This window comes from Aphelocoma coerulescens, chromosome 1, assembly GCF_041296385.1.
Source record: "Aphelocoma coerulescens isolate FSJ_1873_10779 chromosome 1, UR_Acoe_1.0, whole genome shotgun sequence".
In the NCBI taxonomy this organism is placed as follows: Eukaryota; Metazoa; Chordata; class Aves; order Passeriformes; family Corvidae; genus Aphelocoma; species Aphelocoma coerulescens.
In genome coordinates, this window is record NC_091013.1 from 82,088,556 (window position 1) to 82,232,734 (window position 144,179).

A 144,179-nucleotide genomic window follows, 5' to 3' on the forward strand; every position below is an offset into this window, starting at 1 on the left:
TTTGATAAAATCCCTCTTTCCACCTCCACTCACAGAGGTCTCTAGGGCATCTTATGTGAATGACAATAATTCACAAAAGAATAAAAATGTATCCCCAACTTGTGAGGACAGATGAAAAAAGCCTGCATTTGATCTCTGTAGTATTTGTCAATTAGCATTGCTGCTGACACTTTTGTGCAGCTTCTCTCAAAACTTTTCTTCTTGTGACTAACAAAGTGACTAGAAATGTAATACCTCCATAAGAGTTAGAGGCCCTGCTGTGCAATTTACCCAGTAAATCAGAAGATCGGGCTTTTAAAATAGTCTCCCTAGATCCAAGTAATTCCCTATTAGCTGAAGATAGGACATCCAAAATGGATTTTAGGAGAAAATGGATGAACAGGAGTGGTTACATAACATCAGTGAACACGAATATCACTGCAGAAGTCAACAGCTTGGCACACTCTACGTTAGGGAGGGTTTTTGCATATTATCTACTCAGTGGTACGGTATTTTACAGAAAATTCACAGTTACATCATAAATGGTTCTAGTAACAGATTTACATTTTGGACTCTGACAGATCTTCTGTGACAGGGCTGCAAACTGCAATTAGATAAGAAGCAAGTGGAATGGACTAACTTCATTAACTGGCTGTTGGCATGGAGTTCAAAGGTCTAATTCTAATCTCAGCTATAGGGAAACAATGAGTATATGCCACATGTAACCTATAAAAAATAATTTATGTTACCTTTTGTCAAGAAACACCAGAGTCAAAACAGATGACCCAGGAGTATTTATTTGGGTCAATATGTCTCTCTTTAATATTACTTAAAGGTGTTGGGCCATATAGAAGGTTGGAGAAGGTGTATCTCCCTTGATGTCCAAGAAAATGCACTGTTTTGATTCCCTTGAAGATGTGAGTCACTTCACATTCATTACTAATGAGAAATGCAAACCACTTTATCAGAAGACATGAATGTCTACCAATATAATGAATCACATTAAAGCATTACAAGTGCAGCACCCCTCCCTTGACTCTTACAAAGATAGAATAGCTCGATGCATAATTAGAAAGTACCCTTCCATTACAGAGAGAAAATTTGGAGGTATTCCACTGCTCTGAATTTATACCCATAAACCTCACAACAATATTGTGATCCTTTATTTTAAGTATGAACTGGAAGTTAGAAGCAGAAAGCCATGCTGGACCAGGAAAAGAAGTCATCCTATAAAAGAATACAAATAAAATAGGAGATTTCAAGGATTAATTAGGGCTGGGTGGTCAGAAAAATGTAATGTTTTATGGAAAATAAATCCTTAATATTACTAGTACCCCAACAGTGTACAGTCAGAGCCTGGATATATATTTCAGATTAATTCCTTTCTCAATTTAATAATTTTTCATCTAAAAGATATTAAATCAGATAAGGAGAAGCTTTGATAGAAGTTACTGGTAGGTAAATCTAATTGAATGGTAAGAAAAAGAGTATAATGGAACAAATAATTTTCCTTTGTAAAAAAGAAAAAAAGAAATTGAATTGAATGTGTTCCTTTTTTTCAGTACAAAGAATAATCAGATCACATTGCAGCATTGAAAACAACCATATTAAAACAGATATCTGATTTCATTGGAGTAACAGATGCTTGGCTAATTCCAGATATCAACAAGGATGTGAAAACAGTGGGACATAAAGTCACTCCATGATGTGTAAAAGCTGAGGAAATTTTAAAAGATGCAATTGACTCAGTCACTGGCTTAATTGTGTGAACTGCTGCTACTTTGTGTTAAAAACATTAGTTTATCAGTGTCCTACCCTATACCCACTGCAACAGAAGCAGTGACACTGTCACTCTTTGGTGTTCCCAGTGTCTTGATTACTGCAGTCTTCGAATGCCTAAAACTTAAAGAATTTTAGCCAGAAAGTAAAAAAGTACTTATTTATTACTTACCTTGTCCCCTCTACCTTTCCTGACTATTGTGGACCTGATTTGGGAAAAGTTTCTTGTGTATGTATCTTACTTCATGTCATTATTCTTGCAATCACTATGTACTGTGTGGTAGCTTTACTTTTCAAATAAAGAAACAGAAACACAGAAAAGCAAAATGTCGACTCACAGATAAGATGTCAGGGTAAAGGAAAGATTTGTTATTCCTTTCCTTGTTTCTCTAATTAGCTGAGTTACTTTGCTGATGGCATGGTAGCATTATAAATGATAATACTTGCTAAAAAATTCATTTTACAAATGAGAAGTGGCAAGATGAAGTACCACAAATATGAAGGTAGGTAAAGCAGTGTGAGTTTTCTCTTAACCTTCTGCATTTAGAAGTCTCAATGTCCCTATCTCGATAGAGATTTCTGTTCCATGTGGCATGATGGATTACAGCATGTAGCACAAAGCCATGCACACCATTTCTCTGGTCCACTGCAGAGAAGATCTGTTTAAAATAGGGGTTTGAGATGTTCAAAACCACTTTTCAAAAACAGATTTGGAAGTGGGATATTGCAGAGCACACATGGTGTACAAAGCTTTAGGCATGTTTTGCCAGGATACACAGGTAAAGGTCTGGGGAGCCCCCACGAAAATCCAAGCAAGGCCACAGTGCTGTGCAATATCTGAACATGTTTATAGCTTTTCCATGATAATGCATGCAAAACTAAACTGGCCTTTGCTTTCAAGAAAATCTACAGATAGAAGCTAACACCCATACTGCAGGTTGAGTTCCTCCTTCAATCTCTTTCTTCCAGCAGCTGCTCACTTTTATGCTGGTTCCTGTATTCAGAAAACACTTCAATAAATGGATAATATGGACAAAGAAGAAACGAGATTTGGATATGCAGAAAGCAATCAAAAATTTCACAACTGCAGCCCATAGTATTGACTAGAATGTGATTACAGAAGAAACAGAGGAGAGTGGAAAAACATCACAGGCTAGGTAACATCACAGTCCACCTTCTTTGAAGACTCACAGCAAAAATTTGACTAGAGCCTGCAGCAAGTTCCCTGCTGGGCATCATACCCAGTTCCTGTGGATGACTGCTCCCATTACAGGAATAAAATAGAGGGGAAGAAATAGATCTTGTAAACCCCTGCTTCAAATAATCCTCTAGAGTGCCTCAGCCTCTGTCCCAAATCCACTTTCAAGTATCTGTTAAGAGCAGTAACAGCTAGAAGAGCTTCTCTTTCATGTATCCAGGGAAATCAGAAAAAAAGAGAACTTATGATGTTTCAGCAAAACAGGCCAAAACATATAATGGGTATAAAACATGTGAAAGGCATAAAAACAACGACCCTGTTCATGGTCTATGTGAGACTGTCTGATAAATGGACCAAGGACATACAGAAGAATAAATATTTACAGTCAAGGGGAAGAGGAAAAGGCAAGGTTCCTAGGTTTCTTCAAATCCATTTCAACTATGATTATGCCTCCCTCTTACATCATTTAAATATTTCAGTTGTGTACCTCTGGTGAGTGGCATGGTCAAATTCCATTAACTCCAAATTCTTGATCCTTACAAATTAATGCTTCTTCCCTTGTCAATCATGGTACAAGCTTCGTGTATGACAAGACTGATGACATGTAAATGCGTTTGATCTATAGCCCTTGTCACTCTCTGACATTCTGCACCTCACTTTCAAATCCTGGCCTACACCCCTCTTCCCCTAACTAAACTCTGATAAGATAAATATCTTATTTCTACTTTCTCATTATTTCTTAAAGCTGTTACCAACCTCTCAACATTTATTTGATGAATATAGCTGTCAAAAAACTGGGCATGAACCCAGGAGTGAAGTTTTCCTACATTTTTTATATTAGTGATGTTGTTCATCTCTTTTCAATTGTAGTTCACTATTGTTAAGTACATTATAAACTGCTTAAACAAATCAGTATTTGAAGACACATTTTGAAAAAGCAGGAATAAGTAATGTTTTATTTGCCACCCATCCAATCTTGTACATTAGCTTATATGTACACCACAGACAAATTAGATTACGCTTTGAGATGAGAAAAATCTACCTTTTTATCTGATATAAAGTGCAAGCACTACTTTGCTGAAAGGATGCTCCTTTGTAAAATAATCATAATTATAAAAATCCTAATACCACCACATAATACTTACAAATTTTGGAAGCAAAACAAACATATGAAGCATAGCAGAAGGAGTTTTGGTTGAGACAGTTTTGGTTCAGAGAGTTGGTCTTTACTTATATTTTACAATAATAGAAGAAAACAGAGAAATAGTTAAAGAAACAGAAGAAATAAAGGTGAATTGGTCCACAAGACTCACTAAGAGCCATTAAATAAATGGAAACATGAGAAAGAAATTAAATAAAGGGGATAAAAATAACATGCCTACAGAGCTAGTTTAAAGGTCTGTTTATTGCCATACCATGTCTGCAAGTGAAAACAGAGCTAAAGATAAGGGTAAAGTGTACAAGAAAAAAATTTTGTACTAATCTGGCACACTTCCTTGTTTGCAAAAATCTGAAATTAATATCTTCAAACACTTGTAGATGAATGCAAAATGGCATCCAGAGATAGGTGAATGCATCTCCTGTTCATTTCTCTAGCTGAAAAGGGGAAGATATGTACAGAAGGTAAGATGAATTTCAGGGGAAAAATGCATGTTTTAGGGCTTGAAAAGAAAGCTCAAAAAATGGAAATGAAATTTAAAAAAATCAAGCAATTCAAGAGCTAAAAAAAAGAGGAAATAAGTTATGAAGTCAATGCAGAAATGGCAACCCTGTTATTATAAAACTTTGCATGGACATGTGGAGCAGAGCTCAGTAACTATTAAGTATAAGGAATAAAGTGCATTTTTTTTTTATAAAAGACTGCATAAAGTTGATGCCTTCTCTGTCAATAGATTTGAAATTATTCTATATTCTGCCTATACTGTAGAGCCACTTGGAGGTGGTGAACAGAAAATTAATGAGTTTTACATGCTTTGTCTGGTTAAATGTGAAGTCAGTTCCAAGCTGAAGTGGAGTTATAAACAAAAGAAATGCCTTGGATGTTGACTTAGGATTGGTTTACAATGTTGATATTGTCTGGAGCCACTCTAACAAATCTATGAGGCCGCACATGTTCTGAAATCATAACCTGAGGGAATTGAACACTGGTGGATTAAGAAGGGCTTTTGGAAATGTGAGTGGAGTTCCTTCTCCTGATATTACACATTCCTAATAAAAACACTTATCTGTGTGCTTACAGCTGTTGGTGCGTCATATATGTCCATTTCTAAAATTGTGCACCTCATTTATCCTAAATGTTTACTGTAAAGTGAATTCATCATATTAAGTATATTCTGGAGGTACCGGACTTTTTCCATTGATGATTTAGATCAAAGTATCAGTTTAGAAAAAAATATGTAATTTTTATGTGGCTGAAGGTAGATGAGACAAATTCCCCCTTTGTAAGTGGTGTTATAAAAGGCAATAGTAACTCAACTTTACTCAAAGATGTGAGGTTTAATTCAAGAACTATCTGGGAAAAAAACCAACATTATTGTTTACTTAAATATATTTCACTGGGGAAAAAAACTTCAGAAAAATAAATAATTCAAGCTTATGTTTAGTACATTTATCATTTTTCTGTGGAGAGAAATAGCTTATTCTGAGAAAAGACAACATGTATCATGATAATTACAACAGAAAGCTATTATAATACCACTGTGTGTTTGACAAAAGCCCAGAAGCATTTCTAGGGGTATGGGACTATTCCATTCTTCATTAAACTCCTACTTCTGCTAAGTAATGGGTGTTCCCATGGCATAGTCTGGTATACAGTACAGTGTCGGTGCAATTTTGTCCTGGCACTCCCTTTCTGACCCATTTTCCTTCCTGTAGCAAAGGGCTCCATACTGACCCTCTAAGTCCAATGGATCTGTTTGTTCCAGTGCAGTGGAAAAAGGAAAAGGGGAGCAAGTGCAAACACAGGTTATGGTGCAGAGATGAGTGCAACATCGTAGTAGTGCCAGTTCCCAAGTCATTTTGGTGGTGTGTCTCATCCTTATGCCATACTATATAAGGATTTACAGGGAGAAGTATGTAAAAGAAAATAGCAAAAAACTCAATCCTACTGACAGGAAAATACATAAAAGCAGTGGAGAAGATTTTCCATAGAATGATGACCTCCATAAACCTGCAATTGGAAAGGCATTAAGGATCTGGCTATAGACAAAATTTGACAGGTATTACATTTGATAGACTGTCTCTATCACTCCAGGGCTGGCATGGCAGTTCATGGCTGCTGGGACAGCACCTCTTAAAAAGAGGGACATTCCTCTGGCTAAGTGGTGAGGTTCAAAGTGCGCATAATCCAGGAACCAGGAACCAGGAACCATCTGTGACCATCTGTGACCATCTGTTCGGGTCAAAGGCACTCACTCTCTCTGACCCTCAAGGCAGAGTGGTGGGCACTTCTCTCAGAGTGCAGCTTCAGCTGGGGTCTGCACAAACAGCAAGGGGAGGGGGTGGCAATAATGCAGCAAAATATCCTGTTTGTGTTCAGGTCTAAGCACTTAGTAAAGCATTGTCTCATTCTGATTCAAAGCCTTGAGATCTCAGTGGTGATGAATCCTAAGGATTAGGGAGGATTTCTTAGCCTGAAACACTGCAGTAGAGTAACTAAGTAAATGTAATTTTGACCCAGTTATAAGAATGTGAACATGTAATAGAGAGTTACTCACAGTAGTTAAAGCTACACTCTTACCCAGTGAGCTGAAAGGAACCCCTTCGAGTTGAAGCAAACATAGTTTTAAAGTGGTTTGATTGTCCAAGGGTATGCACTGTGTAACCCAATTGCCTTAGTTACACTAGGACCACGTGTATAATAAAGCCAGTGAATGGATGTGCATCCAGATAAACCTCACTTCACCTTGGGGGCAGAAACACCATCGTGTTTCAGTGAGCAGCCACTCATCTGTAATTCTGTCGACTTTTAGAAAGAAGGCTGAAAAAGAGATTAAACTCCAGTGAGTCAGGGAATCATTTCAGATTTATTTAATTAGAAGGAATCAAGAGCTTTTTGAGATGTGTTTTTCATGAAAGGAAACCTCCCTCCAACTGTCTGTCTTCTCTAAAGCCCACAGATGTTCTCTGCTTGATTTTACACTGCCCACAGGTCTCTTCCACAATCTGAGCTGGCCTGTGCTTTTTCTAGGCCTGAGGCTGGCATGAGGGAATCTCTTTATGCTTCTTCAGTCTCTTGAAATCTTGCACAAACAAAAATATTTGCAATATTTTTTAAGGATGCATGGCCCTAAGTTAGACTGAAGCAGACTTGGCAGAGTATATTGTTCATACTTGAATTCATTTTTATCTAGTTTAAACTTCATAACTAAGAGGTGTATATTTTAACCAAAAAAATTGATAAATTAGTGCATATTTAATCAGATTGGATTGATTATCCAGCCTCACCCTCAGAAGGCAACAGTGGCTTTCTGGAAACACTGAAGTTGTATTGCCTTGACACCCATGGAAGTGAGGAAAATGTTCAAGCCCATTCCAGAGGCATTCTAAGATATTCTTTCCTACATATGCCAAAGTCAATGACAAGGAGTGAGGACATTTTTCCACCCATACAAAATGTTTGTGCTGTTAAGAACAGAGATGATGAAGTTCGCAGTGACGCCAAGGCTGCATGGCAAGCCACAAACATGAAGAAGGGCAGAATTATCAGCATTTTCCTCATCACTCTCAGCCTCTAACCTATTCCCTGTACATGGCTGTTTTGTTGCTGATCAAACAATGCTGGTCAAAACATCTGTGGCAGAGCCCAGGACTGAGCTGAGTATTGTAGCACTGCCAGCATCCCTGACAACCACTTCCATGCCTACAAAATGTCTTCAAGCATCCTTCTCTCCAAACCCACACAGTCTCTCTGCCTCTTTGGGATGCCAGGGTATGGTCTAACCAAGGACAATTGTTCTCCTACTTTCCATTATCCTCCTACTTTCTCTACCACTTTCTGCTATCCACCACTGCTGGAATATCAGAGGAGGCATATCACTGAGCCTCTTTTTTTTGTTCAGCAAGAGCTGAAACTATGATGAATGTTTTGGTGGGGGGGTTAGTTTCAAGGACAACTGCAATGGTCAACATCAAGTGGGAAGAAAAATGACTGTCATCAGCATGCAAAGCCTGCCAGTGAGGTTTTCATACCAGGGAAACATAATCAAGTTTTTAAGGCAGAACCACAAAGCAAGCTCAGCACTTTTGGCATTGTTGAAGCTACTGATAACAATTACTCTCCTGGTGGCAGGGACAGGGACAGGGGTCTTCTCTCCTTCTTGATTTTGACCTTTGTAAATTTTTTGGCATTGATGCAGCAATTACTGCTTAAACCCATTACAGGCATGGAGATGGAGCTATCATCAATCACAGCTTTTTGAAGGCCCAGCATCTTGTTGTGCAATACACTGCATGAACACCAAACAAAAGACTCGCCCAAAACAAATGCTCATTTCTTGTTTAATAATCAAGGGGGAATCAGCTTCCTGGGAATCGGGAAGATAGATGTTAAACCTAAAGGTACATAATTTCTGATTCCACAGTGACCTTCCAACATCTGTTCTGTTGTCTATTCACAGTTCATACCACTTGTGTAACTGCATGGGGTGAGCACAGGCTTTTTTAAACAGTTGCTTAGTAGGCATGCAGTGGCTAATGAAGCAGGCAAACAAGTTTCCTTATACCTACTCCGTGCAGCAAAAACAGACCAGAAACATTTTTATTTGTTTTGATTACAGACCAGGTGCTTTTATAAAAAAGGCACATACTCTAGTATGACCTGTATCAAACTGGTGTACAGGGTACGGCGACTTCTGTCACAAAGGTGCAAAACAGGTGCTGGAGTTATTACATGAGCCACAGCTAAAGAACACACATAGTTAAACCTGTGGAAGCTGGGTGGGAACAGCTGAACGGGCTTCCTGAAAGCACAGGAAGAAAGGTGGGATGCCAAGAGAAGTCAGATAACTTTTCATCTGCACCATTTAGAGGGAGGACCTTGTTTATTATTATATATACAAGGAAATGTCTTTTATCTAATTTTTAAAGTTTGTAGGTGTATATATATATGTAATAAAACTTCCATAAATATACACTTATAGACATATACACACACATACAATGTTTACATATATGTACTCCTGCAAGTATCTTTAAAACCTATTATTTGTCACCTTCAAATTTCTTTTCTTTTTTGAGAGGTTCTGACTAAATTTCTAACTTTGAGAAAAACAGAAATTGTATAGATGTTCATGAAGATGATCAGCTTCTTCTAGAAGGCATTTGTGATGGATTTTGTTCCACAGTATGTTGCAGTCAACTATTGTACAAAAATTAGGCATGCAAGTTCCAAAGGAATAAATGTTACTGTTTCCACTGTCTCAGTTTCAAACTCTGTTATGGACTGAAATCCCTAAGCAAAAGGTCTTTTCTCGATGAAAGAAAGATAGCTGCAAAAAGAGACTTAGAAACACATGAAAGATGATTTCCCTACAAATTAACATATAAAAAAATCCATGTCCAAAAGACAGGTGGTTTTAACTAATGATAGCTGTTAGGCTTTTGAGTGTTTTACAGAACTGTGAAAGTTTCAGATGTCTGTGGTCCTCAAATCACAAGAACACGGAGACGCAGAAACCCTAAGGTTCAGATTGTGTCCTGAATTGGCTGGAATTGAGGGGATTCAGTTGTGCCTGTGTTAATAAGCCCAACACTGGCATTTAACTCCTGCAGCGGCAGCTAAGGCTGGCAGTGTGAGAAAGCTCACATACAGATCTCTGCAGGAAGTCTCAGCCCCTGGAGTTTTAAGCTTGCAGGAGGAAAACAGATTCATAAAAGCTTTTTGGAGAGGAAAGAATGAGCCATTTATTAGTTAAGTTTTTGGGAGGCATCCAGAAAGATTGAATAAATGTATGCATAGTAAAAACAGCTTTTTCATGGGATACTTGAAGCCAGAGAGTCATGAGAGGTAATCTGGGACAGGAAACATAGTGACTGACTATCTACTTATTAATAAGGAGATCTGGCACTTCTGACAGCAGTTTTGCAGACATTCAGCACTTCAAAGTGCCAACTACCAAGTTAAAAATCTTCAGCCCCTTTATGTCTGTCAAACAGGCACATGATTCAGCTGTCGCAGAGGGACACAGGTGCCCAGAGCTGAACAAAGGAAAAGACGATTATAAGAATCCACAGCAAAACTGCAATAAGTGACCCATTTAATGCCTTCCATTAAAGACTATGTCCAGAACACTCTCCCCCCAGGCAAGGGCCAAATCTCCAAACCTCAGAGTGTCAATGCCCAGCTGTTCTACACATAGCTTTGGTACAAAATGTCTGATACAAAAGCATTATGGAAAGTTTCCATCTTGCTCCCTCAGCTTTCACATTCTCCATTTTTCCTACATGAGAATGCTTCTGACTCTCAGGGAAGTCAGTTTTCTCCTGACACCTTAATAGTTAAATAGGTACTGTAAACTTCCCAATAGAAGGAAACTGGCAAAATTGTCCAGTTTGCTAAGAGAACTGCAGCTGCAATTTGCAGTTTTTGTAGCTACAGACCTGAGTTAGGTTCTAATACAAGAACCTATTAAAATATCTGAAGGCAAAAGAACTACTCTGGGAGGAGAGGTCTCCCAGTCTGCCTGGAGGCAGTGATGACTCAATAATATTTGATTCATCCACTAAAGCATATTTGTCAAGAAGAAATGTCTCTGATGATATTTCCAAGGGAACTGGACATGAGGGATGACCTTCATAATTAAAGGCACTCAGACCCACAGCAGGTACAATGTAAACATTATTATGGCTCTGTCTGTCTCTTTCTTCCTCTTAATATAGAACAGAAGAAGAATGGGAAGAACCTTCTTCTTGACGTGGTGGTGACTTGGAAACCTCAACCTTTTTTGCTGATTCTGAATTTGGATCAGGAACACAAAAAAGCCTAAATTAAACCTTTTTTTTCTGTTTCTCACTCCTTTATATATACCAGAAAGAAGACACAACAACTGAAAAAGGTCTGCAAAAATTAGACCAGTACAGTAAAGGCAATCTATCCTTTCTGAAAGCAGTGCTGTAATATGACAGAAAGATCTAATACTGTAAAACAACTTGGGCCTGTATTCCATCCCTCCAGTCCATAGAGTTAGAAACTGTTCAACTCTCAGCATAATTTAGAGCAGCCCTTGAAACTTTTAAAGTTCTCTGACATCCAGTAACAATTACAGCCACTCCAGCAGGACCACTGACACTCTGCGATACTTTTGTCCACAGTGTGCTTCCAGCACATCTCCTCCCCTGAGGCATCTAGGGGGGATCAAGGCAGTCAGTCACCTTAACTCCTCACTGACCTTAGACTTCATGGAAGAAGGGAAATTCTCAATTCTCCATTTAGGGAATACAGAGAGTAAGAAGGGCAGGACAAGATGTAGCTGAGGCACAGCTTATAAATAACCATCATCAGAATAGAGAGAAATTACTTTGTGGTGTTAATATGCAGCAAACATAGTTTATCTCATCAAAAGAGGCAGTATAAAGTCAAGGCTTCCATGCCTGAAAACTCAAGTTATCCAGATTTTCCAGAAAGTCATGAGATCGCCTCCATTTCCTATTTTTCAGACCAAACATTTAAGTTGTAGGCATTAAATTAGTTTGTCCAGAGTTTATCAAGGGTAATCCTTCATCACATTTCATCTTCAGGATAGCTTTTTTTCCCCTTTTTTTTTACAAGGCACATTGAGTAAAAGAAATTTTACCAATAATAATACACAATACCAGAAACATTTCTTGCTTGTCTTGGTCAGGAGTATGTGGCCAGACCTATTCATGTTATAAATACATCAGTTTTTTGTGGCGTATTGCCCTGGCTGAAATATGGTTCAGGTACAGCAAGCAACAAAATACTGTTTGCTCTCAAACCACCTTATTTTTACCCTCAAAATTCCTTCATGTCTCAGTTGTCACTAATCATTTTTAAACACTCATGTGCACCATGATTATACTGTGGTTACAAAGGATGGCATTTTCCCTACTAAATTTTAAAGTCCTTGCTGGGGTCTTAGGAATCTTGCTGTCTCTCTGTATTGTCAACATCAAAGGACAGACAGGTTTACAGGATGATGCTTCAACCCTTCCAAGAAGTGGACAAAATTCTGTTGCCTGGTTATAAAACTATCCAGAAGACCTTGCACACAGAGAGATTATCAGTAATTCTGGAAAGAATAAGAAGGACTTCAGATCCTGGAAGTGTATATTCTGGCTGTGGTCCTACTCATCCATTGATTCATCTACAACCACAGTGGTGGAGCACAGAGTTTATTAAATTCACAGAGGATGATGACCTTTGAGTGTCAGGGCATGAACAGTAGATACCTTCAAGAACAGATTCCTTCATAACTTGAAAATATGAATTAGTAATATATGGAAAAAAAAATCAACACAGCCAAACATAAAATGTTGCAGGTATCTAGAAACAATCAATTAGACTTGGTGAAAAGGATTGCAAGACGATACATTAGATGACACCTTGAAATCTTTTCTTTTTCTCTATGCACTGTTGTCTGGAGGATCCTATCTCTACTTAATGCCTAAAAACTACACCTATGTAAATTGTTTAGTATCCTAATATCTGCATTTTATGTACCTAATATTAAGAGAAAGAGAGAAATAAGAAATAAGTCGCTGTGTCTTCACTCTCTATTAATAAACTCTTCTCGTCACATGCCTGATTGCTCTTATTAAAAGAAGAAGATCCTCGGTTTAGTACACCAGACATTCAAGGGTGTATTGCTTCTTACCTTAATGCAGAGTAAAGAACAGAAGATAGGACAAATATTTCAGTATTGTCCCAATTCTTTCTTGGGCTAAATTTGTTTCAGAATCTGCACTTGAAACATACAACTTATCTTGGTATCTGATAGCTACAAAGTGCCCCAGACAAAACACCACAAATACAGAAGATGCAGGATAATGGTTACAATCCATGCCAGGAAGAGGAAGGATTGTATTACACCTGGGAAAGAGTGTCAAAGTAAACCTGCAAGGGACTTGAGCTCTCCTGGGAATAAACAATTCTGCACTGTCTGTGATAGCACTAAATTTCAATACAAAATTAAGGTGAAGGAACAAGGAAAAAGAGTGCAATATTTATAGAAAATATTTCTTTGGTAAGTCATAACCAGTACATAAAATCACAAGATGATTTGCAAAAGTGATAATTGTTCCTAAAGACAGATTAACAGAATAAAGAAAAAATAAACACTGTATCATATGTTGTCCTCAGCCTTTCTCTCCACAGTGCTAAGCAGTACTTAGCTGTACTTAGAGTTCTCTTTCCTGGACTTCACCCTCCAACACGTGCCAAAAAATCAGAGGGAGCTTCTCCATGCTGACTGGGTCCCTTCTGACAAACTCTCCTCTCAGTCTGAAGATCTGGAAAAATGTCTTATTATGCAGCAGCAGTCAGCTTTTTGTCCTATGAGATTTTTCTCTAAATTGCCAAACATTTTAATGGCTGGAAGTCACTAGCTTTTGTCTTCTAACTGACTTGTTAGCACACATTTTCTCCTAAATCAGAATGAAGACTAATGACAACTTAAATTCCAGAAACAGTCTGAGAGGCTAAATTAAGTTCATGCCTTCATCCAAATGCAAGAAAAATTTTTTTATTTCAGATGAAACTCATGTGTTACATGCATATAAGTCTCTGGAAATATCACAGATTCCAGTTAATACCTACTGCCAAATTTTGCACTGATTTACACCATCTGCCACCATATTAGAGTCACTCACTAAAATCTGTGGAAGATTTGGCTCATTACACTGTTTCATTTATTTGGTATTATATACTGCAAAGGAACAGAGAAAACTTCATATTATAAAAACCTCTAATCCATTCTCATAACAACAAAGCTTAAACATTTTCTTTCATTTGTGCTGACAGAATTGTCATTATATAGGCAATCATTTGGAATTACTTGTTTCACCCATTTTTATCTTTTGAATTGACTGTTTCCATTTACACCTTAAACATTTAAGAACTTCTTAGTCACCACTTCTTTTTTCTAGTTTGAGTCACTATTGTCAGATGGGTTGTGCTATATAAAAGAGATGTTAGAAACTTTGTCCTTATTTTTGATGTGAACACTGTTGATTTTTCATTGCTGAAAAACTTTGAAACATTGTGGTGATTCATAGTAGCAGACATTCATTGCAAAAAATTTCTGTCCTTTCCTGCCAACCAACTTGCAGTGATAATGGCAGATACCAGGTGCTGCAGTTGTAGTGGTTGTTTTGAGATATGTGATTCAGTTTAACTGGGTACTTTATCCACTGGTATCCTAGTCTTTTACTGCTCTGCTATTGTCTCTCCAGCGGCATCCTCCAAAACAATTTTGTCAACTGCAGAAATCAAACTCTCCATTTCAATTCTCCCCAAGAAAGCAGGGCAAATGTGCACCAATCTCTTTTCCTCCTCCTGTCTTTCCAGAGGACTCTGAATATCTAGCACTTTCTGCTAGTGCAGTTAATCATTATCTTCTGTGTAATTTCAACATTATGTTGTCACTTCTGAATGTTAAAGTTGATCCTGAGCCAAGACCAACAGTTTCAGATTTTTAAAAGATTTTGAACTTTTCAGCTATGGTGAACTTCATCTTCTGTCTTTTTTCTAGGTTCTGGTGGGATCTTATATCATGTTAAGTAATATTTAGATCACCTACAAAGGTCTCTAAAATCAAGATTGTTAAGAGTACTTCAGTCCCTTCTCTTCAGAATCACCAGATTCTGTCTTCACACAGAAACAAAACAGTCAAAGGTAGATTCCATATCCAAACCTCCTATTAAAAGCTTCATTTGGTCTGTAATTACCCACTGAATACACAGTCAAACAGTGTCAAAGTGAAGATTAAGAGAAGATGTCCTGGATCACGTGCAGCTCTCATACATGCAGTTTAGGAGACACCCAGTCCAAAGATAGATCTAGAGGTGATCAGAACACCGGAAATGATGCGGTTTGGTCTGATGGAGATGACAGAATCTATACCAACACATTACACCCTTAAATAGTAAACCATGGCAAAGGAGGCCCTCTTCTTCCCCATTTCACCCATGCAGGATCACAAGCTGATGCTAGAGGAAGGCAACCCAGTCATTTGAAGACATTGTTTGATCTGTATCATTGGAATAATTTATGCATACAAAATATAAGCCAGAAGAGTCAGAGGTGACTGTTTCCTATAAGAATGGTGATTTCAGATAAGATGAGGAATGCTTAACAGCCATTTTGCCTAGGCATTTCTAGATATAGCATTTCACTGAACATGCCTAGAAACAGAATGGGCATTCAAATAAAAAAGAAAAATAATTCTAACTCAAAAAGACTCCTTATTTTAGCTAAGTCCTCATAGAAGGTAAAGACATATGTTTCAAAGACTATCCATCCCTTACAGAAGATGACTGAAGGCCAAGGCTTGTGAATACCTGCCAAATGCAGGTGCTTTCATTTTGGGATATCTGTCTTCAAAAGCTATTACATCTGGTTGTTTCAAAACCACTGCTAGCTCTACCAAAACCAGTGATTTGAGTGACAGAGCCATATCACCCTTCCCTTGGAAAGAACAGTTGTGTTTTGAACACTGATACTTCTGGCTTTACATTTTAATTTGTGGTGACTATGAGCCAAGGCACAGTTAAGGCAAAGAAGGACAAATACAAATGAAAAGTTTAATGAACTATAAAAAAGATAAAAAACTCCATTTCTGTCATGGGTCAGAACAGATTTCAGAAGGAAAACTGAAGGCTTTTCCTTTCAACATCTTCACTTATTTTGAAAACAGTAATCATGAGAGAAGCCAACAAATATTGCGATGACAGGGGATGGTCATTTCGGCTAGTCTTGGGAAATGTGAGATCAATAATTAGAGGTCAATAATTCAAAGGTTTTGTAGATGTTTATATTCTACAATGTCTTCCCATCCACTTAGTTCCATTAATATCCTTCTAGTCTCCAAGATTTCTGAAACTGTCAGCTGTTAGCCAGTGTGCTGTAAAAGACCTTCATTTGTATCCTTGGCTTTGGCACTGTACCCTGTCTGTGTCCCGTTCCTGTGATGAACACCTGCACTGACATTCCTTCTCAGCAAATAGATTTTGTTACAAATGATCCCATTATTGATTTTGTAGTAAGCTGAGTAAATCCTAAGTCTCAGATATGGTATGGTGGTTATGTTTCACAGCTCTCAGTACCTTATTGGCATTCAAGTTGTGCTGGCCCCCACTAAAATCATTCTGTTGTGGCATGAAGCACAAATACATTTTACTGTTACGCTTGCTGCAGTGCTGCCAATTATTTTAATGCTGCCATATGAGAAATAAATGAATGCTTAGATGTTTGTTTCAGCAGCTGATTTTTAAGCAAAATCTCTCTCTGCATTCTTTGCAGAATGTGCTTTGATCATGACAAAATCTGGATCACGGAATCTAGCCAACTTCTTGTGAGGCAAACCTGCCTTTTATAGACAGACACAACATAGATGCCTCTTTTTACTATTTTTGAGTAAATGTGGTATATTGTTGCATTTAATACACTAAAATTAGCAAAGCCTTCAACAGCAGATTGCAAAACAGACCTCATCACATTTTAACCACTGCTGCCCTCTTTGTCAATAACAACCATTAGAAATAGGAACAGGGTTTTTTTTAAATCACACACTAAAAAAAATAGATATCCTTTCTCTGCCCTTCCCCCACTTCCACAGAATGATTTCTTTCTGGTCCCAAAGGGTGCTTGCATCTGAACAACAGACCTTCAGTCCATCGCATGCCACTAATTCCTGTGTTCAATAGTAATGAGGCCTGTCACTTTACAGTTTGCTGATAAAAAGCTAAACAAGATTGACAGATAAATCTAAGGAAATTTGGAGGTGAAGAGGTTAGAAAACCTGCTTGTGCACCTGTTGAATATCAGAGATCAATCTAACATTTTTTAAGTCACTAAATAGAGTGAAATATGTCTTAGCTCCCCTAAATATGTAGAAGGACACAACTTCCAGACAGATAATCCAATGTGCTCTTTTCCCTGCCTGTGGTGGAGGTGTTGGAACTAGATGATCTTTAAGGTCCCTTTCAACCCAAACCATCCTGTGTTTCCATGATTTAAGAGCACCTATTTCTTCCTGTAAGGGAGCCTGGGATCCAGAAAACATGATGAACCAACTTGCTGGGCCAGACATCCTCTGCTGATGTGTGCAACCTCCCCAAGATCAGTGTCTGAGTGCTGACCCTGCTAACTGCACTCCATGCATTCTGTCATACAGAAAAGGACAATCATGGAGGACTTGGAGCAACTACGACATTATCCTTCAGCAGCTGAACTCTTGGGTCTCCACCCACACTTCCTGATTGAACCTACGTGGCATTTTAAGATTCCACTTACTTATGCACAGATAACTCAAAACCGAGGAGATTTTTATGTCACGGTGGTGGTTAGGAGGTAGGTAGGCAGCCAGAGGCAGAAGTTTCTTTGGAGCTTGAGCTGTTTTCTCAGCAAATTACTACTCACAGAGCAAAAGAGAGAAAAGGATGCAGACCTGTCTTTAATAGGTTTATCTCATGAACATTTTGTGAAGATGCTCACAGATAATTTGAGCAGGTTATATGACTAAAAATGCAGAGATCAGGGGCAGAACTCATCCCCTCTCTTTTAGATATCTGCCTCGCCTATATTCCAAATATTCCTTCTGAGATCTCTCTATGACTAGTGGAAGAAAACAGACTTTCAGGACCCAAACCTTCCTGAGAAAATCCCTGGGGCACTGGCATTTGATGACTGGCACAGGGACCACAGTGGTGAAAAAGTTGTTTGGCATCAGACACAACAAAATGATACCCTGATTTATGTCTGCTTCCTAACGGCAGAAGGCACAATGGATAGAAAGAAACCATCTCAAAGGTTATCTTTACCCTATATATTTCCATTTCTTCCTCGGGCAGTGTCAACCAGAGCTGCACTTGCTGACAGCTGGTGCCATTCATTTTTGTTACACTCATCTGCTGTCTTCTTTAAATGCTTTCTCCGTAATATGGATTTTTGTCCAGGATTTAGATTACATTTCTAGGTAGCTGGGAAAAGGGAACAGAAGATTGTTTACAGCCTGCAGAAGTGGAGAAAGGTTCTGTGCAGAAGTGAAATGAAGAAGTTTCTTGGCACAAAATCAACCTGCTGCAGTGTGTTGTGCTTGTCTGTCTGCCCCAGAGCCTGACTGTCAGTGTGCACTGTGCAAGTGTATGTACTTCAAAGAGCTACTTTGGTTTACTCCTGCTGAGAATTTGCCCCCTGGGCTATAGAGTACTTACAAGGCACATGATAGATGTCTTTACCCACTGCTTGCTTATACGTTATGCATCCTTCTTTGTGATGTAACATTGTTATTAAATGGCACAATGAAAGTTTGAACAAGTAAAACCTACTATATTGTGATGTCCCACCCATGTACTCATCAGCAATCTTTTCTCCTAGTTAAATTGGAGATAGATAAACACTACAGTATTTCTGATTTGAATACTGTGCTTTGCATTGGGATTAAAAAAAAAATACATCAGTTAGAATTATGTAAATCTATTCAAAAGAAAAAGAGTCTACTTGTTGATATTTGTTCTGGCAAAATGTATGCTCCATGGTGACAAGTTTTTCCTGAATTACACAAGCTGATGCATATAAAATGTGTAAGAACCAAAGCGATGTACCACAACTCAATCATTACCATAGGACTACAAATTTAATACAACATTGACCCAAAGGGTAGGTAAAATTACCTAGACAGCTTATTTGTCCTCAAAAAATTCCTTTTTTTTATTCTTATTTTTCCTTGAAAATATGATTGATAATTTTATGTAGAAATTAAAATCAAAAGAAAATTATAGTTTTCAAAGACACTTTCAAGCCCACAGGTAACTTGTTTCAGGGCTCTACAACATCCTTCTGTTGAGTAGACAGGATATGAACTATCAAGGCAATGAAGCTTAGCTTTATGGTTACAGTAGGCATCACCTCACAATGGATGGTAAGTTCATGCATTTATATAAAAATGACATTTACTGCTTAAAAACAGAGCCATTTTGACACATGGCTGAAAAAAAACTGTTGAAAAAAACAAAACAGACTGTTACAGATGTAACTTTAAAGATATTTGATAAACATGCGATGCTAAGGGGAAATGCATTGCTAAGCAGCTAAGGGAAGAGAGCTTGGCTCTCCTAAGAGCTCTCTTGGAGCTAAGTGTCCAAACTTCAGCTTCAACACTACCCAGCTTGAGAGACAATCACAGTTTCACTGTTTTATCCCCTCCCTCATGTCTTCCCACCACAAGACACTCTCCTTTCTATAACAGCCATTCATGGCATTGTGTGGTCAAACTGATAGAGCTAAAAAAACAATGTTATTGTTGCTTACATAAACCAAAAAATTTGCTGCACAGTGGCTTGAGCAAGGAAGCTTGTCTTGACGTGGGATTGTGAAGTGGTATGAGCAGGTGCAGCTTAATGTGATACTAATACCAAGGTCTCCATAGCTGTGCTGGTTATGGCTGGGGTAGAGTTAATATTCTTCACAGTGGGGCTGTGTTTTGGATTTGTGATGAACACAGGGCTTATATTACAGAGGTGTTTTTGTTATTGCTGAGCAGGGCTTACAAAGCCAAAGTCTTTTCTGATTTCCACACTGCCACGCTGGTGAGGAAGTTGGGAGTGCATGGGAGGCTGGGAGGAGACACAAGACAGGTGATCCCAGCTGCTCAAAGGGATATTCCAGACCATATGGCATCATGCTCAGTATATAGAACTAGGGAAAAGAAGGAGGAAGGCGGGGAGGAAGTTTGAAGCGACAATGTTTTTCTATGGAATAACCACTATGTGTGATGGGCCCTGCTTTCCTGGAGATGGTTGAACACCTGCCTGCCCTTGAGAAGCACTGAATTAATTCCCTGGTTTGTTTTGCTTGCGTGGGTAGCTTTTACTTTCTCTATTGAACTGTCTTTATGTCAACACATGAGTTTTCTGGCTTTTACCCTTGCTGTTCTCTCCCCAATGCTGTTGGTGGGGGAGTGTACAGCTGTGTGGGGTTTGGCAGCTGGCTGGTGTTAAGCCAGAACAATAGCACACCATCATAACCTAAAGCTAATCATCCAGGGTCCCTATGGAGTCCTTTTAGATATGTGACCTGCACTCTGACTTGTCAAGATTGCCTATACAGGTGTTTTTGGAAGTGTATATATCTGACCCAAACTAGACAAATTCAGTGTAGGCATTCACATCTGAGCTCACTGGCCCAAGCTCTCTGTGTAGTCAGCAGAGAGAGAGTTACATTCAAAATGAGATTCATATGACTTTTTTTATGGCTCCTTCAGGACTAGATGAATTGAACAGTAAAATGGACTATCTGTCTTCACTGCCTACAAAGACAGCCTGAGGTAATTAGCTCCAACAGACTGGAGATACCTGCTTTTGCTCAGTGAAACACACTGCTTTTGCTCTCCACACCCACTGCTGCCCCTGATTCAGTTCATAGTCTGCTGACTGAATTCGGAAAGTCACATCACTGATTGTACATATAACAGATATGTTATTTCATAGCAATTCAGGAGAAAGAACAAAGTGTTTGTGTGAATGCTAGAGGAGAGAGAAGAGAGCAAGGTCTTGATGAACACAGGAAATCACATGGCAGCTTCTGGGAATCAGAGCTAACCCTGAAGGAACCGGCAATGACCCACAAACAAGACTTTCTCCAAACAGTCTGTGTCTAGGCTTGCCTGTCCCAGCATGCTTGCAGGGTATTCAGGCCCAAGATGGGACTTTGTTATACTGACTCTATTTTATGAACACCCAAAAGAGCTATCAGATCTCAAATACATAACATTGTGAATGATGAATGAAGTGCAGGCACAGCAGAGGCAGAGGGCCAGGGGTTACCATTCAGTATGAGTTTTTCTTAACCACTTCAGGATACCCCAAACTGAAATTCGTAGAACTAGCCTGTCCCCATTTTTGGGTGAGGTAGCACAGAATAACAGATTAGATCGGATGCTTAATTTTCAGACAAGAAAGTGAGATCAAATGAAACCCGCTACTAAAATGAGTCTCACAATTAGTTTGCTTCAGGTTATGAAGAAATCTGTACAAGGAAGTTGCAAAATGGATTTTACCTTTATTTTACTATGATGCATCCAGATAATTTGGAATCAAGAACTGTCATTTCTTAAACCAGTATCTTCTTTTTAAAATGAAAACCTTTTGTGATGGAACTCACCTGATAAAAGATATACACCCACACACTCACACCAAATAAGAAATCAAATTAATCAATTCATATATTTCTGCAAAATTAATAAAATCAGTCATACACAAAACACTTGAAGGGCATGAATTAATTTCATTAGTACTTCATTCATGACATAGATGGAAATAAAAAGCTCTGTTCCTACCTTCTGTGTTCAACCAGGCACAAAAGGAACTAATCATTTTGTTGTTTTTTTGCTGTAATCTTAGATGGTTTTTTTAACTGCAAGACGAAAAAATATTACTAGGATATTCTTGCTGTCAAAGAAAAGCAAAAAAATCCTTTTATTCATAGAAAAAAAAGAATACATTTCCTCCACAAATTTCAAAACCCTGCCTGTTTTGTTTCTGATTGCTTCCACAAAAGGGATTAGATAGGTTCCAACATACTTCTAGACTACTTCATAAAGCCATTCTAATTTAGCTCTGAGGTTGTCAGCATTTTTGGAGAGAATGCTCTTACACTGTCTGAAAGACAAGTGAAAAGTAAATCCGCCCAACATTGTGCTTATTTGCACTGTAGTTTCTTAGAAAAATACTTCTAATGGCACTTATTACTAACTATATCACATTTTTAAGAAGAAACAGGGACTATTTTCAGATATTTCATAAATACACATGAGCACGTTGAAGGGACACAATAAGACAATGTGGAATAGGACTTATCTTAAGTTAGTAAATACTGTACCTAGCACCCTTTTCCAGCCAGGATCAAGCTCCCAAGCAGCCTTCCACCCAGCCATTCCCCAAGTCTGCTGAACAAGGACGACATCTGAGTAAAACTCCTCATCTGTGTGAAATAGACTTACTTTTACCTGCTGCTCTCAGTGGTAAGGTAAGCAGAATGAGAAGATGTTGGAATTAAATTCATATAACTGTAGAGATCTAAAACTGAGCAGCTAGTCTAAATTAATCTTCTAGTGTCCCTGTATATTTCATGGTTTGAGGCTAAACCAGGGTTTTCCAGGCCCAGGAAAAAAGACATCTAAGCATCATGACTATGCAAGTGAAACAGAGGGGAGCTTGACAGTGTTAAAAAATAAAAGAGAAATGAGCAAAGCTGTAGTCCATCAAATAACTCAAAAAGGTCTACAAAGGGAGTGTTATCAGCTGGGTAACTTATCAAAACCATTCAGAGTATATATATATAGCATGAACTAAATGCAGTATGCTGCTTTTTGTTGGAGCCTGAGCACAGGTGTCTGGAGTATAAATACTTGACTAAGAACTGAATGATAATTGTGCAGAAGGAAAATTAAAACCATTAGCATATACACAAAAGGGGAGTTTTGGCTCATATTCTTTGGACATGGGCTGGTGGCTTCTGGTGGCTAGCTGGTGCCAACACCACCATGTTATGCCTATGACTTGCATGATATGTGTAAAAAATCTGTGCAAAAAAATCCAGTCTTGAGTTCCAGTTGAATGATGCATGGTGAGGCAAGTTCTGGAGCAGACAATGTTGCTGCTGGGTATCAAATAAATGGCCAGTCCTGGAACAAAATTAAGGCAATTTCTAGGGCAAGAGAAGAAAACTCTAAAAAGAAGACAAAGTCTGTGAATGACTAGGTGGCTGAAGAGAGTGACACTGATTCCAGAGGAAGCCTGCTCATAGAAAGTCCGAGACAGTATTAATTTTCACACAGCTGAAGTTGTGTGAGACAAATTCCACTCCAAATAAGTCTCCACAATAAGTTAATATAGGATAATTTCCCTCCCTTTGCATAGAATAAAGAAGTACATGTTTTGCTTTTGAGAAACTGGGTGCAGAAGCAGGCAATGCTTTTACAGCCAAAGTATTGTATATTGTTATAGTATTTGTTTCCAAAAGAAACCCAGTATCAGACAAAACCACAGAAAAATAATCATTCTAAGTGGAACCGGATGGACTTTGTACCAAGTTTCAACTCAAAATGAATATTTACAGCAACAGGTAGGAAATTGATACAAAAGCAGCCTTTCCTATAGCAGTATGAATGGTGCTGCTTTAATTTTGTTTAGAATTTTGGCTGGAGGCAGTAGGAACATCAACTTTTTAATGAAAACTTAAAGTGTCCATAGCAGTGTGAAAATTCTAGCATTTTTGTATTCCCATATCACTTTTTAACAGCTTGAAGGGAAAAAAAGTTTCATTTTAAATGATTCTTGGTTAATTTGCAAAGAAATTAGTAGAAGAAAACTTCTAGAAAGTAATATAAAATAGCATTACTTGTGCATGTCACACAACATCAAGCCTAGAAAAGTTGCCACAAAGTACTCTTTCTTACACCAGAATTATCCTGCTCATTTCAGAGCGCTTCTCAGAGACTCATGAATTAGGAACTGGTTTCAGCTGGACTGATATCTTCAGGTGTCATAAGGTGGTGTATGTCCTTCAACTTTGCCTCCTGAGGCTATGGCCCATACATAAATTCCTAGAGGAAATATGCAACATGAATCAATCACCTGCTTTAAGCTGAAGCATGTATTCAGTCATTCTAATCAGCAAGGGACCAATCTCTGGAACTCCCCACAGCTAAATAAAAGAGAGCAAGAGTTATTGAACTGGTTGTAAATATTTTGGAACGTGAGGAAGTCAAGGGAGAGAAATAACACTTTATCTACTCCAAGAAGCACTTAGAAGGAAGGAATGAAGGAATTCTTAAACTTGAAGACTGTTGTGGTTTGACACCAGCTGGCAGCTCAGCCTTGTGCATCTACTCTCTCACTTTCCTACGGTGGGATGGGAGAGAGAATCAGAAGAGTCAGAGTGAGAAAATTATTGGGTTGTGATAAAGACAGTTTAATTGGTAAAGAAAAGCAAAATGAATATACTCTCTCTTCCTATGGGCAAGCAGGTGTTCTGCTATTTCCAGAACAGCAGGGCCCCATCACGCCTGTGACTTGGAAAGACAAATGCTGTCACACCAATTGTGTCCCACTTCCTCCTTCTTCCTCCAGATGTGTATGCTGAGCATAACACCACATTGCCTGGAATAGTCCTTTGGTTAATTCCTTGTGGCCAGCTGTCCAGCAGTGTCCCCTCCCCAACACTGTTTTCAACACAAATGCAAAACACAGCTTCATGACAGCTGCTATGAAGAAATTTAACTCTATACAAGCCAAAACCAGCACAAAGAGCCTATAAATCCAATACTAGTAAAAAGGGCAGTAAATCTACATGTTCAGGACTCATTCCTTTCTCTGAGAGGAAATCAATTGAGTGAACTGCAGGGGGACAAGAGGGTGGGGAATGAATCACCCACTCTTCTCTTGATGCTTTTATATTTTATATAAACCATCTAACATTCTCTGAATCAGAACCTAAACCAAAGAATCTTGCTTCCAAAGTAATGTCCCTCCATCCACTGCCATATTCCCACTTCACAACTTGACTGATAGTCTTGGTATCCAGGATAGTTCTGAGGTACCATGATCAAAGACAGAAGCTCTGGAGAAAGCAATATATCCTTTAATGAAGGAAATGGGCACCTCCTTGTGCCTGATTTTCAAGCTATAGATCAAACCATGAAAAGTCCATTTTCTACCTGTGCTAAAATGAGTTTACATTATTTTGAACTCAAAGCTTCATGACCTCCTACTTGTTGTTGCATAGGAATATAGTAGCACAGTGAGGGTTAATTTTCAAAAGTATTTCTTTTAAGTTCATTCAGTTTTTCCATAAATATATTTCCTTTACTTCCCATTTTTGCTTACAAAAACAGACATTCCCCTACTCGCATTTTTAATGTGTTTGTGTTAATTTGCCAACCACACCATTTAATCTCTGCATTAAAGTGGCTAAATTGTGCATCTTCAAAGGTATGTTTTGTGTGGCACAGACCTGCTCTTTCAAAGATAAACTATCTCTACTTGAACACCATACCTCAAGCTCACCACATTTTCTGGAAAAGAATTTAAAAAAATCACAGCTCTCCTCCTCCCACCTATTTCTTTCTTATTGTAGAGGTTTCTTATTCAATCATCTTCATGAAAGTGCCGAGCATTGCAGCAGTCCAGCTGCTCTTAAGACTTCCAAGGAGGATTGTAACGAGTCTCGTGGGGAAGGTTAGAAGCAGGCCAGAATACTGAATTTTGGCAGCCTTGTAAAGGAGAGGAAGAAATATGTACCTACTTGAAGGTAATTTGGAGTTAAGAATAATTTGGGACCTTTGTAAACAATAGCATCTTAAATTGGTTTCCACAAAGCTCTTTCATTTTTCACTCAAAGCTTTTCAAGATCAGATCATTTCAGTACTGAATGCACTTCAATTCCCCTCTTTTACCCCTCCCCTGTGTATCTTAGTGACTTTTGCTCATCAGAAATTATTTTCCTACTTTATTGTATATTTCAAAACCCATTGTTTCTAGTCTTCATTAGCCTCCATCTTCTCTTATTTTTCTTCTTTTGTCTAGATATGAGAGATTCAAGATAATATATGGAAAAACGTGCCCTTTAGTACTAAATCTCTCACCTAACTAGTTATTCAAAATAAAATTATGCTTCTCACATATCATGTGTTTAATTAATCATTCTAAAAATGACACTATGGCAGTTTTCTGGATGTAAACCAGCCTTGAATGGTCCAGAAGCAAGATACCAAAAACACTGATTTGTCATAGTATTTTAAGACAGCTTTTACATCTCAAAAGTTTTTTTTATTGGCATGCACCCACTATGATTTTGATGGAAGAGATAGCCAAAATAAGTTTCTCCTTCTTTTATTCAGGTGCCAACTTTAATATTATCACTATTATTTTTAATAGAGTAATGAAAAACTGACCTGTCATCAGGGATTGCTAGTCAACCTCCAGTCATGGATGAGAGATAATACTGTGACTGTCTTCTACAGATTATTAACCCAAGTTTCATGACCAATTGCCTCAATAGCTGGAAAACAAACCAGTGTCTGTCAGCCTTTGAAAACCAAGACCTTGATTTGATTTATTTTCTTGAATGGTGGTGTTCACAGACCTGTTTCAGGAAATATGTACACAGCCTTGGACAAAGGTCTTCAAAGATCCAGTGGAGACCCAAGTCCACACAATTCTGTAGCATACAGGGCTCCAAATACATTTATGGGTTTGTGGTTACACACCTGAATAAAAACCTGATTCAGAGAGGCTGCTGAGATCCCTGCCACTGCTATGGGATTCTTTAAGCTTTGATACCTGCTTTTATGTGTACAAAATAACTAGTGAAGAGAGAAAGACAAAATCTTGTGCAAAATAGATAAGGGAGCAGAATTGCCTCAGTCTTCAAGGATAAGACCAGGTATCCTCAGGACAACTGGCCTCCTGACCTGGTAGACAGGGACAGGGAGCTGAATGGAGTAATCCTTGTAATCCAGGAGGAAGTAGTTAGTGACCTGCTGAGAGACTTAGACACCAACAAGTCTTTAGGGCCAGAGGGGATTCATTCAAGGGTACTGAGGGAGCTGGTGGAAGAGCTCATTAAGCCTCTCTCCATTATTTATCATCATTCCTGGCATCTGGTCCAGATGACTGGAGGTTGGCCAATGTGAAACCCCTCCACAAAAAGGTCATGAAGAGGTATTGAGGGAATTACAGGTCTGTCAGCCTGACCTCAGTGCCCAACAGTGTTATGGAGGAGATCCTCTTGAGTGCAACCACATGGCACGTATAGGACAATCAAGGGATCAGACCCAGCCAGCATGGGTTTAGGAGCAGCAGGCCCTGCCTAACCAACCTGATCTCCTTTTTTGACCAGGTGACCCACCTGGTAGATGAGGGAAAGTCTTTGGAGGTAGTTTATCTGGACTTCAGCAAAGCCTTTGACACCGTGTCCCACAGCATCCTCCTGGAAAAACTGGCAGCCCATGGCTTGGACAGGAACACTCTTTGCTGGGTTAAGAACTGGTTGGGCCCAGAGAGTGGAGGTGAACTGTGCCACATCCAGCTGGCAGCCAGTCACTAGTGGTGTCCCCAGGGATCAGAGTTGAGCCTAATCCTGTTTAATATCTTTACTGATGATCTGGATAAGGTCATTGAGTGCACCACTAGCAAATTCATGGATGACACCAAGTTGGGTTGGAGGGTTGATCTTCCAGAGGGCAGGAAGATTCTGCAGAGGAACCTGGACAAGGTGGATCAATGGGCTGAGGTCAACTGTGTGAGCTTCAACAAGACCAAGTGCCAGATCCTGTGTTTTGGCTGCAATAACCCCAAGTTATATAACTACAGGTTGGGGGAAGAGTGGCAGGAAAGTGTCCCAGTGGAAAAGGCCCTGGGGGTCCTGGTCAACAGCTGGCTGAACATGATCCAGCAGTGTGCCCACATGACCAAGAAGGCCATCCTGGCCTATATCAGCAATAGTGTGGCCATCAGGATTCTCCCTGATACACTTGGCACTGGTAAGGCCACACCTTGAGCGCTGTGTCCAGTTCTGGGCCTCTCAATTCTGGAAGAATATTGAGGTGCTGGAGCACTTCCGGAGAACATGAAGAGTCTGGAGCACAAGTCCTATGAGGAGCAGCTGAGGGAGATGGAGTTGTTAACCTGGAGGAAAGGAGGATCAGTGGGGACCTTATCACTCTCTACAACTTCCTGAAAGAAGGGCATAGACAGGTGGGGGTAGGTCTCTTCTCCCAGGCAACCAGCAGTAGGACAAGAGGATGTACTCTTAAGCTGTGCCAGGGGAGGTTCAGGTTGGATGTTAGGAATAATTTCTTCTCAGAATGGGGATTAGGTATTGGAATGGGCTGTCCGTGGAGGTGGTTGAGTCACTCTCCTTGGAGGTATTTAAGGAAAGATTGGATGTGACATTTAGTACCATGGTGTAGTTGGCATGTTGATGTTCAATCATGGGTTGGGCTTGATGCTATTGGAGGTCTTTTCCAAGCTAGTTGATTCGGTAACCCTGTGATTCTGTGGAGTGAAGCAGTCAAATTTGGGATGAATTGCATAGTCACTGGATGAAATAACTAGTCACAAAGGTATTGACTGTCCTTTAACCCCTACAAAATGCAGTTCAGGCAGATCACAATGGTACATAATGCTTAATCTGCAATGAGTAAAGAGAACAGTTGACAGAGCACTGTGAACTATTAAACAGGGAATGTGTGAAAGAGCCAGAGCAGTGTGAGAGAAAGCAAACATTTTTACACAGACCTTTCTTGGGCCACATCAGGAGCTGGATCTTAATGCAAGTGGCAGAAGATTTAATCATTTGAGCTGGCTGAGTTTGCAAACTGTCATTTTCCCCCATGAGTCATAATTTCTCTCTTTACCTTCCTTCTTGTTTTTGTTTTAAAATTACTATATTTCCTCCCCTGTGTATCTGAAATCAGCATCTTGTCACAGCTTTCAATCACACTTATATGTGTGAATGTAAAGAAGAGCTTTGCACAGCCAAACTTGGAAATGCAAACATTTTCAAAAGGAAAAAAAATAAATTTAGCTGTTATATTCCTGTGTTCTTTGCTGCTGACAGTGATATTTGTCTTACCTCTTCTAGCAGAGCTTCCCCTGTGGGGAATTCATAATTGTAAATGCATTGGGTTTGTGTGGACAAGTTTTGGCAGCAGGAGGACTACAGGGCTGGCTTCTGTAAGAAGCTGCTGGAAATTTCCCTCATGTCTGACAGAGCCAATGCCAGCCAAGACAGACTGTGAAAGACTGGAAAGATTGATGTCTCAAGACATTTTGGGGTGCATGTGTGTGTGAGAAGGGGCAGAGGGGGCCTTACTCTGGTGAGTTAATGCCCTGCTCCACAGTCACTGGCACACCGGAGGCAATGCTCCACACCCTGCCTCTGGAGCACATAACCTAGCTCCTGATTGGGAGCAAAGTTAAGCCCAGGAAGAATGAAAGGGTGGGGCAAAATTGTTTTTAAGGTTTAGTTTTTATTTGTCATTATCAAAATCTGATTTGATTGTTAATAAATTAAACTAATTTCCCAGAATCCAGTCTGTTTTACCCATGACAGTAACTGGTGAGTGATCTCACCCTATCCTTATCTTAAACCACAAGATTTTCATGTTATTTTCTCTCCTCTGTTCATCTGAGGAAGGTTATGATAGAGAGGCTTTGGTGGGCACTGTGCATCCAGTCAGGGTCAACCCACTGCAGTGTATATAGAAATAGAGATCTTGGTGATAGAGGAGTGCAAAGTTAGATAGTTCCCTTTCTTGTGAGTGTTTTGTCATTTCTAGCACCAAACGTCTCAAGTGACAAGGCTTCAACTGTACCCCTTGGGAGACAATCCCACAGTCCAATACATCTCACTGTCAGGATATTTGCTCAAAGATTCAGTGAAAAAAATTACTCCAGCAACTCCATCCCATTACTCCTAGCTACCACCCTGACTGAAGCACTATGAAATTTCACTCACCGGCATCATGTCATTGTTGTTGTGTGTCATCCTATCTACTCTGCCAAGACAAACTCACTTAGTTACTTAGATCTTTCTTCATAAGTCAGTCCCTCCTGACTACCTCGATCATTTTTGCTGCTCTTCCCTGAACTGCCTTAAATTTATCAGGTTTTTTTTTTGAAGCAGTGGTTCTTAGAAATGAATGAAGCAATGACCAAGACCTCATGCTTCACCTGTCCCACTGATGTAAATAGTACCCATTATAATCTGCTGGACAGTTGAGGCAGAAAAGAACAAGTTGGACAAAAAAACCTACTAATGCTGAGCTGGTTGAAAAAGAAGTGTACTGACATTTTGTTTCATTGGAACTTTTTTACATCAGTGCTTGTACATAGAGGAAGAAATTACATATCCCCAAATTTTTGATAAAGCAGTATTTACTTTCTGCCAGATCTCTGACATTATCTTTACCTACTCAGCCTGTAAACTAAGAAGATTGTGAAAATCCTCTTCCTGGGCAAATTTCAAATTTGTGGCTTTTATTTCTAATTGAAAAGTAGGAAACCCATATGAAAACTGGATTTTTTTTTTTTTTTTTTTTTTTTTTTTTTTTTTTTTTTTTTTTTTTTTATTCTTTGTGTCTCAACAGTAAACTTGTAAAATAAATACATGAAGGTAAAAACCCAGTTTGGGCTTTAGCCAGCAAAGACTTTAAATAACACTCAAATACAAGTTAAATATATACAAAATCTCTTCTGGATCCATGGTTCTGAATCAACTTATATTAAACCTGATCCATTTGAGAATTAGCCACCAACATGAAAGCCCTCTGCTAATCTTTCTACCATAACTGTCAAATCAAATCCCTTGCAACATGTAGTATGTGTCAGTTTCTTAGACTGGCAGCTCCTAATTTCCCATCTTAACTGGGTGAGCAGAAATATAGAAGAGCTACATGAAAAAACCTAGACATCATCAATGCTGTATGGAAAAACACATTTCTATAATCCTCAGAAACTGTTAATTTGAGAATTCATGTAACCACCGATTAAGGAAAAACAACCAAGGCACTTTTTTTTCATCTGAGATTATTGCAATTTATATGAGCTTTTCCTGGAGAGAAAACACTGTAGGAGGAAACAAGTGGAGAGATAATAGAATGCTGATCTTCATACATGTGACTACAAAGACAGAAGAATAATTTGTAAACATTTTTATGAGTAAATGATCAAAGCTAAGAGTCTTGTGAAATTGTTGTCCAGCAATAACATTTGAAACAGGATTTTTTTCCCCGTCAAGTACAAATTGCAGCTTTCACTTCATCAGCCCACCACTATCACTATTTATATTGCACCAAGCATAAAAGTTTCTTTATCTGTACAATAAATAGTACAATACAGCTTATATTCTGCATGAAAATTCCTGAGTTAAACTAGATATTATATTTGACTTTTTCAAAGTACTTATATAAAACTGTACAATAAACACTTAAAAAGTGAAGAACATGAAAAGGAAAGATATATTGTCTTGATTTAGAAAATGGTTACAATGTAGAAAGTATGGCAATTTTTTATTCATGAGGGTGAGGCTAAACCTGTATTGAGCTGTATGTCTCACAATGCACAGTTTCACCAACATCTTTCTTTAAAAAAAAAGAAAATAAAAACTCCACGCAAAACAAAATAAAAATCCCTCTTTTTATCCAGGCTAGAAGTTTTCAAGTGTGATTTCACTGTGTTACTGCAGGAAACAGCCTTCCCCTGGCAGCTGGCTATAGACGAGGTGACATAGTTGGTTTCTTCCAGCTCTTATCTTTGATTCATTTATCTTTCAGGCATGTCACGAGCTTTTCATCATCATTTCTGAATTATCCAGTGATCAGCATTAGTTCCAAACAAGCTCACATGGTCCCCAGCACTTTTTTGTACAGGCTGGGTTTCTGCTTCATGTCACTAACTGTCTTTATTGATTGAGGAAGACAGACACGGCACCAGCATTTGCCCCTCTCTGTTCAGAATCCCCAGTGAAGCCCCATGAAGACCCTCTGTAACTGGCAGACATGAAAGCATTTGTCCCCATCTCCTGACAGGTGTGCCTCTGAGAAAAGGTGATGCTGCATAATCATTTGCCAGAGGTCAGCATGGAAGACATAAACAGAATGTATTTATATGCATAATGCCTCAGCTTTCTAAAGCATTATTTAATCTATTTCCTTCATGAGTATATGTTATGTTGAATATGCATGGATCTGTATAAAGCATTTCTGGAGGTTTCTCCTCTAAGAGGTCAGAGTAGTAACCTTGCATATACATAAAACAGTAATAGCAATCACCACACTTTATTATTGCACTTTTTAGCTTAAAAAGAGATGAAAGAAAAAGCCAGGATGCTGTAAAGGAGATGGGAGAGCTGAAATGAGAGTGCTGGACCAGGATTACAGAGCCAGTGTTACTCTGGGCTTCTTGGGACAGGTGATCTAATTGCAAATTTTCGAAAGCAGCCTCCAATTTTCAAATACTGGCAAGAAATAAAAACAGTCTGGCTCCAGACATTTTTATAACTCCTTTTAAGCTGAGTGGCCCTGTACTGAGAATCTCTGAAAATTATCTAAAACATATATGAAATTTTGTGCACACAGAAAGAGACTTAAAAAACATCAGATGGACACAGCTGAAAACCTGTGCATCCCTTTTTTGCACCCTTCCTTCCCCAGGAGTAAAAAGAATGACTATTCTTTAGAGAAGACATTCCATAAAGCTCACTGATGGTAGAAAACAGCTTTCTACAGTGAAAGACTGCTCACAGAAGTGCAACTTAATTACAGTTTCAAAAGGGCTTGCTGTCAGCACGTTGTTTTGGCTGTCAGTGTTTCCCCACCAGCCAGACTATGTTGCCTCATGGAAAGAGAGGTCAGCAGGAATCAGTAAAGCAGCAGAATTCATGTCAATCACTCTCTTTCACAGTCTCCAGGGTATCAAGGTATGTGAGACATGACTGTTATGAGCAAGAGTCCAGTCTGAAAAATCCTTGCGTATGGAAGCAGCAGCCTGATCCTTTCTAATTTTGTAGACTTTCTTTAAAGAGGTCTGAGATAGTGACTGGCCTGTCAAAACAGGTGTGACAAAAGGTGTATGAAATGCTTGCTAGATATGAGGAAGGGTAAACTCTAGGCAAAAAGGCAACCACGAATGCAAGATTGTGAGGAGAAAAGTTTAATATGGAAGATCTGGACAGGGTAACTAAAATAAGAGAAGTAGATATTATTGCTTTAAAAGCATATTGCACCAAGAGTCAGTACTGTAGTTGGAACCCAGCTGTCCTGGATGTCCCACAAACACAAAAAACTGTATCCTAGAGAGGGTACATTCTACAAGGTGATAACTCATTGCAAGTGTATTACAAGCAGAATGGAATGTGGTAGCTGCTGTCAGTTTAGTTGCTCAGTTTGCCTTGTGGTGTTTTATCAAGGGGCTTGGAACATTCACTCTTGTACAAATATACTGTATGTTTTGTCATGATGTTGAAGACTTGAAATAAAAAGAATTTTGATTCTGATCTAAATTGAATGAAATTTTTGAATCCCATCTTCATTTTAAATCTCTCTGACAGTAAGGAGGTAGAAATCTTAAAAGGAATGCTTGTCCTTGTCTTGTTTGGATTTAATAAAACTAAGAATATAAATAATACTGTGGCTAAACTTTTTCTCAAAATGTTTGAAGATGACTGAGTATTATTTTCAAGTTGCAGTTGCCATTGGAAGACATTTTCACCATTTTCCAGCAGGCTCAATCTTACAAGATAGCAAAGAGACTGTCCATTAGCATTCTGAATGGACTTGAGGAGACTGACATTATGGTGTTGGAGGTCACCCCGATGGTCACTTCAAGCAATAATAAGAGATGTTGGAGGTGATGGAGTTGCAAAAGCTGACAAAACAGAATGCAATCAAGAAAACTGATGAAATCAAGACAGCAGTAATGATCAGGGGTGTTAAAGCACCTGATAGGTCACAGGTCACAATATTGGACTATGCTCTTTGATGCAGGCAGGAAGAAGCCATTAGAAATGTCAACAATGTCACAGAAATGTCAGAAATGTCACCATTAGTTGTGTGAAAAGATTGCACAATGGAAGTGGAGAAGCAAAAATTCACACGACAGGAACAGGCAGTATATTCAAGGTGTCTGGAGGTGAGTGGAGAAAAAAATGGTGAACCTTTTGAGCACAAATCAAGGATCAGTGATCCAAGGTAGATGCAAATTAAATGGGGACACATCCATAGAGGTAATGAGGACAAAACTCCCTTAAAACACATCAAATGAAAGGTTGTTGGTAGAGAAAGGCACTCAGAACAGCCCCTTAGGTTGCAGGGCGCATATGTCTTGTCCTGCAGTATATTTTCTGCAGACTCAAGCATGCTGGTGCACAGAAAATAACACACATAGTGTGTGATTTATGTGAAACATTAGTACCTATGGAACTCCAAAACTTAATTGAAAACACTGCAATATAAGCTTGCATATGCGGTAGTGAAACTGGTCACAACTATCCCAAAATTTATTTAACTCAAGATAAAAATAAATAAATTAGAAGCAGTTTTCTGTCAGCCCCAGCTCTAAATACTTGGAAACATTTCACAGTTGCCATTTGATCTGGTCATGAGAATTATGGAGTACTAATAGAAAGAAGGCAATATTGGGAGCAGAAGAGGAAGAAAATGAAGGACACTCAACCAACTGGGAGAATGAGTGAGTGGTTAGAATCTCCTGGAGTCTGCTGCTGTACAAGTAACCAACTCTTACTTAGTTTGACTTAAGCAAAATAGGATAAGAGAAGATGGATCCAGAGTCTGGTATATATCTCCTTTCCCATCACAAGACTTTGTATGCCCCTTTCAGGAGAAGCTATAGTCCATTCTAAAAAAAATACACTTAGAAAGACAATTTGAAAATTATTTTAGTGAAAAAATCTATATTTCTGCACCACAAAATGCAGCATTTCTTTCATTCACAGTAAAACCAGAAAATAAATAGCATCTATATATGCTTCTCTGTATCGCTATTTTGAACTGACTGTTCTTAAATAGGAGAAGTTATTTCAGAACTCAGCTTGCTCAGAAAGAAATCTTATTTTGACAGCATACAGAGTAGCTGGCACTGATTCAGAAAATCACACCATAAAGACAAGCAGCACTTTTAACCTGATTGTAGCAGCATGTGTTCTAGATTAGACTTATCTTTAACAATGATTTATGTAAAAATGTTTATGTCTTTGCAATATAGGATTTCTAGGGTCATACAACAAAGATGGTTGCTACTCAAAAATTATATAATCCATGTAAAAAGGCAATAGAAAGCAGATAGCTATGGATAGAATAGATAGATAGATAGATAGATAGATAGATAGATAGATAGATAGATACACACAGAAGTTGTGAGAATATACAGCAAGCACAATGGAAGGAAACATGAACAAAGCAGCTTTAGCAGCACAGCAAAGATGATTTGTGTGGAGGGGTATGATGCAGAGGAATAAAATGCTCTGTAGTTTTTTACAGGTAGTTTCTCCCACATACAAAGGAAAGCATAGGAATAGTCAAAAAATGTTTAACTGTAATTAAGGAACCAACATTCTGTGGGTCAGTAACAGTAGATATCAGCCAGAGGCAGGAGTCAAAAATTTAACAGAAAAAAAATAAGACTGGCCATAAAGGTTCTTTAAGGTAGAGATGGCAAGAGTGCTTCAAGGTGAGCAACCATCAGGGAAACTGAAAGAGGTGATAGTGGATGCTTCAAGACACAGACTAAAACAATAACTTTTATGTGAGGAGAATTCAGCATCGACATGGCTGAGGCAAGGTCATATCTCTCAGTCAGCAAAAGCATCCCACTGTAATTAATGCACAAGTGCCTGGAAGACAGTTTCAGTCATGTGCTTGAAGGCCATGGGGGAAAAATTCTGAAATATGTTGCCATATCCCAGCTGGAAGAACTTAGACATTCAAGTTGAAGTTAATGCCCAAGTTACACACCTGACTGATAGGCCGTATGATGATTTAGTCCTGAGATGTCAAAACAACAGATGGAGCAGGAAAACTCTGGGACAAAATTAAAAGCTCTCTTTTGGCCACACAAAACTTGCAGTTAGATATCCATAAGGAGTGTCAAAAAGATAGGTGGATCTGCTAGCTTTGACATGCTGGATAGGCCCAAGATAAGTTGACCATCCTGCACAGAGACCATTGATGCTCCCAGATGCCCAGACATAAAATACACAAGAGGAAAAACTGAAATTGAGACCAGGGTATTTGCTAAGGAAGATGGCAGAACCATATAACTGAGATTAGATTTTTACCTTGAATCAAATTCATTTAACGTTGAAATGTGTTTAAAAGTTGTCCAGTGGAGAGAGGCCAGAACTTTTGGTATCTTTCGTCATGGAGTTACTAGTTAAACCACTAAGTTTCAAAAGAAGTAACAAATAAAATAGCAATAAAGTGACAAAGAACTATCTCCTTGGAAACAAACTCAAATCAAATTGTTACAGCCTATATAAATATAGCATACAGTAAAGTTCTTAGCTGCTGCAGGCTGCAAAGCACATTTTCTTGCTATCTGAATCTTGAACCAGGAGCTGACAGAGCAGAAGCTGACATTTAAGTCCCTAACATTTTCTTTTCCTCATGCCTCTTTTTTTCCTTGTGTTGATTTTGTTTACATTCTGAAATGAAATTCTTACCTCCCTTAATTTGGTTTTTTTTAAAGTTTTCTTTCTAAAGAAATCTTAGCTGACTGAGAATTATACTGCAGATTGCTATGCATTTTTTTAACCTACAGACCTGTTATTTTCATGCTACTTTGGATGTTTCTGAATTTTTTAAGTGTCAAACTACATAAATTTCAAGTGTCCTTTCAAGGTATTTAGACACTTTTCTCATTATTGACAATGAGTTAAATTCATTTTTGGAGGGCGTACTCTACGGGTTTATCTATCTCATTTACCCTGGATGTGAGTTTGTTGCTTTCACAATTTTATAGGCAATAATGCAGCTGTGCAAGACATTTGCCAATTGTTAATATGTCTTTTTTTCTTGTCTTTTTTTTAACTTGTATGCTGAAGGCTATGAGGATTTAACACTCCTACTACTCAGCAAAATGGGAGCAGTATATCTAGGGAAGACCAGTTTCCAGCATATTACAGAAAGCTTACATCATCAAGTCAGTTCAGTTGCTTGTCTTGATTATTTGTTCTTATATCAAGATGTGGGAATTGCCTTGTATTTTTTTTCCAATACACAATGACAATTAACCAAGCTATTCCTTTACTCCCCCCCTAAAAATTTCCTTAGGAGAAAAAAAACAAGCAAAGATGAAATTTATTGTCAAAATGAGGAGGGAATGCAGAGAACTCTTGCTGATAGCAGGAACTTCAAAAAGGATTACCTACAGCTCAGATGAGTGCCTTAATCTCCAAGCTATAAAGGGAGCTCTTCTCACATTCTCTGGCTGGAGTGCTCTCAATTTGCATAAACAGTTCAGTAACTAACAGGACAGCAGGAAAAAATTAGACAGTGCAGAAACACCCACCAGGGTCTAATTACTGAAGTTCATTTCCTTCCTTTCTTCATTACTACATTTTAAGGCTTTAATTTCATTCTAAAAAGAATGTATTTTACAAAAGATCTTAATTTTTGACTATTTGTGACTAACATCATTCTTCAAGCTTTTTTACTCCACCTAAAGGCATAAAAAAGGAAGTATGGAGTTTATTCAGAAGCATATTTAAATACTTAAACCCAAGACAGTCTTTTGTCATGCTGAAGCCAAAGGAACACAAAGGAACATGAACATAAATGTTTTTCTAAATTATCATGCAAGGGATTTTAAATCTGGAATGTTTCTGAGAACAAAAGAGAATAAACAGTACCCTGGTACTCCCATTTATCCTTACTGAGGTTGAGAAAATTAGAGTTGCCAAATAGTAGAGGCTGGGATTTCTGTGGCTTGCATAAGTCACAGAAGTAGAGCATAAAATCTTTTAGGGTTCTTTCCAAACCTGAACAGAAAAGCATTCATTCCAATTTGACAGTCACAGTATGGCTCTGGTAACATCTCAATAAACCATGTACAGTTGAAATCCCAAATTTTTAAGAATGCACGTTCACTTTAAGGTCAGTGAAGAGAGAGCATCTCCAGACAGTCCGTTGAACCTAAGATGTGAATTCCTTTGTGAGGGAATTGCCCCAGTGACTGCAAAAGTGCTGAGGCTTCTTGGTTAAACTGAAGACTTTAATTCAGGAACTTTTACATGGTGCCAACATTCAGATAGGAAAAGCCCTAAAACTAAAAATAAATAAATAACATAAACAGATAAATAGTCTTTTTACCATTAAAACAAATTAAAACTAGAAGTGCATTTTCCCAAGGATTATTCATAAAATTAATTGAGAGACCTCAGTGTTTTAGTTAAGACTTAATTCTGTTCCTGAAGACCTAAACAGAAAAATCTTCAAATTACTCCAGTAGATATGGGATTGTGCCTCTAATGAGACATACCTAAATTAACAAAGCGTACAAAGGCAATTAATAGTTAACTTATACCACTAGAAACTACAGAACTTGAGAGAAGCAAAAAAAAAAAAGAGCATTGTTTCTTGAAAGATTCCATGGTTGGACTCACTCTGCTAAATCCAGTTTTGTACAACTCTCCCTGCAACCTGTGTAAAGTTTATAGTTAAGTCAACAGACTCTACATCTAGCAAAAATGCTTGTTTTAAAACCCTATAATCCAGACTGAACTAATTGATTATCTTTACCAAGGCAAAGCAAGAAGCTGCAACGCTGTAAAGCCAAAGAAAAGATGGGTCAGCATGAGTCACTGTTATTTGCATAATCAATTTTTCCAGTGTTAGAAAGTTTCTCTGAATTTTTAAAGAATAACAGTAGGTTACTGAGATGTGTATTGTATCTACATGACTCAGAGTTGCAACAAGTTGTTGTTTTTCCTTGTGTTGTTTTTCTTTTTTCCTCCCCTACTATGTGAAATATGACTAAGAAAACAAAAAATATAGAAAATTCATCACTTGAAATTTTGGGGTTGTAAACAGAAATGACTTATAAAGCCCAATTAAACCACATACTGCCATTTCTATTCTTCAGCAAAATTAGAGACGCTCCCTCACTGACACTTAAGTAAGCAAATTTTTGGTTTTACTTCCAATAAAGACTGCAATGCACCTGTACTTCAGTAATTAAAATTGGCTATATTATTTTATGCTTATTGTCCACTGGCTCACTGGGAAAAAAGACTCAGAATAAAAACCCCCACTTGTTTCAAATGCAGTAAATATAATTTGGTTTACATGCATTGGCTAGCTTAATTTTCACTCATTTAGAAGCTTTCCCCGTTTTTAGACAACCAGAGGAATTTAAACAACTAAATTATCATGAATTATTGTGAGTAAGCAATGGAAAAGGACTTGGCTTACAATTTCTGAGACCAGACAAGGTCACTAAACCAAAACAGAACTGTTTTTCAAGTTGCATATTTTAATAGTGAAGATTTGGTTTCCATTGCAAAAATTAATTTCTGGGTACATCATCAAAGAGAACTGTCTTATTGGTTTGGTTTGGCTTTTCTTTTGGATTGATTTATTTTTATGAAAGCAGGATCTCTGCAATGCAGTGTGAGAGGTCATGGCCATCACCCTGTTCCCTGGACCCTGTCCTGAGAAATAAATATTTCAGGTCTCAAACTTTGTTATCTAGTCCAACTTAGTCATCAGGCCTCCAAACCCCATCAAAGGAAAGAAAGAGGCATGTCTGAGGGACTTATCAAGGTTGCTCTATACAACCATTGTAGGTGTTGGGAAGTATCCTCTGGAGATGGTTGACACACACCCTTTACTGTGGAAGAAGTACAGATACCTCAAAAAAAATATTTTGTGATTAGGTAGCTAAAGGTAGGTATAATGAATTCCACTGCAAAACTTTAAACTTCTAGGTTTTTGTAAGAAACCAAGCATTATGAGGATAAATATGATGGAGATAGTTCAGAGAGCCTGATACTACACTATAGAAGTACAAAGTCTATAACCATCCCCAAACTTTGGAAGCTGGTGAGGATCCCACCCTAAAATTAGAGCTGACTTCTATTTTAAGAGTCTGCAGGAGCTTTCACTTGAGGTCATTTCTTGAATTCACACTTCTTCATAGTTCACAAGTCCTTCAGATTTGCACAGGTACCAGCAGGTACGTCAGCAGCTGTAGTGTAATTTCTGACTTAAAATCATGTTTACTGTAAAAATTTAAGGCCATAATAATGTTGTATGCCTGACTTCTAAAGCAAATACACGTTCAAAACTTCATAAATATTTTAATTCATTCAAGTGACTCTACATAAAAGAAAAGGTACTCAAATATGTTTCTGCCTCCATTTTCTCTGGAGAGGTTTGTTTGTTTTTCAGGGTTCACAATTCATTAAACTGCATCCATATATTTCCTGGAGCACAAAAGAAATCCATGAGCAAGCTTGAGGAAATCAAAGTTGATATCAGTTGTCACCATCAGAAAATAAAATTTATATTAGCCTTTGGGATATAATTATAACATCAATGATCGTTTCAGTTACAAAAGACTCTATCAAGCACTAGAAACAAGTTCTGTGGCATTTCCCTGTCATAAAACACTTTCAGAGACAGTAAACCACATCTCAGCCTTTAAATGTTAACTCCCATCAGTACCATGAGCTAAGCTGCAGGACTGACGTACATAAACCTTCTTGCATTTCCTTTTGGGATGGAAAATAATTGTACGAGGAAAAAACAGGTCAGAAGAAATGGAAAATATTCTGAACAGATCAGTTTTTTGTAACCTTTCTTTCTCCCTGAAACAGAGGGAGAAAATACAAACAGGTGCTTTCTGCCATGTGAGTGTTTTGATAAGAAAAAGCTGCTATCTCAAAGATAGCATGTATGAAGTATAAAGCAGTTTCCAAGGAAACTATTTTTCAAATAGTTCTCTTGCCAGAGATTCATTGTTTTTATTGGCATCCATCTCTCTCACACACACCCTCCTCCTTTAACAGGATGATAAAATCTGAATGTTTCCAGATTCAGGGTTTTGGCTTTGGCTATCACACCATCTTTAACAACTGACTGCTCAGAGCAACATACAGAAAATTGAATATCTACTCAAATCCTTTCTTAGTGAATATAACTCAACTGTCCTGATGCACACATTTCAAATCTAAACATACGTAACACTTTAAGTACTCAAGGAAAACCCCTCTCTAGACTGGGCACCAAATCACTTAGAAATGCAAAAAAAAAAAAAATCTGAAGTACATATCCAGTTCTAGCTAGATTTTCTCTCATCTCCAGTTGGTTAAAAAGAAAAGGAAAAAGAGAAGAAAGATTTATAACAGCAATAATAGATATATGTTTCTGGTTAGGTAATGGCCAATTAGAGCTCTAATGATCTGAAGTAAAACAATGGCTTTTTACTTTTTCAAATCAGGTATAATCTGACTTGCAAAGAGCAGCAGTTGGAAAGCTGCTTGGAATGATTACATGGCTAAATGTACTTCATGGCCATCCATGGAGAAAAAGCTCCAGAACTCAGCTCTGAAAGTCAGAGCCACCTGTGTTCAGCTAAGAAATTGCTTCTATACAGAGGTTTATGTCACATACATTCCTGAATGCTATCAAAGCAGTGCCATTGCAATCACATGAATAAGCCCAGCTTCCAACCCAGCAGGCAATGGCTCAGGTTTACATTCTGCAGGGCCTGGGTGATGTAATTCCATTCCATATTTGAAAAGACCCTGTAACCTTGCAAGTAAAACTCTTAAGCACATGCTTAACCTCATGGGCTGACTTATACACAGCTTTCAGTGACATAACATTTGACAGAAACCAAGGAGATGGTTCTGAGTTTTGTTGGATGGAGACCTAGATGCTTAGGAAGATGGTGGTGAAGTGTTTCATGACTATCATTAAGCAATTTTTGGCTTCAAGTCTAATTCAATATTTCTTCTTTAACCAAGTGTTTCCTTCTTCTGCATCCTCAGACTCCATCAGCATCCTTTCACTTTCATCACCGGAAGTGCACTGCTTTGCAAATCACACAGAAAAGTATGTTAATTATTTTGTCAGCAAAATTCTTAAAATTATAAAATAATATGAAATTGTGCATAAAAAAATATTTCTATATTATACTCATGTTATATATTCATATCAGTAGATTGGCACAGGAGAGGGATAGATTGTATCTTTCTGCATGGCCATTATTCATAATTTGAACACAATTCTATTTGTGACGTGCAAATGAAGATTACTTCATCTATCCATGATGACAGGGTGCCATGCTATCAAGAGATGTCCACTGAAAAGCTGGAATTTGCTGCTTAGAGATTAATGAAAGAACTTTAATTACAGATGTTGTTGAACATTTTATCATCACTACAACCTTTTATTTTCAAATGGAAAGTCATATAGAGTTGGGGAACAGGTAAACAAAGATACTAGCCACAAAGGGTATGGTTGTGGTGGTAGAGCCTCAGCTCACAGCCAAGCACCCACACAGCTACTCACACATTCCCCCACCTCACCCCAGCAGGAGGGTGGAAGAAAATAAGAAGAACAGGAGCAAGAAGACTGGTAGGTTGAAATAAGGATGGAAAGATAATTTAACAGTTTCTATAACCAGCAAAACAGACTCAGCCTTGGAGAACTTAATTTATTGGCAATCTAAATAATTAGGTACCAGTCTGATATTGTTAAACAGCAAAAATAGAAAAAAAGAAACATGTAGACACTTGGGAAACACCTTTTCTCCTTTCCATGTTCAGTTTCACTACAGACTCCTCTCCACCCACCTTACTGCTGTCACAGGTTATATTCAACAACTTCAGTGGGGCAACAGGTGGTGCAGGTGGTCAGGGTCAAGACATAGCATTTTCTCTCTGTTGCTCCTTTTTTCTTACACAATTTCCACACACCAACATGGGTCTTGTATGGGTTGTAGTACAATGACGGAAGTATCTGCTCCAGTGTGGGCTTATGTCCTCTCATGGATAGGTCCTTTGTGGGGTGGTCTTTGTTCTATCATAAAGAACATCCTTTTCAACCTCTCAGCTTGATGTTCCTTCTGATATTTCTCTTTCGGTTTTTGTTTTTCACCTCTTCCTCTGCCTGTATGGTGTGTTCTGCTCTTTCCCAAAGACATTTGCACAGAGGGGCTTTGTTGATGTGCTCAGCTGTGTCCTTCAGTCCATTTCAGAACCATCTGGAACTGTATGTGTCTGGCACGAGACAGCCCCTGGGCTTTTACCACAGAGGCTACCTCTGCAGCCCCTAATTGCTGAAACCTTGCCATATAAACCCAATTCAACATAATTTCTAGATTTCTTTGGAAAAGCTAACAAAAAATTCAGTCCCAGTGAAGTCAAAAGAGTTCACTTGTACATGTGTCTGTGTGTATCTCTTTGGCCCCAGGAGTGCTTCCAAAATCTTAGCTCAGGGCCATGAGGGTTCATGTCTATCCTGACTTCCCATCAGGTAAGGGTCTGGCAGAAAAAAGGTACAATTGCACTCCAATTTCCATGCAAAGGAAATTCAGGTATGGGACCCTAGCACCCTTATAGAGATACCCAGTTTGGATGATGCAGACCATATTCCAGCTGTGCCTTTCATGTAGGCACATTCCATGGAGCCCGGAGAACAGGCTTAGAGTTCCTTTTTTGAACTTTCCCTAAATCTGTATCCAGGGACTCTTGCCATTTGGTTGCTGTTGAGCTCTCTGGCAGCTGTTCAGTATTCAAAGAACACTATTTGGAGACCATCCTGACAATCTGAAGCTCTGATTTCAAGTGGAAAGGAAAATAAACATTCCAGATTCTCAGTAGAAGGGGGGGACATTTGAGGAAGGGGCAGTTTCTTGACTCAGCTTTTCTATGAAAACCACAAAGCCCCAGAAACTCCTGTTAGCTTCATGCAGGTGCTGAAACCTTCCAGATCAGGGTCTGCTTGTGTACGGATTTAATCTTTTTAACAGCCCACCTCAGCGGCATCTAAAAAGAGAAGTAGCATCTCTGGATCTAGGGTCTGGTATGTAAGCTGGAGGAAACACTGTGCAAAGTTCCCACGAATTTGGACTTCAGGGGAACAGAATGAAACTCAGGTTCAATGTCATTATGGCTAAAGAGAGGATGTTAGGAAAGAAATGTGCTTTTCAATCAGTCTATTGTAATGAGTTGGAAGCATTTTTAAATTACCCCATAATTTATATGTTATTTGCTTAATGAGGTATTTCCTTATGAATTGCTAATGACTGTTGTCAGGAAGACATCTGAAATACAGACTCATCTTGATCTGGCAGTATTTCTATATATTCTTACCTTGATGAAAAGAGGCAGTCCTCCTCTTGCAGCTCCAACCCCATAATCAGGCATATATTTTGTAAAGTTTTGATTGCTTTTGTTTTCTATAAATTAACATTTGGGGAAAAAGAAAAAACAACACCCCTGAACAACATTAAGGGTTTCTTTTAATATTATTTTCTAAATTCTTGGTGGCATATTGAAAAGGAACATAGAAAAACCAGATCTATGTGATTTTATCTTTTTCTGGCTATTATGACCAAAATACTTTTACAAAGTTTCATCTTCAGATAAGCTCTTCCTAGGATCTGAGAACATCACTGGGATACCAGCACATGCGAAACAAAAGAACTGGCATAATTACTTTGCCCTTTCTGTCTTCTTTGTGATTTCCTCTGACAATACCTATGCTGACTTTGGGCAGCTGCTGTGTCACTGCTTGGAGATTTTTCTTCATTACTTATTTTTAAAATGACAACCTTTTTTTTTTTTCAATACGTAGCTGTTTCTGCAGGTTCAACTCTCTGATCAGTAGGCTGAGCTGTAACAGGAAAGAGGCTTTGTGTTGTACCAGGCGCTAGCAGTTGAGCTTTGAAATTAATTCTTCTTTATTTTTGCTTTACCTTCTCTTTGACCATACTTTTTTGCCTGTTGATTTATTATCTTTGACAGGCTTTTTAGTGTGAGTCACAGTTAGTAACGTACAAATCTTAACTGGAAAGGGTCCCCTCAACTTTGGGAAGAAAACGTTTCCCTTGGCAGCTCACTTTCTGCTTTTCTGCTGAAAAGACTTCAAACCAGGCTGTCCTAGTTGTGTGCTTGTGCAGCACATTTATCTTGGAAAACAGAAGTACTACAGAGGAGTAAGTAGGAAAAAAGTATGTGGGGATGAGCTGTTTTGCTTTTAGAAGATACACGTATTTTTTTTCATTTGTTTCATTTATTTCTCCCTTAGTTTCTCATAATCATGGGAACAAAAGGTTTATCTGCCCTTAAGAAAATTACGAGAAGCTGACAGAGAAACTTTTTGTGCTGTGATCAGCTGTGGTTTGCACAAAACTTGAGTGGAATCCTCAGTCCTTACTTTCTATCTTTTTTTTTTTTTTTAACTATGTAGTCGTTAATCTGTCACTTTTCATAAAGTCCATGCCTTTGAAGGATCTAAACATTACAAAATCAGTGGTGGTCTTCTTTACTCCAAGTAAGTAGGTTGTACACCCAGACAAGGAACAGCATTCCCTCAGCCATTCTGCAGTGCCTTGCCTACACTACGAGGCGCAAGGAAAACCGGTGGTGTATAAACAGCAGACAGGACACAACTGTGCCAAAATCCCATCAAATACCCTCAAAGAAGTTACTTGTCTGCAGAGCCAGTGCAGCTCCCTCCATGCTGTACAGCCACGCAGGGTTCAGTGCTCCAGTCTCGGCAGCAGCAGCATGGCAACCACCACAACCCTCCCTAAAGTCATGATTGGCTTGGTGATCTGACAGAGTGCAGCTGACCTACTCCTGGATACCGACTCTGTGCATCCCCAAATTGCCTCCAAGATACAGCACAAAAATGAGTGAGTACAGTCTTACTAGATCCTACTTCTGATGGGAAGAGCAAGAGTCACATCCCAAATAACAGAGCTACCTCTGTCTTAGGTCAGACACCAAGTTGGTTAAACCGAAACATTATGCATTTCTTTTAAATGAGGCTTTCTTTCTGCCAAAGCTGGGTTCCCTGTTGGCTGTGCAAAACTCACAGATCCTTCTTTTTCCAAGAGTCAAAAGCTTCCTTTCCCTCCCAAAGTGTCGCAGCTACATTTGAGGATTTGGGTGTTTATTGCAAGATGTGTAACTGACAAAAATGGATATGATTTATGTTGCTTCTGTGGATCCTAATCCCATTCCCAGTAATTAATGACAGTTGCTACAGCAGTTAGCTACAGACCAAACCTATGGAAATATGTCCAAGTTTAGGTGAAATTGCACATGATATTATTCCCATTCTTCTGCATTTGGGAAAAGAAGAAAAACAAAAGGAAAAAAACCCCAACCAAACAATACAACAAACCAACCAAAAATCCTAGAGAATATTATCAAAGCAACCTAAAGCTTTCATGAATAGGAAGATGTGATTCAACCATTTACAATTAAGCAATGGGTGTGGGTTTGTTCTCATAAATTGTATTGGAACTCAATGCAAATTATTTGTTTCCAGATGCAAATATTTTGCAAGTCTTTAGAGAGAAAGGCTTAAAATGTGGAACTGTTATCTCTGCACTTCATGCCTACTGGATATCACTTATGTTTTGTGGAATTTGCTTCAGTTACTTACCTTTATTTCTAACCTCACAAAAGAGCCAAAGAAATGTGAGAAAAGTTTCTACCTGAATCCAATGGTACTCCAGCTATATAAAAAAGGAGGATGTTTTATTGCACTATGGAGAAAAGAAAATATTTTAGGGGAGTTGAGTTATGACTTCTCTGAAATGTCCATAAAAAATTTCTGTTGCCTGCTGCTAAAATATTTCCAGTCTCAAATAAAGCGGATACAACAGACAGTGCAAGGACACAGGGGTTAGCTACCATATATATAGGCATGCAGTAGCAATCAAAAGGAGCTCACAGAGCAGTTGCACCTGACAACTGGCTGGCACTGTATTTACAACATACAGAAAACTTGGAATGAGCAAGGGGATTCAAACTTTAGCAAAAAACGGACTTTTTCTGAAGTTTGGAAATTAGCAAGTCACTTAGGAAAAAAAAAGAGCAATCGTGGATTCTGATGCATTTCTTATTTATAGTTAGAACCAAAGCACAAGCGACAGACCATGAAAAGCTGCTCTTACAATAGAGTAACACAGATCTGAGACAGCCAGAGGAGAAAGCTGGCAAGAAAGTGTGTATATCTTTCCCCCTATTACAGAGACAGCAAAATGGAGATGGTTTAGTGAGGATACATACTGCTGCATTGCAGCCAAGAAACATAAACAGAAGAATGTCTCTAATGGGGCTACAAAATAGATAGCTAGGGAAGGATATAAGAGCAGGGTAGCTATAGACTGATAATTTCCCAGAATCCTTTCCCAGCATAGAACAATTTATGCCTTGGTACTTCTCCAGCTTCTTTGTGAGAGAGTAAGTCTAAGGCTGCTTCCTGCAGTGCTGTGCACAAGATGCGGTGGACAATGTCCTCACCTCCAGACTGATCCTCTCTCTATGATAACCCACACTGTCTTCATGACCCTGCATCGTCCCGCATCCTTTTCTGTAGCCTTGAGCCCGCTTCCACACATGCTGCAGAAAGTCCTCTGCCTCCTTAGTGCCTGAGAACTTGATAAGAACATATGCATTTTTTCACCCTTAGAGCTTCTGTGGGGAAAGTTATAAAACAGACATAAGGTTACAGACTTTGCTCTATAGCTATCCAAGCATATTGACAGGAACTTGGAGCAGCAGATGCACGTACAGACCAATGGTGGATGGTGTACAGAGCTTTCACACCTAGTTATTGTAGAGGTTATTTCAGCCAAAAGATCTTCAGTAAGTCAGGAAGGGTCAGTCAGCACAAGGGCTGTGATCCACAGTACTATGGAAATAGTGGTTCAGCACTGAAGGCAGTTCAGAAAGAGTAGAGATTATAAGAAAAGGAACAGGGAACAAAACCCAAAATGTCATGCCAGATAGCACCCACACCTTGATACTTTTGGTTCCCATGGGTGAAAAATAAACATACAAACAATGTGTGGTAGAGCTTTAAAAGGTTTAGGGGAAGGCACCGAGGAAATTCAAGGTTTAGAATCACTTCCAAGCACTAGCTGGACTCTTCAGCTGGCAAAGAGACATCCTGAAGGGAGACACAGCTGAGGTTTTCAATGTTCAAAGAGTTTCTGGAAGGCCACACAAGGATTGGACCCTCACTGTCTCCTCCAGCACAAGAACTAGTGGCCGTAAGATGAAGTTAGTCAGAGCAGATAAAAGTGAAGATAAAGACTTTTTTCATGCAACATGGTAGAACTGATTGGTGAAATTCCCTTGCCAACGCATGTCATGAATGCAAAAAGCTTGGAGGTGCACTTGATCAGTGCTACTAGATCAAACTCAACAGGCTCAGGGAATCATGACAGGGAAGAATACCTGGAATCTGGGAACATATAAGGTGAAGGATGCTTGCCTAGTTTATGTTCTTCCCCATGAATCCTTTAAAGATCATCTACTAGGCTAAATGAGTCTTTATTCCAAAGAAGCAAGGCCATTCACATGATTTCATGCTGTGACAACTTTGTTCTCCTCCACCAGCCCCTTGACAAGTAATAGGAAACAGGAAAGGACCAAGCAAGATGGACAGGAAAGAAACTTCCCTTCCTCAGAATTCTGCTATAGGAAATGGTAAAAGAAATACTTTGGAGGAAGGCAAAAATATGTCTGTGCTTTTCCATTTGGCATATTTTAGGAGGACCAAGACACAGAGAAAGGACTCTTTGGAAGTTTAATTCTTATGTGCACATCTGCACTTAAGCTGCTCAGGGGTGCAGAATCCTTCCTCTTCAATTTTGGAGGTGGCAGCTTTGTCCCAGAGTAAACACAGTTCTTTGACTAGGAAGAAAGAGGCTTTTTTTCCATGTGAAACATGACAGTATGTTAGATCTCAGCCCTAGCAGCCCAGCTATGCTGAAAGGACAGCAGCACATGGGGAGGCTGCCTCTTGCTGCAGACAGGAGACAGTGGCACAGCTGCCCCAGCGCAGCCTGGATACCTTCCACCTTCACAGAAACAGAGAGAGTGTTGTATGCTATGGCCAACGCTGCTGATGCCCTTCTCAAAGATATGGTGCTAGCAAGAGCCCCATTGGTGATTTCTTTGTTCAAAATGCAATGGAAGCTCTTGTGAGCAATGCTGTTTAAGCAGTAGCTTTCATTATTTAGGAATGATGCTGGAAAGGAATGTCACTGAAGTATGCACCAGTTAGATAGCTATTCCATTAGGTGAGGGTGTCCTAAAATAAAATTGAAATGGGAGAAAAAAAGCAATAGTTGTCCTACCTTGTGAAAACAGTGTCCACAAAATCAGAAAGAAAAGAAAAAATCACATGGGAAGTGGGAGGAAGGAAGGGATGGAAACTGGACAGGATTACAGCTGCATCACCATTACAGGGCAAGGAACTGTGCAGCTGCAGTGTTAGAGGAGGGAGCACAGACGTCTCAGTATACCTCCCCCCATGCCTGTGTAGTTACCCCCAGTAAGTGAACTACTGCCACCATCTAAACAAGAGCTGTTGATCCTTTCTCAGGAGAATCTTTCAGCAGAAAGGACAGTTTAATAATCAGGATAAAAACTCCACTAGGGTCTCAAAAAATACATGACTATACATATAATTTGGGGCATTGTTCTGCTGCCTGACATAAAGGGGGTTGTGAATAAGATTCTTCACTGACCTCATAGAAAACACTGGCATTATTTAAAAGGCCTGTTGTGCGTCACAGTATCCCAGTGGGAAAATGGCTGAAGCAGAATGAGATCCTGTGTCATTGCATAGCAAGAAGAGAGAACTTATCAGCAAATCTGAGCAGTGCAACTCAATCAAGAGCACAGCAAAATGAGAGAGTGGTTTCCTAATCACGTTTTTAACCAGCAAGTACAGAACTAATCATATCAGAGGGTTATTATTTTTAATAAAGATCCATCCCCTGAAAAGACTTTTTCCTTATCTGCACACTTGCGAGATAGAAAACTACTTCCTAGCTATAACACTTACTGCACAATGACATATTATCCTAACTACTTGCCTCTTCACTGACTGCCTGTTTAAAAACAGTTTTGAAATGTAATCAGCAAAGATAAGAAAAATATGATTGGGTTCCTTCATGTTCCTGTATAATGTATAAAAGCAAGTGAAATAAGGCTTGAAGTAATCTTCACTTTGGTGGGTTTTTTGCTTGAAAACACCAAGTCATATATTGGCCATTGTTTGGGTTTCTCTGCTGTCAGTGGCTACTTACAGGACTTTTTATAGTTTATGTCTTATTTTTTTACATGCTTCAAAGATTAAGTACAGGATCATTTTCTTAGCCACAGTTAAAAAGATAGGATTGGTGAACATTTGACAAAGAAAGTTTTTCTACCAACTGTTCCAGTCAAACAGATGTTAATCGCCTACCTACATTTTTATGTCTGGTTTTCAATCATTCCAACAGCCTTTAAAAATGTAAGTATGAATTTCAAATGCATTTCTAATGCAGAAAATCAAAACAGGAAAAATTTGAAGCATAATTTTTAGCCATCTTCATTCATCATAAAGAAAATGGATAAAAACGTCTTTATTCTTTCCTCCTTTGCTTTGTCAACATGAAAGAGTACTGTTTTTCTCCAGTTCTGAAGACTGCCAGGGACTGCAGTGCAGCTAAAGATCTTACCAAGGAGACAGACAAAAAACCAGAAGTATAAGAAAACTCTAAGACAGCTTAATGATTTCTCTATCCTAGTGTTCCCGAAAATAGTCCAGCAGCTGAAACATTTCTTCATTAGAGAACATCTTTCATCAGTCCCCCTTTGGGAGACCTTCAGACTCTCCCATCCTTTTGACATCCTCCATGCCCAAGCTTGCACTCCTAGGGCTGGTTAAGTCTGCACTATATTGATTTTTATTCCTTTGGTAATGTGTCCTTTTCAAAGAGTCTCCCCAAAGCTACTGACTTTAGTATACAGCACCTCTGAAATGGATGCAGTTTCACTGCACAGTCAACATAATTAACCAATACCAAAAAAAGTAAAGAAATATAAAAATCCACAACTCTTATGTGTTTAAAAGCATTGACTGATGAATGCACAACCTGGTATATATTACTTGTACCTGCTGTATGAGTCAGTCAGAGATAGCTACATTTACTGTCTGCCATAAAACATTTAGAAAATTGCAAAGCTGGGTCATAACATTTTCACCCTCCAGAAAAGTATTGCATGTTTTTCTGCTTCATCTGGAACCTGAAGATTTATTCAGAAAAGTGGCAATAGTCTTAAGCTGAGTCAATTTAAAAAAAATTATTCAACTATTAATTTTAATGTTGGCAAAGTTGAAGACATAGCTCACAGTTACAAAACAGATGGCTTCAAAATGGTAATAGCTATATAGAGGAGAAAAACACCACATAAAATATGCAATTTATTTGTATTTTCCAATTTTCTCTGATGCCTAATCCGTTACATTCTTTTTTGTCTGCCAGCTTCACCCCCAATTTAAGTCTAAAATGAGTACTATGAAATACTGAAACCTTAGTTGCAGTAACTGAAAATCACTGAGTTAAGGTGAAAATAGCTTTTCCCTTTCACTGTTGTGGACAACCAGCAAACACAACCAAGAGTAGTAACTGACAGCAATTTGCACACTTACACATCCTTATGCATACATATACATGCATTTGTTGACATAAATTTCAGAAAGCTCAGTTTTCTTTGAAAACTGGAATTTGGGCAAGGAGAAAGAAGCTGAGACTCCAGAGCAGTGACACATGGTTAATATTGATGGAAAATACTTTTCTTCCTGTCTGTTTAGAAGATTCCTGGTTTGTTCACTTAGAAGCACACTAGACAAAGAAGGAGATTTTTTTTTTCTATGAAAAATGATCTCTCATTAGGAGAGAGGAATATAAAGAACTCTGAAAGCAACTCCAAAGAGTCATTCAGAAGCCCTAAAGAAACTTCAAAAGCCAAAGATTGTCCTTTCTGATAAAGAAGGTAGAATTTCACCAGGGTGGTCTTCATACACTAAGAAGTGAAGGAGGCAGTGAACAGAAGTGCAAGACAAATACAGACTTGTAATGTAGGCTACTAACAGACTTTGGGGATTATACCAACTTTCCGTGTTTAAAAGTTGAATATTTGTCTGCCTACACTTATTTATATTGATTAAATAGCTCTTTACCCCTTTGCACTTTCAGGGTTTTCATCCCCAGAGACTCTAGCAAAGATACCTAAGTTTGGTAGTAAGAATGACACTGTTAAAGAAAGCAAGCCATCATGTACGGCTTGATGAATATAGGACAAGATCACCAGGGAGACTGCCAAACATTGTCCACTGGATGTTAAAGCCAAGAGAAACAAACCTCTTCTGGCAACACATCAGGAACAGTGAATCCCCAGAAGGAAGGGGAGGGCTTTTAGCCCCTAAAATGAGACTCTGCTCTTGATGCCAGGTCATTTGCAGAGGACAGATATTTACCAAGTGTATGGCTCAAGGCTATAGTAATCCCATACAGCAGAAAATGCTTCCAAGGAAAAGCAGGCCCTTTGGCACCTGCATATCTAATCCCAGCAGTGCACTCTTTCCATAAACACCACTTTGCCAAGTGCAGCGTGATCTACAAGAATGTACAGCTATCTGTGAAAAATAAGTCTATTTCACTTGTTCAGCACAGAGTGTGTGTGCAAGCATCTATTGTGTGTTTTACCAGGTCACTTTTCTTAGCAGCTTTTACTCCAGTAAATTGATACTTAAGGCAACAGACATAGGAACCTGGAACAAATCTTCCTTCACATCTCCAGTGGCATTTCAGGAGCAATGTTTGTGTCTTGACAGACAGACCTCTAAAAGCATGATTTACTACCAGGTGATGAATAGGAATGTGCCCAACTTGCTTGCAGTGCTGAGCCCACAGCATGACTTATCATAGAGATTCAGATACTTCTCCAACTAAATCCTACTCCAAATATACCATCTTCACCTGGTGTTTTCTAGCTGATCATGAGGGGTAAAAGCAGAAATAGATATATGAATGGGTTTATATCTAGCTTTAAATGCACTTACCAGCTTTTTTTTTCCCAATGTTATGGACATCGCCACCTTCATAGACTGAACGTTTTTGGGAACCACAAATAGCAATGAGCACTGACAAAAGAAAGTTCTTTGCTGTCAGAATTTGCCCACAGTGGAAGGCTTGATTGTCTCAGCTATTTCAGTACAGAAATAAACTGCATGTTCTTCCACACCCTTAATATAAAAACAAAACAGATAAAACAGATACAGCAAAACAACACATAAAATCCTATTGCAGCTCAGCTCGCTTTGCAATAAAAAAGATTATGTTTGTAGATATCACATACCTGTTTGTGTATCCACATGGGGTTTATACTTATCTTTACAATTTAAATGTGCAAGCAAAATAAATTAGGGTTAATTAGGATTAATTAGTAGACTTTCATGGTAAAGGTCCAAATGAACATTCTGTGATTTGCGGAGGAGGGGAAGGGGATATTCAGAGTTATCATTGCCTCAGCATCACCTTGTGTACTGCATAGAGCCACAACTCCAGCAGTGCTTCCTGCCCCACTCTCCCTTACAATTCATAAGGTACTGATGACCTTGCTATTAGGTAGATAGCAAACTATGTTTATTAGAGTTATATCAATAAACCCTGCCCTCCACAGACCTGTGACCCCTCTACTATATATGGAAAACAGGGAGAGGGTAACTGAGTTTTCTTTTTGTAGGACTATCACCCCAGCTCATCCTACAGGTGTTTCTACTCTCTGACAAATGACATTTGAAATTAGCCAGTTCCCCTCTGTCAAAAGACCCTGACTAAGTGTCACCCTTCACCCCTGCTTCACCTTTCTTTAGAGGTCCTGTGCTTGGGGAGACTGTTGTGATTCCATTGCTTCAGGCAGCACTAAAGGGCTGTCCCCCAGGAAAAGTGAGGTCAAAGATAAGGTTAGGTGCACATAAGGCTGCCAAAGGTAGGGCAGCTCCCAGCACATCCAATGCTAGAATGTCATAAAGACAACAACTCTTAGGCTGTCCTTTTTTCTTTTTGCCCAAATGACCAGGGACAGCCTTACAGTTCAATTGACTGTAAAGGGCCCAAGTCAACACAAGCCTAAAGTAAAGCCTGAACACAACTCTGCTGCTACACCCCTAAAACACACAACACAGTATCAACCCTCTATCTTAACAAACCATGTTTTGTTCCACAATTCTGTAGCCTCATAGATGATTTTATCAGCATCATCCTAAGCAATCCTATATTACTGTGATACAGTACTTGAGCCATTAATGCTTGCATCAGCTCCAATCTCATCACACTAATAATGCCTCTTTCTCCTCTTGTTTCTTGCCTTTGAGATGCAGGAATTCTGAAGGGGTCTTTCTTCATTTCCTGCAGGGAAGAACTCTTCCTTGCCTCAGAATTTATTATAAAAACCCCTCACTAATTTCCTAGCCTAAAATCTCCATACTTTTTTTTTTCTTCCTCTACAGCTCTTATCTATCCTTTGCAAAGTCCTGTAATTATGTCTTCTCCAGAGCTCCTTTTACAAACTGTTCTTGATCCAGGTGAATATAAAATCCCATTCACAAATTCTCCTAGAAGGTAGGGGGAAGGAGCTTTAGTTGCCATTTATATCCCCTGATACAAGAAACGCCATTTCCAGAAACAGTCACAAATTTCAGAGACTCTCCAGAGACTGTATTTTCTCTTTTCCTTGGGAGTATCAGAAGGCTGCACTTGACCTGTGGGTTCTGTATGTCCAGTACATAGCCCATTACCATTTGAAACAGGGATGTGTTAGCAAAAAAACTGTGGGCAGGATTTCTGTGCCCTCTCTCCCCTTAGTACATGAAATGGTAAAAAAAAAAATGCCCCTCATAAAAATATAAATATTTCCAAAGTTTCCAAAGTTCAGATGTCCTAACTGTGGTATAAATTAGAGCAGTGTGACTGCAGCTCTAAGAAGGTATCATGATCCCCAAGGAAAACACCTTTGGCAGACTGGTTGGGAGAAATTATTTCCTTTCACTTTCATTTTTGTCACTGTCTGCAAAGGAAAAAATTAAAAAGAATAATCTTTCTCCAAACATTATTTCCAAGTTAAGCCTGGCTCAAGATTTGGAGAAAATGTTCTCCTTAATGAAGCTGCTCTGGCAGTTGCATACTTAATGCCGCTTTCCATTCTGACAGATAGTGGGCACTGGATTTTTTTCTTCCTCTCTTTACTTTGTGTGTGATTGATTGAGGAACCTCCTGCCTGGATGGCATCAATTCACCATAATCTCTGCTGCCTATTAGGCAGTTTAATTCCAGCTTCTCATTTTTTATTTTTGAGTCATGAATGTAATCAGTTCAGCCCAGATCCTGGGTACTTGTGAGAAACAACTGTCAAAGGCACCAGCCATTTTTCTTCACATTTGACGAGTTACCGATGGTGGCAGTACATAAAGACTTCCATCTTTTTCTATTCCTAAGTACCTGACAAATGCACAGTGTTTCTAAGGACAGAGCAAAGCGGCTTTGTAGTCCTTAGGGTTTTGTTGTTTCTTTTTTTCTTTTTTAGCACACTGATCTTATTAGATCTTTGCTAGTGTTGCCATACTTGACTAAACCTTTGTCAGTCTAGCTCCTACAAAGGATCTCCTGGGAATGGCTCTGTGTTTTATTCATCCCAGGACTGAGATAATTAGACAATCTATCAACTGTGAGGCTAGCTGGGTTGTGATGTTTTCTTGTTATCTTGACCTTAATGTTTTGGATGCTCTAAGCTATGACAGATATGCCAACCATAACCATTCCCTCAAGGTTATGGGCAGTTTTGTGCTCTCAAGACAAGAACAACAGAAACATTTACACTCTTCAAATTACTCAGTCCTCTACCATCTATCTGCAGTTCATCTACAGAACCCTGGTTTATATTGCTATTTGACCTGCTGTGTTAAGTACCAATGCAGTAAGAGAAGAAATGTCTGTCTCAAAGTCAGCTTCTCTTGCTCCTTTGGTTGATTTTACCCACTTCCCAGATTATCAGGATCAGTATTGAGATATCAGTATTGGGAACTCAGATGTTTAGAAGAAATGCAGGATCTCTGATTTCTCAGTGATGGCTGCTTGTTACAGACCTCTCTCACACTTACGCCTTTCTATCATAAGAAAGCTCTTTTAACTCCTCAGTGTGTGAACATGAAAGAAAATAAAATACATTTCAAAATGGAAGCAGACTTCAGAAGACTCAGTATATTAACTCAGAGCTAAGAGTGAAAGAGAGAGGAGCTCTTCATCAGCAGTGCATCTCCTGCAGCAATAGTCATCCCAGTGCAGCTGGAAACCCAGGTTTTAATGGGAAGTGACTTTCACCATGGAAGAGCAGAGATTGCTTATATAGCACAAAGATTGGTGCCACTTTAGCATTAATGGTTTGCAGGCAATAGGGCGTATATGTTTTTCTCTGCCCTAATGATAAGTGGATGGGCAGGCTGTAAGAACTAATTAAGTTCTGCGCAAGGAAAAACATCCCAGGATGTTCTGAAACTAAAATGACCACATTGACAGTCCTGGGGATTATGTTGAATGATGAGAAATAGATGTTAGAAATAAGAATATCCCTGGATGAAGGGGTAGGATGTACCCTCATCAGCCTTTGCTGATGACTCTAAACTGATGGGAGTGGCTGGTACACCTGAAGGCTGTGCTGCCATTCAGTGGGACTTTGATCTGCTGGAAAGTTGGGCTGAGAGAAACCTGATGAGGTTCAAGAAGTGCAAGTGTAGAGTCCTGCACCTGGGGAGGAATAACTCCAAGTACCAGCACAGGCTGGGGGCTGACCTCCTAGAGCTGTCAGCATGCTCTTGCAGCCAGGAGGGCCAGTAGTATCCTGGAGTGCATTGGGAAGAGTGCAGCCAGCAGGACAAGGGAGGTGATCCTGTCCCTCTACTTGGCCCTAGTGAGGCCACATCCCAAGTGCTGTGTCCAGTGCCGGCCTACTCAGTACGAGACAGACAAGGAGCTCCTGGAGAGGGTCCAGCAGAGGACAACGATGATGATGAGGGGTCTGGAGCACCTTTTATGGGGAGAGACTGAGGGAGCTGGGCCTGGAGAAGACTGAGAGGGGATCTCATCAATCTGTATAAGTGTCTCCAAGGCAGGTGCCAGAAGGATGGTGCCAGGCTCTTTTTGGTGGTGCCCAGCGACAGAACGAGGAGCAATGACCATAAACTAAAACACAAGAAGTTTCACCTCCACATGAGGAAGGACTTCTTCACACTGAGGGTGGCAGAGCACTGGATCAGGCTGCCCAGCCAGGTGGTGGGGTCTCTGTCTCCGGAGACGTTCAGAGTCCACCTGGACACGTTCCTGTGTCACCTGCTCAAGGTGACTCTGCCTTGGCGGGGGGGTTGGACTGGATGATCTCCAAAGGTCCCTTCCAACCCAGCTCTTCTGTGATTCTTTGAAGTTCTGCAGACCCATAGATCCCACGGAAATTAATATCAAATGCAAGTACTCTCTTGTGTGGGGAATCAGATCCCAAAAGCCCGGTTCTCAAGTCTGGATTTTGTATCAGATAAACAGCACAAGTTCAGTTTACAACAGAATATTTTCTCCTTCAAACTGGGAGAAGACTCAACTTACAAAAGTAGTTGAATTCATCCCTGCTTCTCTCCATTGGTACAGTCTCATCAACAGCACTAGGAGGACATGTTCTACTGCTGGTGGAAACCAGACATATAAAAATGTACCAAACCAAGAAAGCGAAGTAATAGCTGCTTTAAGCATGCTTAAGCTATTCCATCATGTCGTCTCTCTGAATTTAAGCCTCCTTCATATTTAAACTCATCAGTTTGAACATCCTGTTTATGGAGTTTGCTCAAGACAGTCTGGTTTTCCCCATGCCCTTACATTTCTGGGAAATTCGCAATGGCTCTATGAATTACTGCAGTCATATGAGATATATTGTATATTTTATGAATTGCTTAGTACAGTCTGAGCATACTTAATATGGGTAATAAAAGTATATGCTGTCTTTTTTTGTGTAACTAATCAAATAATTCATAAATAAATAATGTAAAAAAATACAATTTTTCAAGTTATCATTAAATGCTCTATATTTAAAACAAATGCTGGGAAAAAATATTAAAAGCTTAGCTCTGGAAATTGAAGAGACACCATGAAAATGAAAATCTCATTTCTCCCTGAAAATCTAGTGTCTGTTATAGTTAAAAGCAACTCCTAAAATTACTATAGGTGAAAGAAGAATGTCCTCTATTTCCTGCAGTTTGTTACATCGTGCATTTGACAGCACATTGTGTGTAGTCATTTATTACGTCAATTTCTACTCTGCTGAGAATATTCTTATCAATGCCAAGAAAATAATAAAACAAAACAAAAAACTGTATGTTTTTGAAAAAGAAGTTTGTAAATAATTTCCAAGACTTGCTAGCCACTGCTAATCAAGAGAAACTATTGGATCTGTATTGATTATTCTCTCAGAGTCTGGTCTGCATTTTAATAAATGGTGTTATTAAAATCTTATTATATCAGAAGATATATTTTCAATACTGTAACATCCTTTTAGTGTTTCCCTATTATTTGGCAAGCTGAGTGGTACAGAAGAATAAAACCGGGGGAAGATGTAGAAAGTAAGTACTGGCACATCTGCTGCATTTTCCTTTAGCCACAGTCTCCGGTTTCTGGAAGGTCCTTTGCAGGTGGCAAAGGCAGGGACTGGGACGGTGAAGAACCACCTGCTGTAGGAGATGATCAGGACTTCTGCCTTGTGTCTTCTGCTCTCTTGAAGACTCTGGGATATCATTCATGGTCTCCAGCTGATATTCAAGGTGGTGTGTCCCACAGGGCATATGTCCTATCCACCACCTACCCACATAGGGATGTCTCAGACCCTGCAGAAACGTACTGAAGCCCCTAAGCTGAGGTGCCTCCATCTGGAGCCAGGTTTCAATTCTTGACACATGTTCAAAATTATAAAACCTGTAAAGGAGCCCATGAAAGCCACTGGTGGATAGTACATTACCCACAATAAGACACTGTGCTCCTTTCATTTTCCACATAAAGGAAAATGAATTTATATTTCCTCCCCTGCTTTGTCTCCTTCCTTTTAAAGTTTCCTATAACTTTTGTCTTGCACCTTCCACATGTTCCCATGTATCAATGCTTCCCACAGCTAGGTTGTGACATGACAGGTGTGTTATCATCCCTAAGGACCCATCTTACATGGGGTTCCCTGTAAAGTTCAGCTGTATCTATGATGACACAGGGGACAGTCACTGTTCTAATTCGGATTTAACAAAAAAAACCCCCACACCACTCAATAGTGAGCAAATAAACCTTATCGAGAGGACACAATTTCAGTGTGACACTGTTGCTGCAGGAACATATTTCCCAGCTCACTCTTGAAATTCTGTAATCTGAATAGGAGAGGTACAAATGAGTTGGAAGGAAAAACAAATCTTTTTAATTGCACTTCATTTTTCACTTCAAAAGTATATGGTTGACTGTGATCCATGACAGACAGATCATTACCCCAAAGAGTAATATATCTTCAGTTCTCAAGTCAAAGTACTTACAGTGCAGAAGCTCATGTTGTGGCTTATGCCCAACCAGCAACTCAACACCACACAGCTTTTTGCTTTTTCCCTGTCCCCAAGCGGGATAGAGGGAACAAAATTGGAAGGGTAAAAGTAAGTAAACTCGTGGGTTGAGACAAGAATTTATTAACTCGCAAATAACTCGCAAGCAGTAGTCCCTGGCCAACCACTTCCCTAGTTTCTTGCTGAGCATGATGCTGTATGGTATTGAATATCCCTTGGTCATTTGGGATCTGCTGACTCAGTTCTGTCCCCCCCCCCCCCCCCAAGTCCTTGTGCACCCCCAATCCCTTCTCTGGGACAGGTATTAGTCAAAGGCTATTTCTTACAAATATTCAGAGTGTGTGAGGCTTTTTCTGTATGTCACGGTTTGACACTGGCTCAGCATCGGGCACCAACGAGAGTCACTTGCTCACCCTCCCCTGCCACAGCTGGGCAGAGGAGAGAGGGGAAAAAAAGATTAATGAAGACTTCCTTAATTGAGATAAGAACTGGGAGAAAACACTTCAAGGTCAAAACAGGCTCAAAGATACAAAGTGAGTTTATTGCTAACAGAATCAGAGGAGGATAATGAGAAGTAAAATAAGCCCTTAGAACACCTTTTTTCCCTCCAGCCCCTTCCTCCTTCCCACCAACAGCGCAGGGAGACAGGGCACAGGGGTTTTTGGGTCAGTTCATCACCAAGATTTCCTTCCACTGTTCCAGGAGAGGAGTCCTTCCCCTGTGAGACCGTGGGGTCCCTCCCACGGGAGACAGTTCTCCTGAACTTCCCCAGCGTGGGCTCGCTCTCAGGAGCAGCAGCCCCACCGCCCCTGCTGCAGTCTGAGCCCCTCCCACGGGCACACGGCCCTCCCAAACTGCTGCGCCGGGGCTCTCTCTTCCACAGGATGCAGCCCTCCAAGGACAGGCTGCTCCAGCCTGGAAGCAGGGCCCCTCTCTCTCCACCAGGTCTCCCACTGGATCACAGCCCCATCCAGGCATCCACCTGCTCCCGTGTGAGCACCTCCCCCACGGGCTGTGGGTGGATCTCTGCATCCCCCATGGACCCGTGGGCTGCAGGGGCACAGCTGCTTCACCATGGGCTGCACCTCGGCCTGCAGAGGAACCTCGGCTGCAGTGCCTGGAGCACCTCCTGCCCCTCCTTCTCCATTGACCTTGGTGTCGCCATGTTGTTTTCCCTCACATGTTCCCAACTCCTTCTCTCTGACTAGAAGCAAAAGTTTGTGACTTTGATTTTCTTCTTAAATATGTCATCACAGAGGCGTTACTGACCTCCCCCATTGGCCCAATTTTGGCTAGAAGCATGTCCCTCTTCAGAGCCATCATCCATTGGCTCTGCTGGACATGGTGGAAACTTCCAGGAGCTTCTCACAGGAGCCACCTCTGTGGCCGCCCTGCTACCAAAAGCCAGGCCAGGCAAAACCAATACCCTGTATTATCATGAACCCTAAGTATCAATATCACTGTGATTACTAGGAATGTTTGCTGAATTTTGATTATTCAGTTATGATATATATTAAAATAACAGTAAATTTTTTTTCCACATGTAGAAAACACATTCCCTATAGATCCCAGGCCAAAATCTCATTTGAACAGCAGGAATGGAAACAAAGTTTAGATGGACCAGAGGAACATCATATATCGACAGGATTTCTGAATTGACCATAAAGCAGTTGCTGAGGCTGACTGGCCGGATCATCCCAGCAGCCAAAGCTCAGCAGCATTTGCTGTGCTGAGGAACTGCCTACAGGCACAGTGTTTCAAGGAGGAGGCATGGGGAGAGCCACTGTTACAATCCGGTTTAAACCCAGAGAAGCAAATAAAGCTAAGTTTCTGCGCATAAACTGGAAAGAACTTAGAAGGTTCAAAATAGTCCCAGAAACGAGACTAAAACCGAACAAGTTTAGATATTGATTCCAAAAAATTGGTGTATTTTATTTAATAGTAAAAGAGGCAAAGAGAAGGAAAGAAATAAAAAGAAAGAAAGGAAAGAAAAGAAGAAAGAAAAGAAAGAAAAGAAAGAAAAGAAAGAAAAGAAAGAAAAGAAAGAAAAGAAAGAAAAGAAAGAAAAGAAAGAAAAGAAAGAAAAGAAAGAAAAGAAAGAAAAGAAAGAAAAGAAAGAAAAGAAAGAAAAGAAAGAAAAGAAAGAAAAGAAAGAAAAGAAAGGAAGGAAGAAAGGAATTCGGAAGGAAGGAAGGAATTCGGAAGGAATTAGGAAGGAAGGAAGGAAGGAAGGAAGGAAGGAAGGAAGGAAGGAAGGAAGGAAGGAAGGAAGGAAGGAAGGAAGGAAGGAAGGAAGGAAGAAAATGAAAGAAAGAAAATGAAAGAAAGAAAGAAAATGAAAGAAAGAGAGAAAGAAGTGTGCGTGAGGAGGGTAGGGGGACAGGGAGAGGTGACAGGGGTTAAGGGATTAGGTGGAAGCACATCACCCATCCGAGGGTCCCAATGCCGTCTCGTTGCTCCCCTCCATCTGCTCTGCTGGTGCTGAGGGTCCCCTGTTGCCGTTGTGGCCATGCCACCACGCGCTGTGCCAGGCCGCCACACGGCAGAGTACAGAGTCCCATGGATTAATATATGCTTTGGGCCAGGTGGGAACCCCCACGTGTCTCCCCTTGCAGGGGCCAGCTTGACACACTGTCCCTTGCAACACTGGGGGTCTGTTGCATCATCTCTGGTGCTCTGGTGCAGGGTCTGGGGACCCCTTTGAGAGGGGCCCCTGTGATGGGCCATGTCACCCCCTCCTGCTGTGGATAAGCTCCCCCTGCCCCGGTGAGGACCCCTCAGCTGGGCTCCTCTGCACAGTGGAGGATGGGCAGTCACTGCGCCTCTGACCAGAGGCTTTTCCAAGATACCCAAAGCCTCTCCTCCCTCCACCCTTTGGTGCAAGGGTCTGTTCCAGCCTGGCAGCTGATAGCCCTGGGGCTGTGGTCTCCACCTTGGAGGTGTTAAGCCTGTCCTTTATGAAATGTCCCCAGCCCTGAGTTGTTACTTTATCTTATTTTCATCAGCGAGTGGTGTAAGGCCTCAGTCAGGGCCCCATCCAGGGTGCAGTAGTCTTCTCTGCAACTTTTGTAATACAGTTTAAAAGTCCATCAAGAAAATGTTTAAGTCATAATTTATAATATTTCAGGCTCTGATAGCCACCCAGTCAGGGAAGCTCTCAGGAAGGCAGGAGCTGCCCAAGTTTCTCCAGCAGTGGGTCAGAAAGGAAGGACAGGACAGAGTTTGGGTAGGGAACAGGCAGATCACAAATTCTCTTTGCAGTGCCCTGTACAAGTCATTGAGAGTGACAAAGCCCTGAGAAAGACTTTCTGGACATGAACTTTTCCATCATCCCTGTGCAAAGCCACTCCATTCCCTGGAGAGCCTTCTAACATAAATGCTTTGGCTGACACTCCACAAGAATTCTTCCTCCTTTTTCATCAGTATTTCCTTTAATAAAGTTTCAGTTACCAGTGTATAAATCAAACACATAGGGAATATTAGTCCCGTCCTTATAAAGAACAATTTACTGTAATCTGTTTTTCTGAAAGTTTGGTTCATGATGGTTTGTTGCCTGTTCCTGTGCAAATAATACAGTAAATCACCTAACTGAGCAGCAATTTCTCAGCACTGTCTTTATATTTTACCTTTGCTGGAGCAGTGCTTTTTCACTCACAATATTGTTTTCAGCCCTGTGAGGTGAGTCTGCAGAATGAATACTTGAGCCTACATCCACAGTGAGTTCTGCTAAACCCTTCTCTGATGGGAAGGACAAGTGACCCTCCTTTGTAAGAACCAAAGGACCTGCCACATGGGCAGAGACTTTCTAAACACTTGCCAATTGTGATGTAGAAATCTTCACAGGCTTATCCCGAGGCCATCTGCCTCTCACTTTGCAACACAAAGCCATGGCTCTTTTCTCTCACATTGGCAGGATTCTCCTGCGTTCAACTCTGGCAACCTTTGGAAAAAGGAAAAACAGCCTGAAGGACCCCCGAAGCATGCTTAGTGCCCTCAGCTCAGTGTTCCTCCAGGGGCTTCACAAAATAAATGAGATCTATGGGGCCCTGAGTCCAGGAGACATTTGTTTGCTGTAGGCTTGTACAGCTAATGCCATGAAGAAGATGTAGGACTACAGTAGAGTAATTTGGTTTTTGTGAGAAAGAGGGAGATCCCTTACTCTTTTATTCATTAATAAACAGGCAAATAACTTTAAAACACAGCTGACCAATATTTTAAGGGTCTATAGCAGGGGTGGTTGCCCTTTTTTTCTCCTGCAACACTGGTAACATAAACAGCACTATAAGAAAGATATCCATCTAGAAATATGTATTTGACTGATCTGTTGGCTTAAAACAACACATAATTTACACTTTACCAAATTAACCATAGTCTTCAGCAACCAAACTATATTACCACAGAGGGAAACATAATGTTCCCATACTTTCTTTTTATTTTAAACCTCTCTTCCTTCTGGAAAGTGCAAACTGTATTTCACTGTAACCTCAACTCGACTCACCCCTGCACCAAATGCTGGTTTTCCATGTTATCATATAACTCACTCTATAGTATATTTTAGCTTTCTTGTATGAAGTTATTTTAAGGCCCAATGAAAAGCCTATGCATGCAAAAACTACATGATTGAGGTTTTGCACTGTGAACGTTATAAACTTTTTAAGTGTCTGCTCAAGTCTAAAGACAAAAAATAATGGTAGAGGGAAGGAACTGTGTAAAAAATGTTATCTGGAGTTAGGCTATGTGTCCATCTCACAGTTTCTGTTTTGTTCATAACACACCACCCCACTAGAAATTACTGGAAATAAACCTTTTCAATATAGCTACTTCCTAGATACCAACCTTTGGTTTAAATTGTACTAACAAACACCTTCATACCTGCAACCTCCCTCTTCCTTGTTTCCAATACTGTATCACATTGAGCAGAGGGAAGGAGAAAAATAGCAGAAGAAAAATATTTGGAAGAATAAACAGGGACAAGACACCCAGATAAAGGAATCATAGTGTCCACAAATGTCCATCACTACAACTTCTTACCTTCTTACCTGGCAGCAAAGAAATAAAACATTTAACAGTAGGTGGGTGATGCAGTAGGCAGGACCAAAACCTGTAGCAAAAATTGAGAGAAATAATTCGATGGTGTATTTATAAAAGGTTTGCTAAAGAGAAGAAACTGTCAACACCAGTCAGAAGACAACTAGTAAGCAAGCCAACAGAAAGGAAATGAGGAATTAGTAACGTAGTATCATCCCATTGTCACTGAAATTCTCAAGAGCCTCTCTTGGAAAGCAGGATATTCCCTGCCTGGCTGTTATCAGGCTATAAATAAATTTCGCAAAATCAATAAGGTGTCGAAATAAGAACCTAGAAAGACCTGCCCATCATCTTTTCTGCAGATAAAGTATCATGTCTGATCCTCTTAGCAGATACTAACTGCCTCGGTCAGCATCCAAGTTTTGCTGTTTCCTTACTAACATATACCCCTTTAACAGCCGAGTAGCTGAAAACTGCTCTAAGTAACATTGCCAGTCAACTAAATCAGTGTCACAAGTCATTCTGCTTAGTAATCTCCCACTGCCAACAGAAATTTTATGTCTGTGATGTGTCAGTGCTCCCCAACCTAACAGCACTGTGAGGAGAAACCAGCCAGTCCAAGTAAAGTGACTGCCCCACTCTGCTCTGCACTGGGGCGGCCTCGCCTCGAGTCCTGTGTGTAGTGTTGGATGCCACAGTAAAAGAAAGACATAAGAGAGCATCCAAAGGAGGGTCATCAAGATGGTGAAGGGTCTACAGGGGAAGCCACACAAGAAGCAGCTGAGCTAAACTGGCTTGTTTAGCCAGTAAAAGAGAAGACTACAGATCACAGTCTACAGCTTCCTTGTGAGGGAAAGCAGAGGGGCAGACACTGATCTCTTCTCTGTGATGACCTGGGGCAGGATCCCAGGGAATGGACTGAAGTTGTGTAAGGGAGGTTGGATATTAGAATAAGGTTCTTCACCCAGAGGGGAGCTGGGCACTGGAACAGGCTCCTCAGGGAAGTAGTCACAGCACCAGCCTGGCAGAGTTCAAGAAGTGTTTGGACAATGCTCTCAGGCACGGGTCTGATTTTTGGGGTGGTCCTGGGCAAAGTCAGGAGCTGGACTCAATGATCCTTGTGGGTCACTTTCAACTGAGTATATCCTGTGATTCAGGGATTCTATGGCTCTAAAAGAGCAAACCAAATTCTGATTGTGCCACTGAAATGCAAAATTCAACACTGGTGTCTTTTCAGGAAACCTTAATCAAACAAAATGTAGATGTTAAATTAACTACTTTCTGCTAAGTCTAACACTGAGCCCTTTCTGAACATATGTGCAATTCTTCTTGACACCCTCAGATCCAGGGTTGATTGTTACGTGCTGGACTTAATTTGCAATTATCTTTTGTCACAAGATCCATTTCAGGATCATTGGATACAGATTCATTCACAGAGGGATGTATTCAATTCGCAATTGAGAAAAAGCCTGCATTTCATCATACCAAACTAGGAACAACGTAACACCTTGCCAGAAGAAGGCAGTGCCATCAGTGACCAGAAACAAGCTGCTGATCACTAATCCTATCACCTGCCCTGTGGGTTTTGACTTTTTACACTGCCACAACATGTTCCTGGATTGATCCATGACAGCATGCTGTCAGTTTTCATGGCTACAACATGTTAACCCATGCTACAGCTCTGATACACAAATACAGCAACTGTTGTTTGTCTTGGCAAGTCTTGTTGAGAAACCATGAAGGTATTTAGGTAACAAATATCAAACTGAATTCAGTGAGACTTGGAGGCCTGAATAATTGCATGAAATTAGACCTTAGTGCTTTGTCCTGTTTACATATCTTATTAGGTTTTCTTTCAGCTCTTGACCTGCCCTTCTACTCTTGATTTTAGTTTCCTCTTAACACCACTTGCTTTCAGTCCTTCAGATTTATACCTGTCCAACTTGAACCTGGCAAAGTCTCTCTTTGCTAGATGAAACATCTGGTTCCTTTAACAACATGTTAAAAATGTCTTCAGTTCTCTAATAATTTTTTGGTTTTCATCTAAAAACAACCCCAAATTCATCAGGATCTGTCTGGCAGTTATGTGTTCCAGACTGAACACAATGTGCTGGCTGAGGTTATTCTACAGTGATAGAAAGAAGAAATATAACTACACTGCTCTGAAACATGCCACCTCTGAACAGGAAACTGAATAACTCGGGCCTTTTTTTCCTGGCTTATTATATTGTGAAATTACCTGCAAACACCTTCCAGCACAATCAGTTTCTTCTGCTTCATCTTGCCAGTGAGACAAGCTGTTTCAAACTATTCTTCCTGCAATATAGTCTTGCAAGTTTTCAAATTGTGATTGATAATCTGACTTTTTGATCCTGCAGATGTATAAAGAATCTCAGAATATATATACTCTCATAAACCTATTGGCTTAAGTGGTGCTGTGACAGTTCAAGCTGCCTGAGAATCTATTCTGAAATATAGCAGTGCATGCTCCTGATGTCAATCAAGATAAAAATTGCCACGGGGATAAATAATTTTCCATGTGCTTTTCTGTAAAGAAAACTTCACTCCAGCAGCAGAAGTTCCCAGCAACAAAGAATTTGTAGTAAGATTTCTCCTCAGTCATCATTTCTTTCTCTGAGATAAAAACAAAGTGTGTCAATGTATTTATGTGTGAGTTTCTCTTTATATATATTTTATAGTAGTCATGGCATTCTGCAAGAAATTAAATTCACAGATCTGAGAGTCATGCCAGAATTCCACCCTGTACTTTGCAAGCACACACTGCTTATCAGTACACATCCATGAACAAGCCACTAGGTGTGAGAGATTATGTCTAATCTTTGATATTAATATAATCATATTCCCAGAAAAACAAAACATTTCTAGAAGTAACTGTGTTATGCTTTAACCCATACCCAGCTCATGTGTTCTCCCAGGTGCCTGCATTTCTCCTACTGCACACTATTGTTATAAATTTGCTTTCCTGGATATAGTAACAAATATTGCTCAAATCTGGAACCACAGAGACCAATTCTATTTTTCCTGTTCAGAACGGAGTTTATGGAACAGACTTAGATGTGATTTCATTTATCTTTCCTACAGTTAGCCTTGGGCAGCTCCAGTTTTTCCCATGCCTGAGGCTTTGCCAATGAATAAGGCATCCCTTATTTCAAGGCACTTCCAAAAATAACATATGTAATCAGAACAACACATGTGCATTTGGAGAAATTCAAAGAAAGACATGCCCAAAATGATGAAAACTACTAGTAGAACATTAGAAAAAAAATTCTCTTTTTCTTGAAAGATGCTTGGTTTCTCAAGTACTCCATACTGGTACGGAAATATCCTTAAGTGATTAGATCTAGGTGTGGGTTACTCTTCAACAGAGAGAGCTCAACTTTTGCTGAAAACCAGTATGACTTACAAAACACCACCCTAGACTCCTTTGTAGCCATTGGGCATTTTCTTCAGCATCTGCCTTGAGCTATCACTTTTCTGCATCCCAGTTTTCCTTCTGTAAAAACTGGGGCAATGGTCCACAAACTACCCACAAGAAGCACAGTTTTGGCATTGTAGTTCCCAATGCCCTGTTTTACATTGATCTGACAGTACTGTGGGATTCTAAGATGCTGTAAATGTAGCCTTACAGCTCTGTCAAACTGCCTTAATGAGTAACAGACCAGCCAGGATTCCCTTCCTACAGGGTATTAAGTGTTCCCAGGGGCAGGGCAAGAGAGTAGAGGAGTTGTATAGTCGTTAAAGTCTAATTGCTATAAAGGTACTCTTTCTTTAAAGTTGGCACATCAAAACCAGCCCTCTTCTTCCTTTCTTTGTTTAATGTCAGCGGTAAGACTGCAGACTTCCACCATAAGTGGAATAGTTTCAGTCCAAGCAAAAGTAAAAATCAATTAATGACAACTAATTAGCATTCTGTACAGTCCATAGCACAGAACTCATTCCTCTTGCAATATTTCTTACAGCAGCTTAAGAAAAAATATAGGACATAAGATCAGCATCTGGGAAATGTCACTGAGTAATTTTAAGAAACTCTCAAATTTATTCAGTGATAACTCATGTAAGGACATATCTATCTATCTTTTATTGTTAGGGTTCACTTTACTGACTCCTAGAAGTACCTTAATCCTATAGACAGACCAGCTGAGTTCGATGAGATGTTAATTAGTTTGTATAAAAGTGCTACAATCCAAGCCCTACTCTGATGTCACTAGGGTACACCTTAGTGTATGTTATTTTGATCTTTTCAGAAGCCTTATCCATTATGAAATCAATTCAATTTCCCCAGTATCTGGCAAATTTTTGGAAAAATAATGCACAAATACTGTTAAAAGAATCCTAGTTCAAGAAGCTAAATTCTGAACCATTTTTAACCTAAAAGAACAATCCATAAACTCAAATTTCCAAAGTAGTCAGAGTAAAGATTAATGAAACATTAAAAATACTCAAAACATCTTGCATTTTGAAGCTATGACAATTTGATTCTAAGGCAAACATCCCACAATCAATACAACCCTCATGAATATATTAAACAACTGTTCCAGTCCAATTTAATAAGCTCCCAAAACATTTTATTCCATAAATTGAAGTCATTTCAGCAATCACTCCACAAGCATTTATCACATTTATTAGGTATTATTTCAAAGTTTAGAGAGTAGGTTTAAAATATGTGGACAATTCATGTTTATATAAATGCAAACTACTGGAAATATAACATAACCTTCATTATTCATTGCTCAGAGACTGAACAGGGCTCTGAGCAAGCTGATCTAATTGAAGATGACCCCGCTCATGGCAGAGGGGTTGGACTAAATGATCTTTAAGGTCCCTTCCAACCCAAACTCTTCTATGATTCTATGATTTCAAAGTCATCTTATATGCCATGCTGCATACAGCCCTCTGCTATTCAAGAGTGTCTTACCGTTCTTCTACACCATGAAGCTGGTGCAGAAGAGCCCTGCAGGACCATCCCTCACCCTGGACTGCAGGAAGGAGGTAGTTGCTGGAATCATCTTGACCACACTTCTCTACCAGAGCTAGATTTATCCTTCAAGGCAGAGGCAGAAGAACATCATCATCATCATCTCCCCACTGTGCTCTGCTCCTCACAGCCATCTCCCTTTGGTTCTGTCATGTGGTTGTTACCTTTTAGCTTTCACTCCTGGCAACTTGTCTGTGTGTCTCATGGCCCAAGAAAGTCCTATTGTCTTTTCTAGGTGAATGAATGACATGGCATATTGCAGTCACATACAGGTGCATTTCTGGATTTATATTCCATCTGTAAATTGTCTCAGATCATATAAGCAAAATTTGAGACTACTGGGACAGGGAGAACTGATGCCTCCCATAGTCATGCTGATTAAAATTGGCCACTGTCTGTCATGTCCTGCAGTTGATTTCTGCTCTAAAACCTAATCTAACATAATCGATGAGAATTCTCTATGCTTCCATTTCCAGCAGAGAGTCTATTTTTCCATCTACCCTCAGTTTGGCAGCAGGACTCCATCCCAGTAAGATTAAGAATCTGGAAAAGCTCCCAAATATCTGTGGATCTTTATAAACCTGAGAGAAAAGTTGATGCAGGCAAGAAATTTTGTCTCCGATATCTTGCCGTGCTCACTGTTATCATGAACTGTTCAAGGTATCCTGACAATCAACTTAATATGGTTTATCTGATGCTTCTTCCATGTTTAGTAATAATATAAAGAATGTGACTCTCTACCTATTTTTCTTCCTGTATGTTATTTTGCTCTAAGGGTGAGTCTATCACAGTGAACTAATGATAGATCTTTTTATCCCATAAGAGATTCATGTTTGATTACACTGAAGTATCAGACTTTTCCAGACCAAATTTTATTACTTTCAAAATATCAAATAAATACTAATGTTAGATGAAAATGTAGTTCTAGTAAACCTGAAAACTTCTTCTGTCACTGCACAGATCAGTGATGGCACTTTGTTTAATGTGTGGTAATATTTTTTTAGAAGAAATAATTGTTTAGCAGTCTTTAACAAAACACAAACAGTAATTACCTTAGAAGTTTCCTAATCTTAGCCTCATGCTTTTAAAATGTATGTATCTTTTATACATTATATGATTTTTATGTATAAGGCTACAAATTGCCTGTCAAGCAATCCTACTGCGTACAGATTTATGTAACTCATTTTTATGATATATATTAAGCATTTGCTTGACTTTTGTATGGTGTTATTTTGTTTTATAGTAGTAAAAACACACATCTTGAATTACTTTTAGTGAATTTCTATCATACAGAAATATAGGAGCCCAAGGTTTGTGTTGCTCAGGCTCTTCCTTCTATGTGAATTTCTTCATTGGATTTTTAAAATAATTTTTTCAGGGCTGGACTTTTTTACTAAAATCAGGTGCTACTCCAGTCATTCAGCCACAGAGCTAAAGCTTTCCTTCCTGTAAAAACAAACCCGAAGACATGTATCCAGATGATCTGATCCTTTAACTTTTGCAACAGTACTTTTTCTGACATCACTTACATTTAGCATGCTGTAGAAAAAAATACATGGTGAAAGCATCAAATGTGGCTGGCAGTGAGATTCATAATAAAGAGAGCAGAGACATTTGTGACCCTACAGTCGAGGGGCATGACATTATCTGTACCACCAAGCCAATCCACTAGCAAGGGAAGGACTGAGAGCCACAGATCCAGTTCTCATGTTTCCTGTCCCATTTCATTTTCCTTTGCACTGGAGATCCTGTGATTCAGCTGAGGAACCATCTAAGAATACAAGTTTTTAATCCAGGTGTGTGCTTACCCAAGAGCTGAGAAGGAACTCCAAACTTTTCTTCTCTCCCACTATGCAAGTCAGTGAGAGCTTAGCCCTAAAGGGATGTCTTCTCCAGCAGAGCACTGCAAAACTATCACAGAACAGCTTTAAATAAGCTATTTTAGGCACCTGCAGCAGACTATTTCTCCACAAAGTGCCTCTTATCAGTACTGAAGTTTCCTTTTGCTCACACTCCTATTCCAAACAAGAGCTCTCTGCACCATCATTTTGCAAGCCCTTGTACAGCTCCTCAGGCAGTAATCCTGTAGTGGGATAGGTGGTTGAGGGGATGAAAACATTTTACACAGAACTGAAAAGATCACCAGATTCATTTTTTTGCAGTCACAGGCAGCCATGGTGTGCAAATGCCTCACATGACAGGGCCTTTCTGCAGCAATGTTCAGCCAATGTAACTTGGTTAGTGGAAGGCCAAAGTCTTCCAATGACTTTTGGCAGCCAAGGTGCAGCACCCTGTGTTTTTTACATGTACAAAGTGAGTACAGGGTATGAAGAAGAGTGTAGCTAAAAAATTCATTGCTTACTTGAGTTAGACACAACTGATACCAATGTTTGGCACAAAGCCACAACGACGACTGGATTTACAGCTCAAATTTGAATTAAAGAAGGTCGGACCATCTCTTCCTCTATGAACAACTGCAAATAATTTCAAGATAATTATCCACTATGTGGTGAGCCTACATATTCTGGGAGTGGTGTTGATCAAAAATGTCTCATATCTCAGGTTTGGGACATTAAGTCCCTTTTCAACGTTTATGTCCTGATAATGGCAAGGTTCCTCAGTGTCATTGCTGTCCTTACAGCTCCATATTTCATATATTGCAGTGCACAACTGGAACACTAAGAGGTTAACACCAAGAACGCTGGGATGAACTCTGGTATTTACATTTCACAGTTTTATTATTCCTACCTAGAATAACTCCCAGTGAACTGCAAATCCTCCTGGCACAATTCTGTCGAAAATACATAGGTGTAAATGACACTTTTTGGTCTTGCATGGTCCTGAGAGCACTCTGATGCCTCCAAGCTTGACATCACATTTATGCTTCTCTCATCCAGAGTCCTGGCTGAACCTCATGGTGTTTATCTACCTTATCTGCCCATGCGATAGATGAGTTTAATCTATGCAGACACAGGAAAGATCTTGGGCCAACCTTTTTGCCTGATGTCATTGTTATGTCATGGAGTAGGTGAAAAGCTAAATGTAGAAAACCATTGATGATCTCCACGATACCTATAGCCTTCCATCTCCACGATACTATAGCCTTCCATTTTTTTCCCAGGAGAAGAGTACTGGTCTGCCCTTGACCAGCTTCAAAGCCCCTCTGGTAGATCAGCTGTATTATAATGGCCAGCAAGGATGCTGTTCCTATCCCATAGATTAGATGCCACTGCTCAGGAGACGTTGGTGAATTTTCACAAGCTCAGGGAACTACACAATACACTTCAGTCTACCTCCAACAATACTTCACTCTCCTCCATCAAACACTGACCAGTGGAGTGAATTCCCTAACTATTTCACAGTTCAATGACTGCGAGCAGCCCCCTGCTGCGGGAAGTTCCTGAAGTAGCTAGGAGTTCTAAAGATGGGCAAATGTAAAAACATTGGATGCTTGCCTAAACCCCCATAATGCTTTGGGCAATCTCTGCTTAGCTGATGCCTGCTCAGCTTTTTTGCCTGAGCCTTTTCCATTAATCCCTTTCACAGTTTGGAAAATCTCTGTTACATCAGCATAAAATCTTATCTCAGTCACTAAAAACATGCCAGTTCCTCAGGCAAATGCCTTTGAGACCAAATCTGGCTGCTCCCTATTGCACCCACAGGGGCACTTAGGTCTTTTCTTAGGTGTGATGTTCAGTGTTGTTTATAGTGCTCTAGGTGCAGTCTAACTACTTTATCTACAATAATACTATCTTTTCTGATTTATATTGTACTCCTGGCAATTCTGGTTGCCTTCTCCAATACAGGCACACAGTGGGTTGAAGGCCACAGGGAATATCTCCATAATAACTCCCCAGATTTATTACAAACTCCTAGTAACATGCTGCAGTGACATTCTGTTTGTTACCTCATTGGATTCTTTGCTATTTTACATCATCTCTTGGAAAGAGGCATTTAAATGATTTAAGTCCTCTGTGTCGAGCTTCATTGTTCTTCATTATTTGCTGTATTTCCCGCATTAGTATCATATCCACACCTGAAAATTCAATTCTCAATAGTATTAGGTAAACTATTAAAAATAACAGAAAGATGAGGAGGATACATTGATTCTAGTGATCCTTTATGCTTTCCATTTGCAGTAAATCTGTCCCATCCTTTCCTACAGAGGACTTTTATTTCGTTGAGCAAATGTTCTTTCTTCTTCCAAGGCTTACACATTACAAGAATTTCTTCTGTTCTTGCCTGTAGCTATATTTTTTTTCTCCATGGCAGAAATATTTTTTCTACAGCAAGACAGAGGCAATGGTTTAAACAATGTTCATCAAAGTATGTATTTGGAACATGCAATAGCCGCTCTGTGATAATGGAATGGTTGGGTTTTTAATCCATCTATTTTTAAAAAATATTTAAGACACTTACTATAGTGGCAGAATATTTTGCATAACACTATGATTTACTTTAAGTAATACATCCCCATAAGTTGCTGCAGAATATTACCCAGAGCTGAAAAATATTTGAAAAATTAAACCTCAAACTTTAAAGCAAAATTTAATAAAAATTTTGCAAGCTAGTGAAGCAGGCATGTGTTTGGAGACAGAGTGATTCTCATGCAGGATGATTTTCTCAATTAATGCCACTGCTTGTCATGACCATTATGGTAGAAAACTTAGGGGAGGTAAGCTGAAACAAAGATAAAAAATGTCACAATGAAAGACCAACTTTTTAGAAAACTAAAATGCTTTTTAAATATTTCTTAACAGAAATATGAGCCAATAAATTTTCCGTCAGCATATTAACTTTTTAAAATTTTGCCAAAATTCTGAATCTGATCTCCCATAGTAGAACAATAAAAAATGCAGTTTTTAACATATACTTCACTGTAGTCTGTTCCTTCCTGCCTTTATGTATTTGTGGGAGTCAGACTGTAATTCATTATACTAGGGACCAAATGAACAGGACCCCATTTGTGGATGTGTCTGTCCTTCCTCCTTGTGAGCAGTATACCAGTGACAAGCCAGGTTCCTCTCCAGGACATGCTACTCGTTTGCTACCAATGCCAAAAACATTTGCCCTGATATTCAGAACAACTAAAAATCAAGCCAAATTACGTTAAAGCTGAAATTAATATCTTAGAATCACTACAATATTTGCACTGTGCAGGTAATGATGCAGATCTGAGTATCCAACATGAATTGTGCAAGTGCTAGCCAGATCAACCCCATGACAAGCTATTAGTGGGAAAGAAATAAACCTGGTGTGCCTTGCTTTAGTAATGGTTACAGAGCCTGAACCTTCAGAGGTGTTTTCACAAATGTAACTTCTAGCAGAAAAATGCCAATGCTGTCTTCCCAGTCCACAGTTTAAAAGGAAATTAACTAAATCTAAATCAAAATTTTATTCTAAGGAGTTTTTGTTATTGAGAAAATATGTAATAGGCTTTAACACAACATTAATGCTGTACTATCCTTAAAAATACCTGAGACAAGTAGAGACTGTGTTACTAGACCACATTTTCAACACGGCAGGGATTGAATCCTGACCTCTGAGGCCAATACAAAAGCCCTAACCACAAGCCAAACTTTCTTCTGTTCTTCAAGTAATTTCAATTTATTCCCTCTAGATAGGTAACTGGATCATTTCATTTCTCAATTAAATGCATAAAATTGTTACCTTGCCCTTCTATTTTATAAGACCCTTCCATTACAATGTCATTCCAATGTCATTCCAATGAATGCGACATAGAATGAACAAAAAGATTTGCCACTTTATCTTCAAATTTCACCAAAAAACACATTCTTTTTTCACACATTAAATATTCACAACTGCAGACAAAAATGTTCTTAATCCTGAATCAAATTCTGTTGACACTCATGGAATGAAATACTAAGCAATTTATTATTTAGGTACAGAGTATTTTCTTTGAATGTGCAACAAGGCCTCGATCCCGAGTCAGGTTCAGACAGTGGCATTTTAATTTATATTGGAGCATGGACAAAATCAAACCTAATTTTAAGTGAAAGTCAAGCACTGAGAAAAAAAAAGAGATTGAAAGTGAGAAGCTGTGGCACATCAGCCCAAAACAAGCAGCCTGTAAAGGAAAACTGTTATATTGTGATGATGTGTAATTAACCTCAAAAATGGACAGTTGCATTTCTTCTCAAACAAAAAATCAAAATCAAAACCCCACACCTAAACAGGAGTCTAAAGTTTTATTATCTGGTGTATTCAAAGAGAAAAAATGGAAGATTTATCAAAAGATAGCACCTATCTTTTATTTTAAGGGTTGCCACATTCAATTAACCTCAACATGTCTAACACAGACTCCCCCCCAGTGTGAGAGCAGCTGTTTTGGAGTGGTCACCTTGGACATTGCTAGATTTCTGGAAGTGTCTTTAGGAGCAGAGGTCCCTGTGACTTTGAACAAAGGCATGAACTGACTTTTGTGTATTTCTCCTAGAAACTTGTAGGACTGCAAATTATCACGGGGAAAATATCTGGGACTTTTCGTTTCCTTGCTTTTAAACAGTCAGTCTTTACAGATAGTTGTGTTTGCTCTGAATTCACTTCTGAACAGAGATCAAGGTTTCAGAGATCAATTGAGACCAAGGTTTCAATTTCAGTAGCTAAAGATTCAAAATTAATCGGGAATCTAAGTCAGGATTTCCTCTAACAAGGTCAAAGCACTGTTCTCTGTTTTATTTTAAATGTTGCAATGTAACACTGTGATATTCAGGGCTCAGTTTCATTCAGTCTCAGCTCTACACCCTCCCATCATGTGTCTCCAGGACTGCCACACAACCTAACCAGTGAGGAAATACAGAGTAAAGCCTCTCAGATGATATTTAGGCCTGGTAAATCTGTACCAGTTTATTCTGAGGGCTGTGATAGAACAATCACCCTACTAACTCTGCTACTATAGGCTTTGCTGGTTGGAAAATGTTCCTGGGAAAAAAGACCAACCTGCTGTTTCACATCTGCTATTCCTTTTCCCTTTTGTGGAACTTGCTCATTTAGTCTATTCTAGAAAATGGATGTTATTAAGAATGAAAGGGAGACAGGTAGCACTATTAATGACCAGGCAAATACTATATACAATGTCTGGAGAAAAACCAACATAGAGAGTTGTCATTTATAAACACTAGGGAAATGATTCAGCATAGGAATAAAATTGGTGAAAAAATATATCCTGCCAAACTGACAGGAAAATAAGTTACAGCATGATATTAATTTGCGGAAGTATAGGAGCGAAAATGCTGTTTTCTGCTTTTTCTGTTATAAAAGAATCTTTCTTTTCATATTTATTCACACTCCTGCAGAGAGACCTATGTTCATAGGGGCTGATTTTGAAAGATTTTGATAACACCTATTTAGCCCACAAGAGTTTGCCCTCTCAGTACCCATTTGACCCAGAGCTGAGATTTTAAGCCAAAAGTGACAGAATCCACTAGGATATCTCTGTTGGGATTAATACAAAACTGCATCTCACAACCTGACTGGACCATGGGAAGCAGCCAGCAAACTGCCTTCACTTTCCTGAGAGGTAGGTTTGCCACCTCTGATGAACAACATGCATAGAAAACAAGAGACTGTAAGGCAGCAGAGGACAAGGGAGGCTAAGGAGATATCACATCCTGCATCTCTGAGAACTGGCCAGGCAGCTGAATTTCAGTTTTGCAATCAAACAAAACAAATCAAAACAAAATGGATTGGCTTTTTTCCTTCTTTTCCTTCTCCAATCTTTTCAGAAGACAAGAATACCAATATTTCCTTTCAACATATTGAGAAATATCTCTCCTGAAAATATGTCATGGATTGACTTAACAAAGCAGAGATACGAGAAGGACCAAGTTCTATTGGTTATAGTTTCATTTTTTCTAACCACTGATTGTGCTTGAGGGGCTCAATGTGAGCAAACCCATGTCACACTAACAAGTAAGAAGCCTTGGCCAAAGCTGCCATCTAAGTAATAAATGGGCTGTCCTGGAACCACACTTGCAACTGGCTGCTGCAAACTTTCAGGGAACCTGGAAATCTAAATTTGGCTTTGCCACCCTTTCAAACTCTTTAACCTGTGTGATCTACATGTGGACATCTTAAGGGACACATAGAGACAATGAGAGGAGGTCAGTACCTCTTAAGATCTGCAGAAGAAAATACAATCCACCCAAGTATCCAACTCCCTTCACTGACTTTGAAGAAAAGAGAGTTTTCAAGGTGGCAAATGTCTTTTCAGTATTTAGGTGTTTTTCCCTTTTTAAAAATGAACTCTTAGCAGTACAGGACCACCTATTTGCAAAAATGATGGTGACAAAGATTTTCCGGTTTTGCCACAGAAAAAAGCAACCAAATAATCAGAGTGCATAAAAAGAAGGAAAAGAGTCAGGGACTAGTCTAGGGGATTTTGAACACCTCTATCCAGTGAGTGCTTCAAAGCATGTGGGATGAGGAACTCGTGCCTCATTAGATGAAACTAATCTATCATGCAGCCAAGATAAGTGTTGGTACCAGAAACAAAGCAAGATAAAGAAATATGATGATCTTCTCATGTGGCAGCTGGCAGAAAGGAATAAAATTGAGCCCTTGGCCCTGAGATGTTCATTCAGTCCACATGAAATCTGGATTTTCTTGTCTGTTAGCAGCATTCTGGGCTGAATTAGACAGAACACCTCAAACAGGTTGAGGGAGGTGATCCTTTCCATCTGTTAAATCATGGTAAGACATTTCCAGAGTGCTGTGTTCTGTGCTGGGCTCCCCCCAACATGAAAGACACAAACATACTGAAGCAAGTCCAGCAAAGGGCCCCAAAGATGATTAGGGGGTGGAACATCCATCATACAAGGAGAGGTTGGGAGAACTAGGACTGTTCAGCCTGGAGAAGAGAAGGCAAAAGGGGATTTAAAAAATGTGTAGAAATACCTGATCAGGGGAGTAAAGAGGACAGAGCAGATCCATGTGTGGTGACTATTTCCTGCTTGATCTCTCTCTTTCTCTCTCTCCCACCCCTCTTTTCTATTTCTATCTCTTTACCTCACATGCATTGTTAAATAAAATCCATACTGTAGACATTGTCATATGGTCTTGTTTGAACTTTAATCTGGGCAGAGGCACCTCTCGTTAATCAGATTGTAACAGCATCTCTAAAGGTATTTAAAAGACGTGTAGATGTGGTCCTTAAGGTCTGGTTTAGTGGTGGACTTGGTAGTGTTAGCACTTCTGGACTCGATGCCCATAAAGGTCCTTTGCAGCTTGAACTATTCTGTGTTTCTTCTCAGTCATGCCCTGTGACACGAATAACGAACATGTGCATAAAATGAAATACAACAAATTTCCACCTAAACATAGGAAAAAAGACTTTTTTGAGGGTGAGGGTGGTCAGTCATTGAATAAATTCCCCAGAGGGACTTTACTCTCTCCATTCTTGGAGATATTCAAAACCTGACTGGATATGGCCCTGAACAACCTGCTCTGTGTAACCCTGCGTTGAGCAAGGGTTTTTCCTAGATGATTCCTGAAGGTTCCTTCCCAGCTCACACTGTGATTCTCTGAAAATTAAAATCAGCCATGGAAACAGGGACCATAACCTGGACTTCAGTGGGGGATGATTGAAGTTAGACAACTTCCAATTCAAGGGATTCAGCAGCTGGAGGGTTAACCAGTTCTGGGAACTAAGTGAGTTGGATCGCTGTAGGAGAATAAAAGTAGGTTCTATCACGATTTGCTGGCTAGAGGTTGTAGAGCTGAGAAAATGCTTCAGAAATGTTTTGCCACTGACTGTACAAGTAGCCACAGTTCCGCAATGCTCCTGAAACCTTCATCAGGCTGTGAGCACCCTTCCACCCACCCTGCATAAGTCCAAACAAAATGTGGCCTTGCTGTGTTTCCATAATACATATTTAACAGCTGTCACTGTTATTTTACCTAAATTATGTGAAGATTTCAGCCCCTCGCTCTTTATACAAATTTTATTCTGCAGGGCAAGAATAGCGAGCCACGTCTTTCTGACTGATACAGCAGCTATGATAGCAGGTGCAATCTCTGGCATAAAACAGCGGGGGTAGAGGGAAGAGAGATAATTATTATGACACATAGAATTAATGAGACCTTTTCTGGAAACCTTTGCTAAGCCTTATACTTTGTAAAGAGAAACAGAAAAACTTGAAAGATTAAAGAAAAAAAAAGGCAAAAAGACAGAAGATGGAACTGAGCCACATAAAATTTTAAAAAGCCACATTAAAGTATAAAAAAGTAAAGGCACTTCATTTATTTCATTTCTCAAAACACAGACCACACCATCACTTGATCACAGCCTACACACAGTACACAAGAAAAGACTTCAAAGAGCAGAGGAATACTGTTTGTAGATAAAGGTATATAATAATCTGTTATCTGAAATTTGAAACTAGACAAATTAGGGGTAAGAAATAAAATGTCAATCTTCAAATGACAATAGTGCCCAATCAAACAATTTAATGACTGGCACGATGGATTTTCCATCACCTGAATTTAGCACATCCGTATTTGATGACAATAGCATTATCAAATATATACAACAAAGGGGATTGCTGAAAGAAGGATGTGAGTTGGCAGACCTCATAGATACCTGTTTTAAACACCTGATTGATACATCTGATTCTGAATTGGATAGGCTGATTTTCTGAGTGGTGGTAATTATCCTATCAGTTAATGGGCTATTAGTAAGACTCTAATGATTGGCTTATACACAAGATATTTCACAAAAGCAGCAGTTGTTCTGCAAACAAATAAATCTCTTTCTATGTTAATGTGTATAATAATGAAGAGTCTTTTATTTTCCCAAATAAGTTTTTGTTGGTTTTTCCCCTCCTCCTGATATCACATTGTGACTAAGGAAAACAGACAAAGTTAATACCTAAGCCTAAAATGTCCCAAAATGCCAATCACTAAGCCCAAATATTAGTAAGACAAATTCAAGATGTCCTTGTACCCTATAAATAATACATTCAAGTTAGCAGAGAGAGTAATGCATGGATATCAGCTGGCTGTGAGCTGTCAAATACAGTTGGAATATGAGGGATGAAAGCTACACAAAGAGCAAGGTGCGTGCAAGTGGACTGTACTGTTGAAGCCACCATAACAAAACGTGACCAAATTTGTTTCTGTCCCTGCTTCCAGAAGAAGGAGAAACTTTTTCATCATGAGGACAGTCAGGTGGCATCACAGTTTATCCAGGGGGGATGTTCAGCCTTCATCCTTGGGGATTTTCAAGACTTAGCTGTATAAATTCTGTAGCAAGCTAGTCAGGGCTCCTGGTTCTAAGGGTAAGTTCACATCTGATAGCTTAGCATCACCCACAGAATCACAGAGAAAGTTTAGAGCTGGACATCATGAAAGGTGAGCTTGGGCAGTTGGGGAATAAAATCATACTGGGAATAATAAAGGCATTTTAGAAGGTATTGCTCATTGTTCATGATCAATCAGATAAGAGTTGCTTATAACAGATATAAAGGAATTAAAGAGAGTTGTGGTATGAGTAAAGTCTTGGGAAATTAAATATCCTGTATGGCTGGCATGATGAAAAGTTAGTTTTGTCTGAATCAGAGTAAATGAATAAAACTGTGTGAGATGTGCTCACTGTATTAAACACATTTGGTAGCCGATTCTTTCCCAGCAAACAGAATCACTGCCAAAACCACCAAGATATCTGTAAACGCTTCCATTCCTTCTCTCCATCAGCAACAACATTTCTACAGTGCCACCATTTCTCATGTTGCATTTTCAAGCTCAACAAGAAGTAGATTCATGAGCATTTCTGCACAGGTACTGTCAAGTGGAATTAATTTTATTAAATGCTAGATGCCTATAAAGGTGATGCCTCCTTTTGAACTGCTCATCCCAGCCACTTTCAGGTCTGATTTTCAACATCTTACTTAAGATGAGATTAACTACAGCCTAAATGTGCCTACATCACTCCAGGTGAATTGCTCAGCAGTAAATACCTGCCTTATACATGATTTCATACATTCACATGAGTCTTGTTTTAGGTGGTTTTCCTACCAGCTGGAAAGTTTTGTGAAGGTTATGTGGTCAGACAGAGGTGGAAAAAATAGTGAGACCACACTAAACACAGGTGGGGTTATATGTAACCAAAGGAAAGATTGTTGCATCCTGACAGTGAGGTGCCGACATGTCCCCCCACACAAGCACTAAGTGATAGAGCTTAAGTTGGAAGGCCAAGTACTTCGGCTTGGTTCAGCACCAGGAAAATGCATTCACAAAGCTTCTTGTTCCAGATGAGTATCTCCAGATGCCACAGAGCTGTGCTGTGGTAGCTCAGGGTTTCAGACAATACTGCACTGCGCAGCAGAGGAAGAACTCTCTTTCCACTCTCTGCTAGAGCAAATGTCTATGAGGAGGTGCCTGCCCCAACACCTTGTGGGAAAACATTTATCAGGAAACAGTGGATTTTCAGAGTTAAAGCACATTTTTCAAATCTTATGCACCTTTACACCAAAAGCACAAGTGATTTTTTGCCAGAGAATAATTTCAGTGAAAGTGGATGTGTCGTCATGACCACGTGAAACTGGCCCTGGCAGTGATGTGTAAATTCCCAATTCACACTAAACTATTCCTACTCTTCTTGCATCCTGGTCAGCCCCCAGAGCCCAGACCGTATCAGACCTGTGGGGTTAGCACACACAAGCTCTTCCTTATCCAGATCAGGATGTGGCAGAAATATGCTCCAACTCCTTTCTACCCACAGACCCTATTTTCCTTCCGAATGAAAAAAGCACTGTGGGAAGATGTGGCTTTTGCTCAAGTCCCATCTTGGCATAGAGGCCAAATATGGTGAATAGGGAATATGTGCTGCTCCAGCTGCACCTGGGAGCTGGAAAGTCTCCCAATGTCTCGCAGTGCAGCACATGCAGGGCAACTTTGTACAGGCAGCTTGGCATAGAGCTCATAGGCAATTAAAAGGTAAATGCCAATTCTTGTTCCTTCTAGCAAGGAAAAAGACAAACACACAACTGGGATATTTTTGAAGCAAGACTATAAGAAAAAAATTATTAAGTGCATTAAATTACTACTGGAAATCCTTGACTTGCTGGTTCTTGGAGTTTCTTTCCGAGTTGTCCATTAGTCATACAAATGCAGGAATAATTCCCACATGGAAGTGGATACGAAGTCACCAATAGGGCTAGCTATCTCAGCTTCACTGTTTATTGGTTCTGATGCTAAATTAGAATCATATATTTTTTCAAACATGGAAGTTTTGAAATAATTCACAGGTTCAGCCTTTACCACAGAACACAAAATTTAGGAAGTATGTATTTTAAAAATATACTTCACATCCATATATTGTTAAGATAATTATGTTCTTGATGTACACAAAGTGCAACTATGCCACCCAACCAACAGAAAACAGATTATCCCTGCTCCCGTGGTTCATTCCTTTCTGTCATTTGCAAACACCATGGTTTTACAGGGAAAATCTTTATCAGGTTTTAGCAGAAAATCAGAATTTTAGAATCAAGATTGACTATGACAGAAAAGATTCTACTTTTACAACATTTTGTGCAGCAAAACCAAAGCCTTTTATGAAGCCATGAGATGTATCACATTGGCAATGACTTCTGTAGTCATTTCTTACACTGTCCTAGAACACAGATAAAATCTGAGAATTTATTAATACATTAAAGTCAAACAAGAAAAGAAACAGAAGTAGTAGAAGTAATTACTACTTTGAGGTTTGATAAAATGTGGTTCAGAAAATGTTTAGAAACCATGAGAATTCTATAATTAAGGACAAAACTGAGTGTCACTGCATTCAATCTTGCTCATATCAAAACAGATAAAAGGCTATTATGCTTTATTGTTGTTTAGAGGAGTAAAATACGGCTTTTTATAAAGTAAAAGGCAGGTGGTTGAAAAAAAATCCTATGTTGAAGTTGGAAAAAAAGATGAAGTATGAAATAGCAAGCAGAATCCAGTTAAAAGAATAATTAAGAAAGCAAATAGACATACTGATGAATGAATTCCCAAATATTCTTTGACCTACAATAAAGGCTGTTCCAAAAGATGTTTTCTAGAGTTACTCACAGCAAATGGTGGGGGCCAATTAAGGAAATGATGCACTTGATATACAGAACTGCCTGAGTGAAAGAGTGGGAGAGGCAATCGCAAAACCATGGGCAGTGAAAACAGTAAAAAAAGAGATTAGGAGCAGAGATGTCAGGCCAGTTTCTGTGGATGATGCTGCAAAAACTGGATGCTAAATGTTGTTCTCATGCAAAGTCCTGAAGCACTTTTGTAGAAGAGTTTATTGACCTTTCACTAGTCCCAAAGGCAAGGTAAAATATTGGCCAGCTCTGTCTCTGCCAAAATGAAACAAACACACTTCAGGTTTGGACTATTTATGGTCTTCCATCATCAGTTGACAGCAAAAAGAAATTTTATAATCACACAGCTAAATTAAATAAGAACAGAACAACAATTTATGGTCAACAATTTTTCTGTTTGCACTGGGGTGGCAATCATATTTTGCTTCTCTCAGTTCATTGCCATAACACTTCAGCTTGACAACTCCCACTGCTCTCAGAGAGTCAATGGAGTTACACCACAGTAAAACTGGAGAGGCACAAAGAAGACTCCAGATCACTGAGTGCTGTGGAAACTTAAAATAACTATTATCAAAAGATCTTGCTCTCCCCGTTGCAAGTATGAACTGCTGTCAGGATGAAAGCATAAGAAAATCTGGTTTAAAATTGATATTTTTTCTGTGAAGTCTACAAGTGATTCAACAAGACAGACATTCAAATTACACTAGTCAAGCATGTTCTTACCCAAATCCCCATCCTGTGCACTTCCCATTTCTATGCTAACACCTTCACTATCCCCAGTAAAATCAAAGGCAAAATTTCCATTCATGGAAAAGACCTAAGCCGCTTGTCAAAGACGTCCTTCTCTTTCTCTGTCCTAATTTATATATCCTTTTTCTGGCAAACTTCTGGGCTTTTGAGAACTGATAGGTCCTGTAGAGCCTGTTCCAAAAAGACCTTCATGAAGTGAAACCATCCAGTTTTTCAGGTTCCTTCTGCCATCCCAAAACATACCCCTTGCCTCCTTTCCTGGTTGTGCTTATAGCAGAAACATACATACTCAAACACTGCCCAAGAGTGAGCACCTATGGGCACAAATCATTCCAGAGTTCTGTGGCCTTGAGCTGATGTCTGTAATGGAGCAGTCTGAGATATCTTCAGTCTGAAAGGTTTTTTGGGGATGATCTGGCTTCATCAACTGTCTGGCAAAAGAGAATAATTTAGTCACCCAAGAACTGATTGGCAAATGGCATGAGAAATCCAGTCAAATCAAAACTCATGGTTGATCCCAAAACTGGATACAAAATTATCAACTCAGTGAAATAATTGTGCTATGGATCCAAACACAGATGGTGAGGATTTCTATAGGTGAGCTGCAGTTTGTCACATTCAGGATGTTAATTTAGTCCCAATCCTGCAATTCTTAGCTATGTAAGGAAACTAATAATCTGAGCAAGAAATGTTTACACTGCTACCAGGTTCCTCTTGTATATTAGGGTAGAAGGATCTAAGTCTGTACTGTCTGATGCTAGAGTTGTTGTGCATGAGTAAGTCATGTGAACTTTTTGAGCAACAAAGCAGAAATTGCTTGTTGCAAAAAAATAAAAAAATTGGGTTTTGCCAAGAAGATTAGTGAGCAGCATCTGAAAGATCATAGAATGGTTTGAGTTGGAAGGGATCTTCAAGATCCTCTACTTCCAACCCCTCTACTATTGGAAGCAATACCTTCCACTAGACAAGGTCACTCAAAGCCCTGTTCAGCCAGGTCTTGAACACTTCCAGAGATGGGGCAAAGATGAGTTTATCATCTCTTTGGAGACCTGCAGGATACAGACCTTGACATCACATCAGATCTATAAAGGTTTACAGCTGATGTTCATACAGAGGTGTGTATGTCATGTGCTGTTTTGGGGCTCTTACATGGGTGGCTCTAATACCTGTGTGTGCACATTCATTTGTGGCTACCCTCTACTGCAGCCATTTTGTCACCTTTAACGGTTTTTTTGGTAATACTTTTTCTTTGTAATAAAGATTCCTGAATTTTTTTTTCAAAATAAAGAAGCAAGTACTCACTGTATATAAGAAAGATTCTCTGCAATGCTATATGTTGTTCCCAGTTTTTATTAGTACAGAGAAATATAATAGCTTTCTTGTGATTCTGTAAGTTTGAATTACCTGTTAGTGTTAGTTCCACCAGCTGTAGAAAATTTTTTGTCTTAGAAGAAGTTGGTGAAGGTTGGGGCCAGATTTTATATCTGATACAGAAGGAAGAATAGGGTTTGGGGGTGGGATTTTTGGCATTTTTTTGTTCATTTTTTGGGTAGAAAGGGCACATGGGAGCTTTCTGTCTTGGTACTAAACAGGTTCTTGCAATTTTTGATCTTTCAATGGCAAAAATAAATCTGTAAACTGGTTTATAGTGTTCTTGTGAATAACCAGCAGCCTTCTGAGATGACTGACTATTACTTATTGTGTCACTGAAAAATGACCCTACAGTGCTGCCTTTGATGTCCATGGTATAAATTCAGATGCAAAAGATAGTGATTAACAGTTAGAATGGAGTGTGTTTTATCCCATTTCAGTGATCTCAAAGAGCAAAGTCATTATCTAGAGCCATCCTAGGGGTCTCCATGGTTGCTCTAATCAATGGCAAAAGACACCTGAGGAGTGACTCTCACCATCTTCAAGAGCTTCTTTGTGAAAGGCCACATCACCCTGCAGAGCTGTGACCCCTCTGTAACAGTGAAAGCAAGGAATGGGTTCATCCATATCAAAGTGCCTCTTAAAATTAATGAATGGGCCATTTCACATCTCTGATGCAGAAAACTACCGAAAACTATACCAAGGACAGATGTTTTTCTTGATCTTTTTGCTTTTTGGCCCAATAGAGTTATTTTCTTCCCTTCTGGAAAACCAATAGGAACTAAAAGGTAGAAAAATAGAAGAAAAGAATAGCAAAACATGAGAGGCTTTCTGATGGCTGTACTGCCTGAACCAGAACTGGCCACTGGGAAGCCCTCCAGATGTTGCCAAGATCTCCATTGCATATAGATCTATGAAATAAACTTCTAGATATGGAAACCAGCAATAGTAAAAGCAGAGTAAAATTAGTCATATATCCCCAGGTTCTCCTGCAGATTTATATATCTTGCCTGTCAGTCCAGAACTGGAGGCAGACATATGGCTCTAAACAAAGCGACAAACAGAAGCCCTGCCAAACCCATGCTGCCATTCCAAGGCCATGCATTCACTGAGCGTTTTGCATCCATTGTTTCCTCATGGGTCAGTGCACGACATGTCACATTCCCTGACAGCTGAGAGGGGCTGGGATAAGACCCTGTCATTCTTTTGCCTTGGCCTCTTCCTCAGAATCTCATTATGAACCTGAAGACCTTGGCTAACAAAGTTTACAGTGACGGAGTCTTTTATAGTGCAATAAAGGCTTTTAAGATGTACTTCAGGGGCTTCTAATTCTCTTAGTAGCACAGTAAATATAATGAACATAAAAATTATCCTTGCAGATGTTGTGGTGTCAGTAACAATAACAAAATCTCAGCACGGCACAGGACAAAAATAGCATCTGGGGTTTTGATTCACTCAATTTAATCACACAGTGTTTGAGCATTTATGGTTTTACAGTTTTTGTTTATTGATTTACAGTATTTTAATGAGATTACTGCAAAAACATATATGCTGAATTGATACTTATATGAGACATATACCAATGCCCATCACTTCCCTCATTGCTTTCTACAGAGGGCTAATTTGCAGCCCTCTGGAGCTCACAGGAGGATTTAACATTAAACAGTGTGCTGCCTAGTATGAGAGGAAGGAGACAACTAATAACTGTTTCCTAAGCCCATCAAAAGACCATGAAACCTTCAAAGACTTTACATTAAAGGAAAATAAAAAATACAGAATGAAGCCATTTATATTTCTCCTGATTTAAAACCAAGTGGGGAAGTATTAGCAGAGCAACGCACTGCTCAGGTGATTTCCAATGCATTCTGCATATAAAAGTAATTTGTTGCTTTGTGGCCCACACAAAAGTGCCAATAATTTCAAATTTGTGAGCAAGAGGCCAAAAAGAAGCAAACCTTCCCATATCCATGCACTGGGACGTACACATGCAGCAAGGGCCTTGTCATGTGAAAGCTTTTCCTTCTAAAAGTGAGGTATCTCAGCTCGGCAGCTGCCCATGCTGAGGAGCAGTTCACACATCAGTGACTTACACCTCAGGTGATGATTCACAATACCTACCAAAAAGCCACCCAAACCTCCCACAGAGGTACTCCCGTCTCTCTCTTGGTCCCTCCCTCCCCTTTACCATCTCCACGGGCTCCAGCAGGGGCTCAGCCACTGCCTGAGGCTATTCTTCACTTTTAGATGGCTAAAGTAAGGGGAAATGAATCTACAGCTTGGGCAGTAAAGAGGCAAAAACATGAGCAGATATGAAGAATAAACTACTCTAGACTTTTCTGAAAATGTACTCCCTTCACTCAGTGACCTGGGGTAAGCAGTACAGGTACCCATTTTCTGCAAGTGAACAGGTCTGGCCTTAGGAGATGTCATGCTGCCACCTCTCCTGAAACCCATCTTTAGCAACCCAGGATTTCCCCCAGGATTCTATGAAATAAGTGCTCAGGGTGGCCTGTGGCCCTGCCTAGTGCAGGACACCACTGCAAGGGCTCTGCTCACCACCAGTACCACTGCTGTTTCTAATGCCTGTCAAAAAAACCTCTTGTGAATGATTGCATCAAAGACAGGAAGGAAAAAGGTTGCTTGGAAGATTATTTAATTTATAACTTTGTCTACTTCACACAGGGGAATATTGTTTTTTGCCTGGAGTCTCAGACACCTCTCATTGCAGAAAGGACACTGTGAAAGCCAAGGTTTTGCAGAAGACTTGACAGTCTTTGCCCCATGGTATTCTAGAGCACAGCAAGTCCTGTCCTCTCAGCATTTCCCATCACACGAGCCATGAACCCCTCCTCACACCAATGGCAAGGCTGACCCCCAGGTGCTGTCAGTCAGTGTAACCCCCTGGCACCGTACAGCGATTGCTGCCAGCTGGACAAGTGGCCAGACCCACACTGTGCTTGGGAAATGCAGGAAAACACGGGAGCAAAGAAAGACTTTGGCATTAATTTTTAAACAATTTTTTTTCCTTACATTGCTGGAAATATTTGCTTTCTCTCCTCCAGCGTGCTTGGCCAGATAGCAGCTCTGAGTCAGACTTCTCCTTATGCACCATTGTCCTTTACATCTTTCAGGTGATCCAGAATGTATTACCACGGCAGGCTGAAGTTTCCCTGCCACTACTTGATCTGGCACTCTTTCAGCTGTTCAGGGGCTGGAGGCATAGCCTCTCTCCCCTTTGTAATGTTAATGCACACTTTGTGCTCTGGCCTCAGAGTTTGCTCTGTGTAGTTGGCGATATTAAACTAAATCAAGCTTCCTCCGTCTCCAACGAATATGTATTTGGAGCAGTATTTTTTTTCTTGTGCTGGTTCAGAATAGTCAACAGCAGGAGTAAAGCACTTTTTATTCCTCCCCAGATTAAATCTGTAGGTTTTCTTTAGTTCCACTTTCTAAGGGAGGTTTGCTAGCAGAATCAGCTGATCCACTTTGGCATCACTCAATCACTCAAGAACATCACTATTAATATCCCAGATGCCAGAGAGGCAGAATATAACTTTGTATGCCCTCCTCTGGGGTTTTAATCCATTCAGAAAGCAACTCTTTAGTTGATAATTCAGTAGTGTCAGACTTTTCACTTTAAAGGCAATGATTCACTCTAACATTTTATTTCTTTTTGTCATATAACAACATTTCATTTGTATGCTGCTCTGTGTAGGTAACATAACTAAACAGCCACTTTGGTGAGAAGAAAAAGCAGGAATGTCAAGGAATACAAGGAATTGGTGATTATTTAGATTTTTCATCATTCATTTTTTTATGTTTAAGAATGTCAATTCCTTTAGTGTAAAAAGGGAAACAAAAGGAAATGTCAGCTATTACTATGAACAAAGGATAATTTACTGCAACCATGAGTTTCAGTATGATATCTTAGTCAGAACATCCCATGAACAATGAATTTCAGTATCTACTGACATTAGCAATAAAGGCCACCTCAGGCAGAGCATTTATTTCAGTCAAATATTATGCATTCTTAAGATGCCAAACAGGACATCTGTCAGAAAAAGAAGCTGGGACATTAATGACAGCTACGTACTGATATATCACAATAAGCACCTTAAGAAAAAAATTTATTTATTTCAAAATAATTGAAATTGCTATTATGCTGAGTGGGCCTTACATTTTCCTAAAATAGTTCTTATATTGAAAGTTCTTACAATTTAGCAAAGGCAATGGGTTAGTGGCTGCAAACAGCTGGGTCCTTTTTTATTAAAAGACTCCTGAGGAGTTTAATCCCTGAAAAAAAATAGTAAGAAAATGACTTTTTAACTTTTTTTTTTTTTTTTTGGCAGGGCGGGCTTTACATATACAAATATTTAGCCTCCCACATATCATTTCTAAATACATACTTGCTTTGATGTCTCAGTACTGGGGCCTAAATTCTTTGCTGATTCATAGCCTGTCAGATCAATGCAGCAGTTGCATATAAACTATTACATTTCAAAGGCTTGTCTATCCCAGTCTTACATGCTCAGCTCTATGTTAATTTAGGAAAATAATGTTGTACCCTTACTTATTCTAAACCATCTCACCTATGATCCCCAAGGCTAGGGGACATACACCCACTCACCATTGTGCTCCTTGTAGTGGAGAAAGCACTAGACAGGTCTTTTTAAGCCTTCTTGGTGAAATTACACAATTGTTACTCACAGATTGATATGGTAGGGGAATCCCTACTTATTTTGTTTTCATTGGGCCAAAATTGTCATCACTTTTTGATACTTCCTTGAAAATCCATTTGCAACTCCCAGGACAGAAGGAAGAGGTTTTATACAATACCTATGGCTCATCAAGTCACATCAGAAGATGCAAAGAAAGTGCTGGTTCTTGAAAAGTAGCATTTCACCTAGTAACACATGAAGCTCTGCTTAAATTTCACTGGGGGAGGTTTCTTAGCTCTGGGAGAATACTCTTTCCCTCTGTTAGAGCTCTTCCAGACTGTATATATAATACTCATTCTCTGAGAGAGACAGAAACACAGTGACTGAAGGATAGGGAAAGAGGCTGCCTCCAAAAAGCCCAGTGGCTAAAGTGGTCATCTCAGATATTGAAAAGCTTAATCCCGCAGCTCCAGTTCTGACAGAGAGTTTACTGCTGACATCACATGAAAGGGAAAATTGTATATTGTATCCAGTAAAGTGCACTTCAGAAGATTTTATTTCCTCCCTTAACATGTCACTCAAACATTCTACCTTGACCTAAATCCAGCACTAAGTTACCCATCTCTTTTAATGGTGTGTGGTACTCTGGGAGCAGTTAGCTTAAAAATCAATAAAAAGGGTTTTTTTGTAAGACTTCCGTAGAGAAAATATATCATCTACAGATATTTTTAGCCAAATGCTGGTACTTGGTTCACCTATTTAATCATGACATGGATGGATTTTAGAATCTTAAAATATTTATGTGAAAAACAGAGCTGGCCATTGTGAAACACATTTCGTTTACTGTCTGAAAACCACTCACATGTTCTTAGGTAGTCCATGTTATTGACAAATTTATAGATACCTGCCCTTTTAACGTGCCAAGTTAAAGAAATGCTACAGCTATTATTACACACATTTATAATGTTTCTGGGGAACATAATTGACCCATCAGGATAATTATGGGCCTCATTTTCCCTTTTCCCTGGCTGCCAGCAGTAACTAGTGTGTCGTTTTTTTGTCTTTTTGGTTTATTGCACAAAACAATGAAGGAGTTAAATACCATTGCTGGACTCCAGTGTGAAGCAGAAATGAACCATTAGCAGTAACCAAAGGATGAGGGCAGGGGAAGAACCACCCTCGTTCTATCAACAGAAGACAAAGCCTCATTGCTTCTGCTCCTCATGAAAATTCAGGTATATCCAGAAATATTCCTGTGCACACATGATGGAAGGAAATTGGGCAGAAGTGAAAGCAGGTGGAGGAGCCACCACGGAGTCTGATAAAGCCTCTGGGCTGGGCTCGGTCACTGATACCTGTGTCCAGCCCTGTCAGTGGTCAGGGAGATAATAAACTCCTATCTTGTTACCCAAGTGTCATCTCAAATGTCTCACTTAAATGGTTACCATTCTTCAGACTTTGCTTAAAGAGTTGGTTCCCTCTAATTAGCTGCATTTTTTGTATACATGAAAGATGACTTCTCATACATATACACCCATTCCTACTCAAATATGTGTATATGCAAATGTATGTACAGGCATATATATATATATATGTATCCACAATAAAAATAAAGTCACACACATATGTAACCTCTTGCTATCAGCTGAAGGAGGGAAGAACATGAAACCCAAAACCCACTGGCCCTGTGTTTTCTCTCTGAAGTCTCTGGCACCAGGTGTTTCCACAGAAAGTGCTTTCTGTAGTACTAGAACGTGAGACCATACCAGCCCTTTATTCAGTAGATAACAATCTAAGATCTAATTTCTAAACACATGGTTAAATTTCCCCATTTGGTAAAGCAGCCTTTAACTTTTTCTCTCCTTAGTAGTATACATATTCTCAACATGACTATAAATGGGAAATCCTTTTTTTTTAAACAGAAAACATGAAACCAGAAAAAATCTTTGTATGTGAAATACCATGAATTATTGCATTTCACTATCTTGAAATAAAAAAAAAAAAAATAAAAACATGAAAGACTGAAGCAGAGGGAGAATAATAGCACTGTATAATACATTCATTATAAAAGTGTAAGTTGAGTCTTTGAATCTCTCCATATAGTTTACACAGCACATCCTGCAATCTGTGTACCTCAGAGGAATTTAATTGTATTCCATTTCCATGTAACAAAATAGAGAGTTGCAGACAAGATTATTATTCAGTAAAGTAGGGACCTTTTCTTTGGTGCACGTTAAATAACCCAGTGATGAGCAATATGATTTTACTGTTCCGAATATGGTATTAAACAGACCAAAATACACAATGTGATAGACAAAAAAAACCCTAAAATCCAACAACAACATTGTTCTAAAGCACATAGAGTTCATATACCTGTGACCAACAATGAGCAATGAAGCAGAAAGTTAAATCACTTAACAATACCTGATTTATGCTCTTTTACCCACAGGTCGTCACCTAACTATCACTTCAAGTATTTCTTTCAGCAGACCACAAACTGCTCCACATAAATCTATGCACAACTCTGGGCTGTCTGCAGCCAAGGAAGTGTGCAAATGGTAGAATTTTGGGAGGACCCAAAAAAATTCACAGAAAGATAGAGCCTCCTTTGTCATGTGCATTTATGCATATATTTGCAGAACAATAAATATACTTACAAAAGAAAAACCCCAGTGACATTGTCCATACTCTTTTGCTTATTAATGTCTTTGAAAAAGCACCTCATATACATAAAAAAATAATTTAAATGCATGTTGCATATTATTTCATCCTGAGTATACTCAGGATATTCCAGTCTGCCAATTTTTGTGTAATGGCTTCACATTTTTAAGAGAAATTAATCAATAAAGAAAGGTGAGCATATAAAATAGTATCAAGGGGAGATCCAAATTTCAAACCACTTTCCTAGTAGAAAATCGTGAATAGAAATGAAAATTGCATGAAAAATTCAAAGGCCCTGGAAGCTAGACCTGTCTGGAAATTCATACAGTCAAGCTATAAAGAAGCAGAAATCCTGCCCTATTTTAAACATATTTTAGCTCTCCAGTGGAGAGAGGTTATCAGCACATGATGGTAAAAAAGGTATCCTCCAAAGGAAAAGCAAACCCCTATCTATTTCTGTTACCTATGATCTACTGTCTGTGCTCTATGATCTATTACCTTTTTCCCTTATAATGTACTTACAACTGTGTCATGGAGGAAACTAAAAATGCTACATTTAACATTATATATTATTACATGAAAAGAAGCAAGGCAGAATCCCTTGTGAGTTGCTTAAAAATTTCCTTTCTTCTCTTTTATCTCCCAGTCTAATTTATTCTGGACTAAAATACTTCCAGCTTGTTTGCTCCAATAAAACCACCTCAGGTCTTGGCAGAACTGGAGAACAGTGGGAGATTTTAAGCTAAGAGACTAGCAGATAAACTAGAGAGACTAAAAATGTTACTGAGATTTTGTGGAATCTCATTTAAAAAATAGAGGGTTTTATTTTTCCTCTAGACAGACTTTAATAGATTTGGTATCAGTGGGAAGCATGTGCCACCTCTCCAACTGTCTAAGTCATTATACAGAGCTATTAAGATGCTAAATATTTCAGCATTTGGAGAAAAGAAGTTGAGCTGTTTATTTTCATTGTGAAAAGTCATTGGAAAGAAAGGAATGTGAAGTATCACTTACCATCTTGGCTGAGATGGCTAACTAACAGATGGCCCAATGTAGGAGATGTGAAAAACACACTGAATTACTCAAGATGAAGAAGGAAGCTTTCTTAAGAGCAAGACACTGATCCTGGACTTTGCTATGTCATGATCTTATCCTCCATCCTCACGCCTTTACAAAATCTTTGCATCTCCTGTGGCAAAATCAATGTGTTTACTCCTAAAATTTTGCATTTCTTATATATATATATAGATATAGATATATATTTCTTACTGCACCAGAGATTTAGGTATGATGGTTTAACCTTGAGGGGAATGCTGAATGTTCTATTACTGCATGGTAAGTTGCCACAAAATAATCTCAGTGCTGGATCTCATCTTGTTGCCTCTGTGAAGGCATAGAAAGGAAAACAGATGTTGGGACTCTGGTGCTGGACTACTATCCAAAAGACACATGTTGAAATGACAGATATTTCTTCTGGTTTTTTGGTTCTGGCAAGCCAGGTAATTCCTCTGTGTCTTAGTCATTCATGTACTAAGTAGAAATCTGTTTAAGTGTGTTTCTATGAGGATGGAGACCATCTCTCTTCCAAATTCAGATGCCCTAACTTTCATCCACGCCCATTCACCCATCTGTCCTGTGTTCCCTATAGGCAAGTGATGCCAAGCCCATGGGATGCATCAGACTCAGGTGGAGGTAAGGCTGTCTGTAGTGAGCAGAATGCCTCACACAGTGGATTTATAAGTACATTTTGAGCTGCTAGTCATCTACTTCACTACAAGCACAAAATAGAATTTCAATTTTACCTAGCTGTGTTGCATGTATATATATTTGGGCACAGATGAAATGTGAAATCTGCCCAGAAAGCAGTCATTTTCTCCTCACAGCAATGCTCTATATAGGAAAAAAAAATATATATTGTTTTGCATCAAACATGGTCTGTTCCCAAAAACATAAGATCCTGGTCATATTTCCTCGAGTTGCCCTCTGTTTCTTCAGTTTCCTTTCTATAACAACGATCCAAATTCTTCTGTCAGAGTAATTAGACTAAGCTAGTTAGTGGTCAGCACTTTCTTTTCAGTTCTTCTGCAAGCTGCAAAATGAGCAGTTTGTCAGAATGTGGAGTATTTCATATTCAGAGGCAGAGCTTGGCAGAGGAAGCCAAGCCTCAACTTTCCGTGTACATTTAAATGGCCATTCAAGCAGTGACATGGAAATCAGTAAAGCAGCTATTAATGATCTGGTTCCATTAACAAATGTTCATTTGGATGGTAAGTGACCTGAGACAGAGAGGAAATGCAATTTTGGCTGCCAATACAATAAAAAATAACTGCTATTAGTGCTATATAGGAGTCAAGATCAATTACACCTTTTATTTGCTCAATTCAGCTACATTGTAACGAATTAAATCTTTGTTTTGAATAAAGAAAGAGGTATAGTGGGTTTTTCATAACAGCCTCACGTACAGTTCTTTTTATTTATGCTATTAACATCACCTTGGTTACTGGAGTGATGGAGCTTTTTCCTGACATGTTTTTTTTAGCTTTTGCCTTATTAGTCTAGTTTTCCAAAACACTTTTACCAGGAGAGGAAGTATCTCTCTTCTGGACATTAAATTAAACTCAGTTCACATCACACAACACAATCACTTTAGCCACTGACTAGAACATAACCTGATTCTGCCATCTTACTTTATGCTGAGTAGTAACTTATTCCATAAAGAGTAATCTACCACCATATATATATATGGTTACAATTATCTATTATGAAATTTATTACAATTTTTCTTTAGTAACAACTATTAACCAAAATGTTTAGGCTTATTATTCCATACAGTATAGAAATATGTATAAAATTATCCATTTCCTCAAATTGTTTTCAGTCTTAAAGAAAAGTGACCACAGAGAAGGTTATTATCTCTATCACAACATTACCACTTCATCCTCTTTTGGACACCAGTGTTAGAGAGGACAGATCCTGACCATTGGACAAACACCTTTAAATTAGCTGAAAACACTGTGCTGAGAAGACAAAGTATATTTGGTTCCAAGTTTAAACAAGAAAAAGTTTACAAATACCATTTAATTCCCAGCCCCAATCTGTTCTTCAGATCTCACTGACAGAACTAAAAGCAGAGTCTGATTTTAAGCAAAAACTGAATTCTTTATTTCTAGAGGTTTTGGAACTGTGCTAGTCCTGATCCCTATGCTTTTCAATCACATACAAAGAGCTGGATATTTTACTGTGTCTCTTTCAGTAGCAAATCTTTTTTTACCTACAGCCCAAAGGAACAAAGGTAGATGGTGACTGTAATTAGAAAATAATTTGTAAAGACTAAGGGATGGGCAACTGAGGAGCAGGCAGTGGAGTGGAGAGTGTTGAGGGGATAGGGGAGGATGGCTGAAAACAGAGGCATTCAGAAGCAGGAAATGGGGTCTGGAGATGGGAGGACAGTGACCATGGGAAAACCAGTAAAGTGGTTTAATCACAGGCTTTGAAGCAAGATACAGAGTTGAGGCTGAGTGGACCTGCAAGTAAATCAAAGAACCCTTCCCTCCTATGGTCTTCTCTACTTGAACTTTTGAAGGACTGAGCAGTTTAGAAGCATGGGTGAGTGGAGTGAAAGCATCAGAAGGCCACAAGACTAAGACCAAGTCTCCCTGAAGGCCTGTCCTTGTAAGTCCATCCGCCTTGCTGAGAGTGCTAAAGCTGATGCAGCTCTCTGCTTTTCCCTGACATGAAGTCATGACATGATCTACCAGGTGACATTGAATGTACAAAAGCATGGAATGGTAAAACTTTTAATTTCTGCCCCAACACAGGAGCACAAAGAAGAAACAACAGTTCTGCATCACCAGCACACCCAGCAGGCTCAGCAGGCTTTAGACCAAACCTTTGGGAGGAGCCACTTTTTATCTTTATGGCCATCAACTAGCCAACAGTCAGTGTCTTTTCACCTCCCCCTTTTTTACTAGTAAAGGCACTTTCTTTTAAATATTTTATTCAAAACCAATTCCTGAAAGCACCCCAGACTCCACCACTTGAGGAGATTGGCAGCTGAATGTCTCACTAGTATCCCAGTTTGAAGAAAGCTTAGCCACAGTCAAAAGTCTGTACATTCATAGGTACTCTCACTGGGATAAATTTCCATCTACAGTATTATTCCCACACATCTTTGTCATGGTTTCTATGGATTGGGAGTCAGCCACTCAAAAATAAAATAATCCATTAAAAATATTTTCCTACCCTGTAACTCTGTCTGGCTAAGTAAGCACAAGCTGAAAGAGTCAAGCTACATTTTCTTCCTGAGCTCAATTTGATTTTCAGCACTCACCACTAATGAAATATCTAGAAGTGATTTATTGGAACATACCACTATATTTAAGCAGCAGCCAAAACAATTACATTTAATTAATGTTAAGGTCAAAGAAACTCAACAAACTAATGTGACACTTCAGACATCAGCATGGAATAGGTGCTTTGTTGGTTGGTTATCAACTAGGTACAGTAACCACAGTAAACATGTTCAGCAGCAAAATTCTCAGTGAAATCATTCCAGGCAAGCAAATAAATGCTCTGACTGAAAATTTTCTCACTTTCTCTGGATTCAAAACCATCCTGCACACTGTGCTGTTCTTTCTGTCCTTAATCTACTTCAGTGATTTATTCTTTTTCCTTGAGGAAAAAGTATTCTGCCAGAAGCTCTCACTGGAGAGCTAGAGAAATGTGAAATTGTGGGGGAAGGTTTGGTTTTTGTTTATAGTGTTGATTCATCTCTTCACCTTGAAAGCACAAAAAGTCTTCTCATAACAAGCCTTAGGCTAGCTGGGCTGTGATGGGTATTTGAGAATCTTCTACATGGCTGCATATCAGCAAGCTTGGAAAAAGGGTTTACTATGAAAGGGTTAGTTGTTTAGTCCTTTGAATAGCAAAGATTGCACTCTGATTTTCTTTATGTTTGTTCTCAGAATAAGCCATTGCTTACAAAAGGTATCTTTTAAAACTGGGCACTTTCACTCTGTATATTTATTTAACAAGACAAATACCTTAAGGCTTGATGTCAGTTTTCTCCTAAACTCCTTGATGATCAGAAGGAAAGGGTACTGTATGAATAAACACTGCTCTGAGTGTCCCCTGACAATGGGGATTCAGTCATGTCCAAAATTTCTTCAAGTTCCTCTCATCTGGAGCCAAGATGGTGATCTGGCAGTGCTGTAAATGGCTGCAGGATGTGACCTTCAGTTTCCCAGGATGCTTTGTTTCCCATGGCTCAAAACAAAGCAACGGACAGAAACCCTGCCAAATATGTCCTTTTTTTCCCCACTTGTAAAGAAAAGTGTGGAAATAATACAGAAATAGGTTCCCCTGCAGCCTCTGCCTGTCAGACAGGGACAGCAAGCGCACTGCAGAGACCCTCAAGCTCTCAGTGCGTTATCTGAGTGCACCCACACAGAACAGCACACATGCTGTGTAGGAATAGTAGCTGATATGACAAGACCATTGTTCCTACTCAGTTGAAACCTGCCCCCCAGCTCACCAATTTCCACTGCAACTTCTAGCCCAGTTACAAGAGTGTTCATCCAGCACAAATGAGAGTGATGCTGTTCTGGGGATCTCCATGCAGTCACACACACAGCCCAAGCACAGTGGTTTTTGATCTCTGCTGGGGCCTCCTGGTGATGCCACAGTCTAAATAGCAGTGTGGAAATGTCTCTCTGAAGCCTTAGACTTTTAGGAAAGCTGCATGAGGTTTTACAGACAAACACAAAGAGAAAACCAAAGCTTAGTGGAAGAGCGCAGGGAAAAGGATGACTTATCCATTTAGTAGATTCACAGGGACAACACATTCTTTGGGGACATGCCAGACCCGAACTGAATACAAATCAGAAAGCATTAGCATAAGAACTGGGGCTACAAAAAGCCTAGCCAAAGTGCAACAGGATCATTGCTAAGTATGTAGAGACTGCAGGAAGGGAAGTCACCAGTAAAGCAGGGAAAGGACAGAGAAAATCATCCTAGCTGGGCAGTTTCTGTGTTGGTGACTTTTTAGCTCTTCCTTTAAGAAAAAGATACTAAAGGACCTAAATGGGCTTCAGAAAAACAGCAGCCCTTACTTACCAGTGGTAAAATGATCAGAACTTGAATACCCTCCTGATACAGTCCTTGCTTATCCTGATCAAGGCAAAACATCATGATGAAATAAATCCCAACTCAATGATAAAATTACTCCAAGCTTCAGCTAGGACAGACTTATGATCTTCTGCTTTCTTCTGAAGATGGAAACAAGATGATCATGTCTGCAGGCAGATCCAGGCTGGACCTTGGTCCTTCAGACTACTTTGTGTGCTCCCAGGTAGCTCTCAAAATGTCAAAGGAAGGCAGCAACTAAGAGATGCTGAACCTGGTGGTATTTGGATTTGGTATCTGTCCTTTCAGCAGACCCACCCACCTTATTCACTCCTCCAAGCCATCATTCACAATGTTGCAAAAACTCTTTGTGCTTCTCAAATGTGTAAGAAAAAAAAAAAAGATGATGGACCAGAGAGTCTGGAAGGGATCTGTAGAGATCATCTGACACAATCATGTTCAAAGCACTCCCAGTTTCAATGTTACACTGGATTTTTCAGGCATGTGTCCACCTGGGTCTTAACCACCCCTGAGAATGGAGTCTTCAGAGCCTTTCTGGGCACATCCCATTTTCTGACTTCCCTCACCATTAAATGTTTTCCTGCTGTACACTCATGTTTCCTGTGTTGTAGTTTTGTTTGTTGCCTCTCATCACCCAATATTTCTAATTAAACTTTTGCAGAAAGCTGTTAGGTTCCCCCAAAGCCAGCCCTGCTCCAGGCTGACCAAGCCCAGATCCCCCAGATCTTCTTATAGGGTAAGCACTTCAGTCCCACCATCTTGGGAACTTCCCCTTAACTCATCCCCTTAGGTTATCAATATCTTTCCAGAACTGCAGACCAAAACTGGGCACAGCTGTGACCTCAGAAGTTCCAAAAAGAGGGGAGGAATCATGTGCCTCGGCTTGTCAGCTTGAAAAGCAGGACCATGACTTTTACAAACTCTCTAAGACTGTGGGTAAGCTGAATACTGAACAGTTGTTTATTAAATCCTGAAATGCAAGAGGTATTTGCTGAAAGTAGTTTTAAAAACATCAGTTTAAAACAATCAAAAGAAAGTATTTCTACACACAGCAGGTAGTGAATTTGTAAACTTCTCTGCCACAGGAGTCTGAGGAGACAACATCAGCAGGATCACAAAGTGATCAGATAAATTCATGAGCAGAAGATGCTAGAAGTGCTGGGCAGGGATGTACACACTGCTGCTATTCCTGCTGCAATATTTGTAGATGCTGAGAAAGACAAAGAGACATGGGAGAGCAGTGGGGCTTTCATGCTGTCCCTGAGTAGTCTCTTCTCTGGTCACTGTCAGAGGCAGATGGACCTCTGGCCACTTTTTGTTCTCTTGCTCATCTGAGCCCTGCGGGAGGCTACTGAGTTGACACTAATTAAATAAGAGACATAGGGAGAGTAACTGATGTTCTCTTACATCGATCTTGCCATGCTGAGAATCATCAGAAGTTACAAAAAACCATATCCAAAATTGATCACCCATAGAAGTTAGACCAGAAAACCATAAGGTCCAGTTCAGGAGAGCATTTACTGCTAATGATTTCCATGGGCTGCAGGAGGCTGACAGCCCTGCAGGATGTGGTCCTAGAGGCAGGGATGGTAAATCAAGCATAAACAATTGTCTATCATCTCCAAAAAACAAATAGAAATCAGTAGCACAAGGATTGAAAACTAACTGAAACAGATCAGAATACTAAGCCATTTAAGTGCATTTAAATGTGCAGACGTGAAGGGGTTTAACATAGAAAGTTTTGATAACATATTTGATAACATATCTTACTTATGTATACTTTCTTTTTATTTTCTGTTGTCAAACAAATCAAGAACTTTTTTAAATCAAAATCATTAAAATGTGGGGTGTGGTACTTTACAAATTGCACTCCTCTGTGGGTTTAAAAAAGTAAAATTAAAATTCCCCATTAAAAAAAAAAGCAAAAAATCTCAACAAGTTTGTTATGTTACCTGTAAACCAAATTTTTTTCATTTATTTTCTGCTGTTAAAGTAACTTCTTGTTCTTTAATAAGTAGTCATGTGTGTTTAACCTTCATGTGCAAACTTCAGGCACTTTAGGACATAGGCTATAAATATAAAAGCAGACATAATTGAAATAGTGAAAAGTCCATGCAGGATAGAAGAATCTGAAAATTTCCTCTTCACAAGTTATTCCTACAGATAGAAACAGAACTTCTTTCTTAGGTAGGTTTAAACAAATTAAGTTCAGTAAATAAAATCTAAGAATGCTCTAGAAGAGCAAATCTTTCTCTAATAACATGCACAGCTCCACTTCCATGATGTATAGCTCAGCTGAGGAGCTTTTAATGAAGGACATTGTCAAAATATGTCAAGAGCACAGCATGAAGGTGAAAGAAAGTAAGTTGGAGTTTCCCTCTGAGAAAGACACTGGATAAGGAATTATAAAAACGTAATTTTTCTGAATGTACTTTGGCATTAAGATAATGAATGCAATTCAGTGGGGTTATAAAATAACTTACTGGAAGCAAATCTGTATTTTGTGGGGGTCTCGTGTAACCTAGAAATCTGCCAGTCATAAAACTGAAGAATTTTCTGGTAAAGGAGCTACAAGTGAAACTGTGCTTTCTGGTAGAGTTTAAACCAGGCTCTAAGTATGAACAAGACCATGCTGTTTTGCTAGTTCAAATATACCTGGAAAAATGTTTTGGCCTTCATTAAAAAAAGAAGTAAACTCAAAAACCACAGGCAAATCAAAAACACCTTTTCTTCTCATTAAATTAAAATAAAAAGAAAAAGCAACAACTCAAAAATTCCTGATACTAAACAAGGTTGCTATGCTTGGAGGAATATTTAATAAAACTGTATCTAGGTTTCATTCATCCTTTCCAGGCACTATGATGAATGTAAAGTTGATCACAGCAATTGTGTTAAAAAGTCTTAAGAAATTACTTTATTTATGCTGTAGGAAGTGGCTACTGTTTGGCATTTCAGCTCACTCTGACAGCAAAAAGGTTCACCTAAACTGCCTATTTAGATTCTAATTTGTGCTGACCACTGCAGAAGTGGTTTAAAGTCCCTCACTTAGCCAAAGCCGGCTGAGAGCAGGCATCCGAGCAGTTACCATTTATCAGCTTGAGAAATAATAAATGAACAGCTTGCAATTACATAAACATAAAAAAAGAATTAGAATTAAAAAGAAAGTAGACTTAAAACCCATAAGAAAGAAATGAGAAAGTACTATAAAGTCACAGTTCTCCAGGGCAGATGGGGTGGCCTGTCAAAGCCTCAATTCTGACAGTGCTTTGCAACCATCAATTACATGCTGCTGTGCCAAGCTCTTAGTACTGTCTTATCTGTTGACTAAACACCCTTCTTAAAATAAAATGAGCCATCAGTTTGAGAAATTTCCCTAGTTATAGCTGTATCAGCCTGCTTAAGATGACCTTTACAGAATTCACATGAGAATAAAGGACATCTTATTATTCAGAGTGCATTTTTTGTGAACCAGGAGTTGCTGGTCTTAGAGGAAAGCACAAGATTTCCTCCTAAGAGAACCTCTGGGGATTTGCAATGAATCATGCTCTTGACTAGTTTATAATCTGTCACCTGAAAACAGCTGGGGGAAAATTAATCCCTGGTATTATTTCATTTTTGTACAATCAGGTATGGTTTGGCCTATTTGAGCATGTTTCCACTGGACAGTGCAGGGCAGGAAAGCAGGAGTTGGGAGTATGCAAGCAGGGGTGGAGAAACTAATTTGGTAAAAGGAAGGAAAGTTGGTGGGGTTTGGGGAATGAATTTGTTGTGTACATAGGCCAAATAGTTTTAAAATACAGGGGATTATAACAATCAAAACAACATTAGTGCATCTTTCATTCTGTAATTTCAAATTAGATTTCCAAGCTTAATGTGCTGAGTCACGATAGCTGGCTGCATCTTACCACTTTACATAAAGCTCAGGAACATGCTTTGGGCTTTGGGAGGAGAATTCGGGGTTTGAAGCTTCCACTACAGCACTTGACTGGAGCATGGCAGGAGGTAAAAGGTAAAAAAAAGGTCACAACATCAAGTAAGGATTTTTGCATACCTTGGCTGGCACCAGAGACCTCATGAAAAACTAGCTCTTCATGCAAAGTGCCCTCCTGAAAAACTAACTGTCTCACTTGAGGGTATAAGTACATCTGTTGGAGAATGGAATTATTGGGATCAATAAAGGAGCTGTGCAAGCTATTGAGCTGGAGGTTTTTGGGCCTGTGTGTGTGAGACACTTTCCGTGGAAAAGTCTCTGTTGTGAAGCTGAACAGTTTCAGCCTGAGAAATTTCAGGGAGTAACATACTTGCAGGTGTGATATCTAGGAGTATAGGGGAGGCAAGGGCAAGATTCTTTTGAACATAACAAGACTGTGGAAAACTGCCAATGTAGTCTGATTGTGTAGAGATAGAAATATGTCCTGATAAGTGTTAAGCCACTTAGGAGCTAACAAGCTGGTATACTATATAAGTGCCTTTAGACTGCTAATAAATCGGAGTGTATTTTTCAACCATGTTGGCTGGAGTCTGTTTTTCTCCCTCCGCCGGGGATCCGAGCTCCCCGTCCCACCGCGGCTTCCGACATACATCCCTTGGCCCACGTGATTTTCTGTATCTAGCTGAAAAAAAAAATCTCATTGGACTGATTATGACTAATGCAAGTGAACCACATGAACCTTGGAATGATGACAAGAGTGTAATGGGAAGTGATCAAAGAACGTTGAAGAATTGCATCTTGAATAGGCACCAACTTGGTTTAGATTGCATAGCAAAGGGAAGGCATTTGGCAAAGAGGGGAAGGAAATAGGGAAGATAAGCTTTCCCATGGACTGTGTTAACAACTCTGATCTTCTCTGATAGTTGTCAAACTAAAATAAGCAATTTTTTTGAAGTTACTTGTAATTTTCAGACCCTTAGTATGAAAGGAGGTTAACTGACACTTGACACTGTTAATTTTCTAATTTTCCCTAGAGTAGACAAGGAAGGGAAAAAAAAGGGGCAGGGGGGAGAGAGAGAGGAGGGGAATTCTACAGAATAGGAAGAGCAAAACAAATTATAGCATTATTGCATTATTCCAGTATCTATACTAAAGGCATGTACAGTACATCAGTCTTCTTTTAATGGGCAGAGAAACTCACTGTACATTATTATTATAATGAGTAGTAATGGATAATGATATGACTATGGGAGTCTTCTCTCTGTGCAGTGCCATTACAGGCATGAGTGCATAAATAGATTTTGATTGAGATAGTCCCTGGTAAATCAGGATTGAATATTTTTCTATGCCATTTTGAATAGCTTCAGAATCTGTTTTTATCTTCAACCCATTATTTTGCAGCTTCTTAACTTCCATACTTCCCACAAGGTCACTGTCTCCTTTGGGCATCCCTGCTCTGGGTGGGATCCTCCAGCGGCTGCAGCTGGATCTCTGCTCCATGAGGACCTCCATGGGCTACAGGGGCACAGCTTCCTCACCATGGGCTGCACCAGGGGCTGCAGGGGAATCTCAGCTCTGGTGCCTGGAGCAGCTCCACCCATTCTTCTTCACTGACCTTGGGGTCTTCAGGGCTGCTCCTCTCACATATTCTCACTTCTCTCTTTGGCTGCATTTTCACAGGTGGGTTCTTTGTTCTCATTTTAAATCTGTTATCCCTGAGGCACTACCACTGTTGCTGATGGGGTCAGCCTGAGCCAGCAGTGGGATTGTGTCCCAGAGCATCAGCTCTGTTGGACATGCGGGAAGTTTCTGGCAGCTTCTCACAGTCACCCCTGTAGCTCTGCCACTACCAAAATCTTGCCACTCAAACCTAATACAGTGTCAGAAACTGTTTCAAGGTCCAGCAGAAGATAGACAGGAATGAGGAGAATTTGGTCTCCCTTCATACTTCAGTTTCACCAGGGACCTATTTACTAACAGGAAAATATATGTCATTATTAAAGTAGACGATGTTCTGGAAAATTTTATGTCATTAAAAACCCAGCACAGAAAATGCAGCTTTTTCTCAGTTGCAGGTTTGAGGTGGCTTACATTTCCTGAAATCAGTGCTTTTGGAAGAGGCATATCTGGTTAGCGACTGAGTCACAGGACAAAAGTCAAAGTGAACGTGAGAGGCTGGTTGCAGACACAGGGTGATAAACTTGGAGGAAAACAGAAAAGCCTTTTTGCTTCCTGGAAATGTAACATGTGAGACAGATGCTTTGCCATGTGGTATGTTGTCCATCTTTTCCAGATATATACTTGTGTGTAGGCACCCATGAAGCATAGTAAGCAGATTCGTACTTTCTGGGCTGTGAGAGGTTCCTTCCTCATTAACATCTGCTATCCTAAAGAAGCAAATTGAAGATTCATCAGCAGAGAAAAAATTTGGATAAACTGGACCCCACAAAGCACAAGAGTCCTGAGGTGGAACTGCCTCTTGTGCCTGAATCAAAGCTGTCCATATGTGCAGCATGCAGCACAGATGTGCCCTTCAGTAACAGCTCTTGCCCTCCTTGCTACTAGAGTAAGGCAGTGATGTTATCTTCACATGAATCAAGGATAACACAAAACACAGCCCAGAAAGCCAGAGATCTTCTAGGCTTGGCAGACCTGCAGTAAATTCAACTTAGGAAAAATAGAATGAGGACTTGAGAACAAGGAAAAGTGTAAAAAAACCTCAAAGCTCAGAAAATCTACCAGTGCACTGATGCTATTCAAGCACAGTTCAGCAAGACTTCCAGCTTTAGGTCTGCTCTGAATGAGGAAGTTTGAGGCTGTGTTAGCTTCTACGTCTAATGATACATTCACTTAAATACAAAGGTCTCATCAGCAGAATCTCATCTCTGAACATGATGAGTCAGCTGAAAGTTGCAATTCAACCTCTACTGCTATTTCAGATGTAATTCAAACACAGTTGGATGATTCTTAAAAGAAGAAAGAGACATTGATGAGCTGATTAATAGATTTCTTGGGATATCTGTGCATTCAAAAGTAGACTTTGTGAAAAATTTAGGGCACAATTCATCTAACCAAATGTATAAGTCGGTAATGCGTTTAGATCTAGCCCAGTCATCTAGATTACCTTTATAGTCAGAAAAAGAGAAATAAGCTCCTTTAAGTCACTACCACCTCACTGAAGTGGATATTTAAAGTAGGTGGCCAAACAATGGCAATTTCTTCTGGAATTACTCCATCATTAGTGACTAAAGTTAGGCAGCATCAATCTTGCCCTTTCTCACCAAATGCCTAAAAGTCGTGAATAGTAATTGAGCTTCTGAGATTTTCCTGTCACTGAAGCTGAGGATCACCAGGTGTCATGCTCTGAAACATTGTCCCTTGCCTAAAATGTGCCTGTTCACAGGGGGTCTCCCAAGTGTCAGAGGGATCATTTCTATGGCAGGACAGTAAAGTGTTTGTCCCATAAAATGCACCATCTTGAGTACATTCTATGGGTACATCACTTACTGATTATATTAATTGTTTGAACACCAGCCCAGATAACTAACCTAAGGATGTACTGGGCACTGGGTTTTGTGCCAAGGGGATCTAGTTTCTCTAGAAAGCTTTTCTCAAAACCCATCATAATGTATTGCTTCCTGGGGCAACCCTGAGATGGGAGTGAGAGAAAGGTTGCAGCCGTTATGGATAAAGAGAAACATAGGACAAGTATTAAAAAAAGTCGGGAGTTTTTCCAATTCCATCCCAAGTTAAAAAATAATAGCAATGTTAGTGGGGATCACAATACCGTATACAAACAATGTGCAAAGGGGGAGGCTGCTTGTTGTTGCTCATTCAGATCAGAGACCTGGCAAACCTTGCTTGCCAGGCACAGTGAAGTCTGACAAGCACAAACAGGACTTATTCTATTGATCTAAATTTATCAAAATATAAGAAAACCTCTCATTTTCCTATCCTCTCTTGATCTTCCTATCACCTTGAGCACATCACCCCAAAGCCATTAAGTTTTATCTAAGGCAGCACAGTACCTAGATGGAATTAGGGTCACTGAATGCATGGAACTGACTTGGTAAGCAATATATTTTTCAAAATGTCATTTCCTTTTTTTCCAGGGGTGAGGAGAAGGGAAGCAATATTGTCTTTCTTATGTCTTTTCTTGTACTCTCTAGATAAGCATATCCATTTTTTTTATAACATCTGCCTACATGATTTCTACATGTTTTTGCATATAATAAAATATTCTAATAGAAGTCTTTCACTTCCTTGATTAAAATAAATGAGGATGGGCATGTTCCTTGAAAACTTGTGGAATAATTGAAAAAGGGTTGTTTGGAAGAGTGCTTGGTATCTGAGATCCCCTCATATTGCCATGCAAAAGTCGACTGATTATTTCTGAGTGATGTATGCTATGCTGTTAGTCTAATTGCCAGCAGTGGCACTGCTCAGCCATAAAGAAGTTCACTGCATCAACAAAATTTAATTGGGGCACCTCAATATACTGGCATTTTCTTGCAGAGCTAGTTAAAATGAATACAGAAACTGCTATGCACAAGGATTGAAGTGTACATTCTTCACTTGAACCAGAGAAATTCACAGAAAAACTAATTTTGCAACAGCGTGCTGTGATTCTGCTTCCTGTTCTTCACTCCAGCAATCATTAGCTGAACGCACACACACAATAAAATGTCTCATTTACTCTATCACATGGCACCTTGGGATTATTTAACTGACCAGGCTTTACTCTCATGCAAAAATTGTAGACAAGAAAAGAAAAAGCAACAACAAATAAAAGGGGTGGGGGGGATTGTACAGTCATTTTACCCAAATTTTGTTTCATTTTGTACCAGAATTAGTCAGTCTGGTATTAATAATGACATCTGTATTAACATACTGCTGTTTCCTAACATGCAGAATTGCTTGTAACACACAAAACAAAAAAATTTTAAAAATAATAACTTGATATTAAATCTTAAAACCCAGCCATACAAGGCACTACACTTGGTCTATTTTTATTACTCACATCTTCCTTGGTACACAAATTCATTAAGATGAGGAAGAAGTCTAAAATACCCACTGACATTAAAGTGACCGACAGGCATAAAAGTAAACAGTAACATTGAAGAAGGAGAAAACTTAATTCTTTCTCTGTGAGTCTTCAGGAGAAAATGAGTCCACCAGCTTAAATGAGTAATAGGGCAGGTTTCAGAAGTGGCATATGAAAGCATTTGTTGTAATGCTGAACTTTACCTTATCTCATTAAGTTGATTCATTGTGTAGGTAACAAGGGAAAAGCTGGCAAGTGCTGACTACTGTGCAAACCTCCATGCTGAACACATCCATCATTCAAAACTTTGAATTCCAAACCTGATGGCCATGCTTCTTTTGATGCAGCACAGGCTGGTTTTCTGGACCTGTGTGTACACATTGCTGGCTCACATCCAGTTTTTCATCCATCGGTAACCCCACACCCTTCTTCCCAAAGCTGTTCTCAGTGTGTTCATCACCCAGTCTTTACTGGTACTGGTGGTTGCACCAGATGCAAGGTCCCATGTCTCGGTCAACACAATCACCCCATCAGTGCAGACTGAGTGACAAATGGATTGAGAGAAGATCCTTGAAAGGACAGACCCACACATATCATCGTACACAATGGAAATACTCTCTTGGGTTTGAGACTCTCAAGCACTTAAAAAGAGCATCCTCATCTAGAAACTGTCCCAAACTGAGCGCAAATCAGGCCCTAAATCTGCTTGGTATAACTGTCTCTCAGAGGGACTTATTTCAGAAATGGATACTTGGCACTGATTAATCAAAAGCAGAGGTGATATCTTTTTGTTGAGTGGGATGCATTGAGGGTCAGGGGACTATTGATTGTTCTGATTAATACACTGCACTCCCACGTCTGGGAAATGGCAACTCAAATTGGAAGGCCCTTTTTCTGCCCTGCTTTCAGGGGCACAATTCCCCTCTGAAATCAGTGCCTCAGAGAAAAAAGAGAATCAATGGTTCCAGGCATTAGTGAAGGTCAGAGTGCAAGGCAGAGTGCAAGGCATAGCGGGCAAATCATTGGCCATTGCAAATCATGGTCACTCTCTTAACTCAGTGGCTCTATTGCATTTTAATCAGGGATTTGACCCTGAAATCAATCTGTATTTTTCCTTCATATCTATTGTTTCCTCATATGATTTTGATGGCTATCTGGTTTTACTATCAGAGCTATAAAAATGGATTACAGTCAGTGTTCTATTAATTTCTAAGATTCACAAATATTCTAAGAACAAAAGGTTGGTATTTTCTATGCCTTTAATCTTTTTATGATCTCTTGATATGTATTTCCTACCTTTCACTGCTCAAAGAATGCCTCTAGTCTAGAAAGATGCTGGGAATACAAAGGAAAGTGTGAGTACTATAATTTCATATTGAAATGTGGAGGATACTCAGCATCCTGAAGATATGCACTTCATTTTTTTATTCCTATTGGGTATTTCTTTTACTTCTTCTTTTTTTTTTTTTTGCATTTACTTCCCTTTCTCAAACAAACATCCAAACAAAAAAAATACAGCATATGTCTTAAAAAATTTAAAAAATTTACCCGAATTCGGCTATTAAAAAATTCAGTAATTTCTCTACAAAAAAAAATCCTACTTTTTTTCTTTGTGCCAGGATTTAACACCAGATTGTAACTAAGTACCACAGCTGCTTGCTCACTTCACTGCCACAGTGGGATGGGGGAAAGAACCAGAGGATGGTAAAGCCCATGCACTGAGATAAGAACAGTTTAATAACTGAATAATAAGACTAATAATAACAACTACAGGAAAAAGAGAAAGAGGAATAAAATCCAAGAAACACAAAGAAAGTACAAGGCAATTATTCACCACTCTCTGATCTATGCCCAGCCCTTCACCTAAGCAGTGATCAGCTTTTCCCAGGCAACTCCCCCCAGTTTATACGTGGAGCGTGATGCTCTGTGGTACGGAATATCGCTCTGGCCAGTTCAGGTCAGCTGTCCCAACCATTCTCCCTCTCTCCACTTGTTGTGCACCTGCTCAGTGATACTGAAATGTTCTTGACTTAGGGTAAGCACTGCTCTGCAACAACCAGCACATCAGTGTGTTGCCAGCATTATTCTCATACCAAGCCCAAGACACAGCACTGTGCCTGCTACTAGGGAAGAAAATTAACTCTGTTCCTGCCAAAACCGGGACACTTTTACATCTCAGATGAAAAGCATTCTTTACTATTTCTCCAAGGAGAAAAACTCTCCAAGGAATAAAATACCACTTCTAAAGAAATATACCTAAGTAAGGTAGAAGGTTTTGGGTTTTGGGTTTTGGGTTTGTTTTTGGGGGGGTTTTGCTGTTGTTTCTTTGATTAATTGTGGATTTCTTAAAATATGAACTTAATAGTGTATCCTAAGCCTGAAATTACAGTGTAAGCATAAGGAAAACAAAATTTGTTTGATATGCTCATCCCAAATTTTCAGCACCAGAAAACTGAGATAGTTCAGAAAAAACTTAATTACCAATTGAGCTGACTTCTGATAATTAGATTCACTTCTGGAGTAAGATAACTTTTTAAGAGATTCCAGTGCTGTCTTTCAACATGAAGATTAGAGGAAGCTTCTGTTAGATACTTCTCAGAAACAAATCCAAATTCTTCCAGTGAAATTTTCAAATGGTTCTGAAAACCCAGTTACTCATCTCCCACAAAAAGATAGCCTGTGGTCTCAAGTAATGCTTCCAGCTTCCTTTGGAAATCCCAAAAAAAAGTCCCCTAGCTTCATTATCCATTACCCCTGTATAAGGAATAGGATAAAGAATGAAATACAAATAGATGTGGATGGATGAGAATCTAATTTAATAACTACTCAATGTAACTACCCACTGTCTGATGTATTGCTGCATAAGGTGCTATTGATTTGAGGAAAAAGATTATGTGACAGCTGGGAGAAAATGTCTGGCACTGTTCCTCCTAAGATTTTTTTTTTTTTTCTGATAAAGAATAAATATATTTTATGCATGAAAATCTAGCAAGGCTTTTTCCAACCATCTTAATTTCGTCAGCTGCATGGACAATCCCCTTATAACTTCAGGGATACTGCAGATAAAATATCTGCATGTACTCAGTCACTCAGTGAAGGCTCCCATGAAGTGCAAGTAAAAGCAGATGGGAGAGGCTGAAAAAGATCCCTTCATGTACTAATTTTATCATGGTACATATTCTCTTATTTTCTATTAGCAGCATAGAGGTTTTTGATATTCCCTTTGTGTCAGGATTAAATGTCGTGTTAAACAGGGCACTGATTATCTGGTATGGCCAAGTAGCAGTAACTTCTGGGCTAGGTATTCCTTGAAGAAAAATGCACTCTGTTTCAGGACTTGTTCTGCCTTCTAAGGGCTATCAGGATCCAAAAACTCACTTATGGCAGTGAGAGGTAACTCATATTAGAGAGATATTAGGTCTGCCAAAACCCTTCATCTTCATTGTCCTATTTGAGGTTCTTCTTTGTCTACTCTTCCTCCCTATCTTTTATTTTAAGGCTCTATCTTTATCTGAAAATCATCCTTGGTAAATTCCTGACTCATAACATGGCTGAATATGGCATTGCTCTCAGCTCTTTGGCAATTCTTCAATAAGCTGGCTTGTCAAAGAGCTCCTAATTTACTATATTCCCTAAGAAAAATTCCCCTTGGGATGAGACCATCAGACAGAAGACTTCACCATTCTTTATTAATTTACCCTTAAATTGCTGCCACCTCTTAGCTGATCTTCTTTTCATTTGAGTAACACAGGTTTAGCATGTTGGATTTAAAAGATACTGAGCTAATGATTTTTCTGCCACAGCGCTAGAATTGAAACATTTAGGAGCATATGCCACAGAATTAGCAGATTTCTATTACTAATTCCTACTTGCACTAAGTGGATTAGAATAGTTGGGAAGCAGAAAAAGAGCTGAGGTTTATCCTGCATCCCCATGACACTCCAGACACCCATATGGAGCAATACCACTATATACTGAAAGGCACAGCTCTTAGCAATTGTGTTAAAATTACACCTACGATAATTAGGGAAGTGTGCCCACTGCTGGGAAAATACAGGTGCCTCAACTCTTGTGCAATGTTTTTCTTTGGAACACATCTTATCTTTGATATACTTATCTATGTAAACAGGGATCTAACTACAGCTATAGATACAGATAGACATAGATGTAGATAGATCTAGGTATGTGTATATTTAAGAATGAGAACAGGCTGAGCCCCAAATTTCATAAAGCTCAATATCTTTATAAAATACTTTCACTCGTAACTCACTGAAACTGGAAAGCCTGTTGAAATTAATAAGGTACTTAAACACTGAGTAAATTAACCTGAGAGCCGTTAGCAATTATTCTGGAAAGCTCATGGAGAACAAATGAAATGCAAAAGAAAATGAAAAAGGGAAAAATGGCCTTTTACAAAGGGGAGAGGAGAGGAGAGGAGAGGAGAGGAGAGGAGAGGAGAGGAGAGGAGAGGAGAGGAGAGGAGAGGAGAGGAGAGGAGAGGAGAGGAGAGGAGAGGAGAGGAGAGGAGAGGAGAGGAGAGGAGAGGAGAGGAGAGGAGAGGAGAGGAGAGGAGAGGAGAGGAGAGGAGAGGAGAGGAGAGGAGAGGAGAGGAGAGGAGAGGAGAGGAGAGGAGAGGAGAGGAGAGGAGAGGAGAGGAGAGGAGAGGAGAGGAGAGGAGAGGAGAGGAGAGATAGTCACAGCTCAACAGCTTAACTCGAATTCCTACAAAAATATGGAAAAAATAAAAAATCTGTAAGCATCAAGAAGATAATATAGTAATGAGCAGAAAAGCAAAACAATACCTCTTTTTTTTCTGCATACAAGACTCATCCTTGCCATGCCCCCTCCCCACCTTTCAGTGTCTTTCAAAATCAAAATATGCATTGCTGATACTTCTTAACACAAACATTGGTTGAAACACATTTTTGCCACTATTTGAACTACTATTTGAGAAGTCAATTAGTTGGTGCCAAACTCTTTAATACAACACTGATCACTTCAGATCTTGTGTAAAGTCTAGTTCCATGTACTAAATGATTCAGTAACGCTGTCCGCATCATTAATTGTTGTTTTCCCTGATGGGGGAAATGTTCAGATTTTTGCCAGGAGAAAAAAGGAGGCGAATGGGACTTCATGCTTCTCAGTTTCCAGATAGGTGTTTATTAATTCTTATCTAAGGAGTACAAGCCACTGGCATGGCTTAGACATAGCACAGAGCAGAGAATGCAGCAAGAAGACAACTTATCAAGATCTTACAGCATTTTTAAAGGTAAATTACCCAATGAAAGCTTAAAACGCAAGATATTTTCACTTTTTTACCAATGTCCAACAAGTTCCTAAATCACATAGACAGGAACTGCGGAATTCTGTATCCAATCATCCCAAACCACTTTTGCTGCAAAATATGGAGTTAACGAAGAAGGAAAAAGAAGCTTTTAACTACAACTTATCCTCCTATTTAAGGTTTTCTACTTCTATCTATTTACTATGCAAATAGACCTAAAAACTAAATTTTTCACCCTGTGATAATCTCACATAGTATTCTATCACCTAATTCACACCATTGTAGATTCCAATTCTTCCCAGAGGCTAGGCAAATTTTCCCATGGACAAAGGTCAAAACCAGTACTGTCCAGGGGGGTAAAACCTTTCAAAACAGGCAGAGAAATATTCTCTGCATTCTAGCTTCCCATATCAGTTATTTTTATTGTTTAAGATATGTGCATTTTGAACCTCTCTTCAAGTCAATAGCATACTCATGAAACCCTCCAGGAATTATTCAAAGTAATTTCCACTAAGCATAAAGGGATCTAAGAACCATTATTAACCTGTATGCAGCAGTCATTTTATAAGGATGATGTTTTCCAGATGATGCATGCTTTGACAGTTCCTACTGGATAATGGTTTTAGCAAACTGAGGGAGATTTCTAATTTTGTATGAATGAAAATCAATATATATTTCTTTGGATTTACTATGCATTACTGTTATAATTCTCATGGCATTTTGTCAGCTACTGCTCTGGGTCAATCTGAATGAATTCCTAGTGTAAGACAAGTACTGTACTACTCCTTGGGGAAACTGAGGTAGAATTTTCCTTATCAGTGTGATTAGGCCAATGAAAGTTATTTGTTTGTTCTCCTTGTATATGACACGTATGACAGTCCAGAATCAGCAGCAACAGCTATTAGGATCAGGCCACAGATACCCTTCTGTCCTTCACTGTGTCAAGAGGCTCTGGTGCTGAAGCCTGGTGGTTTTGGGAGATGGGGACTGATATGATTCTCAGCAGCATCAAATCTGTTGGGTGAAGTTGCCAAAGGTTCTGCAGTCCAAGTGTACATGTGCAGGCACGTTATCCACACCTCCATCTCTGAACCATAGTGGGGATGTTCGTGTGATAACAGCAGCAGACCTAGATAGTCTTTTACTGTCACCTTAGATGGCAGCAATATCTGTGACTAAACCATCTCAGTGAGTCATTTAAACATTCCTTTTATAAAACCTGAGGTTTAATGCTACAGTGTACCTGCTGTTTCTCCAGACACAATTACTAGTCAATCAGAATAATGAGACCTGCAATATAATTTTAGGTGATTTGACTACTGAAAACAGGATCAGGCAAGATGCCATGGGACTCTTCTCATTTGCTGAATGTCTTCCACACGGACAGGCAGCAAAACTGAGCTTCCAGAGATTTTTGTCTCTTGATATTTCATTTGCATCTTTGTGTGGCCTCTGTCTTCGCTGGTTTGAACCCTTCTGGAGTTGTCTCTCATTTGCCATAATGCTTCTGCTTGCCTCCCTCTTACTGAAGCTATAACTTCGGTGCAGAAGAGTTTTAGTAGCCTGGGTGTAAGAATTCTAGGTTGCAGGGATGGGGTACCTTATACAGTCAAAAAAAAAAAAAAAAAAAAAGGAAAATATTTTTAAAGATTAGATGTGGCATTTAAATAAAATCTTATAAAGTGAAGGCCTTGTTGCTTTGTAAAATTATGGCTCAGGCCTGTTACTTCGGCTAGAGGACTGTGAGAAAAGTCCATGAGAAGAAAAACAATTAGTTTTTACCCATGAAAATGTAGTATCAACAGAAGCATGAAAGTTAAACAGTAGAAGGAGAAAACAGCAACATATCTGCACCTGTTATTTTTGTGAGTGCTTGAATGCTTATACTATAGGTAGCCAGTGGTAGCATGCTGTAGTAGTTTAGCAGCCAATGAGTCTGTAACACGAATGAAAACATACAGAAGGTGTATAAAGAGGCTGCTTTGTTTAATAAATGGCTTTTGGCCCTTGAAAGAGGTACTGTCCATGTGTGTCATGACCGCCCCAACAGCGACAATTAGACAAGCTCTGAGTTGCAGAATGCCATTATCCTCTTGAAGCTCCTGCCTACATTTCTCTGTATCTGATAGAAGCTCATGTTAAGTATTCGGCCTCACCTGAGTACAATTTGGGCTGCTGGCACAAGACTTTTTTTTCATCAGCCATGTACCTCATTTAAAACACCTTATTTCCTTACTGGTTCAGCTCAGTACTCAAGACATATTTTATACTTCCATTCTATCAGCTCTTGGAGTTTTTCACTCCAACTGCTCTGAGACTGATGGGGACATGCTAGGCATATTTACATAGATGTAACATCGCAGACAAACAACTAACTATGCATCCCCAAAAATTTTAACTATGTATCTGCATCCCTTTTTTTTCCTTTTTTTAAAACAAAATGTCTGCATTTGCTTTTTTACACAGCAGAGAAGTGGTTATCATTCTCATGTGGTAAAAAAAGTATTGCATTATGCCAAACCACTTGAAATACCAAATAAAACACTGATGATAAACCTCACTCCTTGAAATCATCTTTTTATGTGATTATTTTGCAAATACCTTACCAAATCTGGTGATGCAGCTGTAAATACTAGATCAGGTTAACTGCACTGTTGTTCTCATTGTCCAAAGATTAGTTCCCCATATTGGGAAACAGATTTCAAAAGCCCTGGAGACAGACCTAGAATGATTTCTCTGAGATATAGTTCACCTTAGTCTAAAAAGGAAAGAAAAACTGAAGCAGAGTAGATTCACCATTTCCTTAACACAATAGAGAATATTGGAGTGCGGTTATTTTTCAGAGGGGAAAACTTACAAAAATTATTTCAGGGTCATACTATTTTATGGACGTAGAGGGAATGCTGAGAAGTGAAATCCTTGTCATTCTTAATAGATATCAGACTATGAAAATCACATTATACACCCACTTGTTATCTTTAATTGAGAATCTGTTTTACCAAAGGTAGTGAAAACATGACAGTGTAACAACATGCTAATCCCTCAGGTGATACAATTAAATGTTTCAGAAAACAAAAGCACCATCAGGAAATAGGAAACCCATTGATGTTAAGAAATGATTTGTGTTCTATGTTGAGTTTTGATGACTTTGCAAACAATATTTTCCTCATGACCCAGAATGCCTTGACTATTCGAATATTCTTCTTTCTGCTAATTTGGAGATGAGCTGAGAAGTGCAGCCCTGCTTACTCTGGTTCTTTGTTCAGTGCGAAGCCTTCCCTAGCTTACTTGCATGCTTCATTTTTTTATGCATGAGGAAAAGCCAGAACATAAACATTGCACTGGCAGTTGTACGTTATGTCAACATTTTTATATATTTTTCTATGATACCATGAATATGCATTTGTTTATGTAAATGCATATAGTATCTCTCGAAAGCTTTAGGAGATATACAACAACTACAAGTCAGAATATAAATACATATGAAAAAGAGCCCTAGAAAATAACTACTCTTGCGGGTCATACATTCATAGCAATCACTCTGAGAAAATCATAAAAATAACTCTTCTCAATACTTTTAGGCTAAAAGCAGCCCCTACACTTAAATTGAAACAAGACACTCCAAATATTTCCTTCAGAGTGTGTATTCTAGTACCAATGTAATCAAATGCCACAGTTCTGACCTGAGCAATCTTCTGGAAGTGCTCAGAGGATTTTCAGGGTCATACCACACCCACACAGATGTTTTGATCTCTCATCAGTGAGTCCCTAGTAAGGAATGATGCCAGCAGGTTAGGATTGCCACAGCTTTAAAAAGAGCAAGAAACGACCCAGGAGCAGACACTGAAGAGCGACTGAATATGGGTACATTTCTTCTCTCCACATCACTGCACAAGTAGCTGTCTTGTTTTCTTTCTGTCTTCTTATTCTCTCCTCTCCATGGAATTACAAAATTGCCCTTTGACGTGTGATCAGACACACCAGAATAATCTTCATCTTCATGCTCTGACACAGACATAGTTTTTAGAAAAGTGTTCAGTGGCTGTCACCACTGGAAACTGTGTTTGGTACCAAAGTTGCAACACACTCTGCAAATTAGACAATAATTATCTTGGGTTGCTAAAATATCCTCCCTCTAGAAAACAAAACTTGAAAATGTTAGTGTTCCCTATATTCTAATCCATGACAATTAACCTATACATGGGGTGTATTTCCAGTTGTACGGTAATGTAGCATTCCTTCAAAGAGGTGTCAAAAACAATCATAGGCTAATGAGATTTTACAAGAACCACCTGCTGGTTGCTTTCAATTAGATAAAATGCCCTGGCTGGAAGTGAGGAAACCTATTTTCATTATTTTCAAGAGAGTTGCACAACAGAAAGTGATAAGAGGAAAAGAAATGAGGAACTAATAAAAACAGTCTGAGCTTTGCAGCTCCACTTCCCTCCTCCTCATTTCTGTTTGGGGAAAAACAAACAAACAAACAAACAAACAAACAAATCCAACAACAAAAACAATGATGGCAATACTGAGTGTCCAAAGACACAGAGGAAAAACATAGAGAAACTTCATGAATACCTGATATTGTCAGTTCACTGACACCCCAAGACAAATTTTAAGACCAATTTCTTTTAGTCAGATGAAGCATTTTGTTCATTTCAAGAGGAAATGTTTTCCTTTGCATTTCTGTTGTCATTTTTTAGGTGAAAAATAAAAATAGGTTTTTTTAAAAAGCAAAAGGCTATTTTTAATAATGTAGTTATTGCATTTCAAACTTTTTACTGAATTCAGATTTCAGACTATCTCTTGGGTGGAAGGATGTGATCAGGAAGAACAGTTTGACAAAACCTGACATAATAGTCAGTTATACTTTTTAAGCATTTGTTTCCTCAAGAAACCATGGGCCAAAATGTACTCTGCTGAGTACTGAGACCTGGGCTTTCTCTTATAAGGTCAGAAATTACTTTGGATGCTTCTATGTTTGGAAAACTGGCATAAATCAGAAGGCAAAGCACCCAATACAGCCCCCCATGGATGGTGGAAGAGCATGGGACAGAAGCAGAACAGATTCTTTCTCTTTTATGTTTATTTTATAGGACTTTCATACTTGCAAGTTCCAGAGAAAAAATGAAAGAGCATAGAACTAAGGAGCCTACATTCTTTATATTTCCTCCCATCTCAGGGTGTAAAGGACATTGTAGGCAGAATCTGTGAGACTAAGAGGTTATTTGTAGGGATGTAAGACCTTCAGATTGGCAAAAAATCTTGAAGTTAGATTCTCTTTTTCTCATGTAAATGTTTCATTTGTAGTTTTACACCACTGGGTTTTTTGAAGCACTGTGGAGGATTTAAAGACCACTATATAGCACCATGGAAGACGCCTCCTGAAAACTGCTTTGGAAGCCTTTACTCTGGATGTGGTTTGCCATGCAGTCTGAGTATTTATATAGTTCTACTAGCTCTGTTAGTAACAGAGCTTTCAGATAATGTGTCTCCAAAAAAGACTTTCTATACATTCCACCTGACATCTAAGTGCTGATCTTTATTTTGCTCACCATTTTTGCACAATCGAAAAAATATATCAAGTATTTCACATGATTCTTATTTTGCATAAACAAATGATCTTTTAATAAATAAAAAATTAATCAGTGGATGCTACCCAGTTCTACAAAAGAGGAAGATTCCTTTCAAAAGAAGACAGAAAACATGAATTAAACAACTTCCCCACTGGCTGGCATTTGGGATGGGGAAAAGAAAACGAGTGTATAAGGAAAAGAGCAAATCCCTTAACAATGAAAGACCTGCCTTTCAATAAATAAATAAATAAATAAATAAATAAATAAATAAATTTCTTTTTTTTTTATGACAAGAAAAACAAATTGAGCACCTTTGCCTCCCCAGGTGTTTGTGATGAATTTACCTTAGCTGAAGGAAGGTTTTAAGGGCCTCTGGTTCCAACCAAAAGCCAAAGAACCTTGCGGGGAGGAAGAAGCCTCGTCCCTGTGAGAAGTGGAAAAGTGCTTACAAACGGATTCTTACTTCAGTCAACCAAAAAAAGGTCAGATCCATCAGTGATTGATAGAAGCTGAATGCACTGTCACACTTCTTGAAGTTTCAACAGCTGTATACCCTGAAGATATTGTTTAAAAAGATGCATTTCGAACCTGAGTCACAGGCAGAATACAATTTAAAAAATCTGCTGTGGCATTAAAAAAAAAAAAGCTCACACTTTGGAGGGTACATTGTCCAGAACCATGGCTTTAATACTGACAGCTGTGGCAACCAGTCTTGCCTGCAGAGGAGAAAGAGAGAGAGAGATATAATGTATCATCTAGAGACTGACACACTGCATGGATTTCCGAGTTAATTCAAATAAGCCAAGCAGATCACCAAAAAAAAAAAAAGTGTTTATGCAAAAGCAGGCTGAAAACCAAAAGGTGAATAATCCTTATTTTTTCATAGCATGTCATATGCAAATGAATTTAAAAATTAAGGAAATTATGCTGTGGGTGGGTTTTGTTTTTCAACATTTAAAAGAAAGAAAGGATTAGTTAAGGCAGTAAGAGGTCTTGTTTATCATCATTTGTGATTCATTAGTCAGAAAAGGTCAGATTAGATTCCAAAGGCACAAATTTACTCATTGTCACACTAGTCTCAGATCAATCCATGGAGAGGACTGGGGGCATTAAAGCTCACTTCCCCCTGCTTTGTAGGATGACCATTTTCTTCTGACTCAGCTCAGCCACACATAACTGACCTTTCCCTCCATCTCCCTCAGCTTCCCAGCCTGGCAAGAGGTCTTGGCCAGCAGTGCTCCTTGGGCTATGTTTCCCCCTTACTGGGAGTCTCCCCCACAGCTGCAACTTTTGAAATATACTATCTATCTGTCTATCTATCTACATATATATATATATATATATATATGTATGTATAAAAGGTGCCTCTTTCTGAACAAGTGGTTTGCTCAGGCATACTTCTTGCAAAACAACCCTTTATGTTCACATTAAACATAGGTTATTTTTAAAACAGAGTGTTTTCTGGAGAGGGAGAAAACTGCAATTCCTCCCCCTTGCCCATTTTGCCCATTCATGCCTACAATATTAAGAAAGTAAGATCAAATTTTATTTCCATTTACACTATTGCAGAAACAATCCAAGCTACAGTCTAGCCCTAAAGAAATAAGAATGGTATTTTATTTGTGACAAGGCTGGCCAACGTGTCTAGCTTTTAACTATCATATTTAAGCTATTCCTACATGAAGTTTTCCTAATGAATCATATTATTGCTGTGTTACCTTCCAGCAGTGCCTACCAAGACAGGAGCAGGTAGCGTATCCAGAGCTGCTACAGCAGACTGATTGAGAATCATTAGCGAGACAAAAGGGCAGATGACAGACATTAATATGAGGGAAGGAAAAATTACCTCATGCCATGCCCAGGAAGAGTTTTAATTGAGTTGTTTCTAAATGGGAAAAGAAACCACTTGCAGAAGGGAAGCCTGCTGATACCATTCATTGACTGCCAAGAGAACTGGAACATCATGAGGCATCGTAGCTTCTACTGCCAAGGTAGCCCTGTTACTTTGCTTCTGGAAGACCATGACTTTGTCATGACTGGTCCTCAGGGCTGCCACAACACCTGCAGAGAGTCATTCCTTACCCTCTAATATTTATTCTTGGTTACGTGGACTATCAGTGGATGAAGAACAGCTTGTTGGGAGTCACCTTGCTCCACAAGCTCTAAGTGGATCTGTGTCCTCTACGACTTTCAAACCCCTTGCTCATACATGTGTATAAACTTGCTGTGTCCCTGGGATGTGAATGGAAGGTCCTTGAAACACTATCAGTCCCTATGTGAGGGACAACAGCTACCTCAAGGAGAAACAGCTTTGGAGAGAGAGTGTAAGAGGTTCCTCTGTCCTATCAAAGTTCCAAATAGCCTGGAAAACAGTCCCTGTCTACTGACATCCATGAAGTCTTCTCACACCTGTTTTGTTTCTCACACCTGCAAAAGAAAGGGGCAACACTTTTTTACAAGTCTATGTGGCAACCTCACCCCAAAAATGCTGTGTGGACTGGAGCACATCCACAGCAGTCTCTGCTCCTACATGTTCCCAGAAAAGGAGACACCGGGATGGTAAGATATGTTGTTGCTTTGCAGCTATGGCAGAGCAGAGCAGCCTCAATGCTGTCAAGAGAAGCTGGGGAGAAAGGAAATTCTTTCATCCTGCCAGTGACAGCACTAACAATCCTGTGCTGCCTTATTGAGGATAAGCCTATTTTTCATTTTATTGATTCAAGAAGAATGTGGCCTCCTGCTCTTCAAAATTTATTCTTTGTAAGATATGATGCTTGTCTTTGCCCACCAAAGGTTACTGTTGTTGATCAGGATTCACATGGTTTTTTACTTCTTTTGAATGAGAGCTTATGAAAAGGTGTGTGTCACTAGGTACAGTCTTGAGGTATTTTTCCTACATATTTCTAATACATCATCTATTTATTTTACCCTGGTAGATCTTGATTCTTTCATTCATATCATCTGTGTTTTGCTTTCTTCTGCCATATTGTATACTCAGAGTTGTCAGAAGATGTGTGTCAATCCTCAAAACTAGGCCCAGGTGGTGTATATACAGATCAAGTCAAAAGATGCCAAACATGCATACCCAAATGAGTTTGGTTTTTTTCTGGACAGAATCATTAGTATAAAAAGGTTTCAAAAATGTTGTCCTTGGATCTCTTTCCTGTTTCATACTATAGACAACCTAATTGTGTAATATAGACATGTATTATATTACAATTAATATTATATAGATAATGTTACATAAAGTACATGTATGATGTTACAATTATTTCATCTGAAAATATATTGTACTTCATAACACAGACAGTGTAAAGTAGAAAATGTGGATGGTCTTCTGTATTCAAACAGGAGGTTACCGTGGTTGGCAAGCAAGGGTCACTCACCCATTCTGAAAACATTTTCTGAGCCATCGATTAAGCAAAATTGGCAAAAGGTTCAGTGGTAAGCAAAGGAGTGAGCAAGCTCACAGTTTTGGTTCAGAGGATGTAAACTTTTTGCTTGTACTTCAGCTGCAGCAATGAGAAGCAGTAATCCTGAAATATAATTTTCCACTTGGATCCAAGGATGTCAACTGCTTTATACAGCAAGGTACATAACTATATTAGTTCGTAATATAAGCTATAATTCTGCATACTCAAGTCGAGTACCTGAAAGGGCAAAAGCTAAGAAAAAATATCCTCCTTCTAAGTGTTAGTGGAGACCATTTCCTCTGTATTCAACACAGTACAACTCTGAGCAAACTCACCAAACTCTTACACTCCTGCTCTTATTACAAGAGTCTGTGTATATCAGACCTGTATTGTCAGGATCATTTCACATGTCACTGAAATGCAGACACTGCTGAATAAAAGCAAACCCTTAACAAAGCAATATATTAGCTGTAAATGGGCGAGTATGAGACTCCAGGGAGACAAAAGCAAAAGGTGAGACCATGACCCTGAAGCTCTGTTTAAATGGATTCACAGTAAATTGCCTCATTTCTCCCTTTTTTCCACAGCATGAATGCAGCAAGTTGCAGTTTTTTCCACAGTTCAATTCCCCCATTTGAATATACAGACAGACATCTCACACACCCAGGCTGAAGTCAGTATACCTGATCTGTCCACGCTCCAGGGAAAAACACATGGATTAAATATCGGGGTAGAAACTTGGCATAAGAAGTCACTCAGTTCAAGCCAGACAGTTCTCAAGAAAAGGACCCTCCCGTAGTTTCCTGTAAGATTGCACCTTAGCTGAACCTTTTGTGAGTACTGAATCCTCTTGAAGCAAGAAGCCACTCCTTGCTCCACAGCTTGAGCCAGGTGGTGCTGAGTTATCCACAGAGGGGATCCCATTTTGTCAGAGGATGGTCTGTCATCCCGTTGTCCTCTCCATTAAGGTTGCAAATAGCACTAATCCATAGTGCCAACCCACGACCATGCAGAAGAAGTGGTGTCATTTGCAGTACACCTAATTCAGGATTTGTTTTCATAACGCAATGTCTCCCTCATAACCTCTTTTACATCTGTGGTAGATGAGATTTCAGAAACTTGTATATGTGACAACAATATACCAAGGAAAAGAAAAATAATGTAAAAAGCCATGCTTAGATTTTAATTCTTTCAAAAACTTTCTGAAGTCTGCAATTTCAGCAACAGGGAAAGAATCTTACAGTCAAAGTTAATCACTTCTGCAATCAGCTGTCTTATTTACCAGGTTAGATTTATTAGATGTGCAATTATTACATCTGCCCAAAGATTTCTTTAACTTTTAATATATTTATAAGACCATAAAAGATACAAGATTGACAGCACTGGGAATGGAAAGCCTCTAATTTATCCAAAAAAGGCAAAGTGCTTTTACCAGAGGCAAGAATGATGGAATGCTCCTCTTTTGCACTTCTGATGTGCCTCAGCTTGAGAAACAGGTGCTACTGATAAGTTGAGTAAAATGTAAAATAATAAAATTTAAATACAAGAGGACATGAAAATTTAAGTTTTACAAGTGTCTTTGTGTATTTTTAATTAGATCCCTTTTGAAGCCAACTGATACTAAGATAGCCAAATTACTCTGAGAAAACCTGGTTAATTTACCAGTGAAGGGCAGGAGTATGAAAAAATAGGATCACTTTTGTGAATAGTTATTTGACAGAAAAGGATTTGGAGTCCTCATCTTTGCCTGGTTCTGAACAGAATAATATTCTGTGAACAAGCAGCTCACATGAACAGCATGAACAGAGAGGGACAAAATGGAGCAGACACTGGAAGCAAGGCAGACCAACAGTGCACGTCAGATGTGAGAATGGACCCAGTGAGAGTTTCTACTTTAGACAAGCGAGTTTTTAAGAAATGTATAGAAAAGTAAAAACAACTGGACTCTGAACTTCTTAGTGCATCTTTCAAGTACTGCCACAACCCACAGAGTATTTCATTCTGATTGGACAGACCAACTAAAGTCACCTGTCTGGCATGAGAAATGCCTGATCAAAAGTGACAGTCAGTAACATACGCAGCTGGTCTGTAATATGTTCCTCAATTCCCTATAGCATCTCCTGGGACTCCTAGTCCTTGGCACAGAGAAAGAAATGAATATGGCTTGCTTCTAAGTCATATTCATGTAATTTCAGACTAGACTTTTCCTGCATGCATTCCTTCCCCAAACCCTTAATCTTTCCTGCATAGTGTTGATTGATTTAGGGTAACACTTCAGATTTAAAGTAGGACTAGAGAAACATTTTTTCTGAACCTTGGCCTTTTCCAACATACAAAATTCTCCAACAGAGTGGCACATGGCACTCCAAGGAGCCCCAAAAATGTCTTTTCAGTGCAGCATTGCAAACGGTAGCAGTAAATGTATCTTTGTGATGTCACATTATCTATGTATTTATTAATAGGGAATCACTTGCAAGGCAAAAGAAGAAAAGAAACAAAAGTCTAATCGTAAAAAAGCAGGTACTAACTGTGAGAGATGATGGTAAATAGATAAAAACTAATAGTGAGCGGTATTTGGATGAAAGCAAAGGCAGTTTACACCTACCAGCTAAAATTTATCTCCAGAGGCTCTTTGAAACAAACAGAAACAGCGAAGAAATAACTGCTTTCCCCTTCCTTTCCTCTGCAAGACAAAGGTTAACTTAATGTCCTTGGAAATTTGTGATATTAAGACAGTTCTTTAGACCATCAGCTGAGCAGGGAGGGGACACTGTGCATAGCAATCTACCACATGTTTAGGAAGCTTTAGACAAAAACAGTGGGTGCAAATTTCGAGAGACACCATGAACACAGCAGTTCACTTGCACAGCAATGTTGGTTTGTTGCCTGGAAGGAGGGTTTTATGCTGTTCTTTGCTGCTGTATATGATCCAATAAGATATTGTTATCCAGGGTTGATGGTTCCTCTAAATGCTAGTGTCCAAGCTCCATGCTAGTTTCGTACCAAAGCCTCACCAGAAGCTTTCACAAACAGAATCAGAAAGATAGATTCCAAAGTTTGCAGTTAGGAAAGGTGTGCAAAAACTTGATTTCCAAAATGCTGAGAATTGCCTCCAGAAAAGTTTGCAAACATAGTTAGCAGAGTCATCCTTTCCTATCAGGTTTTAAGCACCTTTTGATTTATTTGTGTTTTGCCTCAGCATGTCACCATTTGTTCCTTCTGTTGTCTCTAACCTTAAGCGATTTTGACAAAGCTATGCTTGACTATAAGATGTCCTAAGACCCCTCATGCAATTAGCACAGCAGTTATGAAGCTAGACCAAAAATCCACCAGTATAACCCACAAACTCTTAAAACAATATAATTTAACTATCCAGTGAGAATCAAATAATGGCAAGACACAAAGGATTTCTATAATCTTATATGTAAGGTCTGGCAGGAAGTCAGCGTCAAGGACAGAATGAAAACCTCTTTCCAATCAATGAAGAACAGAATCCTCTTGGATTCCTCATACAGTTCCCATTCCTAACATGAGATGATGTAATAAATCCTACCCAAGCGAACAGGGAAAAAACAAACCCAAGGAGTTTCTTTCTTTATAGTGGGATAAATCAGTACCAGGAGGTACCCAGGTTTGCGTCCAGAAGGCAAACACAATTTTTGTAATTGCATCCTTTTTCTTGGGGCAAGTGTCTCATCCAGCTGGGCTCATCATTCTGCAGCAATCACAGAGGAATACTCTGCTTTCATTCAGTATGACATTTCCTCTGTGTATGACTTACTAGTGTGAAGTTTCAGCCTAGAACTAAAAATAGAAGCTTAGCCTCTACTAAGCAACATCTTCCAGCTAAGCAGGAGTGGTTTAGAGCCTTTTAGATATAAATAGATCTGATTTTCACTAAAGAAAGAGAGTACAAGAGTATCAAATCTAATTGCAGTAGACTGGGTGACATTACTTGAATCCTTTTTCCCAGTCCATTTCTGTAACGTACTAAGCATTTGCAGAATCCTATCAAAATTAAAACAAATCAGCAGTGGAAGGAGAATTGGCTTCTAGAAAAAAAATTAGTCAAAGTTTTTAATTGGGATTTCAATTCTGTCCAAAGCTTCTTTCCAGATGTTTCACAGACATTGGTATAGCTAAAATAAATGGCACAAAAATATAATCTAGTAACTTCAGGAAAAAAACACCAAATTGTTCATCTTTCAAACTGGAAAGGACAAAATAAAAAATATTGAAAAATATTAGTTCCAGGGAACTGTAAAATCAACCATATGAAAAGAACTCCATCAAAAAAACAGCTAATAAAATTTCTGTGATATATTAACTTATAAGGGAGGATATTTTTATCATTTTCTGAGAGGCTATTAATAAATACAGTGAAAGAACTGTTGTGATTGCAAAAACTACAGTAAAAAGGAACAAAGTGTCAAAGACACAAACATTTTACTTACTTGTAAATGATAAAAAATTAGAACTAGCTCCATTGCTGCTTATGCCCTCCAAACAAGTTAAATGAGGTGGAGATGTAAAGGAGCTGACCTCTCATGGCTGGCCATTTCAGTGGTCACATGCTGTAACCAGATGGTGTTTCTCACTGTATAAAATAAAACCCATGGACCTGCTGGGTACAGGTGCTGTGCTGCCAGGCTGTAGTAGTGTCATCCCAGGACACATGGGACTCATTGCCCAGACACAGAACTTCTCTGCCAAGACAGTATGGCAGAGGCAACTGGGAGCTTGAGCCAACTCCATCAGGTCCTGCCAGTTTCTTACAGAAAAGTGCTCATATTATTCCACGCTATTTTTCTGTCAGTTCACCAAGTCACCATTTTCAAACAGATCTTTGCTGTGCCTTTCCATGCTATGTCTTGACAAGAGGGATTTCAGTGTGGGGATGATTCTTGTTTGGCCCACAGTGATCCCTTTAGGCAAAAATGTCACCCCACCACACTCCTTCATACAGTTTGAAGGATGCTTTCATTCTAAATAGTCCACACATTCTTTTGTGTCTCTATATGAGATCTTTTGAGATATTTATCTCCCTGTATTTCCCACATGACTTTCCCTTTGTTCATAGTACATTTCCATGAGAAATAATTCCAACTCTTTTTGTTTATTTTTAGATTTGCAAAAGATGCCTTCTAAAATCACTTTTATGATCTTTCAATCAAGGGTGAAATTTTTCAACTCACAATTTGTTTCCTCAGCACTTGGTACAGTTCAAATTTCACCATGTTACATATTGCCGTCTTTATTTTTTACACTGATGTTGCCAAATACCCAGATTTTACTGAACATGAAAAATGTTGCTGTTAACTCTATGAGCTGCTAATCCACACAGGAGCTTCTCATCTCTATCACAGAAAGTATGGCTTCTAAATTATATATTTTTTACTTGTTTCAAGTCCATATTTGCATCTTTTCACCTGCCTTCAATAAACATGAGGAGCACCCAACTCCCCAGCCTTCTCCATCTTCTTCTTTAGGTATCTGTCTTTTCAGCAGATACAAACTTCACCAGCAAAATCTGGGTGGTGCAGCCTATGTGATACATCCCTTTTCTGCTTATTTCTATTCTGCTACATCTAAACAGGTAATGCACTATCCAATTTCACATCTAATTGGAAAAAAAAAAGGGCATAATTTCCTCTTTCTGCCTTCCTTTAGTAATCAAGCCTGAGTATTTGTTGCTGATGTAAATATGATACCCTAGCTATTAATTTACATTCTAGCAAACATACAACTTCATTGTATATTCTCAGGCACAGGCTCCTTGCTCTTCAAAATCAATACTTTACAGAATTGATGAAATAACCTTCTATTAGCCTTTGATATTCCAATCATTTTGCTATGATTTCCTTTAGTATTAATTAAATGAAACCACACCCATCCACATGACCTATCAACCCTGCTTCTTTGACCCCTACTGATATTGCTATTGGAACTGCCTCCTCTGATATTCAACAGAAAGGGATCACCCTAAAGCAATCTCTTTCTCTAGTATCACTCTTCAGTGGAAATGATGCATCTACCTTTGAATATTTTTGAGGCAGAAGTTTCCAAAGATGATAGAAGGATGTCAGACACTGCAGTGTGTGCTCTCCACTTCAGCACTTCTTAGGGGACATGATCAAATCTGGGGGAGATGTCAGTCCTTATTTTCAGTATGGCCCTCTCTTTATTTTCAGTTACCTGAAATCATCTAAAAAATATAAGGTTACATTTTTAACAATTTTATTATTACCATCAGTTTTGGTGCATCTACCAGAAGTGGGCATCGCAGTGATTCGCCTTTTTCACTAAGATGTTTTATCCCAAATTTCAATACAATTTTCCACAAAATATATTTCCTCTAGAACTTCATGCACTTTATACACACCATTGCTTCCACTGAATTCCTTAAATCCTGAGAGAAGAGCTCCCTTCCCTTGTAGCTGGTCTGTATCCAGTTGAGACAAAAGACATTGCAGAAAAGTAGAATGACTGAAGAGAAAACAGTACAAGGTAGATTTACCTTTTTTTTTTTTTCTTTCAAGAATAGTTTGTCTTCAACAGTTTTCCCGATATCCTTCAATTTTAGTGGCACCACAGCATTCATCTTTTTGAACTTAAGCTTGTGGTTTCTAGAAGCTTGGACCATCACATGAAGTTTGACAGGTTTTAGGAAATTCTAGTTACAGGAGACAGGAGAATTGAAACCATTTCATCTCAGGTGAAAAATGAGGAAGTTTAAATCATAGGCTTTGAAAGTACCACATGGGGAAATCTCCAGATGTACTTGATTTGACATCTCAATAAAAGAGAACAAGGCATTGCAATGTAAAATGACACACATGAAGGAAGGTCAGCACTGCTACCTTTCAATTAAACTCGTGCTTCAGAAAGGTTGAGGTGAAGGACCTCATGGCCTCTCATATCAACTTTTGATGCTGAACTGAGAGTCCATATTGAAGTTTGATCTTAGAAAAGAAATAACTGGACATTGTCTTGTAACTCATGACTGATACCACAGATTAAAAAATAATAAAGGGTCTGATTCACTATTGATTTTTTGCCTTTTTGGCTATATTCTGAACTGGTGCAAATCAGCTTAGCCTATTGATACCAGTGGAGCTATGCCTTCTTTGACCTGCTGCAAGGTCCACGCTGAGCAGTGACTTACATTTATGAAAAAAAATTAATAGAAATTAAAGTAAATGAAACTTCAGCACCTCTCATTCCACTAAAACCGGAAGGAAACGTTCTTTTGTCTGGAGCAAGAAAAGGCTCCTCACCTGCACTGATGGGTGGAGCAAGGATTGCCATTTCTGCTGCAGACTAAATTAGCAATGAATCAAACACTCATTTAAAGAGATTTTCCACAGCTATTTTGATTCAGAAGACTTGCCATGGGAGGATATAAGGGCTGTAATAGCTTTTTTAGCAGTGCTCAGTGCCGCAAATACACTGTAGCAGAAGGTGCTGAACCCCAAGTGGTTTTCCTCGTTTTCCATGAGTATCACAGCCTTACTCATCCCTCTCTATGACTACAACTCAAGCAAATTGGTTCAAAACTTGGCTTCCTATTTCATCACACACCAGAAATCTGTGCATAAAATTCAAGTTTTTAATGAACAGCTTGGAAAACTAAAGACGGGGGAATGCATATATAAATAGCGCATTGATATAAATAGATATTTTCAAAATTTGCTTACATTTATTTGATATCTGTCTTTCAGAGCACGCCAGTTGGCTCTTCATTCACACATGAACACAGATGTGAGCACATATTCACACAGACATGCACAGCTTCATACACAAACATAAATCACTCAGACTTATTTAATGTCATTTATAAATATTTCACTATAATTTTTTAGCCAATACACTGAAAATCAGAAGATTAAATGCCTGCTATGCAAGAACTAACTGGAAAAATTGGTGAACTGTAGGTTAAAAGCAAAAACTCTTTGACATCTTATGGGAATATATGAGAGAAATAGTTTCAGATGGATTGTATGTCTCTGCTTGAGGGGAACGCATGACGACAGAAAGTAAGATTATGGAACACTGTGGAAATTAAATCACATTTTTAGTAAAAGGACATTATTTCATTTATAGGTGCTGTTGACTACTTTTTTTCTATGGAATAATATTATAATGAAAAATTGTGTATTCAAAAAACTTGCTTTGTATAATAGTACATAATATAAATTAATATAATATATTATATATTGATACACAATAATATAATTGTTTCTTTAGAAAATATTGTTTCTCTTATTGGAGACTGAAAACACCAGTTTAAGAATTAAATTTCAGACAAGACAAAAACATAGTGTATTTTTGAGTTACAGCAGTTTTAAAAGCAAACGGTTGGTTCTGATGTTTCGACAAGAAAGTTCTTCCTTTTCTGCTGACAAGAAGTCCCTGTTTTCAGCACAGTTTTCCATGGGGAAAGTCAGATCTAGGAAAAGATATATCTGAGACTGGCATTTCATGTCCTAGTTCACCACAGGTAATCATGAGAATTTGTTGCAATCAGATATCACCATCATGACATGACACATTATGACCTACAATGTAATACCTTATAACAGGATGTAGAGGAAGCTTGATTTGATAGACATTTTTCATCTGTTAATGACAAATTAGGGGCACTTCTGAATTATTCATCTACAATTCCTGCATGTGCTTAACTCAAATCAACTTTGATGACATGCAAGTTTCAAACTTACTACAAGCGAGCTTTTTGCTTTTGTCTGTAACTAACACCAGAGAAATGAAGTAATAAAAATCTACTGAAATCAAGAAAAGTTTGAATTTCTTGACTGTTTGCAATGCTTACAAGGAGACTAGATTGAGAGCAGACAATGACTTAGCAGATTTCCTTAAAGAAAGTTTTAAAAAAAAGAGAAAAACAGAGCAGCATTTCACAGTTGTTTGTTTACTCTGCTAACTTGCATGTAATTAAATTATGTATATGTGCTCCAATGAAAATATATGACTTCCAATGAAGTTGTACAGGTTGCTATTTACTGTATTCATTCACGCTGATAGATGCAGAAAATATAATAGATTTAAGAGAAGACAAATGCCTGTTTAATAAAACAAACTGATTACCACAGAAGTCAATATATTTTCATATTGATGAGTTCATTAGCAGTGGAACATTCTATTTAAAAACCAATCAACATACTTTCATACCAGGATTAAAAATCAGCTTTGTTCAAGCAGCTCAGCAATAGGAATCAATACAAACTCTGGTTCTGTAAATCTTCGATGACAGTCAGGCCTTTCCTCCTCTCAAGATTGCCTGAATGGTGCAGTCATCCGCACCAGTTCAGCTAAAGGGGATTCTGAGTGCTCTGAGACATTACCCTCTGTAAGGGTGAGATTCATCACCACCTAGCCAAAAAAATTATCTGATGAAAATCTATATCCAGGCTAATGAAATCTAGGCTCTGTTAACAATGGAGAAGGACAGAATTCTCCATAGAGTGCCTTGTTCCTCCTACCACTGACACAGCTTAGAAGAGTCTAAATTGCCATCTTGGAGCTTCTACCTTTCTCCAATGTTATGGACCTGTCCTAAATGTCCAGTGTCTGCTTTTTGGGGGGCACTGGACACAGTCTTTCCTGTTCAATGTGCTGGTTACAGTACTGTGGAGATGAGTTTTGGGAACAGGAGCTGAAAAGAGTTCAGAAGGAAAGAATTTTTGCCAACAAGTGGTCAAAAAGTGGAGGAGGTTGCCAAGAGATGTTATGTAGTCTCTAACCCTCGATGTTGTCAAGGCCTGACTCTAGAGTAACCTAGCCTGACCTACTAGCTGACCTTGCTGTGGCAGGCAGTTGATCTAGAGACTTCCTGAGGTCCCTTTCAACAGGAATTATCCCTTGGTTCTATGGTATTTGTCCACTGTTGTCTTGGTACTGAGCTGGCTCCCCTGATGGCACTTTAGGGAGTTCAGAGTGAACATGAAGCTCGGTTAACTTAGTTGGAGGTTTACCTTTAATTGCAGTTCAGAAGTGTCAAAAATTTCACGCCAGTGCCTGCTGAGGAGGGTGTGGTGACATTGTGGGGACTTCAGGCTTATTAACAAAACAGAGATAAACCACAAAAATTTGATTTAACTCACTTTCTTGCTCAGTGCATCTTTAAGAAGTATCCTCAACTTCAGAAGCTTACAGATGTTCTGTGATGAGCCCCGCAAGAAAATAGAGAACTATGAAATCAAATTACAACTTCCTCAAATGGCCGTCAGTTTTTTTAATTCTTTAGTTTGGTTGTTTTATCTTAAATTCTAGATTCTGCTTGACTGCCAACTGCCAGGAGAGTGGCAAAAACTCTTTTAATACCTCTTCTCTTTCAGTCCAGTGGTCAGAGGAAACAGCAGATCCTATGTTGCCTTTAAGTGTGTTAGGTCTTGGACACCTGGAAGGGAGAGGGCAGAATGTGGGACCAGGATGCACTAGAAAGATAACGCAGGAGGTGTTTCGGTATGGGAACACTGCTGTACCCTCTCTAGGAGTTTCAGTGTCAGCACCACTATCAGCAATGGCTCTGGGGAGGGTGACAGCTCATGACATGGCACAGCAGCTCTCTGGGAAGCGGGGTGCCCAAGCCAGTGGCTGATGCAGGCCCCAGGAATACACCAGCAAATCTGCATGCTTGAAAAGGGAGAACAACTTGAAAGAAGACATAAGGATTTGAGGCAAAATGAGTTTAGCAAGATTGAAAAACAATAAGACATTTATATGAATTTGAACACGCCTTATAATTATGCTAACTAGGCTGAAAATTATAGGGCCAACAGTCTTTATTTCAGACATAGGATGATCACCAGCTGGGGACAGACAGAAATCGCATCTCGTGGTAAAATATTGCACAATCAGGTGCATTGTGTGGGTATTTTACCTTCCTGTGAAACATCTGGTGTGAGCCACTGTCAGAGACAGGATGTCAGACTAGCTGGACCATTTATCTGTTCTGGTGCGTAATTCTTATGCTTCTTTAGCTTACAGGCATTTCTGACTGCTTGAGAACATTTATGAAATTGTAGGGCAGGGAAGAGAGATGTTATTTCTAATTGAAGAACTTGCTATGTCTCACCACCTGTTGTTTGTACATAAGATGATAGGGTTCCAATCACAAGATTAATGCACAATTTAGACTGGAAAAATATCAGCAAATCTGTCTGATTCTCCTATTTTAAACCCTTTCATGATCTTCAGAAATATTTTACAGTGCCAAGAACAATTTCAAAAATAAACCATAGGACTTTATAAAAAGCCTTCAAAAAGCTGCATCTGTCATTTGCATATGCAAAGCTTTCGCTGCAGATTCATGATTAAGATTGGTTATGCAATTTCTGTAAAATTTTTAAGTTAATATTTTGTTGACATCTAACAGTATGTTGAATACTTAATGGCCATCATATTGTAGGAAAATGACAGTAGAATATTTTATTAGATTTTATCTTTTGTATAAATTTTGAGGTAATACCAATTTTTCAGGTACAAAAATCATTCCATTTTCACTAAGATTTTATATAATTGATTAAAAATTATGTCTTATCATTTCTTTTTCTACTTTAAGGATGCTTTCAGCCTTTGGACAGTATTTCTTTTTCTCCAAATGAATTAAATAAAATGGAGGTAAGTTCATCACAAGCTTACTATTTTCTAGAACCAAGACATAACCAACATAAAACCTGAAAAAAATTAATTTTGATCTTTGAAGAAGAATAAAGACTGATCTTCACAAATATTTACTAGTTTAACAGACAATTCTTGAGGGACAATCAAAACCATTTGAAGACTGAACCAAGAAAATGGTGAGCCACAGGTATTTTTCTAAATTTCTTTCAAAAATAATTCACACATTATTCAACATAATTTAAATAAATAAATACCTCTATAATGCCCTGTCCTGGTGTTAACAACACTTTCAGACAGACATTTTTGGGAAGACACTTTTGGGAAGAAAATACTCTTTTCCTAGTTTACAAACACCCAAAAGTTGATATTTTAAGCTAAATGAAAATCTGTTTCTAGTTCATAAAATAATAATTAAAAATAGATTTTCTAAGTTTAGGGCACAAATTCTTTCATTACTACATTTTCTCTTTTTCAGTCTGCTATCTAAGCAGATCAGAAGCACTACTGGTGAATTCTTCAAAAAGAGGTCTCTAAATTAACCTTTGAGGGCAAATGACTAAAACACTGAGTTGAAGGTCTAGCATTTTGAAGAGGGGTAAGAAATACTTTGTATCTCATGGCTGAAAAATAATTTCTGGTTTTGCTTGATAAGGATTCAAGAACACCGTTTTTTACATTAAAAATCATCTTCTTTCATTTGCTTTTTCAGCAAGTCAAAGAAAGGCTCTTGGGTTTTAGCTACTGTTGGAAGAATGCATAGCATAATGGTAAAAACCTTATGTTTAACATTCAAAAGAAGGAAAAATTCTATTATCAGCCTGTAAAAGTTTGTAAAAAGTTTTCAAGAAACGTACCCTGAAGCGGCATAAAATATTGAAGCCAACAGAACGGCTGATTTCACATAACTGACCACAAAAATGAAGAAAAATGTGTTATCCCAAAGCCAGCAAAATCCTGCTAAATAGTTCCTCTTTGGAGTCTTAGCAATCCAAAAGCTTGTGTAAGCTCCCTGCATACAATCTAGCATACTTAACTTTAAAAGACCTATGAAAACGCACAGATTCAGATATATTCAAAATGTTATCTTTATTCACACCCATTCATGTATAAATGCATATATGCAAGCATTTCAAAAATAAAAAATAGGAATTTTGTATACATCCCTGCATTATTTATATGTTGGAAACATTTCTCCTAGCTTTTTTTTCCTGACTTTTATTTATGATGTTTGCAGAGATTACTCTTCACCACAAGATCAACTGTCATATTGTTGAAGGTCTTTGATAATGAAAAAAAACCCAATACAATGTTCTTTAAAATCATATGTATTCGAATTCCTGTTTGTTTACCATTTAGCCAGAGAGTCCATCAAAAAACCATTTATAACCCTTACTTTTCTTGAGAAAGATGAATATCTTCTGATTTCCATAAGTGCATTATACATTCTGGAGTTGAAAGCTCTGTACATTTAGCATCAGCAAGAGCTTAAGTGAGAATTTCAGATTTTGTCTGTTACATAATGATCAGAAGGTGTCCAGCTTTCTATTGAGATCCTGGAACTGCAGCCTGTGAAGGTGGGCAGCCCTAAGGGCAACTGTTGTTGCATTTGGGATATTCGAATATAGCCTGGACATTTTCTTCATCATCCTTTTTATTCACAGAGTGGTTGAGGTTGGAAGAGACCTCTGGAAGTAGTCTGGCCCATGCTGCTTCCCTGTCCTGCTGGCAGCCCAGTACTTGCCCACAAAAAGTCCAGCCACCCTCATTTTGAAGAAAAAGTTCATGAGTCAAGAGTCACAGTGAAATTACCATACCATCCCCACAGACTGCTGGATGGCCTGGGGCTATTTTCTGTCTGATGGCATGCCAGGCTGGGATGGTTAGCACCCAGGAAATCCCACATGTGATGCTGCAGGACTAATCAAGTCAAGTTCACCTCAGTATTGCTCCAATAACTTTGCTGCCTTCACAATACACAACTTGCAACACACCACCATTCCCCAAGGAGGCTCTTCTCTTCAGCCCAAATAGGGCACAAAATAGTTGAAACCATCAGCTCATTTAAAGGCAATTTATGAAGATCCATCAAAGAGTAGTGACTTTCTGCCATTACCAGCTTCAATTTGAACAAATGAACTAATGTTTAGGGAGTCTAGCTCTCATTCCCAGAGATTTAGGCTTAAGAAATCACTCTTTTAAAGTTCTTTGGAATAACTGGCATCTCCAGCAAGTGCACATGAGCAGCAACTGCTGAAGCCCCCAGACATGCTGGGGCAGAACCGGGATGGGAACGAGAGCAAGCTGGCACAGGCTGTCACCATTTGCCAGCCTGAACAGCGATCAACCGGACAGTACAAGTATATGAACAACTGGAGCTTGAAGAGGTTGTATGCTTCTAGAGATTTAACCTGCAGTTAAACTACCTTTGCAATGCTGTGTGCCTTTAGAGACAGCTGATGTGCCAGGAGAATTCATGTCAGCTCAGGCAATAGCACACTCATGGCATAATCAGAGGGGCAAAATAGTTCACTGCCGGGGTAGATGCCCAAATACATGTGCTATCTGCTGTGTTGACTCACAGGAATAATGATTAAAAAATGCTTCCTTTTCTTCCCTGGAAAGCCAAAGATTAGCTGCAGCAGAGGTGAGTGTTACTTGCATTAAAAAAAGTTTCCCAATCTTTCAGTCTTCTGAAGAAGCAATTCAGTTGTTTCATTGCTTTTCCCATGTGGGACTGCTGATAGCAAACACTGTGCTCTCTTTTGCCACACAACAATGTGGAACCCACCACACAGTTTAAATGGCATATAAGAAACTTGAAGTGGAAAAAGAATTAGGTGTTTCTGCCTCAAAAAGCAGGCAGGCAAATATGGTAATTTCTTACTGTACAATTCTACTTACTGAGTGTATTTGGCATCATCTGCTTATTACAGTAAGTAAAAATTTTTTTATTGCTTTTTCTTCCTGTTATCCTGCTGCTCCAATGCAGTTAAGAGAGACGACTCTGAACCCTGCTCCATTTTGTGCAACATAAACGGAATTTATGCTGCAATTATGAAGTCAGATTCTGCCTCCAGTTATTCCGTGTAACTCCCATGAAGGAAGAAAGTTGAGTACAGCTGAACCCAGAGTGTGGCCTCTGGAATCCTTACTGACAAGAGCAAAACAAGACCCAAGGAGAATCCAGCTTGACTTCTAGGCATGAGATTGAGTTTATCTTGATAGCACGGCTAGAGCCTAGTGGTGAATGCTTTATCATAAAGAGAGAGGGCAGGAGTATCAGTAGGGATGGCTTTGCACACAGCTTTGTAGGGTAGGAACTTACTGCAGCAGAGAAGGGTTCAAACTCTCCAAAGAGAGTTTTCCAAGAAGCATTCATATGTTTTCCCACTGATAAATGGGAGCTTTACAGTTATTCCTATTCTCCATTCTGAAAATATAATGTATATTTCTAAGTATTTTTGCTTACCTCTGTCTATAAGAAAGGTAGAATATAGGGCTTGTCAACACAGGGAAGTAGCCCAGAATGCCTTTTGCAGAATGAACTGTACTAAAACATCTTTGTGAACTTGAAGAGGTTATTTGTTCTCCAACCACCTTGGGATCAAGACCCAGGTTCTTTTCCTCTCCAGCGAGTCACTTACAAAATGTTTACAACAGTCCTAAAGGAGAGAAAAGTTTTCATTTATTGTAAGATATGTCCTTATATCAGTTATCTAAGAATTAGTAATGGTTGGCTTCTCAGACACTTAATATGAAGAGAGAGAAAGCATAAACCCAACACAAAACTCTCTCTGGAAAAGACTATTTTTCTGTTATCCATAGAGAGCACTTCTAGCTTAAGTCCCTCAGTAAGGCCTAAAGTTAGACATGATAAAAATGGATTAGAGCATTCCTGAGAGCAGCTGCCCTGGAAGGGTTCATTCCACAACACTTGGCATCCCTCAGAGACAAGGCCATTGTCCACAGGTGTGGTTCTGACCTGTCCATAATTTCATGCTACTCAATGGACACACCATGCTCCCTCTTATTCCTGAAATTCACCACTGGTGACCAGGAGACCTTGCAACTGATGGCTCAGGAGGTGATCTGTGTGAAGAGTAACCCGCAGAGAAAAAAAAAACAAGTAATTTTCATTTTTTCATTTGGGTCAGATGCTTATACAGAGTAACCCTGACAAACCAGAACTGGGGCTGGCACAAAGAAGGAGGTAGGGACGATCACATTGTCATATGTGGAGGGCAAGAGTATCCTTCTGGATGCCAGCCAGACTTGGATCTGATTAAAGCAATAGTGAAACTGCCTTCAGAAGCTCTGGAAGACAGCCAGGCCAAAAAGCCCAGCTTTTGAGAACACTCAACATGTCATTTTAAATTCTTCCTAGTTCCTTCTTTACATATAAAGCCTTTCACTCCAATAACCTTTTTTTTTTCTTCTGATGAAAAAAGCTGTGGAACAAGGCATTATGAAGAGGGGAGGGAAAGAATTTTAAAAGCCTGAGATGACTCCTACCCAGCAAACTCTAGCCTGGTGGAACATCCAAGGAGTAAAAAGCAACAGATGAAATAGGTTCAAAAATATAAGAAGTCATGAGCAAGCTGCTTTGTGTCTCCAGTGCATGTGGGGTTTTTATTGCCTTGGGTCCAGCACATAACTGCAGGGCTGTGCAACCCATGCTGCTGCCTCCTCCCCACTGTGGTAACGCTGGATTGCAGGGATTCTGTGTATGAGGAAATAACTCAATGAAAAAGAGGATTAACAGCCTGAGCTTTCTCACCAAAATCTACACTGCCAAAAGAGCCTCCATGTCCAACAGTGTGGTGTTTGGGCAGTCATGTGTGTGTGTAAATCGCTGTGGAAGACAAAAGAGAGGTGGGATCAAAATTCCTGCTAATGGGGTCCATGCGCATCCAAAAAAATTAGCTGATTCAGGAACTAGAACTTCTATGAACCACCAAAAGTCTGAATGAGCCCACAGTTCATCCCAGTCTGCATCAGTGTTCACACAAGCTGGCACTGGAAAGTCAGAATTCCTCCATACGACTCCTTCAAGGACAACTGTCGGGCTGGATCCATGGGGGCAGTTTGTCCATCTTTCTGAAGCAGGTCTAGAAGTCTTTAAATCATAATGAAAAATAAAGACATAAGTGATAATTAAATGCATACTTGATATATTCATTATTATTAGAGGGCTTTTAACCAATTAGGTGAAAAAAATGTTTCATGACTGACGTGGTGATGGCTTGATAGGTCACAGCACAGGATGCGGGTTTGCAGAGGCTCTCCTAATTTGGAAAGTATTAGGTGATTTTTCCAGAAACATAGAAATCTTTATGAAAGAGTTTGTCATAGTGGATTTTTCTGTGATACCTCCCAGTACCTAACACTTTGGATCATTATAGCCTCTCCCCAAAGGGACTTTGGAAAAGTCCTAGATTTCAGTCTTCTGTTTCAGTCAACTTTCAAAGCGCTCCATCACTTCTGGAACTAACTTCTTCTCTTGTTCTCTTTCCTCCCATCTTTCACCTACATCTTTAATTTTCTTTTTCCCCCCCCAGTCTTTCACAGTTTTCCAGTTTCATTGACAATTTTTTCTATTCAGACTTCTGGTGGGTTCCCATCTCCCCTCGATTCCGCTTCACAAACTGAGGATCTGTTCATCCCTAAAGCACACAACATAAATTGCCCCCAATCCTTTCAGCTCAAGACTTTCCAGCCTAAACATCCTCAAGCCAAGGCATTTAGCTAATTCCTCTCTCAGTCTTCCACTTTCCTACAGCTCCTCCAGCTTTCTCCTTCCCTTTATCTTTCACTCATTTCTACCTCATTACAATTACCATAGAATTTGTGCTGCTGACAAGGTCCATCACAAAAGCAAGGGCTATGTCAAGGAGGTCAGACATCCACAGCTCAACGTTATTCTTCATTTCCTGACTCCCTCCACAATGGCAGCTTTTAGTCCTCTGCATTTTCAATATCTCTGTCCCATCCTCAGGCTTTATCCCATGAGCTCAATGAGTGTGTCATGAGGTGCCACTCAGAAAAACCTACGAGTGTGATGTTTGCTCTTTGGGAGAAGCTCTCTCTCTGAGTAACAGACCTGGTGTCAGTGCTGCAGGCCAAGCTGTTTTGACAGTTTTCTTACCTGTGAATTAACACACAGGTCTGCCATGGAGAAGCAGCCGTGTAATTGCTGAGGTCCTGCAGTCTGGCTGTTCAGCAGTGTCAAGGCACTTGGGGGACACCTTGTATTTATCACTGCTCCCTGCAGGTAGCACAGAAACATCACTTTAAATTGACAGAACACGACAGTGAACACAAGATCAATGCCAGGTATGCCCAGACATTAGTGGACTCCTTACGCTATTTTATAAGGTGGGGAATAAAAGATATTTTTTTCTTTTCCTTTAGTTTTGTTCTTTTAAAATGACACACCCTCATCATTAATTCAAGCTGAAATGATTAGGTTAGTTTCTGTGCATGCAAAAAGAAGGACACTCCAATTTTCACAGACCCCAATCTGAGATCGATTTTATAACTTTTCCACTTTTGGATTACATGTATGGACCCATTGTCATTGTATTAAAATAATCATCAGAAAACCCTGACAGTACTCTAAAGGTGATGAGAAATAACTATTTTCTCCTTCTAGAAGCAAAACGTGGAGATCTGACCCACAACAGGAAGTTATCTGCAATGACAAAAGAGGTACAGTAGCAAAAGCCAATTTTTAGATGCCAAACTGGATATTCTCTCAAGGGGTCTGCTTTTCAGAAAATCTCTCAGTCTATAGGAAAACAGATTCTGTAAGAAGTTGTCACTTAGTCAACAACTGGGACAACTAAGAATCACCAGGGTCTAGTGAAAATCACCGTTGTGTTCCTATATTCTTCTAAATAAAACAGAGATGTTTTCCCAAGAAATAAAATTCATATCCGTTATCTTTTTCTGGAGGGGAAGCAATTTGGCCTTGTATTTCTAAATACATTTTACACTGCCTTCCAAACACTTTGTATTATACTGAATGCAGGAAGACTATTTTTGAAATGGCTTTTTGCACATGTACTCTGATTGTATTTTGCTTTCTTTGATCATTTTGTTGCTATGCTATTGATTTTTTCATTAAAACAGAGACACAACAGTTCCAAACAACATACATGTTTAAAACTATAGAAATCTTTCCCCTTTTGTAATTAGTTCTACCTTCTCTGGCTCCATTTTATGAAATCTCAAGGGCCAATTGCTACATTTTGTATTCAGTCGAAACTCCCATTAATCCATATATGTTACCATAATAATTTGTTATGAAATAGCAGTGATATCACGTTATAATTTTCTAACATTATTACATGGAAGAGGAAAGAGATGGAGATAGGGTTGTACAGAAAATAAGCTTTTATTGTAAACCAAAACCATCCATAATAATTAGCTGTATCTGGGAAACTTTCATGACTACCAAAAGTAAATTGAATAATTTTAATTAATTTCTCTGCTTTACAGTGGCATCATTCAGACTGCAGAATGGACGTTTTACCTATTGATTTTCTTCTGTGGGACTGTCTCTGTCCCCCTCACTCCCACCCCCAAAAATTCCAATTTTTACTTGTCAGCTTGACCAAAGTTTGGCCTTCAGTGATTTCACATCCTAAGCTCATTCATCTAATAAAAGTGTTGAACTCTTTTATTGATAGGCAGTGGCACAAAACATGGGGCTCAGGAAAGATCAGCCACCTCTGACTTTCCCTCCTCAGCTGTCTTAAGAAGTAACAGAGTACTGTTACCCAGTGACAGAGGGGCCTTGGTTTGTGCCCTCAATAAAATGAATCCTGCTGGCAAATAAACCTAAAGATGGCTATTCTTCTCCTGAAAAGTACTGTCCATCACAGCCTTCCAGAAACCCTCGATGGCCAGTGCAGCTTTCAGCCACGGGTTGCCGATTGCTTTATATGTCAGAATGAAAACTATCAAATACGCAATCTGTGGGATGTCACAGGCCACCACAATTTATAGCACTGCAAATACAGCTCAGGCTGGGTCTACATCTTCTACTTCAGACTGAAGAGCTGTCCTGATTCTGGGAAAGAAAAGGCAGCCTCAGCAAATCCAGCAGTGCAGATGTATATCAGAGATATACAGATTCTATATCTCAGTAGAGAGAGGGCCAGTAAGTGCCAGGGTTAGAGGTGGCCAACAGATTCCAGATAACACTATTATTGATTAGAAAATTCTGGGTTTGATTTTAAAAAAAGCCTTTTTTTTTTCCCCAAAAGTCCACTTTCTGTGCTACATAATATATTAATTTCTTTTTTTTTATTTATAAACATATTCTATTACTCATATGATAGTGAACTGTAGCTACTTAAATAGTGACACTATGGTCCTTCACAAAAGATGAAGTCAATAGCACCAATTTACCAGAGAGACTGGGAGCACAAATTAACACAAGGAGTATTTTATCTAAAAAATATTTTGGTAGAACTGGGGTTTTTTTTCAGTATTCAGCTATTTACCAAGGAAATGAAACTTTTCATAAGAAAACAAAAATCCCAAAACCTCAAATTCATGTTAAATTGCAAGTGAGGTGTATTCATTCCACAGGACGGATCGCTGAGCATCAGCTGTTCATGAGTGTCTCATATAGTACTAACACTCACAAGTCTAGATGCAACACTTCAGTGTATTTAGTACTGCAACTTCATTACTTAAAAATCCTTTAAAAACATGTGGGACAAGTTACACAACTGGAACACTGCAATCACAGAAACACACCATTGAGGACTTCAGGCTTTTCAGGGGGGATAGGATGGAAAGGAGGGGTGGGGTGTTGTGCTCTGTGTCGAGGACTGGAGATTGTGGAAAGCTGCCTCTGAAAAACAGACACAAGTTGAAAGCCTGTGGGTTAAAAGGAAAGACAGCACTGACAAAGGACACCTGTATTGGGGATCTACTACAGTCTGACTACCAGGGGGAGCCTGCTGATGAGTCTTTCTTGCTTCAGCTACAGGCAGCATCACACACATAGGCTCTCATCCTGTTAGGAGATTTCAACCACCTGGACATCTGTTGGGAAAGCAGCAGAGCTGGCTGTAAGCAATCCAGGAGACTCCCAAAGTGCATAGAGGATTCATCCTGAGCTGCACAAAACAGGTGTTGACAGCAGGTCAAGGGAAGTGATTCTACCCCTCTACTCTGATTTTGTGAGACCCCACCTCAAGTGCTACATCCAGTTCTGGGGTCCTGGCACAGGAAAAACGTGGACCTGTTGGAGTGAATCCACAGGAGGGCCACGAAGATGATGAGAGGGCTGGAGGCTTTCTCAGATAGCCCAAGAGAGGTGTGACTGCTCAGCTTGAAGAAGAGACGGCTCCAAGGGGACCTCATTGGGGCCTTCCAATGTACTTAAAGGAGGCTTAGAAAAATGAGGGAGATCAATTTTTTATATGGACAGAGAGTGACAGGAAAAGGAGGAATGGTTTTAAACAAAAAGAGGAGAGATTCAGATTAGATTTTAAAAAGAAATTGTTTGTGGTGAGGATGCTGAGGCACTGGAACAAGTTACCCAGAGAGGCTCCAGGTGCCCCATCCCTGAAAGTGTTCAAAGCCAGGTTGGATGGGGCTCAGAGCAATGTGGTCTAGTGGAAGGTGTCCCTGACCATGGCAGGGGGGTTGGAGTTGGATCATCTTTAAAGTCCCTTCCAACCCAAACCATTCTATGATTCTATGACTCTATGATCCCTTTAAGAAACAAAATTGTAGCTGAAGTATTTCTTCCTAGCCAGGAAATGGTTCTAAAGCTTGGATAAGTTTTAAAGTAGAATAATTTTCATTTATGTCTGGAAAGGACAGTGAAAAGGCAGAATCATTATACTAGAGGGATGAGAGAAATACAGTAAAAAAGTGTTACAACTGCATAAGCCATATCAGGGGATTCCTAATGACTTGGAAGTCTAACACTAATCACAACACTAACAGAAACAAGGACAGCACAAGGAGGAGTATACAACCTCTTGTCTTCAGTCTACACCACAAATGATTAAGCGTGAGAAGACATTTAGCTAAACTGGTTTAAATAAGGTGACAGTAGTACAAGCCAGTGCAAGAAGAGGTTAATGAACACTAAGATAAATTAGGTGCATCTGAGTCATCAGGAATTTATGAAATTCACTGTAGACTACTTAAGAATATAGCCTGTGCGTTCTCTTTGCCATTAATAATGA